Here is a 144,179-nt window from a genome sequence, read left to right as displayed (position 1 = left end):
GCAATATGACCCCATAGACACTGTGTATTCGATAGGCCAAGAGTTGAAAAACTACAAATCTCAGATTTCCCACTTCCTGGTTGGATTTTTCTCAGGTTTTCGCCTACCATATGAGTTCTGTTATACTCACAGACATCATTCATACCATTTTAGAAACTTCAGAGTGTTTTCTATCCAAATCTACTAATTATATGCATATATTAGCAACTGGGACTGAGTAGCAGGCAGTTTACTCTGGGGACGCCTTTCATCCAAACGTGAAAATGCTGCCCCCTATCCCAAACAGGTTAAAACCTCTTATGGATAGGGGAGACGCTAGCGTCTCAACTGGCCAATTGCCAGGGGAAATGTAGAGCGCCAGATTCAAATAAAATACTATAAAATTCAAACTTTCATTAAATCACACATGTAAGATACTCAATTAAAGCTACACTTGTTGTGAATCCAGCCAACATGTCAGATTTTAGAAATGCTTTTCGGCAAAAGCATAAGAAGCTATTATCTGATGGCATGCATCCATCTGCACCAGCAGTAAACAAAGGCGCTAGCGTAGCAGGCGCTACACAAAACGCTGAAATAAAATATACATTACCTTTGACGAGCTTCTTTTGTTTATGTCCCATAAACATCAGAATTTATCCTTTTGCACGATTAATTCCGTCCATATATATCAAAAATGTCCATTTATAAAGCGCGTTTGATCCAGTAAAAAACATCTTAGAAAAACACAACGTCACTAAAAAATATTTCAAAAGTTGCCTATGAACTTTGTCAAAATATTTCAAACTACTTTTGTAATACAACGTTAGGTATTTTTAAACGTTAATAATCGATCAAATTGTAGACGGGGCAATCTGTTTTCAATACATGAACGAAACGAAACAAGCTCTGCTCTTCACGTCTTGCGCAACTCACAAAAGTGTCCCCTGTTCCGAGTTGGCCTACTTCCTCACTCAACCATATTCCAAAGACTGGCGACATTTTGTGGAAGCGGTAGGAACTGAGAATAGGTTCCTATTAAATATCCAATGGCAAAGACAATATAGGGAACAGAGATGGGAAGAAAAAAAATTCTGAACAGTTAGTCCTCGGGGTTTTGACTGCTACATAAGTTCTGTTATACTCACAGACAGTTTTAGAAACTTCAGAGTGTTTTCTATCCAAATCTATGAATAATATGCACATCTTATATTATTGGCATGAGTAGCAGGAAGTTGAAATTGGGCACACTATTTATCATAATTTTAACCAAAATATGCCACAGACCTAGAATTGCCTTATGTGTATCCCACAAAAAAGGTTTACTGTTAAGCTAACTTTTTTTAAATGAATTTAATCAAAATTGCCAAAATTCCAGGGAAAACCCCCATGGAAAATTTCAGGAAAAAATTCCTTTAAATTTACCTTAAAGTTTCCAACCCTACTCATAAGTATATCATAGTAGAAACTAGGTTTTAAAACTAACAAAAGTTTCCTAGCCAACCCCGCATTTTCTCCCACCAACATGCAGTCAAAATGCCTCCCCGGAACTTAACTCATCCACTTCCTTTAGCCACTCAAAAAAGGAAGTGACAATGGGTGTGTCTAGGGAGTGACCAGGGTGAAGCCTACAACCTAAGACATCAAGAAACTATGGAATCTTGTTGGTTACACTCTTGTCCAGATGGGATAGGGCAGCGTTCAGTGTGATGGCGACTGTGTAATCCATGGATCTATTGTGGCGGTATTCAAATTGGAGTGGGTCTAGAGTGTCGGTTAAAGTGGAGGTTAAATTATCTTTAAATAGCCTCTCAAAGCACTTCATGATTACAGAAGTGAGTGCTAAGGGGCAATAGTCATTTAGTTCAGTTATCGTTGCTTTCTTGGGTACAGGAACAATGGAAGACATCTTGAAGCAAGTGGGGACAGTAGACTGGGATAGGGAGAGATTGAATATGTCTGTAAACACTGGACAGAGACTAGGTTTTTACCTTGCCATGGTTAAATGCGGTGGTTCGCACTTTCAGTTTGCGAGAAAGCTGCCATCCATCCACGGTTTCTGGTTTGGGTAGGTTTTAATAGTCAAAGCGGGAACAACATCCCCTAAACTGTACATTTCCTGAAGAACTTAGTCACCGTGTCCGTGTATACAGTGGGGCAAAAAAGTATTTAGTCAGCCACCAATTGTGCAAATTCTCTCACTTAAAAATATGAGAGAGGCCTGTAATTTTCATCATAGGTACACTTCAACTATGACAGACATAATGAAGAAAAAAAATCCAGAAAATCACATTGTAGGATTTTTAATGAATTTATTTGCTAATTATGGTGGAAAATAAGTATTTGGTCAATAACAAAAGTTTATCTCAATACTTTGTTATATACCCTTTGTTGGCAATGACAGAGGTCAAACGTTTTCTGTAAGTCTTAACAAGGTTTTCACACACTGTTGCTGGTATTTTGGCCCATTCCTCCATGCAGATCTCCTCTAGAGCAGTGATGTGTTGGGGCTGTTGCTGGGCAACACGGACTTTCAACTCCCTCCAAAGATTTTCTATGGGGTTGAGATCTGGAGACTGGCTAGGCCACTCCAGGACCTTGAAATGCTTCTTACGAAGCCACTCCTTCGTTGCCTGGGCGGTGTTTGGGATCATTGTCATGCTGAAAGACCCAGCCACGTTTCATCTTCAATGCCCTTGCTGATGGAAGGAGGTTTTCACTCAAAATCTCACGATACATGGCCCCATTCATTCTTTCTTTCGCACGGATCAATCGTCCTGGTCCCTTTGCAGAAAAACAGCCCCAAAGCATGATGTTTCCACCCATATGCTTCACAGTAGGTATGGTGTTCTTTGGATGCAACTCAGCATTCTTTGTCCTACAAACACAACAAGTTGAGTTTTTACCAAAAAGTTATATTTTGTTTTCATCTGACCATATGACATCCTCCCAATCTTCTTCTGGATCATCCAAATGCTCTCTAGCAAACTTCAGACGGGCCTGGACATGTACTGGCTTAAGCAGGGGGACACGTCTGGCACTGCAGGATTTGAGTCCCTGGCGGCGAAGTGTGTTACTGATGGTAGGCTTTGTTACTTTGGTCCCAGCTCTCTGCAGGTCATTCACTAAGTCCCCCCGTGTGGTTATGGGATTTTTGCTCACCGTTCTTGTGATCATTTTGACCCCATGGGGTGAGATCTTGCGTGGAGCCCCAGATCGAGGGAGATTATCAGTGGTCTTGTTGTCACACCCTGACCATAGTTTACTTTGTATATTTCTATGTTTTGGTTGGTCAGGGTGAGAGCTGAGTGGGCATTCTATGTTTCATTGTCTAGTTTGTCTATTTCTATGTCTGGCCTGATATGGTTCTCAATCAGAGGCAGGTGTTAGTCATTGTCTCTGATTGGGAACCATATTTAGGTAGCCTGGGTTTCACTGTGTGTTTGTGGGTGATTGTTCCTGTCTCTTCCGGTTTTCGTTACGTTCTTTGTTTTGTAGTGTTTGTATCGATTCGTGTTTTACGTTTGTTTATTAAACATGGGATCGCAATCTACACGCCGCATTTTGGTCCGACTCTCCTTCACATACAGAAAACCGTGACACTTGTATGTCTTCCATTTCCTAATAATTGCTCCCACAGTTGATTTCTTCAAACCAAGCTGCTTACCTATTGCAGATTCAGTCTTCCCAGCCTGGTGCAGGTCTACAATTTTGTTTCTGGTGTCCTTTGACAGCTCTTTGGTCTTGGCCATAGTGGAGTTTGGAGTGTGACTGTTTGAGGTTGTGGACAGGTTCTTTTATACTGATAACAAGTTCAAACAGGTGCCATTAATACAGGTAACGAGTGGAGGACAGAGGAGCCCCTTAAAGAATAAGTTACAGGTCTGTGAGAGCCAGAAATCTTGCTTGTTTGTAGGTGACCAAATACTTATTTTCCACCATAATTTGGAAATAAATAAATTAAAAATCCTACAATGTGATTTTCTGGATTTTTTGTTCTCATTTTGTCTGTCATAGTTGAAGTGTACCTATGATGAAAATTACAGGCCTCTCTCATCTTTTTAAGTGGGAGGACTTGCACAATTGGTGGCTGACTAAATACTTTTTTGCCCCACTGTAGATGGTGGTCCGATAGTCCAGGATTATGAGGAAAAACATTTAGATCCAGAATATTTATTCTACGGGACAAAATTAGATCCAGGGTATGACTGTTGCGTAGGACATGTTGTACAAAACCCACTGAGGCTCCGAAAGCCTTTTGAAGTGGGTCTAAGGACTTTTCCATGTGAATATTGAAGAAGTCACCAAAAATTTGAACTACAAGGTCTGATAGGAATTCAGGGAACTCAGTGAGGAATGCTATATATGGCCCAGGAGGCCTGTAAACATTAGCTATAAAAAGTGATTGAGTAGGCTGCATAGATTTCATGACTAGAAGTCAAAAGTCAAAAACACAGTCTTTTTTTTGTAGATTGACATTTGCTGTCGGAAATGTTAGCAACACTTCCACCTTTGCAGGATATGGTCACTAGTGTAACCAGGAGGAGAGGCCTAACACAGCAAATGTATCAGGCTTGAGCCATGTTTCAGTCAGGCCAATCGCACCAAGGTTATGATCAGTGATGAGTTAATTGACTATGACTGCCTTTACATTACGTAGCCCCATTTTGAGATGTGAGATATCACAATCTCTTTCAATAATGACAGGAATGGAGGATGTCTTTAACCTGTCTACGATACTGGTTCCCAATTGGGGATCAACCCTCCCACGTTCAGCTGAAACGGTGGCGCATGGAACGCAAAAATATTCTTAAAAATATTTAACCTCCACACATTAACAAGTCCAATAGCTCAAATGAAAGATAAACACCTTGTTCATCTAGCCAGCAAGTCAGATTTCTAAAATGTTTTACGGCGAAAACATAGCACATATATATGTAAAACCACCACCAGACACAGCTCATTTCAATAGCCAAAACATGCAATCAACAAACGCAGGATTAAAAAATAAATCGCTCACTAACCTTTTGAAAATCTTCATCAGATGACAGTAATATGACATATTACACAGTACATATTTTTTTTTTTCAATAATATGCCATTTATATCCATAAATGTCCATTTACAGTGAGTTCACCTTCAGAAATTACTCAAAAATGCCCGCAGGAAATCTATGTAGCGCGGCAAGATAACGTAAATAGACATCATAAACTTTGACTAAATATACATGTTCTACATATAGTTAGAAAGATACACTGCTTCTTTATGCAACCGCTGTGTTAGATTTATTTTTAACGTTACAGAAATCGCACACTATTCCATATGCTGAGACAGCGCTCAGTTCCAAGCTACATTTCCACGTAATGTTGGAGTCAACAGAAACACAGATTTAAGCATAAATATTCCCTTACCTTCGATGGTCTTCGTTCAGAATGTTCTGGAAGGCTTCATACTTACCCAATACATCGTTTAGTTTCAAGTCTTGCGTCTTTGTATTAGCTACTGCTAATAACATCAGCTGAAATGCACCCAAAACGTCCTCTGGTCCGGAAAAGTTGCGCATCAAAATTACACATTATATGTCGACTAAACAGGTCAAACTAAGTGCAGAAGCAAGCTTTATGATGTTTTAGACACGCAAAACAAACTTCAATTCAATCGGCCATCGTCTGCCCTTCTCTTGAGTGCTGGAACAAAGGAATGGCTGGGACCAATTCGCGCCCATACGCACAGCCTATTCTCTCGTGGCACGCACTAATTTCACTCCCATAGGGTCAATTCTCGCGGGATTTGAACGATTCAAAGCTCTAATGAAAGAGGACATCCAGCGGAAGAGATAGAAAGTGTCCCCAGAATCATAGCTGGTTGGGAAGGGTGGGGGCCATGACGTCAAAGTTGCTCCAACTTTCATGGCCACAAAAACTAGTTTGGAAGAATGCCTGCCCTGTGAGTTCTGCTATACTTACAGACATAATTCCAACGGTTTTAGAATCTTTAGAGTGTTTTCTATCCAATAATAATTTTTATTTGCATATATTAGCAATTTTTGACAGATTTTTTTTCCAGTTTACTAGGGGTACCCAATCTCTCCAAAGGGGGCGTATGTCTGCCATATCCTTAGCAGGTTTTAATCCACTGAGAACACTGCCATGTTTAATTCTGCCCAACCTAGATCGAGGCACAGACACAGACTCGATGGGTATAGCTGAGCTTACTACACTGACTGCGCTAGTGCCTGGCTTGGTCCTGCTTGTAGGTGAGTCCCAGAAAGAAGGCCAATTATCTACACATTTTTTTTTGGGGGGGGGGGGGGGGGGGGGCAGAAAACAGTTTTCAACCAGCAATTGACTTGTGAGACTCTGCTGTAGAGCTCATCACTCCTCCTAACTGGGAGGGGTCCAGAGACAATTACTCGATGCCGACATCTTTCTAGCTAATTTATACGCTGAAGCTATGTTGCGCTTGGTGACCTCTGACTGTTTCATCCTAATATCATTGGTGCCGATGTGGATATCAATATCCTTATACTCTCTACACTCGACAGTTTTAGCCTTAGCCAGCACCATCTTCATATTCGCCTTTGGAAGGAGATCCTCGCCCTGAGCTCATCTAATTTATTGTCCAGGGACTCAACATTAGCGAGTAATATACTCCGATGGTGTCTAAAAGTCCACTCCCGAATACCTCTTCTCCGCAGGTGTCGTCTTGGAGCAGCTTCTGGGATAAGTTAAATCGCCTTGGGGGTTACAAACAAAGGATCCAAATCAGGATAGTCGTACTTCTGATCAAAATGCTGGTGAGTTACCCCTGCTCTAATATCCAATAATAATGTGAGATATAACACAAAAAGTATATATGTATGTATACTGCAAAGTTGCCATCTTACACACATCTTGTTATATAATGTCCACCCCCTCATTCGCCTGCAAATGGTAGAAAGCAGTGTGGATGTGGGTGACACCTTTGCCCGTGATGTAAGAGGTGAAGTGGTTGTCCATGATAATGGCCCCAGGCAGGCCCCAGCGAGCGAAGAGCTTTTTCAGAAAGTTGACTATGGCCTCCGCTGTGACTGTGCCCATTGTGTTGACTTCGGGTGATTTAGAGTGAAGGTCATACAGCACAACGAGGACCCTTTGATGGTGTGGTACATTGTGTATCTCTCCACAGACTTTGAGGTCTAGTATCTCCCAAGGTCCAGATGGCCAGTCCAGGGACTGTAGAAGGGGAGGGGCAGGTGGGCCAGTCTTCCCACTGATGAAGCATGATGTTCAGGACCTGATGAGCTGTTCAAGGTCCCGATCTATGCCAGGCCTCCATACTGTGTCACGACACCGCTGTTTCAGTTTGACAATGCTGAGATGACCGTTGTGTGCCATTGCCATCACACCTCCCCTGTGGGCCCTGCAGGCATCACCCCAGCATGACAGTTTGTTTTTCACTCGTGAGAAGGACTCCAGTTCTGGTGGGTCACGGGAAGGCCATCCATTCCTTTATGTACTCAATGAGTGTGCCAAATTATGGTTCTGCCGCCGACGCGTCCTCAAGATCTTGCAGGGACACCATCTCCTGTGAGGAGAGTAAACAATGGATTTTCTTGGAGTGAACTGTACATAGAAATCATACTGTTGTAGGCTAACTGACCACCTATGCAGACGGAGGGGCCTGTGTCCCCTGCCAGTGGTGGACATCAGGGCTGTCAGGACTTGATGGTCTGTTCTGAGGGTGAAGGAGCGACCATAAAGGTAGAGACGCCACCACTCACAAGCCCAGTCGCAAGCAAGAGCCTACTTTTTCTCTGTCGGACAGAGCATGAGAGGCAAAAGCTATGGGCTTTTCCACACCATCATGCAGCTGAGACAGGACTGTCCCCATGGTCATGGGTTGGGCAGTTCAAGTGGAAGTGAGCCAGGGTCGGGGACGTGATGAGGGTGCGTTTCAGATGCTGAGAACTCACACCTGTCAATGTTCAGTGTTAGGTGATGGTGGGGGAGGCTGGTGAACACCAACCGTAGGTGCTCATCGTCAGTGGCAACGTCTGGCCAATGCACCACATTGTCATCCAAGTAGACCACAACACCAGGGCAGCCGGCGAGGAAGGTGGTCAAGATCTTCTGAAAGCAACTTGGTGCTGAGCTCAGGCCAAAAGCCATGTGTGTATAACGATACAGTCCAGTGTGATTGATGAAGGCCGTTAAGTTCCTACTCTCAGGATGAAGAGGAACCGGCATGTAGTCCTGTCGAAGGTCGAGCTTGGAGAAGAGTGTTGGAAGTGTGTCATCAGCTCCTCCGTTGTGGTTTGTGGATATTTGTGAGGCACCACTGATTTGTTGGCTGCTCGCATGTCAACGCAGGTTCTGATGCCCCCTGATTTCTTCTGAAGGATCACCAGGTTTGACACCCAGGGAGAGGCATTGATGGGTTTGATTAGATCCTCAGCCAGGAGTCCTACTTTGCGGAGGGCCAGGGGTATACGACGCAGCGGTGGAATTACCTTGGGTTCCAAAAGCGGTTTGCGTGTGAATGCAGTCAGGCATCCCAATCCACTGAACAGCTCTGGATACTGATGATGACACAGGGAGGACACCTTAAGCATCTTTGCCCCACTGTTATCCTTTAGAGAGATTTCAAGACTGACAAAAAGGTTCAGGCCCATGATGTTTGCGCTCTGGCGTGTGACGTGAAATGGGAAGGAGTCCAAGGCCTTGGAACCATAGATTTTGTCGGCCACCTCCACCTCCCAAAATGTTATCTTGCTCTGACCATAGCTACAGGGCGTGGTGGATGGAGGCCGCAGCAGTAAGTGCTGGAAGTACTGGTTGGAATGTTGTTGAATTTAGCATAGACACCTTGGCACCGGTGTGAAGGAGAATGGGAATGCAGCTCTCTTCCAGGTAGAGATGGAGCATAGTAAAGTTCACTGAAGTGGGGCCCCACTGTATGGGTCACTACCTTGTGGCTGTCGTAGGCACGTGTGTTGAGCTGATGCGTCAGCTGATGTGGAGCGGCACCACTTTGCAAAATGGTTCAACTTTTGACAGCGTCTGCATGTCTGGCCCTTAGCTGGGCAATCTGGAGCCCTTGTAGCGTGATGGTAGATCCACAATTTCCACAATTGCCTACATTGTATTAGATCTTAAAAATATGATATCTGGGTACTCTCTACTCTTGATGCCATGTGGCTGGGCCGTGATATTCAACTAGCTCTACCTAACGCATTCTTAATTATGTGTCAGCCAAGACCTCTTAATTATTATTATACAGAAAAGGGTGCCATCTGGGATGCAACCAGTGTTCCCCCTCCTCCGTCTCCTTTACCTGATCCAGACTGCTTCTGTCCTCTGGGCCTCTCTCAGCTGTTTAATTACTTTGTCCCTAATAAATTATGCATCTCAAATTCTCATCTGAACACTTAATCTCTCCGCCACTCTCTTCTTCCCACTCCCTTCAGTTTTTCTGAGAAGGAACACAGCACCTTGTTAAAAACCTGACACCCATCCTCCTCTTCTCCCCCTCTCCTCCTCTTCCCCTCCTTCTCATCCTCCCCTCATTGTTCTGCTTCTCATACTCCTCCTCTTCCCCTCATCCTCCTTCCCTACCTTCTCCTCCCCTCTCTTTCTATTCCTCGTCCCCCCTCTCCTTCTCCTCCTCCTCTTAAAGGCCCTGTGGCCCTGTGGAGTGTAATAAACACAGCCATGTGAGCTTGCACTTTTAAAAAGCAAAGAAAAACAAGGAGATATTCATTACAGATATGTATCATGTATATTTATGTCACTGTAAACTTCTCTATCCCGCTGAGAAGGCGAAAACAACATGGTCTGTCTGTGAATGCAGCACCCTGTATGCATCCCAAATGGAAGCATATGGCCTCTGAAAACAGTGCACAAGATAAGATAAGATAAGATAAGATAAGTTGCTATTAACTTGTTTGGGATAGGGGCAGCATTTTCACTTATGGATGAATAGAATGCCCAGAGTGAACTGCCTCCTTACTCAGTACCAGATGCTAATATATGCATATTATTATTAGTATTTCATAGAAAAGTTTCTAAAATTGTTTGAATGATGTCTGTGAGTATAACAGAACTCATATGGCAGGCAAAAACCTGAGAAAAAATCCAAACAGGAAGTGGGAAATCTGAGGTTTGTAGTTTTTGAACTCACCCCTATCAAATACACAGTGGGATATGGGTTATTTTTCACTTCCTACGGCTTCCACTAGATGTCAACCGTCTTTAAAATGTGGTTTCAGGCTGATTATGTGAAGGGGGCCGGATAGGAGATGTTTTACTAAGGGGTCTGCCTACAGCCTCGTTCTCAGTCATGCACTTTCACTTGAGAGGTTGCTCTCGTTCCAGTGCAATTCTACAGACAATGGAATTCTCAAATTGGAACATTATTGAACTTTTATGATAAAAAACATCCTAAAGATTGATTCTATACTTTGTTTGACAAGTTTCTTCGACCTGTAATATAACTTTTTTAACGTTTTGTCTGAATGGACCAGATCGCGCTTTTGGATTGTTTACCAAACGCCCTAACAAAAGAAGCTATTGGACATAAATGGACATAAATGATGGACATTATCGAACAAAACAAGCATTTATCATGGAACTGTGATTCCTGGGAGTGCATTCTGATGAAGATCATCCACGGTAAGTTAATATTTATAATGCCTTTTATGAATAATGTTGACTACTCAACTTGGCGGATATTTCTCTGGCTGATTTGGGCTCTGAGCGCCGTTCTCAGATTATGCTTTTTCCGTAAAATTTTTTGGAAATCTGACACAGCGGTTGCATTAAGGAGAAGTGTATCTAAAGTTTTATGTATAATAGCTGTATTTTCATCAATGAGTATTTCTGTGAATTCATGTGGCTCTCTGCAATATCACTGCATGTTTTTGATCTACTGAATCTAACACGCCAATGTAAAATACGATTTTTGGATATAAATACGAACTTTACCGAACAAAATATTGTGTATTGTGTAACATGAAGTCCTATGAGTGCCATCTGATGAAGATCATCAAAGGTTAGTGATTCATTTCTCTATTTGTGCTTTTTGTGACTCCTCTCTTTGGCTGGAAAAATGGCTGGGTTTTTCTGTGAGTTGGTGGTGACCTAACATAATTGTTTGTGGAGCTTTCGCTGTAAAGCATTTTTGAAATCAGACACTGTGGCTGGATTACGATAATTGTATCTTTAAAATGGTGCCTAATACGTGTATGTTTGAGAAATTTGATTTGTGAGATGTCTGTTGATTTGTATTTGGCGCCCTGCAATTTCATTGGCTGTTGGCGAGGGGTTCCGCTAGCGGAAGTTCTAGACAGGTTAAAGACACAGCAAAGAGGTTAAAGACACACATCTTATTGACCAATCCAAGCTTTGCTTGCTTATTTCTGTTATGGTCTAGATTTGGCCTTACCAGTAGCCTACCTAGTAATCAAAGATTAAGCCAAAAACTTGAATCTATTATTAGTATTTACACTGTAATTATATGTGTATCATATAACAGGTGTCATTGCCAATCATAATATTGTATATAATATCTGATTGTTACTGGCAGCTGAATTTAGACAGTCACTACACTTGCTGAAAAATAGGTTAGCCGGGAAAAAACATAACTAGCCATGGTTTTCTGGCATACTCCTGCATGTGACATGTTAGTGATATATCTGACATGAACAGAGGTCAGCTGTCGTGTTATTGTTATTTCATCGCTGAATTGCATCTTTGTAATGGGATACTAAAAGCAAGTTACATATCCTACAGTTTTGAGGAACTCTGACCTCATTGACCTGGGCTCATGACTTATATGGCCACTCTTACCTCTCCGGTGGCCCCATCCCACGATCCACCAGTGCCTGTGCATGAAATAACCAGAGGGTAGAATAACAAGACTCTAGACTCTTCTTCTTCCTCTTCCTTTTGAGAGAGGAAGCTAAGTGGATATCCCCCTCAGTTCCAAGGGTTGAAAGTGATATGCTCCTGGGGAAGCACCTCTACAAACAAACACTTCTTCAAACACGCACGCACGCACACCCCACACAAACACACATTAAAACCCTTTTTGCACATACACACACACTTTGTGGTACATTCACAGATGTACAGTTGAAGTCGGAAGTTTACATACACTTATGTTGGAGTCATTAAAAAATGATGTCATGGCTTTAGAAACTTCTGATAGGCTAATTGACATAATTTGAGTCAATTGGAGGTGTACCTGGGAATGTATTTCAAGGCCTACCTTCAAACTCAGTGCCTCTTTGCTTGACATCATGGGAAAATCAAAACAAATCAGCCAAGACCTCAGAAAAAGAATTGTAGACCTCCACAAGTCTGGTTCATCCTTGGGAGCAATTTCCAAACACCTGAAGGTACAACGTTTATCTGTACAAACAATAGTACTCAAGTATAAACACCATGGGACCACACAGATGCCATACCGCTCCGGAAGGAGACGCGTTATGTCTCCTAGAGATGAACGTACTTTGGTGCGAAAAGTGAAAATCAATCCCAGAACAGCAAAGGACCTTGTGAAGATGCTGGAGGAAAGAGGTACAAAAATATCTATATCCACAGTAAAATGAGTCATATATCGCCATAACCTGAAAGGCTGCTCAGCAAGGAAGAAGCCACTGCTCCAAAACCACCATAAAAAAGCCAGACTACGGTTTGCAACTGCACATGGGGACAAAGATCGTACTTTTTGGAGAAATGTCCTCTGGTCTGATGAAACAAAAATGTTACTGTTTGGCCATAATAACTATCTTTATGTTTGGAGGAAAAAGGGGGAGGCTTGCAAGCCGAAGAACACCATCCCAACCGTGAAGCATGGGGGTGGCAGCATCATGTTGTGGGAGTGCTCCTGCTGCTGGAGAGACTGGTGAATTATGTGGATATATTGAAGCAACATCTCAAGACATCAGTCAGGCAGGAAGTTAAAGCTTGGTCGCATAATGGGTCTTCCAAATGGACAATGACCCCAAGCATACTTCCAAAGTTGTGGCAAAATGACTTGACTTAAGGACAACAAAGTCAAATTATTGGAGTGGCCGTCACAAAGCCCTAAACTCAACCTATAGAAAGTTTGTGGGCAGAACTGGAAAAGTTTGTGCGAGCAAGGAGGTTACACCAGCTCTGTCATCAGGAATGGGCCAAAATTCACCCAACTTATTGTGGGAAGCTTGTGGAAGGCTACCGAAACATTTGACCCAAGCTACACGTTTTAAAGGCAATGCTAGCAAATACTAATTGAGTGTATATAAACTTCTGACCCACTGGGAATGTGATGAAAATAAAATAAAAGCTGAAATAAATCATTCTCTCTAGTATTATTCTGACATTTCACATTCTTAAAATAAAGTGGTGATCCTAACTGACCTAAAACAGGACATTTTTACTAGGATTAAATGAAAGGAATTGTGAAAAACTGAGTTTAAATGTATTTGGTTAAGGTGTATGTAAACTTCCGACTTCAACTGTATGTGTGGTATGCAATATGCACATATTTAACGATTTTTGCCTCATTAGCATACTTTAATAGAATATTTCAACAAAAATTACATTCAACTGGTAAAAGTTTATGATTACGAGAAAAAAAGTAATATCGTGGTTTGGTTTCTGGCCTTAAGTTACAAAGCAATACTGACATTAACCACAAATAATTTTAGGCATTTAGATCCTAAAGTTAACTTACAAGATAAAGCATGAACGAAGAGGTACCTACCAGGCCAAAGACCTAGAATATTTGAATATCATACAACCATTCTCCAAGGGACAGGATAAGATAGAGAACTAGTGGTTAGAGTGTTGGACTAGTAACCAAAGGTTGCAAGTTCAAACCCCCGAGCTGACAAAGTTCAAATCTGTCATTCTGCCCCTGAACAGGCACCCACTGTTCCTAGACCATCATTGAAAATAAGAATTTGTTCTTTAACCTTTCTGATCTCCCCATCCCGGATCCGGGTTCGTGAATACAGACTCAAGCTCATTACCATAACGCAACGTTAACTATTCATGAAAATCGCAAATGAAATGAAATAAATATGCTAGCTCTCAAGCTTAGCCTTTTGTTAACAACACTGTCATCTCAGATTTTCAAAATATGCTTCTCAACCATTGCAAAACAAGCATTTGTGTAACAGTATTGATGGCTAACGTAGCATTTAGCATTAGCATTCAGCTGGCAACATTTACACAAAAAAACAGAAAAGCATTCAAAAAAATAATTTACCTTTGAAGAACTTCAGATGTTTTCAATGAGGAGACTCTCAGATAGCAAATGTTCAGTTTTTCCTGAAAGATTATTTGTTTAGGACAAATCGCTCCGTTTTCTGCGTCACGTTTAGCTATGAAAAAACCCCTGTATCCAGGATTGTGTAAATCTATCAGCAAGCTCATTAGCATAACACAACGTTAACTATTTATGAAAATCGCAAATGAAATGAAATAAATATGCCATCTCTCAAGCTTAGCCTTTTGTAAACAACACTGTCATCTCAGATTTTCAAAATATGCTTCTCAACCATAGGAAAACAATCATTTGTGTAAAAGTAGCTAGCTAGAGTTAGCATTTCGCGTTAGCATTTAGCGTTAGCATTAGCGTTAGCATCCAGCACGCAACATTAACAAAAACATAAAAGCCTTCAAATAAAATCATTTACCTTTGAAGAACTTCTGATGTTTTCAATGAGGATACTCTCAGTTAGATAGCAGATGCTCAGTTTTTCCAAAAAGATTCCTTGTGTATTAGAAATAGCTCCGTTTTATACATCACATTTGGCTACCAAAAAAAATCCATAAATTCAGTCCTCAAAACGCAAACTTTTTTCCAAATTAACTCCATAATATCGACTGAAAACATGGCAAACGTTGTTTAGAATCAATCCTCAAGGTGTTTTTCACATATCTCTTCATTGATACATCGTTCTTGGAAACATGCTTTCTCTCCTGAATCCCAGGAGAAAATGCCTGCACCTGAAGATTACGCACAAATTTAGACAAAGGACACCGGGCGGACCTCTGGAAAATGTAGTCTCTTATGGCCAATCTTCCAATGATATGCCTACAAATACGTCACAATGCTGCTAAGACCTTGGGCGAACGACAGAAAGTGTAGGCTCATTCCTTGCGCAATCACAGCCATATAAGGAGAGAATGGAAAACAGAGCTTCAGAAATTCTGCTAATTCCTGGGTGATGCATCATCTTGGTTTCGCCTGTAGAATGAGTTCTGGGGCACTTACAGACAAAATCTTTGCAGATTCTGAAACTTCAGAGTGTTTTCTTTCCAAAACTGTCAAGAATATGCATAGTCGAGCATCTTTTCGTGACAAAATATCGCGCTTAAAACGGGAACGTTTTTTATCCAAAAATGAAATAGCGCCCCTAGAGCTCTAAGAGGTTATTAACTGACTTGCCTAGTTAAATTAAAATAACGTGAGAACAGATCTTTGTCCCATTTATACCAGATTGGACTTGCTTGTATTCAAAATAAATTGTTGACCAATCCAAATCAAATTTTATTTGTCACATACACATGGTTAGCAGATGTTAATGCGAGTGTAGCGAAATGCTTGTGCTTCTAGTTCCGACAATGCAGTAATAACCAACGAGTAATCTAACTAACAATTCCAAAACTACTACCTTATACACACAAGTGTAAAGGGATAAAGAATATGTACATAAAGATATATGAATGAGTGATGGTACAGAACGGCATAGGCAAGATGCAGTAGATGGTATCGAGTACAGTATATACATATGAGATGAGTATGTAAACAAAGTGGCATAGTTTTAAAGTGGCTAGTGATACATGTATTACATAATGATGCAGTAGATGATATAGAGTACAGTATATACGTAGACATATGAGATGAATAATGTAGGGTATGTAAACATTATATTAAGTAGCATTGTTTAAAGTGGCTAGTGATATATTTTACATCAATTACCATTATTAAAGTGGCTGGAGTTGAGTCAGTGTGTTGGCAGCAGCCACTCAATGTTAGTGGTGGCTGTTTAACAGTCTGATGGCCTTGAGATAGAAGCTGTTTTTCAGTCTCTCGGTCCCAGCTTTGATGCACCTGTACTGACCTCGCCTTCTGGATGATAGCGGGGTGAACAGGCAGTGGCTCGGGTGGTTGTTGTCCTTAATGATCTTTATGGCCTTCCTGTGACATCGGGTGGTGTAGGTGTCCTGGAGGGCAGGCAGTTTGCCCCCGGTGATGCGTTGTGCAGACCTCACTACCCTCTGGAGAGCCTTACGGTTGTGGGCGGAGCAGTTGCTGTACCAGGCGGTGATACAGCCCGACAGGATGCTCTCGATTGTGCATCTGTAGAAGTTTGTGAGTGCTTTTGGTGACAAGCCGAATTTCTTCAGCCTCCTGTCAGCCTCCTGTCATCCACAGACCTCCTTCAGCCTCCTGTCATCCACAGACCAAACCAAAGGTAGTTAAACTAAGATGTCCAATCAGATCAAACCAGCCACCTCTAGGAAAGGGGTCACATCTATGGTAGGACAATTGCATTGTGTCGTCAGAGTTCAGTTCACTCGGAACAACTACAAGTAACCACAGAGATCATACATCCTTACACAGTAGATAACGTCATAGTTCTATTCAGAGGACAAGTTTCAGATAGATTCCAGACATGGCTGCTGTAGGATTATTCTATCACACATTCCAGTAATCCCCCTCAGAGGTTGGGGGGGGGGGTATTGGGCATTGTCTTGAGCCATTTGCCATGTGGCTGATGGTGACAGAGAGCACATACATTTGGGCCGAACCTACAAATCCCCCCTGGACGGAAGCTGTAACTGAACAGCCTGTGTCCAATACAAGAAGAAGTGTCCCTCTCCACAAGAGAGTATATTCTTGAGTCTTCAGTTCAGCTTGTGCAACCTGTCCTTGGGCCTATGGCATATAGCACGATATGCTATATCAAATCCCCCAAAACAGCAGAACCACAGCCAGCAGATTACTACGTGTACAGTAGAAAGAGCCGTTTAAGAGCGCTCAATTGCCCAGTGAAGGTTATTCTACTATACATGACATGACTGACTATATACATACATGACTGACTACTAGGCACATGTACTACAGTGGGAAGAACAAGTATTTGATACACTGCCGATTTTTCAGGTTTTCCTACTTACAAGGCATGTAGAGGTCTGTAATTTTTATCATAGGTACACTTCAACTGTGAGAGACGGAATCAAAAACAAAAATCCATTGTACTATTTTTAAGTAATTCATTTGCCTTTTATTGCATGACATAAGTATTTGATCACCTACCAACCAGAATTCCGGCTCTCACAGACATTTTAGTTTGTCTTTAAGACGCCCTCCTGTTCTCCACTCATTACCTGTATTAACTGCACCTGTATAAAAGACACCTGTCCACACACTCAATCAAACAGACTCCACCCTCTCCACAATGGCCAAGATCAGAGAGCTGTGTAAGGACATCAGGGATAAAATTGTAGACCTGCACAAGGCCGGGATGGGCTACAGGACAATAGGCAAGCAGCTTGGTGAGAAGGCAACAACTGTTGGCGCAATTATTAGAAAATGGAAGAAGTTCAAGATGACGGTCAATCACCCTCAGTCTGGGGCTCCATGCAAGATCTCATCTCGTGGGGCATCAATGATCATGAGGAAGGTGAGGGATCAGCCCAGAACTACACGGCAGGACCTGGTCAATGACCTGAAGAGAGCTGGGACCACAGTCTCAAAGAAAACCATTAGTAACACACTACGCCGTCATTAATTAAAATCCTGCAGCACACGCAAGGTCCCCCTGCTCAAGACAGCGCATGTCCAGTTTGCCAATAACCATCTGGATGATCCAGAGGAGGAATGGGAGAAGGTCATGTGGTCTGATGAGACAAAAATATAGCTTTTTGGTCTAAACTCCACTCGCCGTGTTTGGAGGAAGAAGAAGGGTGAGTACAACCCCAAGAACAGCATCCCAACCGTGAAGCATGGAGGTGGAAACATCATTCTTTGGTGATGCTTTTCTGCAAAGGGGACAGGACGACTGCACCGTATTGAGGGGAGGATGGATGGGGCCATGTATCGCGAGATCTTAGCCAACAACCTCCTTCCCTCAGTAAGAGCATTGAAGATGGGTCGTGGCATGACAACGACCCGAAACACACAGCCAGGGCAACTAAGGAGTGGCTCCGTAAGAAGCATCTCAGGGTCCTGGAGTGGCCTAGCCAGTCTCCAGACCTGAAGCCAATAGAACATCTTTGGAGGGAGCTGAAAGTCCGTATTGCCCAGCGACAGCCCCGAAACCTGAAGGATCTGGAGAAGGTCTGTATGGAGGAGTGGGCCAAAATCCCTGCTGCAGTGTGTGAAAACCTGGTCAAGAACTACAGGAAATGTATGATCTCTGTAATTGCAAACAAACGTTTCTGTACCAAATATTAAGTTCTGCTTTTCTGATGTATCAAATACTTATGTCATGCAATAAAATGCAAATTAATACTTAAAAATCATACAATGTGATTTTCTGGATTTTTGTTTTAGATTCCGTCTCTCACAGTTGAAGTGTACCTATGATAAAAATTACAAACCTCTACATGCTTTGTAATTAGGAAAACCTGCAAAATCGGCAGTGTATCAAATACTTGTTCTCCCCACTGTATGTGTAGCATGAGCTAATGCAGCAGTATTAAAATTTCACATGACGCAAGAGCTGAGCTGTCATCTTGGTACATGGGAAATATGCTACCTATCAAACTAGGCAACCATAAGTATACTGTACAAAATACACTGAACAAAAATATAAATGCAACATGTAAATTGTTGGTCCCATGTTTGATGAGCTGAAATAACAGATCCCAGAAATGTTCCACTCGCACAAAAAAACATATTTCTCTCAAATGTTGTGCACAAATTTGTTTACATCCTTGTTAGTGAGCATTTCTCCTTTGCCAGGATAATCTATCCACTTGACAGGTGTGGCATATCTAGCATAACTAGCATGGTCATTACATCAGTGCACCTTGTGTTGGGGACAATAAAAGGCCAGTCTAAAATGTGCTGTTTTATCACAAAACACAAGTTTTGAGGGAGCGTGCAATTTGCAGGCTGACTGCAACAATTTCCACCACAACTGTTGCCAGAGAATTGAATGTTAATTTCTCTACCATATGCCACATCCAATGTCGTTTGAGCTTTTTAGAGAATTTGGCAGTACGTCCTACCGGCCTCACAACCGCAGACAACGTTTAAAAACGCCAACCCAGGACCTCCACATCTGGGTTTTTCACTTGCGGGATGGTCTGAGACCATCCACCCGGACAGCTGATAAAATTGTGGGTTTGTACAACTGAAGAATTTCTGCACAAACTGTCAGAAACCATCTCAGGGAAACTCATCTGTGTGCTCGTCTTCCTAACCTGACTGCAGTTTGGCGTCGTCACCGACTTCAGTGGGCAAATGCTCACCTTCGATGGCCACTGGCACGCTGGAGAAGTGTGCTCTTCACAGATGAATCCCGGTTTCAACTGTACTAAGCAGATGGCAGACAGCATGAATGGCGTAGTGGGAGAAAGAGGTTTGCTGCTGTCAACGTTGTGAACAGAGTGCCCATGGTGGCAGTGGGGTTATTCTATGGGCAGGCATAAGCTATAGACAATGAACACAATTTTATCAAGGGGCCATATGACTGCACAGCAGTGGAGGCTGCGGAGGGGAGGGCGGATCATAATAATGGCTGAAACGATATATTTGATACCATTCCACTGATTCCGCTCCAGCCATTACCACAAGCCTGTTCTCCCCAATTAAGGTGCCACCAACCTCCTGTGATGCACAGAGATAACGTGATGAGATCCTGAGGCCCGTTGTTGTGCCATTCATCCACCGCCATCACCACATGTTTCAGCATGATAGTGCACGGCCCCATGTAACAAAGATCTGTACACAATTCCTGGAAGCTGAAAATGTCCCAGTTCTTCCATGGCCTGCATACTCACCAGACAGGTCAGTCATTGAGCATGTTTGGAATGCTCTGGATTGACGTGTACGACAGTGCATTCCAGTTCCCTCCAATATCCAGCAACATCAGAGCACGCAACAGAACATTGAACTGTCTACACAGTATTTATATATAAAAAAAATGTTAAATCAATTTTAATCCAAACTAAAGTTTTGTTGCTTAGGATTCCATTACGTGGTTAGCCTTCACGGCTGGGACTGCAAGTTTGTGTTCCTTTTTTTGTGTGGATTCCGCAAGTGCTAGCTGGCTGTACTACAGACACCTGTCGTCATCGTGGGAAAGACTCATTGTTATCTTTTTGTAAAACAACTGGTTGCAGTAAAGAGCCAATCTGGATACGAAGGAGATCCTGAGGGAAATCGACGAGTACCAACAGCTTTACTTTGTGGAGGAACAACATACTCCTTCATGGAAAGATCCGACCACCTCACAAAATAACTTTAACCCGAAAAAAAACAGCTAGTGCTCTGTCTGGAATCCATGCAACACTGGAAAAGTTGTGTGAGGAGGTAGCAGGGCTGAGGGAGAGTGGGACCGCCGAGCACCGCCCGAACAGGCAGGGGAGCCAACTTCAGCGGAATTCGTGACAGTGAAGCCATCTCTAGCGTAATGCAAGGTCTTTTTCATGATCATGTGAAACATCAATTGCTATGGAAATGCTGGGATGTGTTTTTCAATTATGTTAAAGGTAATTATGATGCAACTATGATGGTGATATGAAATGGATTACAATTTTCATCATGAATATTAAGGCTATAGGCACTACATGTTACACACATAGACACTCAACCATGCAAATTGGCAAAGTTATTATTTACTTGGACATCACACATTATAGTCTTACTGTCACGCCCTGGTCAAAGTATTTTGTGTTTATTTTCATTTATTTGGTCAGGCCAGGGTGTGGCATGGGTTTTTGTATGTGGTGTGTTGGGATTGTAGCTTAGGTGGGTGATTGTCCTTAGTGTCCTCTGTGTTAGTTTGCACCAGTTTAGGCTGTTTCGGTTTTCACATTACGTTTATTGTTTTGTATTTTGATTCGTGTTTACTTTGTTTGATTAAACATGGATCGCAATAGCCACGCTGCATTTTGGTCCGACTCTCCTTCACAACAGGAAAACTCTTACAGAATCACCCACCACAACAGGACCAAGCGGCGTGGTAACGGGCAACGGCAAAAGCAGCAGCAGGAGAAGGAACAGAGGCAGCAGCAGCAGGAGCAGCAGCAGCAGTGGGAGAGGCTGCACTACTTGGAGAAATGGACTTGGGAGGACGAATTAGACGGAAGAGGACCCTGGGTTCAGCCAGGAGAATATCGCCGCCCCAAAGAGGAGCTGGAGGCGGCGAAAGCGGAGAGGCGCCGGTATGAGGAGGCAGCACGGTCTCCAGTGCGTCTCCTTGGGCTGGCTTACATGGCACCAGCCTTGCGCTCGGTGTCTCCGGTTCGCCTGCATAGCCCAGTGCGGGCTATTCCACCTCGCCGCACTGGCAGGGCGACCGAGAGCATTCAACCAGGTAAGGTTGGGCAGGCTCGGTGCTCAAGAGCTCCAGTGCGCCTGCACGGTCCGGTCTACCCAGTACCACCTCCATGCATCAGCCCTCCGGTGGCAGCTCCCCGCACCAGGCTTCCTGTGCGTGTTCTCGGCCCAGTACCACCAGTGCCAGCACCACGCATCAGGCCTACCGTGCGCCTCGCCTGTCCAGCGCTGCCAGAGCCTTCCTCCTCTCCAGCGCTGCCGGAGTCTCCCGCCTATCTAGCGCTGCCAGAGCCTTCCTCCTCTTCAGCGCTGCCGTAGTCTCCCGCCTGTTTAGCGCTGTCAGAGCCTTCCGCCTCTACAGCGCTGCCGGAGTCTCCCGCCTGTTCAGAACTGCCAGTCTGCAAGGAGCTGCCAGTCTGCATAGAGCTGCCAGTCTGCATAGAGCTGCCAGTCTGCAGGGAGCTGCCAGTCTGCATAGAGCTGCCAGTCTGCAAGGAGCTGCCAGTCTGCAAGGAGCCGCCAGAGCTGCCAGTCTGCAGGATGCCGCCAAAGCTGCCAGTCTGCAAGGAACCGCCAGAGCTGCCAGTCTGCAAGGAGCCGCCAGAGCCGCCAGTCTGCATGGAGCAGCCAGAGCCACCAGTCAGCATGGAGCAGCCAGAGCAGCCAGTCAGCATGGAGCAGCCAGGGCCGCCAGTCAGCATGGAGCAGTCAGAGTCACCAGTCAGCATGGAGCAGCCAGAGTCGCCAGTCAGCATGGAGCAGCCAGAGCAGCCAGTCAGCATGGAGCAGCCAGAGCTGCCAGTCAGCATGGAGCAGCCAGTCAGCATGGAGAAGCCAGAGCAGCCAGTCAGCATGGAGCAGCCAGAGCAGCCAGTCAGCATGGAGCAGCCAGAGCTGCCAGTCAGCATGGAGCAGCCAGTCAGCATGGAGCAGCCAGAGCAACCAGTCAGCATGGAGCAGCCAGAACTGCCAGTCAGCCAGACTCTTCCAGATCTGCCAGTCAGCCAGACTCTTCCAGATCTGCCAGTCAGCCAGACTCTTCCAGATCTGCCAGTCAACCAGACTCTTCCAGATCTGCCAGTCAACCAGACTCTTCCAGATCCACCAGTCAGCCAGGATCTGCCAGAACCACCAGCCAGCCAGGATCTGCCGGATCCAACTACCTGCCTGAGCTTCCTCTCAGTGCTGAGCTTCCTCTCAGTGCTGAGCTTCTTCTCAGTGCTGAGCTTCTTCTCAGTGCTGAGCTACCCCTCAGTCCCGAGCTACCCCTCAGTCCCGAGCTACCCCTCAGTCCCGAGCTGCCTCAGTCCCGACCTGCCCCTCAGTCCTTTGGGGTTCTGGGTGAGGACTACTAGGCCATGGTCAGCGGCGAGGGTGGACTATCCAGGGACGCGAGGAGGAGGGACTAAGACTTTGATAGAGTGGGGTCCATGTCCCGCGCCGGAGCCGCCACCATGGGCAGACACCCACCCGGACCCTCCCCTATGGTTTTTGGTGTGCGTCCGGGAGTCCGCACCTTGGGGGGGGGGGGGGGGGGGGGGGGGTTCTGTCACGCCCTGGTCAAAGTATTTTGTGTTTATTTTCATTTATTTGGTCAGGCCAGGGTGTGGCATGGGTTTTTGTATGTGGTGTGTTGGGATTGTAGCTTAGGTGGGTGATTGTCCTTAGTGTCCTCTGTGATAGTTTGCACCAGTTTAGGCTGTTTCGGTTTTCACATTACGTTTATTGTTTTGTATTTTGATTCGTGTTTACTTTGTTTGATTAAACATGGATCGCAATAGCCACGCTGCATTTTGGTCCGACTCTCCTTCACAACAGGAAAACCGTTACACTTACTCTTATACAGACATCGTACACACTATTTGCTACACACATAGTACCTTGTCTCAATTTTCTAACATCTGTGGCATTGGCTCACAGGCAAACATGCAAGGGAATAAAACAAATATTGCTAAAACCAATTTCTTGAATTCTAAATATCAGACATTTGAAAGCTCTAGTTTTGACCTCCATAATACCTCTGACGGCATTAACTTTACAAGCACTTAGTATGGTCAATTTAGACTGAGAATAGTATCTAGTTATGGTACGGGGTGAAATAGATATAGCCAGTTATAATTGTAAAGGTTTAGCAGATTATTAAAAAAAGAAGACCAGTCTTTACATTACAAAAGAAAATATAACATATACTGTTTACAGGAAACTCACTCTACATCCTTAGATGAAGTTGCGTGGAAAAAGGAATGGGGTGGACAAAGGAACTCAAAGGGTGTGATGATATTAATGAACAAAAATTTCGATCTGAATGTGCAAATAGTCAGGATTGATTTGCAAGGAAGGTGGATCCTTTTGAATATGAGAGTGGACGAAAAAGAGATTTGGCTCATTAATCTTTATGGTCCAAATCAGGATGATCCACACTTCTTCGAAAACATTTCTACCAATTTATTGAACTTACAGGCAACAAATGATCTAATCATTATGGTAGGAGACTAACACAGTGTTAAGTACCTCAATGGACCGTAAAGGTAATCACTCTACAAACTATCATCACTGTGCCCTTAAGGAAATCACAAATATTATGGACACATTAGAAATAGTGGATATTTGGAGACTAAAAAACCCCGACCTAGTGAGATATAAATGGAGGAGACTTAATCAAGCTAGTCGTCTTGACTACTTTCTTGTCTCCTTTTCTCTTGCATCAATGGTTAAAAAAGTTTTAATAGGAGACAGAATGCGATTGGATCATCATCTAATTTTCATTTACATAACACTTACAGATTTTCCGCGTGGACGGGGATATTGGAAATTTAATCAAAGTTTACTGGAAGACAACTTAATTTTTAACTAAGACAAAATAATTTATAACTGAATTTTTCCAGTATAATATAGGTTCAGCAAATCCCTTCAGGGGTCATTCAATTCAATATTCATCAATAATAAATAAATAAAAATTCTGGCTAAAGAGACTAGTGTCACGCCCTGACCTTAGTTATCTTTGTTTTCTTTATTATTTTGGTTAGGTCAGGGTTTGACGAGGGTGGTATGTGTAGTTTTTGTTTTGTCTAGGGGCTTTTGTGTGTCTAGGGGTTTTGTATATCTAGGTGTTTATATGTCTATGGTTGCCTAGATTAGTTGCCTAGATTGGTTCCCAATCAGAGGTAGCTGTTTATTGTTGTCTCTGATTGGGGACCATATTTAGGTAGCCATATTCCTTGGGTATTTTGTGGGTTATTGTCTATGTGTAGTTGCCCGTCAGCACTCTTGTTATATAGCATCATGGTCGTGTTGTTGTTTTGTATAGTTTTGTTCAGTGTTTGTTCTTTATTAAATAAAGGTGAAATAAAAATAAATAAGCTACAATCAAGAGCCTGAGATGTGTCATGCTGCATGAGGCAAATGGTGGTCACACCAGATACTGACTAGTTTTCTATTCCACGCCCCTAGCTAGGTACATGTGTATCTGTGACCAACAGATGCATATCTGTTTACTCAGTCATGGGAAATCCATAAATTAGGGCCTGATTTATTTATTTCAATTGACTGATTTGATTATATGAACTGTAACTCAGTAAAATCTTCGAAATTGTTGCATGTTGCGTTTTTATTTTTGTTCAGTTTAGTATGAACCCGTTTGCCATAGTGAAACCCTGCCAGATGCTCTCGCTGAGGCAAGATGAGCTGTCATCTTGGATCAGGAGAATATTCTACCTATGAGCCCAACCGATCACCTGCAAAATAGATACAATGCCCGAGTGCCAGCCACCCACCTGAGCTATCAGTGTTATATACTGTATCAGATGTGATGCAGAACAGAAGCAAAATAGTTATGGGACCATAGGGCTGATGCAATCATGATCATTTTAGCAATTATTGCCAGAACTCATGTAGCCCATAATTCTGCTGGTCAAGCCGACGCTGATGAGAAGCAGTGCTGATGCAGGAGTAGGCTGCGCATAGCTCAGTGCTGGCCCACAGCGCTGCTGGAACAACTAGTGCCATGAGGATTTCCAGGATCTTGTCCTTGGTTGCCAGCATCAGTGTTGAACAGGGGTTAGCTAGGTGCCGCCCGTGCTCACCATGCAGGTAGTGTAACTTGAAAGAGAGGACAAGGCAGTGTTAGTTCTTATTATGATGACTGATGTTCTATTGCCAGCTCTTCACCACTGAGTGTTTAAATACTGTTAACATGTAAGTGTCAATAAAACAGTTGAATGCGATACATCATGCAAGATTAAAGGGATGGAACATTTAGTGTATTTCAAACTGAAGAACCCATAAAAGCCATCAAACACTGTGGCTATTTGCTCATAATGTAGGCCTACCATCAAAAACAATGGAGAAAATGCATCCCATAACATTTTAACATGGAGATAGCTGTTCATTCATTCAGCCTACAGCAGCAGTCAATGTGTGGTGTTCAACTACATTCCATGAGACCTTTAAAAAAAATGCAGGGCTTGACATTAACCTGTGAAAATTTGTTGTGTTGTTTGATGCAAGAAACCACTTTACAAAATAACATGCATTGTTATTCCCATACCATTGTTACAGAGAATCAGACAAATTATGATACACTTTGCCTATTATCTAAGCTTATTCAAGCCTGTCTCAAAAAGCTCTTTACCTGACTCTGTCATGCCCTGATCTGTTTCACCTGTCCTTGTGATTGTCTCCACCCCCTCCAGGTGTCACCTATTGTCCCCGGTGTATTTATCCCTGTGTTTCCTTTCTCTCTGTGCCAGTTCGTCTTGCCTTGTCAAGTTAACCAGCGTGTATTTCCCATGTGCCTGCTTTTTCTATTCTCTCTTTCGCTAGTCCTCCCGGTTTTGACCCTTGCCTGCCCTGACTCTGAACCTGCCTGCCTGACCGTACTGCCTGCCCTGACCTCGAGCCTGCCTACCACTCTGTACCTACTGGACTCTGACCTTGCTATGATCTTTTTGCCTGTCCACGACCACTCTTGCCTGCCCCTTGGAAACTAATAAATATCAGAGACTCAAACCATCTGCTTCCTGTGTCTGAATCTGGGTCTCACCCAGTGCCCTTATAGACTCGCTTTTCAAATATGTCTAAACATTTACATTTGAGCTCTTGTAGTTCAAATTATCTATAACTGGGCTAATAACTCACTAACTAGCAAACGATGTGAACATGCTACATGCAGCTCTCGCTTTGATCTCAAAACAAGTGCATCTACTCATGACCGCTCATGCTGTAAACACAGTCCAGTTCAAAGTAAATGGTACAGTTCCATATCAGGCAGTGTTCTATTTGCATATAGGCCTACTGCAGCTCTAATTATGATTATGCCACACCTGTCCTAAGTGTTCTGCCAACAACAAAATCTCTTGCGTAGTTCGTTTTGTTTTGGTATTTTGCATTGAAAGTGGCTAATATTGCATTGATTTGATCACAATTGCCACAGTAAAGGGAAACGTTGATAGTGTTAACAGGGAAAACTCTGGGGCCTCCCGGGTGGCGCAGTGGTTAAGGGCGCTGTAGTGCGAGCTGCAGTGCGAGCTGTGCCACCAGAGACTCTGGGTTCGCGCCTGGGCTCTGTCGTAACCGGCAATGCACAATTGGCCTAGTGTTGTCTGGTTAAGGGAGGGTTTGGCTGGCAGTGAAATCCTTGTCTCACCAGTGACTCCTGTGGTGGGCCGGGTGCAGTGCGCGCTAACCAAGGTTGCCAGGTGCATGGTGTTTCCGGCGGCTGGCTTCTGGGTTGGATGCGCGCTGTGGTAAGAAGCAGTGCGGCTTGGTTGGGTTGTGTATTGGAGGACACATGACTTTCAACCTTCATCTCTCCTGAGCCTGTACGGGAGTTGTAGCGATGAGACAAGATAGTAGCTACTAAACAATTGGATACCACAGAAAAAGGGGTGAAATTCAACAAAAAAAAAGGAAAAACTCTAGAACAGTGGTCACCAACCTTCTGAGTCAAGATCAGAATGCAGGCTGAGATCGCAGATGTTTTTGAACATGACTTAAAAACATTACTGTAGCAATGAGGTTTGTGCAGGTTTTAAACATTTTTAAATCTCACAGTATCAACTTTGCTGTAGTTTTCTTTTATGCCTGCTACGTTACTGTAGACACGGTCATCTGAGTCATCCGATTGGCCAGCTGTAGGCCTATAGTGCACATGATTTGCTCTCTGGGCCCGCCGGGAAGGCAGAGTTTGTCCCTTCAGACACATAAAATGGTCCAAAACAGTTTACCTACCTGGTGTACAGGGCAGCTAAACCGGGTCCACCTACCGACAACAGCCCGAGACAAATAAAACAAAATAGGAACACAAGGCTTTATCATTGGGTTTTTTACAACAACAAAAATTGCCGATCCTCCAGTCGATCGCAATCGACCAGTTGGTGACCACTGCTCTTAGGTAATTGAGTGAAGTTCAATCTCGTGCTTTGTTCTGTGTTAGAGCTGAAACAATTCTCAACCTGCAGATGAGTATGAGGTTTAAGTACAAATCTTACAAGATTGTTTGGCTGGTAGATTATTATGAACCATGATGTGCAGGCATAATGAAAGTGACACTGGACTAGCGCACTTGTCAGATTCTTTAGGGTGTCTTTAACTATGTTTCTATCCAGTTGGCCAAATATTCCATTTCAGAATTTCCATTAAGAACATTTGGAGGGGAAGATGCATAGGCCTATAGGATTAGGTGTCCACTGTATGAGAAATATACAGTTGAAGTCAGAAGTTAACATACACCTTATCCAAATACATTTAAATTCAGTTTCACAATTCCTAGTAAAAATTTAAAAGTAAAAAATAAAAATTCCCTGTCTTAGGTCAGTTAGGATCGTCACTTTATTTTAAGAATGTGAAATGTCAGAATAATAAGAGATAATAATTTATTTCAGCTTTTATTTATTTCATCACATTCCCAGCAGGTCAGAAGTTTACATACACTCAATTAGTATTTGGTAGCATTGCTTTTAAATTGTTTATCTTGGGTCAAACATTTTGGGTAGCCTTCCACAAGCTTCCCATAATAAGTTGAGTTTTGGCCCATTCCTCCTGACAGAGCTGGTGTAACTGAGTCAGGTTTGTACAAACTATTGTTGAACATGGTACCTTAAGGTGTTTGGAAATTGCTTCCGTGGATGAATCAGACTTGCGGAGGTCTACAATTTATTAGCAGTGAAAGTTAACATTAAGTTTCCGAAATGACATCACCAAGAGGTAAACTATATAGTGAAAACAACAGTGGTCCAAATACGGAACCTTGAGGAACACCAAAATTTACAGTTGATTTGTCAGAGGACAAACCATCCAGGGACAAACTGATATCTTTCCGACAGATAAGATCTAAACCAGGCCAGAACTTGTCCGTGAAGACCGATTTGAGTTTCCAATCTCTCCAAAAGAATGTGGTGATCGATGGTATCAAAAGCAACACTAAGGTCTAGGAGCACGGGATGCAGAGCCTCGGTCTGACGCCATTAAAAGGTCATTTACCACCTTCACAAGTGCAGTCTTTGTGCTATGACGTGGATTAAAACCAGACTGAAGTGTTTCATATATGTTGTTTGTCTTCAGGAAGGCAGTGAGTTAATAAGCAATAGCTTTATGGATTTTGTTTTGAGAGGAATGGGAGATTTGATATAGGCCGATAGTTTTTTTATATTTTCTGGGTCAAGGTTAGGCTTTTTCAAGAGAGGCTATATTACTGCCACTTTTAGTGAGTTTGGTACACATCCGGGTGGACAGAGATCAGTTGATTATATTTAACATAGGAGGGCCAAGCACAGGAAGCAGCTCTTTCAGGAGTTTAGTTGGAATAGGTTCCAGTATGCAGCTTGAAGATTTAGAGGCCATGATTATTTTCATCATTGTGTCAAGAGATATAGTACTAAAACACTTCAGTGTCTCCCTTGATCCTAGGTCCTGGCAGAGTTGTGCAGACTCAGGACAACTGAGCTTTGGAGGAATACGCTGACTTAAAGAGGAGTCCGTAACTTGCTTTCTAATGATCATGATCTTTTCCTCAAAGAAGTTCATGAATTTATCACTGCTGAAGTGAAAGCCATCCTCTCTTGAGGAATGCTACTTTTTAGTTAGCTTTGTGACAGTATCAAAAATACATTTTGGATTGTTCTTGTTTTCCTAAATTAAGTTGGAAAAATAGGATGATCGAGCAGCAAGTAAGGGCTCTTCGATGCTGCACGGTATAGTCTTTCCAAGCTAGTCAGAAGACTTCCAGTTTGGTGTGGTGCCATTTCCAGTCCAATTTTCTTGAAGCTTGCTTCAGAGCACAGGTATTTTATGTATACCAGGGAGCTAGTTTCTTATGACAAATGTTTTTGTTTTTAGGGGTGCGACTGCATCTAGGGTATTGCGCAAGGTTAAATTGAGTTCCTCAGTTAGGTGGTTAACTTATTTTTTTACTCTGATATCCTTGGGTAGGTGGAGGGAGTCTGGAAGGGCATCTAGGAATCTTTGGGCTGTCTGAGAATTTATAGCACGACTTTTGATGATCCTTGGTTGGGGTCTGAGCAGATTATTTGTTGCAATTGCAAACGTAATAAAATGGTGGTCTGATAGTCCATGATTATGAGGAAAAACATTAAGATCCACAACATTTATTCCACGGGACAGAACTATGTCCAGAGTATGACTGTGGCAGTGAGTAGGTCCGGAGACATGTTGGACAAAACCCACTGAGTCGATGACGGCTCTGAAAGCCTTTTGGAGTGGGTCTGTGGACTTTTCCATGTGAATATTAAAGTCACCAAAAATGAATATTATCAGCCATGACTACAAGGTCCGATAGGAATTCAGGGTACTCAGTGAGGAACGATGTATATGTCCCAGGAGGCCTGTAAACAGTAGTTATAAAAAGTGATTGAGTAGGCTGCATAGATTTCTTGACTAGAAGCTCAAAAGACGAAAATGTCTGTTTTTTTGTAAATTTTAATTTGCTATCAAATGTTAGCATCCTTTGCGGGATGCGCGGGGGGATATGGTCATTAGTGTAACCAGGAGGTGAGACCTCATTTAACACTGTAAATTCATCATGCTTAAACCATGTGTCAGTCAGGTGGCTGGGTAGCCTAGTGGTTGGAGCGTTGGACTAGTAACCAGAAGGTTGCAAGTTCAAACCCCCAAGCTGACAAGGTACAAATCTGTCATTCTGCCCCTGAACAGGCAGTCATTGAAAATAAGAATTTGTTCTTAACTTACTTGCCTAGTTAAAAAAAAGATAGTGATTAGTTCATTGACTATAACTGCTTTGGAAGTGAGGGATCTAACATTAAGTAGCCCTATTTTGAGATGTGAGGTATCACTATCTCTTTCAATAATGGCAGGAGTGAGATTGCTAAGGCGAACACCGCCATGTTTAGTTTCGCTCAACCTAGGTCGAGGCACAAACATGGTCTCAATGGTGATAGCGGAGCTGACTACACTGACTGTGCTAGTGGCAGACTCCACTAAGATGGCTAACAGCCTGCTGCCTGGCATGCACCCTATCTCATTGTGGAGCTATTGTTGTTCGTAGATAAGATGAGAGCACCCCTCCAGCTAGGATGGAGTCCATCACTCCTCAACAGGCCAGGCTTGGTCTTGTTTGTGGGTGAGTCCTAGAATGAGAGCCAATTATCTACTGCTGTAGAGCTCATCACTCCCCTAACTGGGAGGGGGCCAGAGACAATTACTTGATGCTGACACATCTTTCTAGCTGATTTACACGCTGAAGCTATGTTGCGCTTGGTGACCTCTGACTGTTTCATCCTAACAACGTTGGTGCCGACATGGACAACAATATTCCTATACTCTCTACTCTCGCCAGTTTTAGCTTTATCCAGCACCATCTTCAGATTAGCCTTAACGTCGGTAGCCATGCCCCCTGGTAAACAGTGTATGATCGCTGGATAACTTATTTTAAGTCAAATACCATGGGTGATGGAGTCGCCAATGACTAGGGTTTTCAATTTGTCAGAGCTAATGGTGGGAGGCTTCGGTGTCTCAGACCCAGTAACGGGAGGAGTAGAGACCTGGTATGGCAACTGCACCACCCTCAAACGCAAGGCTCTACAGAGGGTGGTGCGGTCTGCACAACGCATAGCCGGGGAAAAACTACCTGCCCTCCAGGACACATACAGCACCCGATGTCACAGGAAGGCCAAAAAATTAATCAAGGACAACAACCACCCGACCCAGTGCCTGTTCACCCCGTTAACATCCAGAAGGCGAGGTCATTACAGGAGCATCAAAGCTGGGACCGAGAGATTGAAAAACAGCTTCTGTCTCAAGGCCATCAGACTGCTAAGCAGCCATCACTAACACAGAGAGGCTGCTGCCTACATACAGACTCAAATCATTGGCCACTTTAATAAATGGATCACAGGTTAGCTGAGTTAATTTGTACATGTAGGTAGGGGTGAAGTGACAAAAGCCAGTGAGTAGCAGCAGTGTACAAAACAAATGCAGGGGGGTCAATGTAAATGGTCTGGTGGCCATTTGACAAATTGTTCAGCTTATGGCTTGGGGTCAGAAGCTGCTTTAGTACTTCTTGCCCTGTGGTTGCAGAAAAAACAGTCCATGACTTGGGCGACTGGAGTTTGACAATTTTATGGGCTGACACCACCTATGATATAGGTCCTGGGTGGCAGGAAGCTTGGCCCCAGTGATGCACTGGGCCCCCGTGTTGAGGATCAACGTGGCAGACATGTTGTTACCTACCCTTACCACGTGGGGATGGCCCGTCAGGAAGTCCAGGATCCTTAGCTAAGTGATGAACTTTTTCATTTCCTCATCAATTCAAACGTTTTTAGTCAATTTCTTAATGAGTGCATGCTTATTAGCAACTGAAGAAGCAATTTCATAAATGTGTCAATTGCAGTGTCTATTTGCTCCTCATTACACACCACGGACCAACACATATTCTTTACATCAGAACATAGGAATCACTACAAAACTTATTGCATGACCTCTTATACACTATATTAGGCCCAGCCTTTGGAACTTTGGTTTTCCTAGATATTGCTACTATACTACATCAGATGGTTCTGGATACTGCTTACAAGCAAATTTCTGCTGAATTAGTAAAAATGTGATCAATACTGTCAAGCCCTGGCCTTAGTTATCTTTGTTTTCTGTTTCACCACACGGTACTGTTTAGGTTGACGTTAGTGTCCCGGTTTATTGTTTTTGTATCAGTTGTGTTCATGTTGAGTATTTCTTATTAAAAGAACCATGGACACTTACTACGCTGCATATTGGTCCTCCGATCCTTCTCGCCTCTCCTCTTCAGACGAAGAGGAGGAAAACCGTGAGAGAATCAACCAAGGACCGAGCGGCGTGGCAACAGACAGCGGCAGCAGCAGCGGCCAGCATCACGGGACTCCTGGACATGGGAGAGAAGGACCCTGGGCACCGGCTGGGGAATATCGCCACCCCAAAGCAGAGCTGGAGGCAGCAAAAGCTGAGCGGCGGTGATATGAGGCGGCAGCGTGACAGGTACGAGAGGCAGCCCCAAAACATTTTGGGGGGGGCACACGAGAAGTGGTACTAAGCCAAGTAGCAGACCTGAGCTCACTCCTCGTGCTTATTATAAGCAGCTCGTTACTGGTCAGGCACCGTGTTATGCGGTTAAGCGCACGGTGTCGCCAATACGTGCCCATAGCCTGGTGCGCTATAGGGCAGCCCCCCGAGAGTGTCATGCGAGTGTGGGCATCCAGCCAGGGCGTATAGTGCCTGCTCATGCTGTGTCTCCTGGGAGCTGGGAGGGTGCAGTGCGTCCTATGCCTGCGCTCCGCTCGTGCCGGGCAAATGTGGGAGTGGAGCCTAAGGGAGAGGTGCACGTAGTAGGCACTAGATCTCCCATGCTTACCCACAGCCCGGTTCAACCTGTGCCTGCACTCTGGAGGGTTCGGGCTAGAGTAGTCATCCATCCTGGGGGAGTGGTGCCAAGGCTGCGCACCAGAGTTCCAGTGCTCTCCCACAGCCCGGTCCTTCAGGTGCCTCCTAACATCAAGCCTCCTGGAGATCTCCCCAGCCTGGTGGGTCCTGTGGCAGCCCCACACACCAGGCTGTCTCTCTGTCTCCTCCCTACAGGTGCTCCTGTCTGTCCAGAGCTGCTAGAGTCTCCCCTCTGTCCAGAGCTGCTAGAGTCTCCCCTCTGTCCAGAGCTGCTAGAGTCTCCCCTCTGTCCAGAGCTGCTAGAGTCTCCCCTCTGTCCAGAGCTGCTAGAGTCTCCCCTCTGTCCAGAGCTGCTAGAGTCTCCCGTCTGTCTGCAAGGAGCTGCCAGAGGCGCCAGTCTGCAAGGAGCCGCCCCTCAGTCCGGAGCCGCCCCTCAGTCCGGAGCCGCCCCTCAGTCCAGTGGGGCCATTTAGTAGTGTTGCCAATCCTAGGTCGGCGGCGAGGGCCTAGGATGCCACAAAAGCGGACTAAGACTATGGTGGAGTGGGGTCCACGTCCCGCGCCAGAGCCGCCACCGTGGACAGACGCCCCCCAAACGGTCGCTTCTTTAAAGAATCTCAAATATATTTTGATTAGTTTAACACTTTTTTTAGTTAATACATGATTCCATATGTGTTATTTCATAGCTCAAAAATAGTAAAAATAAAGAAGAACCCTTGAATGAATAGGTGTGTCCAAACTTTTGACAGGTACTGTAGTTAGATGTAACACAACTTGCCTGGTTAGAATATCCTGTCTTAGATTCAATATTGGATATTTTATTAGGATCCCCATTAGCTGTTGCAAAAGCAGCAGCTACTCTTCCTTGGGTCCACACAAAACATGAAACATAATACAGATTTACATAATAAAGAACATCAATAGACAAGAACAGCTCAAGGACAGAACTACATGCATTTTCTTTTAAAGGCACACACAGCCTACATATCAATGCATACACACACTATCTAGGTCAAATAGGAGAGAGGCGTGTTGCTTTATCTGTTTTTGAAACCACATTTGCTGTTCATTTGAGAAATATGAGATGGAAGGAAGTTTCATGCAATAAGGGATACTGTACGCATTCTTGAATTTGTTCTGGATTTGGGGACTGTGAAAAGACCCCTGCTGGCATGTCTATTGGGATAAGTGTGTGTGTCAGAGTTGTGTGTAAGTTGACTATGCAAACAATTTGGGATTTTCAACACATTGTTTCTTATAAAAATAAATGATGCAGTCAGTCTCTCCTCAACTCTTAGCCAAGAGAGTCTAGCATGCATAGTATTTATATCAGCCCTCTTACTACAATCAAGAGCAAAACGTGACTGTTCTGGGCCAGCTGCAGCTTAACTAGGTCTTTCCTTGCAGCACTGGACCACACGACTGGACAATAATCAAGATAAGACAAAACTAAAGCCGACAGATCTTGCTTTTTGGAGAGTGGTGTCAAAATCAGAGTATCTTTTTATTATGGCCAGGCCTCTCTTTTGACCATGACAGTTTACAATCTAAGTTAACGCCAAGTAATTTAGTCTCCTCAACTTGTTCAACAGCCTTTTAAATTATAAACTTGGATTAGCTAACACAACGTGCCATTGGAACACAGGAGTGATGGTTGCTGATAATGGGCCTCTGTGTAAAAACCATGTGCAATCAAGTATGTGTTTAGCTGACTAAGAGCAAGGAATGGTCATGAGAAGTGAATATCAAAGGAAATATTATTTAATAACTTTGTAAAATAAATGGATTCATCACATACAATACATAAAGCTTAAGGTACAAGGCAATACAGACATTAACAAAGCGTAATTCTAGGCATTTAGACACCAAAAGTTAACTTCGAAGACAAAGCATGAACAAATAGATGCTTCCTAGGCCTAGAAGCCTAGGAAATGAGAAAATATCATACAACCATTCTCCAAAGTGACAGGATATAGGATGAGAGAGAACAGATCTTCATTCCATTTATACCAGATCTGACTTGTTTGTATTCCAAATCCATTGTTGACCAATACACAGACAAAACCAAAAGGTAGTTAAGCTAGGATATCCGATCAAACCAACAAGCATCATCAAGGAAGGGAGTCCCATCTACGTGTGATGACCTGAGGGGGTGGGCTCGGTAGGACAATTGCATACAGTGAAAGGGGATACCTAGTCAGTTGCACAACTGAATGTATTAAACAGAAATGTGTCTTCCACATTGAACCCAACTCCTCTAAATCAGAGAATTGAGGGGGGGGGGCTGCCTTAATCGACATCATCGGCACCTGGAGAGCAGTTGTTGGGGGTTAACTGCCTTGCTCAAGGGCAGAACAGCAGATGTTTCCACCTTGCCGGCTCAGAGATTCAAACCAGCTACCTTTCATTTACTGGCCCAACTTTTAACTGCTAGGCAACCTACCGCCTGGTCGTCAAAGTTCACTCTGAACAACTACAAGTAACCACAGAGATCATACGTCCATATACAGTAGATAGCTTCAGAGTTCTATTCAGAGGACAAGTTTTTAGATACCAGACTTGGCTGCTGTGGGATTATTCCATCACACATTCCAGTAATCAGTCCTCTGGATACCGTGGAGAGAGAGATATACATTTTGGCCCCTCAGAGGGGGAAGGGCATACTGGCCCTTGGGCATTGTATTGAGCCATTTGCCATGCGGCCGGTGGTGACAGAGAGCACATGAATGAGGGCCGAACCTACAGCTGCGTCTCAAACGGCATCATATTCTTTATTTAGTGTACTACTTTTTTAAAATAAAAGATGAGACACTTGTGATGGAGAACAGGAGGGAATTTTTTTTTGCGCTATTACCAAAATAAGACTGACAAATATGTCGACCAAAGCCAAGGACAACAGCGGTGGGTATCACTTTATCTCCACGTAATAAAGCATTTATAATGACTTCGTAAATAGTTTATTCATCGTTTATTGATCATTACTTCAGTCATAAGCCGTTTAATATAGGTCCTTACAAAGCATTTACTAATCATTAGTTAAAGTCTTTGTGTGGCCTCATTTAAAGTGTGGGCTATTTATACTTTATAAATGTTTTGAAATGTAATTTCACACAAAAAGATGGACATGCCATTGGTAGACATTCCAGAAGACATTCCAGAGCAAATCTGTTCTTGCTTAGTCTTTACATTTATTTAATTCAATATACTTCAGCCATCTCTAAATTGATCTTCAGTGTATTATACCTTTTTTGGATAAGCACCCCAGCTCACATACAGCTGTATCTCCATTTTTAGCTTGGTGCAGGGACTCCTGACCTCAATTGCACTTATGCAGTATTACCAAATTGAACCATGATGAAAGCTTAGCATATGGCTGTGGTTAGCGAGGCCTGGATTGAGGCACATATTGAACTTCTTAAGATTTGTAAGTCAGTCCGAGAAAGCATGTGAGAACTGCAATTGCAAAAAAAGAAGTCCGCAAGTTCTAAATTACATGTAGGTTATAATAACATGAGAAAAATAAACACTAACATTAGCTCAGTGATAAGTTGAAAACACCAGCAAAGTTCAGAGAAGTTCACTTAGTGATACTGTATGTTTAACAATATTTCTGGTTAGATGGGCTAAGTGAGTGAGATAGGCTAACATTAGTGACAAGTCAGAGAGCTCTGAACTGAGAGCTGTATGTACTCTGGCTGTGCATCCCTTGGGGAAGCAGCCTCTAATATAAAGTGACACCACTGTCTACCACATCCGGGAAGAGGGAGCAGGTTAATAACAAAGAATTGTGATGCAGGATGCATTAAAACAGTGACCTCTGCTCATTTGAAGAGAGAAAAGCAAGTTAGAGTGAGAGACATGTTTATAGAGAAAAGTTAATTAGAGTGAGATGCGTTTATGTAGAGGGAGAGGATAGAGTGTGCACTTCATACATGACAACCCAGTTGCCAAGTTCCTTCTATTGGGACATGACCCTGACTCCTTTGGGACTGGTCAAAACTATGCATTTTGGATCACAGTAAAAACCCTTTTAGGTTCCATGTAGAACTCTTTCCATAGAGGGTTCTACATTGAACCCAAAATGGTTGTACCTGGAACTAAAAAGGGTTCTCTTATGGGGACACACACAGAACCCTTTTTTCTAAGAGTGAAGTGTAGGGCTGCCCCCGAAGTGACTCTTATCAACTGTATGTAATAATTCCTTTGTGTTGTCTCAGGATTTCAACATTTTCTGAGTTATTCTCCAACCCACATAATGTTTCACCTCTGAGAAGGTCAGCAACTCAGATTTTGAATCCAAACAAATCATCAGGTGCTTTCTCTCTCTCTGGCTTTGTAACTTAAGCTTTATGCCTTGTATGTGAATACATTCATTGTACAATATTAATGAAATATCTGCCTTTGATATAGACAATTCTCAGACCAATTCTTGCTTGTATAAGTGCACAAGGTGAGACCCAGATGCAGACACAGGAGGCAGATGGTCAGAGTCCAAGATGTTTAGTAACAATCCAAAAGGGGTAGGCAAGAGAATGGTAATGGACAGGCAAAAGGTCAAAACCAGTAAAGAGTTCCAGAGGTACAGAACGGCAGGCAGGCTTGAGGTCAGGCAGAATGGTCAGGCAGGCGGGAATGGAGTCCAGAAAAACAGGTCAAAACCAGGAGGACTAGTAAAAGAGAATAGAAAAGCAGGAGCACGGGACAAATGCACTGGTTGACTTGAACATACAAGACGGAACTGGCACAGTGAGACAGGAAACAGTGATAAATACACCAGGGAAAATAAACGCCATCTCGAGGGGGTGGAGACAATCACAAGGACAGGTGAAACGGATCAGGGCATGATAGCTTGCATATTTGAATTCCCTTTATGGAGTCAGAAACATTTTTAATAGGCTAATTGCATAGTCTTATTATGGGTCGCATGTGAGGTGTATATAATATAGGATAAATATTACCCCACTACACTAACTTTTAAAAATGAAAATAGCTCTAACCCTAGGCCTATTTAACCATAACACTATCTTACTAAAGTGAGTTTTAATGTAACTCAAAAGCAAAAATATTGTTGGGTCCAACCTCATTGCTAGACTAATAAATACATAAATAATAAATACAGTGGCTTGCGAAAGTAATCACCCCCCTTGGCATTTTTCCTATTTTGCTGCCTTGCAACCTGGAACTAAAATTGATTTTTGAGGGGGTTGTTTCATTTGATTTACACAACATGCCTACCACTTTGAAGACACAAAATATTTTTATATTGTGAAACAAACAAGAAAAATGACCAAAGAACTTGAGCGTGCATAACTGTTCACTCCCCCAAAGTCAATACTTTGTAGAGCCACCTTTTTCAGGAATTGCGTCTTCTCTTGGGGTATGTCTCGATAAGCTTGGCACATCTCACATCTAGCCACTGGGATGTTTGCCCATTCAAGGCAAAACTGCTCCAGCTCCTTCAAGTTGGATGGGTTCCACTGGTGTACAGCAATTGGAATTTCCTTAGACATTTAAATGTTTCCCCTTAAACCATTCAAGTGTTTAGGGTCATAATGCTTAGGGTCATTGTCCTGCTGGAAGGTGAACCTCCATCCCAGTCTCAAATCTCTGGAAGACTGAAACACGTTTCCCTCAAGAATTTCCCGTATTTAGCACCATCCATCATTCCTTAAATTCTGACAAGTTTACCAGTCCCTGTCGATGAAAAACATCCCCACAGCATGATGCTGCCACCACGCTTCACTGTTGGAATGGTGTTCTCGGGGTGATGAGAGGTGTTGGGTTTGCACCAAACATAGCTTTTTTTTCCTTGATGGCCAAAAAGCTATATTTTAGTCTCATCTGAAAAGAGTACTTTCTTCCATATGTTTGGGGAGTCTCCCACATGCCTTTTGGATAACATAGCATATTTTTTTTCTTTAAGCAATAGCTTTTCACTCTTCCATAAAGCCCAGCTCTGTGGAGTGTACGGCTTAAAGTGATCCTATGGGCAGATACTCCAATATTCACTGTGGAGCTTTGCAGCTCCTTCAGGGTTATCTTTGGTCTCTTTGTTGCCGCTCGGATTAATGCCCTCCTTGCCTGGCCCGTGAGTTTTGGTGGGTGGCCCTCTCTTGGTAGGTTTGTTGTGGTGCCATATTCTATCCATTTTTAATAACAGATTTAATGGTGCTCCGTGGGATGTTCAAAGTTTCAGATATTTTTTTATAACCCAACCCTGATCTGTACTTCTCCACAACTTTGTCCCTTACCTGTTTGGAGCGCTCCTTGGTCGTCATGGTGCCGATGCTTGGTGGTGCCGCTTGCTTAGTGGTGTTGCAAACTCTGGGGCCTTTCAGAACAGGTGTGAATTCATACACTGAGATCATGTGACAGATCATGTGACACTTAGATTGCACACAGGTTGACTTTATTTAATAACTAACTACAGCGAGGTAAAAAAAAGTATTTGATCCCCTGCTGATTCTGTACGTTTGCCCACTGACAAAGACATGATCAGTCTATAATTTTAATGGTAGGTTTATTTGAATGGTGAGAGACAGAATAACAACAAAAACATCCAGAAAAATGCATGTCAAAAATATTATAAATTGATTTGCATTTTAATGAGGGAAATAAGTAATTGACCCCCTCTCAATCAGAAAAGTTTCTGTCTCCCAGGTGTCTTTTATACAGGTAACAAGCTGAGATTAGGAGCACACTCTTAAAGGGAATCAATCAACCACAGAATCAATCAATCAATCAATCAGATTCCAAACTCTCCACCATGGCCAAGACCAAAGAGCTCTCCAAGGATGTCAGGAACAAGATTGTAGACCTACACAAGGCTGGAATGGGCTACAAGACCATCGCCAAGCAGCACAGTTGGTGCGATTATTCACTAATGGAAGAAACACAAAAGAACTGTCAATCTCCCTCGGTCTGTGGCTCCATGCAAGATCTCACCTCGTGGAGTTGCAATGATCATGAGAACGTTGAGGAATCAGCCCAGAACTACACGGGAGGATCTTGTCAAAGTTATCAAGGCAGCTGGGTCCATAGTCACCAAGAAAACAATTGGTAACACACTATGCCGTGAAGGACTGAAATCCTGCAGCGCCCGCAAGGTCCCCCTGCTCAAGAAAGCACATATACATGCCCTTCTGAAGTTTGTCAATGAACATCTGAATGACTCAGAGGACAACTGGGTGAAAGTGTTGTGGTCAGATGAGACCAAAATGGAGATCTTTGGCATCAACTCAACTCGCCATGTTTGGAGGAGGAGGAATGCTGCCTATGACCCCAAGAACACCATCCCCACCGTCAAACATGGAGGTGGAAACATTATGCTTTGGGGGTGTTTTTCTGCTAAGGGGACAGGACAACTTCACCGCATCAAAGGGACGATGGACGGGGCCATGTACCGACAAATCTTGGGTGAGAACCTCCTTCCCTCAGCCAGGGCATTGAAAATGGGTCGTGGATGGGTATTCCAGCATGACAATGATCCAAAACACAGGGCCAAGGCAACAAAGGGGTGACTCAAGAAGAAGCACATTAAGGTCCTGGAGTGGCCTAGCCAGTCTCCAGACCTTAACCTGTTGCGACGAGCAATCCCGTATCCGGGAGCGTAATTATAGCCTCAAGCTCATTACCATAACGCAACGTTAACTATTCATGAAAATCGCAAAAGAAATGAAATAAATATATTGCCTCACAAGCTTAGCCTTTTGTTAACTTCTTATGGGCAGGTGGGACGGTAGTGTCCCACCTGGCCAACATCCGGTAAAATTGCAGAGCGTGAAATTCAAAATACAGAATTATAAATATTTAACTTTTATAAAATCACAAGTGTAATACATCAAAATAAAGCATAACTTCTTGTTAATGTCAGATTGCAAAGAGGCTTTTACGGCGAAAGCACACAATGCCATTATCTGTGGACAGCACCCCGCGTACAAAAGCATGAAAAACATATTCCATCCAGGCAGGTGCTCCACGAAAGTCAGAAATAGCGATATAATAAATGCCTTACTTTTGATGATCTTCTTCTGTTGGCATTCCAAAAGGTCCCAGATACATCACAAATGGTCCTTTTGTTCAATAATGTCCTTCTTTACATCCATAAAAACTCAGTTTAGTTGGCGCGCTTCAGTCAATTATCCACCCAGTTGCCCTCCATCAAAATGCATACAAAATGAATCCCAAACATTACTAATAAACTTTTCCAACTTTTTATAATCAAACCTTACGTACCCTAATACATAAATAAACGATCAAATTTAAGACGGAGAATCGTTATTGTCTTTACTGGAGAAAAATACCAAAGAACGTGCTCTCTTCCACGCGCTTGGAAACACTAAAGCCAGAATGGGAGCCACCTAGAAAAACTACAATTTCTGGCTCATTTTTCCAAAAATCAGCATAAAACTCTTTCTAAAGACTGTTGACATCTAGTGGAAGCCCTAGGAACTTCAATCTGGGAGGATTGCGCCTTATAATAAAAGTGACAGCCATTGAAAACAGTGGTAGGCTGAATTTTTGGGGGGGCGGGGATGGTTTATCCTTGGGGTTTCGCCTGCCATATCGGTTCTGTTATACTCACAGACATAATTTTAACAATTTTAGAAACTTTAGTGTTTTCTTTCTATCTAATTATATGCACATCATAGCTTCTGGGCCTGTGTAACAGGCAGTTTACTTTTGGCACGCTTTTCATCAGGATGTGAAAATACTGCCCCCTACCCAAGAGAGATTTTTCCACCTTGCTGGCTCAGGGATTCGAACCAGCGACCTATCAGCTATTGGCCCAATGTACTTATCCACTAGAGGGAAGATTTTGGAGCCCTATGGGACTCCAAATTACAGCCAATAGTGATACAGCCTGGAATCAAACCAGGGTATGTAGTGATGCCTCTAGCACTGAGATGCAGTGCCTTAGACCTCTGCGACACTTGGAAGCCCACTTGAGAAAGGCACTTTACCCCTAAATGTCCATGAGCTGCTCCCAGATGGTGATGTGTGTGCTGTGTGTCAGGTTGGTCACTGTGACAGAATATCTGTGCAAATTACCAATAAAGCAAGTATGGTAAAAAGAGGCCAGACTATCTATGGTAGCTGTGCATGTAATGTATCTAGTCCCAAAGTGGCTGCAAGGTTTCTAAGAGGCTCTGATGAAGTCTTTCAAGTTTCCATTAAGGCTGTACTATTGGTTATCGATGACAATGTGGAAGAAGTACAGTTGAAGTCAGAAGTTTACATACACCTTAGCCAATTACACTTAAAATCAGTTTTTCACAATTACTGACATTTAATCCTCGTAAAAAATCCCTGTCTTAGGTCAGTTAGGATCACCACTTTATTTTAAGAGTGTGAAATGTCAGAATAAAACTAGAGAGAATGATTTATTTCAGCTTTTCATTTTTTTCATCACATTCCCAGTGGGTCAGAAGTTTACATACACTCAATTAATATTTGGTAGCATTGCCTTTAAAACGTTTAACTTGGGTCAGACATTTTGGGTAGCCTTCCACAAGCTTCACACAATAAGTTGGGTGAATTTTGGCCCATTCCTCCTGACAGGGCTGGTGGAACTGAGTCAGGTTTGTAGGCCTCCTTGCTCGCACACGCTTTTTCAGTTCTGCCCACAGATTTTCTGTAGGATGGAGGTCGGGGTTTTGTGATGGCCACTCCAATACCTTGACTTTGTTGTCTTTTAGCCATTTTGCCACAACTTTGGAAGTATCCTTTGGGGTCATTGTCCATTTGGAATAACCATTTGTGACCAAGATTTAACTTCCTGACTGATGTCTTGAGATGTTGCCTCAATATATCCACATTATTTTCCTGCATCACGACGCCATCTATTTTGAGGAGTGCACCAGTCCCTCCTGCAAAAAAGCACCCCCACAACATGATGCTGCCACCCCCGTGCTTCACAGTTGGGATGCTGTTCTTCAGCTTGCAAGCCTCCACCTTTTTCCTCCAAACATAACGATGGTCATTATGGCTAAACAGTTCTACTTTTGCTTCATCAGACCAGAGGACATTTCTCCAAAAAGTACGATCTTTGTCCCCATGTGCAGTTGTAAACCGTAGTCTGGCTTTTTTATGGCGGTTTTGGAGCAGTGGCTTCTTCCTTGCTGAGCAGCATTTCAGGTTATGTTGATATAGGACTCGTTTTACTGTGGAAATAGATTGTTTTGTACCTGTTTCATCCAGCAACTTCACAAGGTCCTTTGCTGTTGTTCTGGGATTGATTTTCACTTTTCGCACCAAAGTATGTTCATCTCTAGGAGACAGAACGCATCTCCTTCCTGAGCGGTATGACGGCTGTGTGGTCCCATGGTGTTTATACTTGAGTACTATTGTTTGTACAGATGAATGTGGTACCTTCAGGCGTTTGGAAATTGCTGCAAAGGATGAACCAGACTTGGGGAGGTCTAAAATTGTTTTTCTGGGGTCTTGGCTGATTTCTTTTGATTTTCCCATGATGTCAAGCAAAGAGGTATTGTGTTTGACAGTATGCCTTGAAATACATCCATAGGTACACCTTCAATTGACTCAAATGATGTCAATCAGAAGCTTCTAAAGCCATGACATAATTTTCTGGAATTTTTCAAGCTGTTTAAAGGCACAGTCAACTTAATGTATGTAAACCCACTGGAATTGTGATACCATGAATTATAAGTGAAATAATCTGTCTGTAAACAGTTTTTGAAAAAATGACTTGCCAAAACTATATTTTGTTAAAACCTCTCAGACGCTAGCGTCCCACCTCGCTAACAGCCAGTGAAATTGCAGGGAGCCAAATTCAAAACAGATATCTCATAATTAAAATTCCTCAAACATACAAGTATTATGCACCATTTTAAAGATGAACTTCTCGTTAATCCAATCACAGTGTCTATTTTCAAAAAGGCTTTATGGCGAAAGCACACTTTGTGATGTTGTTGATGTTAGGTCAGCGCCTAGTCACAGAAAAACATACAGCCATTTTCCAAAGAAGGAGAGGTGTCACAAAAGACAGAAATAGTGTTAACATTAAGCACTAACCTTTGATGATCTTCACCGGATGGCATTCCCAGGACTCCATGTTAGACAATACATGTCTGTTTTGTTCGATAAAGTTCATCTTTATGTCCAAAAACCTCATTTGAAATTGGTGTTTCATGTTCAGAAATGCATTGTCACATCCGGTGAAAGTGCAGAGAGCCACATCAAATTATAGAAATACTCATCATAAACATTGATAAAAGATACAAGTGTTAAACACACAATTAAAGATAAACTTCTCCCTAATGCAACCGCTGTGTCAGATTTCAAAAAGGCTTTACGGCGAAAGCACACCTTGCGATTATGTTAGGTCAGCGCAAAGCCACAGAAAAACATAGTTATTTTCCAACCGAGGAGAGGTGTCACAAAACTCAGAAATAGCATTATAAATATTCACTTACCTTTGATTATCTTCATCGGAATGCGCTCCCAGGAATCCCAGTTGCACAACAAATGTTTGTTTTGTTCGATAAAGTCCATCATTTATGTCCAAATACCTCCTTTTTGTTCGCGCGTTTAGCCCAGTAATCCAAGAGCACAATGCGCGAGCTATTAGTTCAGACGAAAAGTCCAAAAAGTTATATTACAGTTCGTAGAAACATGTCAAACAATGTACAGAATCAATCTTTAGGATGTTTTTATAATAAATCTTCAATAATGTTTCAACCAGACAATTCCTTTTTCTAGGCTCACTCTCACGGCCACGTGCCTAATTTAGCTAATGGCATTCTGCCAGACCTCTTAGTCAAACAGCTCTTATTTGCTCCCCTTCATAGAAGAAGCCTGAAACAAGGTTCTAAAGACTGTTGACATCTAGTGGAAGCCTTAGGAAGTGCAATATGACCCCATAGACACAGTATATTAGATAGGCACAGACTTGAAAAACTACAAACCTCAGATTTCCCACTTCCTGGTTGGATTTTTCTTAGGTTTTTGCCTGCCATATGAGATCTGTTATACTCACAGACATCATTCAGAGTGTTTTTTTTATCCAAATCTACCAATTATATGCATATTATAGCTTTTGGGCCTGAGTAGCAGGTAGTTTACTCTGGGCACCTTATTCATCCAAGCTACTCAATACTGCCCCCCAGTCCCAAAGTAGTTAACTCAGTGCCCAACGAAGAGCCAGAGGTATACAGAATGGTGACGTCTGCGTAGATGTGGATCAAAGAATCACCAGCAGCGAGAGCGACCTCATTGATGTATACAGAGAAGAGAGTCGGCCCGGGAATTGAACCCTGTGGCACCCCCATAGAGACTGCCAGAGGTCCGGGCAACAGGCCCTCCGATTTGGCATACTGAACTCTATCGGAGAAGTAGTTGGTGAACCAAGCGAGGCATTTCAGAAACCAATGCTGTTGAGTCTGCCAATAAGAATGTTGTGATTGACAGAGCCGAAAGCCTTAGCCAGGTCGATGAATACAGCTGCACAGTAATGTCTCTTATCGATGGTGGTTATGATATCGTTTAGGACCTTGAGCGTGGCTGAGGTGCACCCGTGACCAGCTCTGAAACCAGATTGCATAGCAGAGAAGGTAGGGTGAGAATCGAAATGGTAATCTGTTTGTTAACTTGGCTTTCAAAGACCTTGAAAGTCAGGGTAGAATAGATATGGGTCTGTAGGAGTTTGGGTCTAGAGTGTCTCCCCCTTTGAAGAGGGGGATGACCACGGCAGCTTTCCAATCTATGGGAATCTCAGACGATACGAAAGAGAGGTTGAACAGGCTAGTAATAGGGGTTGCAACAATTTCAGCAGATAATTTTAGAAAAAGAGGGTTCAGATTGTCTAACCCGGCTGATTTGTAGGGGTCCAGATTTTGCAGCTCTTTCAGAACATCAGCTATCTGGATGTGGGAGAAGGAGAAGTGGGAGAGCTTTGGGCGAGTTGCTGTGGGGAGCGCAGGGCTGTTGACCAGGGTAGAGGTAGCCAGGTGGAAAGCATGGCCAGCCGTAGAAAAATGCTTATTGAAATTCTCAATAATTGTGGATTTAGCAGCAGTGACAGTGTTTCCTAGCCTCAGTGCAGTGGGCAGCTGGGAGGAGGTGCTCTTATTCTCCATGGACTTTACAATGTCCCAGAACTGTTTTGAGTTTGTACCACAGGATGCACATTTCTGTTTGAAAAAGCTAGCCTTAGCTTTCCTAACTGCCTGTGTATGTATATTGGTTCCTAACTTCCGTAAAAAGTTGCATATCATGGGGGCTATTCGATGCTAATGCAGAATGCCACAGGATGTTTTTGTGCTGATCAAGGGCAAACAGGTCGGGACTGAACCAAGGGCTATGTATATTCCTGCTTCTAAATTATTTGAATGGAGCATGCTTATTTAAGATGGTGAGGAAGTCACTTTAAAGAAAAGCCAGGCATCCTCTACTGACGGCATGAGGTCAATGTTAATCCAGGATACCCTGGCCAGGTTGATTAGAAAGTCCTGTTCGCTGAAGTGTTTTAGGGAGCATTTGACAGTGATGAGGGTTGGTCAATTGACCACAGACTCATTACAGATGCAGGCAATGAGGCAGTGACCGCTGAGATCTTGGTTGAAAACAGCAGAGGTGTATTTGGAGTGCGAGTTATTTAGGATGATATCTATGAGGTTCCTGTGTTTACGGTTTTAGGGATGTACCTGGTAGGTTCATAGATCTTTTTTTTGAGATTGAGGGCATCAAGCTTAGATTGTAGGATGGCCGGGGTGTTAAGCATGTCCCAGTTTAGGTCACATAGCAGCACGAGCTCAGAAGATAGATGGGGGGCAATCAATTCACATATGGTGTCCAGGGCACAGCTGGGGGCAGTGGGTGGTCTATAGTATGCGGCAACAGTGAGAAACTTGCTTCTGGAAAGGTGAATTCTTAGAAGTAGAAGCTCAAATTTGGTACAGACCTGGATAGTAAAATAGAACTCTATCTCTACAGTAGATTGCAACACGGCCCCTGTTGGTACGTGGTGTGTAATAAGTACTTGCAAAACACCAGTCTCAACTTCAACAGTGAAGAGGTGACTCCCGGATGCTGGCCTTCTAGGCAGAGTTGCAAAGAAAAAGTGCTATCTCAGACTGGCCAATAAAAAGAAAAGATTGAGATGGGCAAAAGAACACAGACACTGGACAGGGGGATTTTAGAGCAAAACTAAGGGTGACTAGGGGATTCCAACATGGAAACATCAGTGGAACAGAAGGTTTGAGTGCTAGAGGGCCTCCTTAATTCAGACCGCCATCTCAATTTCTCACTTTCTATTTTCCACTCATCTTTTTTTCATGGTCCTTATGGAGCTCAGTGCATAATTGACATTGGATCAACTGTAGATGCTACCATGGTGATTTAGAACTGAATCTGGAACTGGTTATCATGCTGATACAGGTTTCAAGGAAAGGGTGATCTGGGTGATCTGTGTGGAGACTGTTACCAAGGTCAAATCAAATCGTATTAGTCACATGCTCCGAATAAAACAGGTGTAGACCTTAGTTAAATGCTTACTTACGAGCCCCTAACCAACAATGTCGTTTTTAAAAATACAGATAAGAATAACAAATAAAAGTAACAAGTAATTAAAGAGCAGCGTGAGACTATATGCAGGGGGGTACCGGTACAGAGTCAATGTACGGGGTCACCGGTTAGTTGAGGTTATATGTACATGAAGGTAGAGTTATTAATGTGACTATGCATAGATGATAACTATAACTGCACAAGGCGAGACCCAAATGCAGAAACAGGAGGCAGATGGTTGGAGTCTTACAATGTTTATTCATCCAAAGGGGTAGGCAAGAGAATGGTTGTGGACAGGCAAAAAGTTCAAACCAGATCAGAGTCCAGGAGGTACAGAGTGACAGACAGGCTCGTGGTCAAGGCAGGCAGAATGGTCAGGAAGGCGGGTACACAGTCCAGAAACAGGCAAGGGTCAAAACCGGGAGGACTAGAAAAAGGAGAATGCAAAAAGCAGGAGAACGGGAAAAACCCTGATTGACTTGGAAACATACAAGACAAACTGACACAAAGAGACAGGAAACACAAGGATAAATACACTGGGGAAAACAAGCGACACCTGGAGGGGGTGGAGAAAATAACGAGGACTGGTAAAACTGATCAGGGTGTGACAGCAACAACAGAGAGTAGCAGCAGTGAAAACGAGAGTGAGAGAGGGGGCGCAATGCAAATATTCTGGGTAGCCATTTGATTAGGTGTTCAGGAGTCTTATGGCTTGGGGGTAGAAGCTGTTTAGAAGCCTCTTGGACCTAGACTTAGTGCTCCGATGCCTCTTGCCGTGTGACAGCAGAGAGAACAATCTATGACTAGGGTGGCTGGAGTCTGTCACAATTTTAGAGCCTCTGACACCGCCTAGTATAGAGGTCCTGGATGGCTGGAAGCTTGGCCACAATAATGTACTGGGCCGTTCACACTACACTCTGTAGTGCCTTGCGGTCAGAGGCCGAGCAGTTGCCATAACAGGCAGTTATGCAACCAGTCAGGATGCTCTTGATTGTGTAGCTGTAGAACCTTTTGAGGATCTGAGGACCCATGCCAAATCTTGTCAGTTTCCTGAGGTGGAATAGTTTTTGTCGTGCCCTCTTTACGACTGCCTTGGTGTGCTTGGACCATGTTTGTTTGTTGGTAATGTGGAACATGAAGCTCTCAACCTGCTCCACTGCAGCCCCGTCAATGAGAATGGGGGCGTGCTCGGTCCTCTTTTTCCTGTAGTCCACAATCATCTCCTTTGTCTTGATCACGTTGAGGGATAGGTTGTTGTCCTGGCACCACACGGCTAGGTCTTTGACCTCCTCCCTATAGGTTGTCTCATCGTTCTCGGTGATCAGACCTACCACTGTTGTGTCATCAGCAAACTTAATGATGGTGTTGGAGTTGTGCCTGGCCATGCAGTGAACAGAGAGTACAGGAGGGGACTGAGCACGCACCCCTGAGGGGCCCCTGTGTTGAGGATCAGCGTGGTGGATGTGTTGTTACCTACCCTTACCACCTGGGGGTGGCCCGCCAGGAAGTCAAGGACCCAGTTGCAGAGGGAAGTGTTTATCCCCAGGGTCCTTAGCTTATTGATGAGCTTTGAGGGCACTATGGTGTTGAATGCTGAGCTGTAGTAAATTAATAGCATTCTCACATAGGTGTTATTTTTGTCCAAGTGGGAAAGGGCAGTGTGGAGTGCAATAGAGATTGCATCATCTGTGGATCTGCTGGGGTGGTATGCAAATTGGAGTGGGTCTAGGGTTTCTGGGATAATGTTGTTGATGTGAGCCATGGCCATCCATTCAAAGCACTTCATGGCTACAGACATGAGTGCTACGGGTCAGTAGTCATTTAGGCGGATAACCTTAATGTTCTTGGGCACAGGCACTATGGTGATCTGCTTAAAACATGTTGATATTACAGACTCGGACAAGGAGACATTGAAAATGTCAATGTAGACACTTGCCAGTTGGTCAGCGCATGCTCGCAGTACACGTCCTGGTAATCCGTCTGGCCCTGTAGTACGATTCGATCTTAGTCCTGTATTGGCGCTTTGCCTGTTTTATTGTTCGTCTGAGGGCATAGCGGGATTTCTTATAAGCTTCCGGGTCAGAGTCCCGCTCCTTGAAAGCGGCAGCTCTAGCCTTTAGCTCAGTGCGGTTGGGGTATGTACGTACGGTCACTGGGGGACAACGTCATCGACACACTTATTGATGAAGCCTATGGCTGATGTGGTGTACTCCTCAATGCCATCAGAGGAATCCCGGAACATATTCCAGTCTGTGCTAGCAAAACAGTCCAGTAGCTTAGCATCTGCTTCATACGACCACGTTTTTATTGATCTATTCACTGGTGCTTCCTGCTTTATTTTTTGCTTGTAAGCATGAATCAGGAGGATAGAATTATGGTCAGATTTGCCAAATGTAGGGCGAGGGAGAGCTTTGTATGTGTCTCTGTTTGTGGATAAAGGTGGTCCAGAGTTTTTTCCCTCTGTTTACACATTTAACATGCTGATATAAATTTGGTCAAACGGATTTGTGGTTACTATGGCACTTTGTTGTGGTTGTAGGTGGGTGGTGTGTTTACCCAGAGGGGAGGGGAGAAGTGGGTGGTGTGGGTTTATTGCTGGGAGTGGTGGTGGGGCGTACAGCTTTTCCTTGCAGACATAAATGTGCTCTCCCCATACTCTTGGCATTCATATCTCACTTGGGTGTGCGTGTGTATTTGTTTGAGTCTCGATTGTTTCTGCATTTTGTTCCGTGGCCACAGAGAGCAAAAAATAACTCCTTAGTAAATGAAATGGCTGGAAGTTGTGGCCATTCGTGAATGAAACTGATCTTGATGTCTATCTCTCTCCCAACAGGTAAATCAGAGGTGATCTGCCATGCAGGGAAAACAAAGACATGGAGCAGAGAGCTACCCTTCAGTGAGTGTTAGAGAGAGACCCTGCCCGCCACTCCTCACAGTCTGAGCTGTCATCACATAGGTCACACACACCCACCGCTACACAGAGCGCTGACACACAGTCTCTATCTCGCCCTCTCCAACACACTCCTCACAACCACTCTGTCTGATGGGCTGGTGCTGAGAGAAGGAGATTAGAACAGCCAAAAGCCATTGTGGATCTGTATAAGAAACAAGCACAAATTCACACACACTCGCGAATATGCACACACATACACACACTCACACACATTTTTGTCAAGCTGATTATTTTAACGATATTTTGAACAGACAGTAGTTTTGCTCTGTCTTGTCTGACACACTCAGTGTCAAGTTGCACTCTCTTTCTTGTCCTGGTCGAGAACATGGCCCTGAGGTAAACGCCTCATGAAAAGCTGAGTTTCTAGGTGAAATCGGATCTGAAATTTGAAGTGCAGGGTTGTGCATGGGAATTTCCCATGCGATATGTGGACTACCGCGCATTCCCAAATACTTTTGTGATATGGAAATTTCTTGTATAGTAAATTCACAACTATACATTAACAAGTTTCTGGAAATCTCCGGACTGCACTTCACATAAACTCTCAACGGCTGCAGTGCCTCTCTACTTCATATGTTGGAAGAGAAGCCTAGTGATCCTAGTGAAGCCTAGTGATCTTTTCAGCCAACTCTACGTGTCTCCTTATTTTTTACTGTTTTCATTTTTGTAAGATTTATAAGCATGGTTTTGTTGTCAAAATCTAGAGAACATGTTTTTCTAAACTGTGATGAGTTTTCTGGACATTTAGATAATAATCATTTTCACATTCACTTGAGTGTAGCCAAACTAAGCGGGCTAACTTTGTATGTGTCACGACTTGCCAGCTGGCCTACTAGCTGCCACTGATTCCTTCCCCTCCTTATGTGTTTATTGAGTACACCTGTTTTGAGTTGGTTATAATTAGTGAGGCTTTATTAGTCAGCCGGCCCGCCTGGTTCTTTGTGCGGGATTGATTGTTGTAACCCTGGTGTTTGCATTAGATGTACATGTTTGTGTATTTAGTGCTAGACTGTTTTAGTTTCCCTGTGTCATTTGGTTTAAGCACCCGTAAGTGGGGTGACCATAGTTCACTGTGTAGTGTGTGCATTAAAAAAAGCACTACGGGGTGCCGGAGGACATCGTTTCTGATCGGGGCCCCCAGTTCACGTCCCGAGTATGGAGGGCGTTCATGGAGCGTCTGGGGGTCTCGGTCAGCCTGACCTCCGGTTATCACCTCGAGAGTAATGGGCAGGTGGAGAGAGTAAACCAGGAGGTGGGTAGGTTACTGCGGTCGTATTGCCAGGACCGGCCAGGGGAGTGGGCGAGATACATCCCCTGGGCCGAAATGGCCCAGAACTCACCACGCCACTCCTCTACTAATGTGTCCCCCTTTCAGTGTGTGTTGGGGTACCAGCCGGTCCTGGCACTGTGGCATCTGAGCCAGACCGAGGCTCCTGCAGTGGAGGAATGGGTGCAGCGCTCCAAAGAGACCTGGAGGGCCGTCCAGGAATCCCTCCAACAAGCCAGTGGACGGCAGGAAAGGAGTGCTGACCGCCACCGCAGTGAGGCCCCCGTGTTTGTACCGGGGGACAGGGTCTGGCTCTCGACCCGAAACCTGCCCCACCGCTTGCCCTGCCGGAAGCTTGGGCCGCAGTGTGTAGGGCCCTTCAAAGTCCTGAGGAGAATAAACGAGGTGTGTCATCGATTACAACTCCCTTCCTATTATCGTATTAGCCCCTCATTTCATGTGTCTCTCCTCAGACCAGTGGTAGCTGGTCCCCTACAGGACAGTGAGGTGCCGGAGGTCCCTCCTCCCCCTCTGGACATCGAGGGGTCCCCGGCGTATACGATACAGGCCATTCTGGACTCGAGACGCCGGGTGAGGGGCCTGCAGTACCTTGTGGACTGGGAGGGGAGAAGTGCTGGGTACCAGTGGGGGACATTTTGGATCCGTCAATGTTGAGGGATTTCCATCGCCTCCATCCAGATCGCCCTGCGCCTCGTCCTCCGGGTCGACCTCGAGGCCGGTGTCAGGGGGGTTTACTGTCACGACTCCGACCGAAGGTGGCTACCCTTCTAGTTCGGGTGGCGCTCGGCGGTCGTCGTCGCCGGCCTACTAGCTGCCACTGATTATTTTCTCCCCCTCCTTATGTGTTTATTGAGTACACCTGTTTTGAGTTGGTTATAATTAGCGAGGCTTTATTAGTCAGCCGGCCCGCCTGGTTCTTTGTGCAGGATTGATTGTTGTAACCCTGGAGTTTGCATTAGATGTACATGTTCGTGTTTTTAGTGCTAGACTGTTTTTGTTTCCCTGTGTCTGGGGCATTTGGTTTAAGCACCCGTAAGTGGAGTGACCATAGTTCACCGTGTGTGCATTAAAAAAAAGCACTTTATTGAACTTTGCTTTCCTGCACCTGATTTCACCCTCACGACACCCAGGACCTTACAGTATGTAACTTCATGGAGATCAAGATGTCATCTTGGTAACATCTTGCTAGCCGATAATATTAGCTAGCTCAGTGCTAGGTGCTAGCTAACCTAACATTTCACCCTAATAGCTCATTACTTTTAGCGTATATTATTGTTAGCTAGCTGTTCATGGGTTTTTGTTACCTTTAATACACAGGCCTCTTCGCTTGGAAAATTAGCACTGTATAAGTAGAGTGAATGAGACGTACTGTTGTTGCCTATACAATGCATTGGTCTCAGTGGAGGCTCCTCAGAGAAGAAAGGAGAGGACCGTCGTCCTCAGTGAACTTCAAAAAAATGTAAATAGTGAAACATTCAAAAAGTTATCCTTTTAGATACAACTATACTAATTATATCCACAAGTCACCAAATATTTGATTAAAACACACTGTTTTGCAATGAAGGTCTACAGTAGCCTTAACAGCACTCTGTAGGGTAGCACCGTGGTGTAGCCGGAGGACAGCTAGTTTACATCGTCCCCCGGCTACATTGACTTCCAACACAAAACCTGGCTCATGGTTCTCACCCGCTTCCATAAACTTAGAGTAATTATGACAACTTCCGGGGGTTGTCCTCCAACCTATCAGAGCTCTTGCAGCATGAACTGACATGTTATCCACCCAATCAAAGGGTCAGAAAATGTACTGAAAGCATAAGCTACAGCTAGTTAGCACTGCGGTGCATACAGTGGTTGCTCCACTAAAAGTTTATGCGATTATGCTGAGAGATTTAGAGGTCATTTGTGGTTTAGTACGGTACCCTGCATCACTACTTCATTGCTCCAGACCAGCGCAAGGGGGAGTTAGAGCACTTATTATGCTTTTGGGCTCCAAGGCTCTCCTGTGTCATGTTACACTTGCCGGCCTCTACTGGGAGATCCATGAGATGACAAAGTTTTTTTTATTTCTTACCCTCTAAAAACAGAAATAAATCATTCTAAATAATAAACTGGCTTTATTTACGAATTTGTAACAATGTCTCACCCCATGTTCAAGAATGGCCTATTTCTCACTCATTTTACTTATTTGAAAATGAAATCTCCAAACTCTTTTAATTTTTTTAAACAAAGTGATTATTACACCTGCATTGCTTGCAGTTTGGGGTTTTAGGCTGGGTTTCTGTACAGCACTTTGAGATATCAGCTGATGTACGAAAGGCTATATAAATACATTTGATTTGATTTTGATTTGATTATTATTATTATTATTAATTTAGAATTACACAAAAGCCCCTTGGATACTCTCACAGATATATTATTAACCCTGTTATTAGCAGGACAATTTATATTGGTCATATTGGTCATGGCTCCCGAATGGCGCACAATGGGATTGCCTTGCAGTTCTCCAGCTGTAGCCACTGAAATAGTGGTGGGTGCGCGAGGTTCAAGGCACGAGGGCAGGGAGCACAGGATGGGCCGCAGAGCTGCGCACAGAATACCCACAAAGCCCCTGGGGAAGGGAGGGGGAGGAAGGGGGGTGGAATCCGAACTGTATTTAACGTAAAATGACATGAAAAGCACACATTTGTAAATCCCAAACTCTAAAAGTAATTGGAAAGGAAGATACAAATTATTTGTGACATTGTGGTTACAATAAAGAATGTAAACAGATCACTGACCATTTTGAATCCCACCGAAACTTCTCCGCTGTGCAATCTGGTTTCCGAGCTGGTCACGGGTGCACCTCAGCCACGCTCAAGGTACAAAACGATATCATAACCACCATCGATAAAAGACAGTACTTTGCAGCCGTCTCTTCATCATCGACCTGGCCAAGGCTTTCGACTCTGTCAATCACTATATTCTTATCAGCAGACTTAACAGACTTGATTTCTCAAATGACTGCCTCGCATGGTTAAGCAACTACTTCTAAGATAGAGTTCGGTGTGTCAAATGGGAGGGCCTGTTGTCCAAACCTCTGGCAGTCTCTATGGGGTACCACAGGGTTCAATTCTCGGGCTGACTCTTTTCTCTGTACATATCAATGATGTCGCTCTTGCTGCGGGCGATTCCTTGATCCACCTCTACGAAGACGACACCATTCTGTATACATCTGGCCCTTCTTTGGACACTGTGTTAACAAACCTCCAAACGAGCTTCTTTGTCATACAACACTCCTTCCGTGGTCTCCAACTGCTCTTAAATGCAAGTAAAACTAAATGCATGCTATTCAACCGATCGCTGCCCGCACCTGCCCGCCTGACTAGCATCACTATGGACGGTTCTGACTTAGAATATGTGGACAACTACACATACCTAGGTGTCTGGCTAGACTGTAAACTCTCCTTCCAGACTTATATTAAGCATCTCCAATCCAAAATTAAATCTAAAATCGGCTTCCTATTTCGCAAACAATGCCTCCTTCACACACGCTGCCAAACATGCACTCGTAAAACTAACTATCCTACCGATCCTTGACTTCGGCGATGTCATTTACAAAATAGCCTCCAACACTCTACTCAGCAAACTGGATGCAGTCTATCACAGTGCCATCCGTTTTGTCAACAAAGCCCCATATACCACCCACCACTGCGACATGAATGCTCTTGTCGGCTGGCCCTCGCTACATATTCGTCGCCAGACCCACTGGCTCCAGGTAATCTAAAAGTATTTTTCTAGGTAATGTTCCACCTCAGCTCACTGGTCACCAAAACAACACCCACCCGTAGCATGCGCTCCAGCAGGTATATCACACTGGTCATCCCCAAAGCCAACATCTCCTTTGGCCGCCTTTCCTTCCAGTTGTCTGCTGCCAATGACTGGAATGAATTGCTAAAATCGCTGAAGTTGGAGACTTATATCTCCCTTACTAACTTTAAGCATCAGCTATCTGAGCAGCTTACCAATCACTGCAGCTGTACACAGCCTATCTGTAAATAGCACATCCAACTACCTCATCCCCATATTGTTTTTATTTACTTTTTTTTGCTCTTTTGCACACCAGTATCTCAACTTGCACATGTGCAGTATATATATATATATATATATATACTGCACATCTACCATTCCAGTGTTTAATTGCTATATTGTAATTACTTCGCCTCCATGGCCTATTTATTGCCTTTACCTCCCTTATCCTATCTCATTTGCACATACTGTATATAGACTTTTCTGGTGTATTATTGATTGCATGTTTGTTTATTCCATGTGTAACTCTGTGTGTTGTATGTGTCGAACTGCTTTGCTTTATCTTGGCCAGATCGCAGTTGCAAATGAGAACTTGTTCTCAACTAGCCTACCTGGTTAAATAAAGGTTCAATTAAAAAAATACATAAAAAAATCTCTAGTCAAGACAGGCCTTGCAAATGTTTTGGCTGGTGCCCGCATTGCCTTCATTGGTGTTTTCCTTCCAAATAATAACTTAGGACATGTGTGTGCTCCTATCAAAGTGGGTGCCTTATTTTCTGTATATAGTGCTGTCACTTCTACTCTAGCATGCTGTATGTATGTTTGTATGTCTGTATGTATGTACAGTGAGGAGAACAAGTATTTGATACACTGCCAATTTTGCAGGTTTTCCTACTTATAAAGCATGTAGAGGTATGTAGAGGTAGGTCATGTAGAAGAAGGTACACTTCAATTGTGAGAGACCGAATCTAAAACAAAAATCCAGAAAATCACATTGTATGATTTTTAAGTAATTAATTAGCATTTTTTTGCATGACATAAGTATTTGATCACCTACCAACCAGTAAGAATTCTGGGTCTCACAGACCTGTTAGTTTTTCTTTAAGAAGCCCTCCTGTTCTCCACTCATTACATGTATTAACTGCACGTGTTTGAACTCGTTACCTGTATAAAAGACACCTGTCCACACACTCAATCAAACAGACTCCAACCTCTCCACAATCATCAAATCAAATCAAATCAAATTTATTTATATAGCCCTTCGTACATCAGCTGATATCTCAAAGTGCTGTACAGAAACCCAGCCTAAAACCCCAAACAGCAAGCAATGCAGGTGTAGAAGCACGGTGGCTAGGAAAAACTCCCTAGAAAGGCCAAAACCTAGGAAGAAACCTAGAGAGGAACCAGGCTATGTGGGGTGGCCAGTCCTCTTCTGGCTGTGCCAGGTGGAGATTATAACAGAACATGGCCAAGATGTTCAAATGTTCATAAATGACCAGCATGGTTGAATAATAATAAGGCAGAACAGTTGAAACTGGAGCAGCAGCACGGTCAGGTGGACTGGGGACAGCAAGGAGTCATCATGTCAGGTATTCCTGGGGCGCCAACCCAGGCAGGATGACCACAATGGCCAAGACCGGAGAGCTGTGTAAGGACATCGGGGATAAAATTGTAGACTTGCACAAGGCTGGGATGGGCTACAGGACAATAGGCAAGCAGCTTGGTGAGAAGGCAACAGCTGTTGGCGCAATTATTAGAAAATAGAAGAAGTTCAAGATGACGGTCAATCACCCTCGGTTTGGGGCTCCATGCAAGATCTCACCTCGTGGGGCATCAATGATCATGAGGAAGGTGAGGGATCAGCCCAGAACTAGACGGCAGGACCTGGTCAATGACCTGAAGAGAGCTGGGACCACAGTCTCAAAGAAAACCATTATTAACACACTACGCCGTCATGGATTAAAATCCTGCAGCGCACGCAAGGTCCCCCTGCTCAAGCCAGCACATTTCCAGGCCTGTCTGAAGTTTGCCAATGACCATCTGGATGATCCAGAGGAGGAATGGAAGAAGGTCATGTGGTCTGATGAGACAAAAATAGAGCTTTTTGGTCTAAACTCCACTCGCCGTGTTTGGAGGAAGAAGAAGGATGAGTACAACCCCAAGAACACCATCCCAACCTTGAAACATGGAGGTGGAAACATCATTCTTTGGTGATGCTTTTCTGCAAAGGGGACAGGACGACTGCATCGTATTGAGGGGAGGATCGATGGGGCCATGTATCGCGAGATCTTGGCCAATAACCTCCTTCCCACAGTAAGAGCATTGAAGATGGGTCGTGGCTGGGTCTTCCAGCATGACAACGACCCGAAACACACTGCCAGGGCACCTAAGGAGTGGCTCGGTAAGAAGCATCTCAAGGTCCTGGAGTGGCCTAGCCAGTCTCCAGACCTGAACCCAATAGAAAATCTTTGGAGGGAACTGAAAGTCCGTATTGCACAGTGACAGCCCCGAAACCTGAAGGATCTGGAGAAGGTTTGTATGGAGGAGTGGGCCAAAATCCCTGCTGCAGTGTGTGCAAACCTGGTCAAGAACTACAGTAAACGTATGATCTCTGTAATTGCAAACAAACGTTTCTGTACCAAATATTAAGTTCTGCTTTTCTGATGTATCAAATACTTACGTCATGCAATAAAATGCAAATGAATTACTTAAAAATCATGGATTTTTGTTTTAGATTCCGTCTCTCACAGTTGAAGTGTACCTATGATAAAAATTACAGACCTCTACATGCTTTGTAAGTAGGAAAACGTGCAAAATCAGCAGTGTATCAAATACTTGTTCTCCCCACTGTAGATTTAATGTATTTTGTATCATATAATATGTATTATATGTATCCTTCTTCAGCATAGCCAGGATTAGAGTGTTTAGGAGAGTGAGGTGAGTTCAGCAGTTCTGCATAAACCAAATCAGCACTGTAGGACCTGCTATTTACAGATAATTTAATAATCATGTTTATAAAAGCACAGGTGTGCACGCTCAAGCACACACCCTAACGGGAGCCTGTGGGGGATTCTCTGTACTTGTACATACTCTGGGTCCTTTTTCAGTGGGTGGACGGCTGAGCGGACACCCCAGGGCCAGCTGGGGTCCTCGACAGTCCTGGGTCCTAGTTAGAGAGATCAGGCACATGCATGGGCTACCATGTCACGAGGAGGCCAGCCCAGCGGAACGTTACGTAACAGGACTTTTTCCTGAGGGAGCAACCCCTGAGGCCCGGTCACAACAAGAGAGAGAGATGGAGACAGATAGAGGGAGAGTTTTTGTTGTTGTTGTGTAGAACGTTTTGTGTTTTATATTTGTCACCTTTCATTATTTTATTTGTTAAGCACCTTGAAATGCATTTGTTGCAAGAAATGTGCTATATAAATAAAGTTTGATTTAATAGGGAGAGGTTCAGAGAGAGAGACAGGCAGTCCTCATAATAAGTGTGGCTGGGCTGACTGAAGTGCTGCTTCAAACACAACCAGGCTGCCGAGGCTTCAAAGCACCTTAGATTCTCTCTGTAGGGGCCCACGGATGAAGAGAGAAATATTGACACTAAATTTGCCATCAGTGAGTGTAAATTGTGTGTGTGGACGTGTTTAACTATACTTGTGACTAGTAACAAGAATAGTAAACAAACAAAAACATGACCAACTGGGGACATTTTGTTAGTCCCCACAAGGAAAAAGGCTATTTTTAGGGGGTTTAGGGTTAATGTTAGAATTAGGGTTAGGATTAGGAATTAAAGGTTTATGGTTAGGGTTAAGGTAAGGTTTTGGGGTTAAGGTTAGGTTAGGTTTGGGACTCGGGTTAGTTTTAGGGTTAGGGAAAATAGGATTTTGAATGGGAATCAATTGCGTGTGTGTGAATGAGTAAATTAGAGAGTTAGTGAGTGGTATGATGCTCTTATGTCACGTGTAAGAGTGAGTTAATGGACATGTACAGTACCAGTCAAAAGTTTGGACACTCCTACTCATTCAAGGGTTTTTCTTTATTTTTACTATTTTCTACATTGTAGAATAATAGTGTAGACATCAAAACTATGAAATAACACATATGGAATCATGTAGTAACCAAAAAAGTGTTATACAAATCAACAACAAACAAAAAAGTATATATTTGAGATTCTTGAAAGTAGCCACCCTTTGCCTTGATGACCGCATTGCACACTCCTGGCATTCTCTCAACCAGCTTCATGAGGAATACTTTTCCAATGGTCTTGAATTAGTTCCCACATATGCTAATTACTTGCTGGCTGCTTTTCCTTCACTCTGCCGTCCAATCAAACTATCTCAATTGGGTTGAGGTCGGGTGATTGTGGAGGCCAGGTCATCTGATGCAGCACCATCACTCTCCTGCTTGGTCAAATAGCCCTTAAACAGCCTGGAGGTGTGTTCTGGGTCATTGTACTGTTGAAAAACAAATGACAGTCCCACTAAGCGCAAATCAGATGGGCTGGTGTATCGCTGCAGAATGTTGTGGTAGCCATGCTGGTTAACTGTGCCTTAAATTCTAAATAAACCACTGACAGTGTCACCAGCAAAGAACCCCCATACCATCACACCTCCTCCTCCATGCTTCACGCTGGGAACCACACATGCGGAGATCATCAGTTCACCTTCTCTGCGTCTCATAAAGACATGGTGGTTGGAACCAAATATCTCAAATTTGGACTCATCAGACCAAAGGACCGGTCTAATGTCCATTGCTCGTGTTTCTTGGCCCAATCAAGTCCCTGCTTCTTGTTGGTGTCCTTTCTTTGCAGCAATTCAACCACAAAGGCCTGATTTACGCAGTCTCCTCTGAACAGTTGATGTTGAGATGTGTCGGTTACTTGAACTCTGTAAAGCATTTATTTGGGATGCAATTTCTGAGACTAGTAATTCTAATGAACTTCTTCTCTGCAGCAGAGGTAACTCTGGCTCTTCTTTTCCTTTAGAGGTCTTCATGAGAGCCAGTTTCATCATAGCGCTTGATTGTTTTTGCACTTGAAAGAACGTTCAAAGTTCTTGAAATGTTCTGCATTGAAAGACCTTCATGTCTTAAAGTAATGATGGACTGTCATTTCTCTTTGCTTATTTGAGCTATATATAGACTTAGTCTTTTACCAAATAGGGCTATCTTCTGTATACTATCCCTACCTTGTCACAACACAACTGGTTGGCTCAAACGCATTAAGAAGGAAATAAATTCCGCAAATTAACAAGGCACACCTGTTAATTGAAATGCATTCCATGTGTCTACCTCATGAAGCTGGTTGAGAGTATGCAAAGCTATCATCAAGGCAAAGGGTGGCTACTTTGAGGAATCTCAAATAAAAAAAATGTTTAAAACTTTTTGGTTAATTCATGATTTCATATGTGTTATTTCATTGTGTCTAATGTCTTCAAAATTATTCTACAATTTAGAAAAGATTAAAAATAAAGAAAAACCCTTTAATGAGTAGGTGTGTCCTAACCTTTGACTGTGTGTGTGTGTGTGTGTGTGTGTGTGTGTGTCTGTGTGTGTGTGGGTGTGTGTGTGTGTGTGTGTGTGTGTGTGTGTGTGTGTGTGTGTGTGTGTGTGTGTGTGTGTGTGTGTGTGTTATCTGACCTCAATGAGACGTCAGCTCTGTAAAGTGGGTTATGGAATGGCAGGGTGGACCGGGGTAGAAAGTGTGCCATCAGGACAAACAGAGCCGAGCCGAGAGCAGGTCTGGTAATGCACACACAGCCTACGTTCCAAATGGTACCGTATTCCCTACATAGTGCAGTACTTATGACCAGAGCCCTATGGGCCCTGGTCAAAAGTAGTGTACTATATCGGGAGATGGGTGCAATTTAGGACAAGACAACACATCCCAGGAAGATATTTAAAGGGCTTCCGTCCTCCCCATTGCACCATGCATGCTAAAATGGGCCAGGCAGGACCAAGCCCAGAAGACAGAGAGAGAGAGTCACACTACCCAACTCTTTTTATCAGGGCTTGCTGTTCCTAATGTATTTAGGACATATTATTTAGTAGAAAAGAATGATAAAAAAGGTACTTTCTGAAACAAATTTCAAGGTATGCTTTGAGAAAGTGGGAAGTGGGTGTTTCAGTAAAGGGAAGCCTTCTTTACATGTTGGTCAGAAATGTTTGGGGAAACAAAGAAACTGTTTATAATTTAAAAGCCTGCTTTTTTTCAATCCATACAACGGAGAACTTTCTCAAGGAATATTGTATTAATCATCAAGAGAAGTTTCATTTCTGCAGACTGTTGACTTCCAAGAATCAAAAAGGACTTCTTATATATTTGGGGGGGGGGGGGGGGGTTCTGTGGACTATTTTCCTTTTGTTTGTTACACAGACTGACAAGTGAACTGGTAGAGATGGAACTTAGGCTTATGAGTGTTTTAACTATGCGTCGTTCCTCCGAAGGCCGCAGATGTATCATGCATTTCCCAAAACACAAAGCATGTGTCGATACTGATTGGATAGAAAAAAGGCAGTGCTCAGATCAGCTTTCTCCATTCAAATCTTACCTTAACATCAGAATTATTTCACAATACTGACAACGGATCAGCTCCTAGAGATATAACCTGTGGCTGCAAATATTGAGGTGGCTTAACCTAGCCTATTCAAATACTTACCCAATATTTCTGCACTAAATAACATATACTGTATGGTACATCATTGCGCTGATGTTACACATTGTGTAATATATTGAGGCAAACATTAGGGTACAATTAGCTAAATATAGCTCAATTGATTGAACATGAAATTAATTTCAACATGATTTAAATATATAGGCCTTATTAGCCTATACTGTAGTCTATTTATATTTTAATGCATTCATCTCAGTTTTTTATTTGAAGCATCCTTTGCTTGTTTGTAACAATTGCAAAAACACTGGCAACTTTGTATTTGTAGTCAACTTCGTTTGGAAATATACACACCCCTTGACTTTTTTGTTGTGTTACAGCCTGAATTTAAAATGGATTAAATTGAGATTTTGTGCCACTGGCCCACACACAATACCCCATAATGTCAAAGTGGAATCATGTATTCATAAATTTTTACAAATGCTGAAATGTCTTGTGAAAATAACTATTTAACCCATTTGTTATTATGGCAAGCCTAAATAAGTTATGGCAAGCCTAATAAGCCTAACAATTTGCTTAACAAGTCACATAAGTTGCAATAATAGTGTTTAACATCATTTTTGAATGACTACCTCATCTCTGGAACCCACGCATACAATTATCTGTAACGTCCCTCAATCGAGCAGGGAATTTCCAACACAGATTCAACTATGAAGACCATGGCGGATTTCCAATGCTTCGCAAAGAAGGGCACCAATTGGTAGATAGGTAAAAAAAAAAGCTGACATTGAATATCCCTTTGAGCATAGTGAAGTTATTAAGGACACTTTGATTAGTGTATCAATACACCCAGTCACTACAAAGATACAGGCGTCCTTCCTAAAGGAGAGGATGGAAACCGCTCAGGGATTTCACCCAGGCCAATGGTGACTTTAAAATGGTTACAGCGTTTAATGAATGTGATAGGAGAAAACAACAACAATACTAACATAAATGAGTGAAAAAGAAGGAAGCATGTACAGAATAAAAACATTTAAAAACATGCATTCTGCTTGCAATAAGGCACTAAAGTAAAACTGCAAAGAAAATAGGCAAAGAAATGTCCTGAATACAAAGCGTGCAAATCCAACACAACACATCACTGTGTGCCACTCTTTATGTTTTCAAGCATGGTGGTGGCTGCATCGTGTTATGGGTATGCTCATGAGTGTTTTCTGAAGGCAGTAAACTTCTTAATTCTATGTTTAGCAAAGACCTTCTGTGTATAAAGTGACGAGGAAGGGCAAAAAAGCATCTCATGACGCACTTAGCCTTTCTGATAAATAACAAGCATTTTCAAGTGCAGTAACAATGGTTTTGGGAAAAAGCTCCGAGATTTAACAATGCTCCTACAAAGGTTCTAACGATGAACTTAGCCTTAAGATGCTTTTGGGAAACCGTGCCCTGTTAAGATCTATCCTTATTTCATTGTCTTGCTGATGGATCATTTGGATTTTTGCATATTATTTTGGATTTCTTGCTTTTGGAACAAAACATGTACTTTAATTGGAGGACAAAGACATTTAGCATGATTTAGCATTTTCATTTGTGATTCAGAGGCTGATCCTATACATTTGAGTTGATTTTGGGGGTATTTTGTTTTGCTTAGAGTCTGTATGTCAGCTGATTCAATTGTGAATACTCATAATTGTTTCCATGATATTCGTGACTTACATTATATTTCTATTCGCTGCATTGGGTTTACAGCTAGTCTACCGTTATAAAACACAATCATAAATACCTGTTACTAAATGGTTCCTAGTGGTGCAAAACACAGCAAATCTAGCATTTGTTAATGAGAGCAGTGCAATGGTTTGGGGTCACTCTGGGTCACTGTAGTGTTTCCGTGCTTCTGCCAAGGTTAAAGGCCAAAGTGGCAATCCCTGTCCCTGCACACACATGCACACACAAGCAGCTCCTCCTCCACTGCGATGGATGATTTTGGGGACAGGTGTTTCTCCCAGGGCCTTAGCGTGTGTGACGTGTAGCGTGTTGCGTGTACTGTGTGGGGTGTGAACCTCCAGATGTATGGAAGACACTGTGTAGGACTTCTACTGTGTATCACAACACAGATGGGGCCATGTATATGCGATTTTCATGGTATAACCTATCAATGTTGTGACAACATCACAGTATGCACCATAACCTTAATGCTTAATATTGCCAGCCCTCCCTATTTTTGACTTTACCTGTGGTCTACCTTGTGTGAGGCAAAATTAGGAATAACTGACTGCTACTGGCACCTGAGAGAGAAGGAGAGAGAAGGACACAAGGATCCACAGCAGTGTAGAGGGACCAAGACAGAGTGGTGACTGAAAAATAATAGAAAAGTGGCTACAGAGAATGAATGGAATAGTGGCAGTAGAGGATGAATGGAAAAGGGAGAGAGCGAGAAAGAGAGTGCGTGTGATGGTACTTCAGGCCCTTGGCTGAATGGTCCCCTATCTGGAACATGGTCACCCATGGCTAACTGTATGTTAGTTGGGCCCATTCCATGGTTAGGCTGCCTCTGGCTAGGGAGCATATGCCCGCACTGGGCTACCAGGTGTCCATTTGGAAACCTTGTTAAGTTATTACTTAACAGCAACTCTTCTGTTTCATCACACGTTAGTTCACCACAGGCCCACATAGCAGTCATTTTACCGTTAAAGCTATTGTGGAGAGTATTGCATTTTTTCTTCATGCCATTATGCCTATTTACTTTTATGTGTCATGACATAGAAAACCTTACCACTATCTTTTAATAGGTCATGTCTGATCTCCCCTAACATTTATTTCATGACCCAACACACACACACACCCTCACACACGGTACACACAAACATCGTACACACACACACTTGTGAGCGTCCGTCCCTCAGCAGCCCATTAGGTGATTAGGTAACATCAAGGCCTCCCAGGCGGATGGCAGTAATGAACCACAAATTTGGATCTAGACGATCCGTACGCGCTGAGAGGCCGTCTCATTGGGTGTCTCACACTTACTCCATGTTCCAAACCCTACACTTCAGGTTCCAAACCCTACAACAGCCCCATTTTACCCCTCTGAATTGGGGCCTTAGAGGGGGGGGGGGGGGGGGGGGGGGGGAGGTGGGAGGGGTATCTAATATCCTTCCACAGATCAACCAACCGGACGTTTGAGTTCTTTCAATTTCCAGCTTCATGCTGTTAGTTAGACCAGACAGGAAGCAGCTCCCAATAGATGTGGGTGTCTAGGCTACAAAAGGTGGTAAAATTAAACATTACAAATGGTCAGAGGACAAAGGTTGTGTTACCGATATGTGAGCTTAACAAGTGATACTGGCAGTGGCAAGTACAGTGTAGGATTTAATTCTCTCTAAAGTTACATTAGAGCAGACTAACAGGAAGGAAAGAGAAGGCTACGCTACCCTTTCTACACACCTGTGCCCATGTTTCAACATCAGTAACTTGATAACTCATGGGAGACCAAGCAGTGTGTACTCTGTACAATATCCTGATAGCTTCGATGAGATGGTAGCTATTTCCTTGACAGCACATGGTATCCATTGTTTAGATATTACTCACACAGAGTTGGCTCTGAGGCCAACAGAGAGAATAAGAATACATCTGACGAGTGGAAGAAATGTGAGATGTGATGAAGCATGTAAGTCCCACACAAGTATGGACTGACTGTTAATGTCTCTGGCAGCACTATCGTTGATAGTGAGGATGATAAGTAGTCTGGCATCCAAACTGATTTAGGGCTAGATTCAATCCGTAAGTTTGTATCGTGATAAACCTTTTAAGGGAATTTCCGATTGAGCCAACCAATGCAGTGTTGACCATGAATGCAGTCTCTGCAAACGCAGGAACGTTGCTTTTAAATTTCAATCCCGCTATAGGGTGGGTCTTCACTGTTTCACTGTTGTTTCACTTACAACAATGACATTAACGAAGTCAGAAGATCAGACAACCAGTGGGAGAATCACGTGAGCACAGGTGCCACAAGATGTTCCTCACTGAGACGTTACTAGCTATCAAATCATTGCCTCCTTTGTCCTTGTTTTCTCAAAGAACTTTAGAGGTGAGGATGCAAGGTCCCTCCCTAAGACCCCTTCTCCTATGAGCTTTGAGAGGAATTGAGGAAACAAGGACAGAGGAACCAAAGGTACCATATTCTTACATAGTGGACTACTGTGGACCAGAGCCTTGACCAGAAACCTATGGCTCTGATGTCAAGAATGGAGCTACAGACGATTGCTGCCGTTTTACAGGCTCCTGACCAATTATGCTATTTTGTGTGTTTTTTTATGCTGGCCTTAACTTTTTTGGTACAAAATGTGTCCGCCATAATTTCCTTTGACCGAAAATGGCTTCTAGACATCAGAGCAGTGATCACTAACCTCGATTTGAATTAAGAGTTCTAATGAGTGGGAAGCTCTAAACATTCGGCTTACTTCAGGGCAGGCCCTAATTCCCGGGACTCGAAAGAGGAAGCGACGGCGAAAAAGAGGCATGTGAGGCGGCCTCCTAATGAGATTACGTTAGCGAACAAATAGACCACCATTGCTCACTGTTCTGTTGGCGAATGTGCAGTCACTGGAGAACAAACTGGATGAACTCTGCTTGAGACAATTCTATCAACTGGACTTGAGTCTTGACTGAACAAGAACAGGGATAATATATACAATATCTTAAGGGATTCTCCATGCATTGTCTAGATCAGACAGCAACCTCAGGTGTGTTTCTTTGTTAACAGCAGCTGGTGCGCAATCTCTAATGTTAAGTAAGTTCCATGTTTTTGCTCGCCTTTTTAAGCTACTGACCAAACTATTTACAAAGATAATTTTCATCTATATTTTTCATAGCTTGTCTATTTACCACCACAAACTGATGCTGGCACTAAGACCAGACTCAATGAGCTGTATAGGACCATAAGCAAACAAAAATGCACATCCAGAGGCGTCGCTGCTTGTGTGCAGGGATTTTTTTTTTAATTAACCTAATTTTAACCAGCAGGTCACCTGTGCAACTAAAAGGCAATAAAACTCTTGATCCCCTTTACTCCACACACAGAAATGCATACAAGGCTCTCCCTCGTCTTCCCTTTGGCAAATCTGACCATAACTATATCCTCCTTTTTCCTGCTTAAAAGCAAAAACTTAAAAAGGAAGTACCAGTGACGCGCTCAATATGGAAATGGTCCGATGAAGTGGATGATACAGGACTCTTTCACTAGCACAGACTAGAATATGTTCCGGGATTCATTCAAAACAATGAGAAGTTCACCACATCAGTCAACGGCTTCATTAATATGCGCATAGATGACGTCATCCCCACAGTGACCGTACATAGCACAACCAGAAACCATGGATTACAGGCAACATCCGCACTGAGCTAAAGGCTAGAGTTGCCGCTTTCAAGGAGCAGGACACTAATCCGGATACTTATAAGAAATCTCGCTACGACCTCCTACGAGCCATCAAACTGGCAAAACATCAATAGAGGACTAAGATTGAGTTCTACTGATGCTCGTTGGATGTGGCAGGGTTTGCAAACTATTAGGGATTACAAAGGGAAACCCAGTTGAGAACTGCCCATTGACGAGAGCCTACCAGACGAGCAAAGTGCCTTAAATACTCACTTCGAGGCATGAGAGCACCAACTCTGTGTGATCTGTGTGAGCTCGCTCTCCGTAGCTGGTGTACACACACACGCTCACACACACATGAATATTGTGGCCACACGCACACTTTTAAACTCTTCACATGCACTGCTGTTACTCTGTTATTATCTATCTTGATTGCCTAGTCACTTTTACCCCTACCTACATGCATGCTGAACACAAATTTAAATGCAACATTTAACAATTTCTAAGATTTTACTGAATTACAGTTTATATAAGGAAATCAGTCAATTTAAATAAATAAATGACGCTCTAATCTATGGATCTCACTTGACTACGAATACAGATATGCATCTGTTGGTCACAGATACAAAAATAAAAGTCTGTGGATCAGAAAACCAGTCAGTATCTGGTGTGACCACCATTTTCCTCATGCAGAGCGACACATCTCCTTCACATAGAGTTGATCAGGTTGTTGATTGTGGCCTGTGGAATGTTGTCCCACTCCTCTTCAATGGCTTTGTGAAGTTGCTGGATATTGGAAGGAACTGGAACAAACTCTCGTACACGTCAATCCAGAGCATCCCAAACATGCTCAATGGGTGACATGTCTGGTAAGTTTGCAGGCCATTGAAGAAGTGGGACATTTTCAACTTGCAGTAATTGTGTACAGATCCTTGCGACATGGGGCCGTGCGTTATCAATGGGCCTCATAATCTCATCATGATATCGCTAGCATCGATAAGATGCAATTGCGTACAACGAAATCTTTTAAAACGACGTTGGAGGCTGCTTATGGTAGAGAAATGTACTAGTTCCCTTTAAATAATTTTACTCCTCATTGTTGGGAAAGGACTTTGTTGGGAAAGCATTTCACGGTAAAGTCTCCACCTGTTGTATTCGGCACGTGACAAATACAATTTGATTTGTATGGCTTCTTTTCAGATAGATTTTTGTACATTTTAATGTTGCAATAATAGGATCTGAGCCAAGTGTTTGAGCGAGCAAGAGAACATAATTTTGATGGCAAACCCTGATACCAATTTCTCTGTCTCGCAGAGAAATAGAACAGCTAATTTTCAGCCACTCGTGAGTCTCATTTGAATTTCCTGGTGCATCAGGAAATTGTGTATTACATATGTGCACTACATATGAAATAGGGTGCCATTTAGGAAGCATCCCATAGGTGTAGGCGTAGGTGTACCCCGTCCTAGCAACAATCTGAGAATGACCTAGGCACCACTGAGTGATAAGGACCATATATTGAGCTCTGAGGACCAGCATGCCTTGCTGAGTGGCATATGCTCTCTTAGTGTAACCACCAAATCACCTTCACTAGTCTAACCCTGCACAGTGAAGGGAGGGGGAGCACAAGTGGGTTTTCTGTGTGTGTGCATGTGTGTTTGTGTATGTGTGTTAATGACTAAGACAAATCTGTTCCCCCACTAAAACCGTATTTCCAATTTCAGAAAACACCTATGTCTTGCCCCCATCAAATCTCAAAACATGCTTGATGGTTTATCATCCATGATGCGCATTTCATAAATGCTCTACATTCGCCAGTGAATTCGTAGCTGGTGTTGTGCTCTCCAGCATTTCAACTCACTCTTATGTAAGGTGGGTTGTGTAACAATTGTGGATACATTTTTATTTGGGATATAGCCTCACCTCCCAAACACTCCCCAATGAGCCAGAAAGGTCAGATCATCCACAGGGATTGCCCGGACAGGGGGTGAAGAGGAAGGCGGTGGGGGCAGACAGAGGACAGGGGGGGGGGGGGGGGGGGGTTGGCACACACCCATGCACACGCACACACTTGCAGACACTCACTCACTCTCATGCAGCACTGAGAATTATGGCAACCCCTCTTGTCTGATTACTGTAAGTATTAAAAGGACAAGACTACACCACCTTAACCCCGAGACAGTTTTCAAGGTGGCGGCGTAACACAAACGCATATACGCACGCACAGGCATGCACACATACGCATGCACACACACTCACACAAACAAACATCTATGTAAGTTTAAACTGGCAACAAGAAATCAACCAACACATTCATGACCACACCAACAGGTAGTGCAGGTAATGGATTGTGTGTGTATGTGTGTATTTTATGTGTGTAAACTTGTGTATGTTTTGGACTCTGCAATATTATAATTAATATGTTTATGTATGGTGTCAAGGTTGTTGAAAATGTGTGTTACTTAATGTGTGTTCAGTTGTTTGTGTGTACACTGAGCATCAGGCTGCATCTCAGTGCCAACGCAGTTCTTCGGGAACGGACAAGCGCATAGTCTAAAAATGCCAACCACAGTGACACAGACGGAAAGAGGGAGGTAAGAGAGAGAGAGAGGGGGCAGTGATCAACAGTGAGTGAGCGAGAGATAGAACTGCAGCAGACCTGGATCAGATAGCAGAGATAGAGAGAAAGAGCGAGAGACAGAGAAAGAAGAGAGGGTGACTGTGGATTGGACAAGGTTGGGGGAAACGTTGATTTAAACAAGTGGACCCCTCCAGAGAGAGAGAGAGAGAGGGAGAGAGAGAGATCCCCAAAGATCATTCAGACCGGAATATCATGCTTCTTTTCCCAGAAAATTGTTACCTAGAAATGTTACATTTGGGGGTTCTGGTCATTTGCGAAGGGCTACTTTCCTTCCCAATTTTCCCATCTATCTATTTCTGAAAACGAGAACACCTATCGAGTGCGTCTTGCTGGAACAGGTGTTGTGTTGTGCAGCGGTACGGTCCCTGTCCTGTCACTGCGTTGTGTTGTGCAGACACTTTTCCTGAACGGAGAAAGAGACTATTGACGACCAGGACCAATCGAGATGAAGAAGCTCAGCGGGTTTTTCCGGTTCTGCCTCACTCGGATGGAGTGGTTCTACCCATAAAGCATCTGAAGAGAATTAGCCAGAACCCAGCAGAGAACATGCTACAGTTTGGCTAAAGAACCTTAGCGAGCAGAAGGGGAACTGGAAAACCTCTGTGGAAATCTCTGTACCTCTGTTCTAGAACAGTTGGAGAAAGGGAACTTTAACTTGAACAAATAGGGATCATCACATCACAAGGTAAGCAGCTGGACTATCAGACTGGCATTGATTGACACCTGTGAAGGAATTAATTTACCACCTCTTTCTTCAACAGCTGTCTAGTGCAGATTCATTACCCTGAAAATCTGACAACTGACATTTTGGATGTAGCCTACATTCTCTGTTAAAATAACAGTTGTTGTACAGAAATACACGTTTATAATCATACATATTGTTTTGAGGGCCGGAAAGGGTCAGAGAGGAGTCTAAGAGAACGGTATGGATATTAATTTCTCTGGTATGGTTCGCCGCTGGCATCCTAGAAACTGTATTGAGCAGCTACGGTGTGAAACACACCAGCTGGCACAGATGACGTTTTCTACCTGCTCCCAACCTGCAGTACATCTGGGACATAACGAATTGAACCTGGGGCAACATGTTAATGCTTAAGCTGTTCTAAAACTGAACCTGCATGGGTCTAATGGGAACACACTGATGAGACCGTTGAGGAGTAGATAGCTTGAATTCAAACTCAAATATAGGTACCGTTATCTAGGCTATTAGTAAAGAGAGTAATTTTCCTCTCACTAAACAGTCCAGACAATTGCACCAGGAATCACTGTTTCAAAGTCAATCATTATCTAGCTAAGTAATGTTTATATTTTACCTTTATTTAACTAGGCAAGTCAGTTAAGAACAAATTCTTATTTTCAATGACGGCCTAGGAACAGTGGGTTAACTGCCTTGTTCAGAGGCAGAACGAGAGATTTTTACCTTGTCAGCTCAGGGATTCGATCTTGCAACCTTTCAGTTACTAGTCCAACACTCTAACAACTAGGCTACCTGCCGTTCGATATATATATCAATTGAACATTATATCAATTGAACATTTTCAAAATAATAATTTCTCCCAGGAACAACATTATTGAATAGTTCTCACGGTTTTGGATCTGTATTTATATATTTCAAAGTTTTTATACATAAATATTTTTAATTTTACCCCCTTTTTCTCCCCAATTTCATGGTATCCAATTGTATCCAATCTTGTCTCATCGCTACAACTCCCGTACGGGCTCGGGAGAGACAAAGGTCGAGAGCTATGCGTCCTCCGAAACACAACCCAACCAAGCCGCACTGCTTCTTAATTAACACAGCGCGCATCCAACCCGGAAGCCAGCCGCACCAATGTGTCGGAGGAAACACCATGCACCTAGCGACCTGGTCAGCGTGCATTGCGCCCGGCCCGCCACAGGAGTCGCTAGTGCACGATGAGACAAGGATATCCCTACATGCCAAACCCTCCCTAACCCGGACGACACTAGGCCAATTGTGCGTCGCCCCATGGACCTCCCGGTCGCTTCTGGCTGCGACAGAGCCTGGGCTCAAACCCAGAGTCTCTGGTGGCACAGCTAGCACTGTAATGCAGTACCTTAGACCACTAAGTCTATATATATACACTAATATATATATATATATATATATATATATATATATATTTTAAACATAGGGGATGGATCAGCTTTAATATTACAGATAGATTGTTGCTTCCATCAATGTAATTGTCTGCATCATTTCCAATCCCTCATATCTTTTTGGGGTACAGTTTTTATATATATATATATATATATATATATATATATATATATATATATATATATATATATATATATATACAGTGCCTTGCGACAGTATTCGGCCCCCTTGAACTTTGCAACCTTTTGCCACAGGCATCAAACATAAAGATATAAAACTGTATTCTTTTGTAAAGAATCAACAACAAGTGGGACACAATCATGAAGTGGAACGACATTTATTGGATATTTCAAACTTTTTTAACAAATCAAAAACTGAAAAATTGTGCGTGCAAAATTATTCAGCCCCTTTACTTTCAGTGCAGCTGTCACACCCTGACCATAGTTTACTTTGTATGTTTCTATGTTTTGGTTGGTCAGGGTGTGATCTGAGTGGGCATTCTATGTTACATGTCTAGTTTGTCCAGTTCTATGTTCGGCCTGATATGGTTCTCAATCAGAGGCAGGTGTTCGTCATTGTCTCTGATTGGGAACCATATTTAGGTAGCCTGGGTTTCACTGTGTGTTTGTGGGTGATTGTTCCTGTCTATGTGTTTTCACAAGATAGGGCTGTTTAGGTTTTCGTTACGTTCATTACGTCCTTTATTTTGTAGTGTTTGTATTGATTCGTGTTTTACGTTTGTTTATTAAAACATGGATCGAAATCTACACGCTGCTTTTTGGTCCGATCCTTGTTCTACCTCTTCATCAGAGGAGGAGATAGAAGAAAGCCGTTACAGAATCACCCACCACCAACGGACCAAGCAGCGTGTCAATAGGCAGCAACAGCAGCGAAAAGAGGAGATACATAGTAAGGATTTCTGGACATGGGAGGAAATCCTCGACGGGAGAGGACCCTGGGCTAAACCAGGGGAGTGTAGCCGCACCAAGGTGCAGCAGGAGAAGGAACAGAGGCAGCAGCAGCAGGAGCAGCTGCAGTGGGAGAGGCTGCACCACCTGGAGAAATGGACATGGGAGGAGGAACTGGACGGTAAAGGACCCTGGGCTCAGCCTGGAGAATATCGCCGCCCCAAGGAAGAACTGGAGGCGGCGAAAGCTGAGAGGCGCAGATATGAGGAGGCAGCACGACGTAGCGGATGGAAGCCTGAGAGGCAGCCCCAAAAATGTATTGGGGGGGGGCTAACAGGGAGTATGGCTACGCCAGGTAGGAGACCTGGGCAGACTCCCTGTGCTTACCGGGGGGCTAGAGAAACCGGACAGGCACCGTGTTATGCAGTGGTGCGGTGCGGTATATTCCAGCTCCGCGTGTCGGCCGGGCTAGATTGAGCGTCGGTCCCCAGTGCGTCTCCTTGGGCCGGCTTACATGGCACCAGCCTTGCTCTCGGTGTCTCCGGTTCGCCTGCATAGCCCAGTGCGGGCTATTCCACCTCGCCGCACTGGCAGGGCGACCGTGAGCATTCAACCAGGTAAGGTTGGGCAGGCTCGGTGCTCAAGAGCTCCAGTGCGCCTGCACGGTCCGGTTTTTCCAGTACCACCTCCACACCCCAGCCCTCCGGTAGCAGCTCCCCGCACCAGGCTTCCTGTGCGTGTCCTCGGCCCAGTACCACCAGTGCCAGCACCACGCATCAGGCCTACAGTGCGCCTCGCCTGTCCAGCGCTGCCAGAGCCTTCCTCCTCTTCAGCGCTGTCGGAGTCTCCCGCCTGTTTAGCGCTGTCAGAGCTTTCCGCCTCTACAGCGCTGCCGTAGTCTCCCGCCTGTTCGGAACTGCCAGTCTGCAAGGAGCTGCCAGTCTGCAAGGAGCTGCCAGTCTGCAAGGAGCTGCCAGTCTGCATTGAGCTGCCAGTCTGCATAGAGCTGCCAGTCTGCATAGAGCTGCCAGTCTGCAAGGAGCTGCCAGTCTGCAAGGAGCTGCCAGTCTGCAAGGAGCCGCCAGAGCTGCCAGTCTGCAGGATGCCGCCAAAGCTGCCAGTTTGCAAGGATCCGCCAGAGCTGCCAGTCTGCAAGGAGCCGCCAGAGCTGCCAGTTAGCATGGAGCAGCCAGAGCCGCCAGTCAGCATGGAGCAGCCAGGGCCGCCAGTCAGCATGGAGCAGCCAGGGCCGCCAGTCAGCATGGAGCTGCCAGAGCAGCCAGTCAGCATGGAGCAGCCAGTCAGCATGGAGCAGCCAGAGCAGCCAGTCAGCATGGAGCAGCCAGAGCTGCCAGTCAGCATGGAGCAGCCAGAGTTGCCAGTCAGCATGGAGCAGCCAGAGCTGTCAGTCAGCATGGAGCAGCCAGTCAGCATGGAGCAGCCAGAGCTGCCAGTCAGCATGGGGCAGCCAGTCAGCATGGAGCAGCCAGATCTGCCAGTCAACCAGACTCTTCCAGATCTGCCAGTCGACCAGACTCTTCCAGATCTGCCAGTCGACCAGACTCTTCCAGATCTGCCAGTCGACCAGACTCTTCCAGATCTGCCAGTCGACCAGACTCTTCCAGATCTGCCAGTCGACCAGACTCTTCCAGATTCTCCAGTCAGCCAGGATCTGCTAGATCCAACTACCTGCCTGGGCTTCCTCTCAGTGCTGAGCTTCCTCTCAGTGCTGAGCTTCCTCTCAGTGCTGAGCTACCCATCAGTCCCGAGCTACCTCTGTCCCGAGCTGCCCCTCTGTCCCGAGCGGTCATTAAGGAGGGTAACCTATCTAGGGATGCTAAGGAGGTGGACTAAAACTATTGTGGAGTGGGGTCCACGTCCAGCGCCAGAGCCGCCACCGCGGACAGATGCCCACCCAGACCCTCCCCTATAGGTTCAGGTTTTGCGGCCGGAGTCCGCACCTTGGGGGGGGGTACTGTCACACCCTGACCATAGTTTACTTTGTATGTTCCTATGTTTTGGTTGGTCAGGGTGTGATCTGAGTGGGCATTCTATGTTACATGTCTAGTTTGTCCAGTTCTATGTTCGGCCTGATATGGTTCTCAATCAGAGGCAGGTGTTCGTCATTGTCTCTGATTGGGAACCATATTTAGGTAGCCTGGGTTTCACTGTGTGTTTGTGGGTGATTGTTCCTGTCTATGTGTTTTCACAAGATAGGGCTGTTTAGGTTTTCGTTACGTTCATTACGTCCTTTATTTTGTAGTGTTTGTATTGATTCGTGTTTTACGTTTGTTTATTAAAACATGGATCGAAATCTACACGCTGCTTTTTGGTCCGATCCTTGTTCTACCTCTTCATCAGAGGAGGAGATAGAAGAAAGCCGTTACAGCAGCAAACGCTCTCCAGAAGTTCAGTGAGGATCTCTGAATGATCCAATGTTGACCTAAATGACTAATGATGATAAATACAATCCACCTGTGTGTAATCAAGTCTCCGTATAAATGCACCTGCACTGTGATAGTCTCAGAGGTCTGTTAAAAGCGCAGAGAGCATCATGAAGAACAAGGAACACACCAGGCAGGTCCGAGATACTGTTGTGAAGAAGTTTAAAGCCGGATTTGGATACAAAAAGATTTCCCAAGCTTTAAACATCCCAAGGAGCACTGTGCAAGCGATAATATTGAAATGGAGGGAGTATCAGACCACTGCAAATCTACCAAGACCTGGCCGTCCCTCTAAACTTTCAGCTCATACAAGGAGAAGACTGATCAGAGATGCAGCCAAGAGGCCCATGATCACTCTGGATGAACTGCAGAGATCTACAGCTGAGGTGGGAGACTCTGTCCATAGGACAACAATCAGTCGTATATTGCACAAATCTGGCCTTTATGGAAGAGTGGCAAGAAGAAAGCCATTTCTTAAAGATATCCATAAAAAGTGTTGTTTAAAGTTTGCCACAAGCCACCTGGGAGACACACCAAACATGTGGAAGAAGGTGCTCTGGTCAGATGAAACCAAAATTGAACTTGTTGGCAACAATGCAAAACGTTATGTTTGGCGTAAAAGCAACACAGCTGAACACACCCTCCCCACTGTCAAACATGGTGGTGGCAGCATCATGGTTTGGGCCTGCTTTTCTTCAGCAGGGACAGGGAAGATGGTTAAAATTGATGGGAAGATGGATGGAGCCAAATACAGGACCATTCTGGAAGAAAACCTGATGGAGTCTGCAAAAGACCTGAGACTGGGACGGAGATTTGTCTTCCAACAAGATTGATCCAAAACATAAAGCAAAATCTACAATGGAATGGTTCAAAAATAAACATATCCAGGAATGGCCAAGTCAAAGTTCAGACCTGAATCCAATCGAGAATCTGTGGAAAGAACTGAAAACTGCTGTTCACAAATGCTCTCCATCCAACCTCACTGAGCTCGAGCTGTTTTGCAAGGAGGAATGGGAAAAAATGTCAGTCTCTCGATGTGCAAAACTGATAGAGACATACCCCAAGCGACTTACAGCTGTAATCGCAGCAAAAGGTGGCGCTACAAAGTATTAACTTAAGGGGGCTGAATAATTTTGCACGCCCAATTTTTCAGTTTTTGATTTGTTAAAAAAGTTTGAAATATCCAATAAATGTCGTTCCACTTCATGATTGTGTCCCACTTGTTGTTGATTCTTCACAAAAATATACAGTTTTATATCTTTATGTTTGAAGCCTGAAATGTGGCAAAAGGTCGCAAAGTTCAAGGGGGCCGAATACTTTTGCAAGGCACTGTATATATATATATATATATATATATATATATATATATATATATACACACATACTGTACATATATACACACATACTGTACATATAGGTGAGATGGAAGGTGTGTATGAATGGACTTTGGAATGCCAACTGCCAGAATAGCTAGTAAAGTTTTTCAATGGGATCTACCCATAGTGGGAGCCTGGGCAACTGAAATGTCTGACCTTTTCAACTGTGAATATCTGTATGAAAACCGGATTAAGGGAGACATAGATGTGATTACAAAACAACTGTTGCTGCAATATGAAATAAAATGGGTGGAGGTGATTAATTATAAACCCAAATTGAGAGCCTTTTGTTTGATTAAGGGTGAATTCGTGTGTGAGAGATATATTATATATAACCTACCTAGCAAGAGATCGCTATGTGCACAGGTAAAATCAGGGATGTTGTCTCTCTGCGTATTAAAACAGGTGAGTTCAGGGATATTGCCTCTGCGTATTGAAACAGGTCAGTATTGTGGTGAAATGAAAGAGGAAAGGACATAACGAATTAATTAAATAGTATGCGCAAAACACTAGTCTCAACGTCAACAGTGAAGCGGCGACTCCGGGGCGCTGGCCTTCTAGGCAAAGTTGCAAAGAAAAAGCCATATGTCAGACTGGCCAATAAGAAGAAAAGATTAAGATGGGCAAAAGAACACAGACACTGGACAGAGGAACTCTGCCTAGAAGAGCTTGTTTATTAATCCCATAGGTATGGGTTGCCAATTGGCGATTTGACACCAAAATAACATTTCATTCATTCATTTGTCATTCTTTCATTCATATATATATATATATATATATATATATATATATATAAACATTCATACATATACACCTATATGTACATACCCACATATATATAGAATATACCTTCCTTTATTATTCCCCACAAACCCTACCACCGCTCCCCCAATTAGGGTAAACTAATAAACAATAACACTTAGGCTTCTGCTTCCAGCTTATACATACTATACACATTTTATAGACACAATTTATTTTACAATAGATATATCTTGTTTGTTTTTAGTCCTGGCCTTCCTCTGTTTCTGATGTTCATCCACTTTGATTTCTATTTTCCATATATTTGTAGCTGTGCTATTTCACAAAAATTCTGAACCTATATACACTTGAGATAGGCTCGGTGATGGTGCAACTGCTGAGCATCTGAGTGTATGGTTGTTTGTGAGGGAAAGGGGTTGAGTGTATATGAGTGTATGAGTGTTTGTGTGGGTGTGTCAGTGTGTATGTTAGATGTTAGAGACAATATAGGATGAATCACAATAATTGTTTTCAAAAATAATAATTGCTTTCTAAATGTAATTTTTGTAATACTGGTAAGAGTTAACAAACCTTTGCATAAACTGCCTAGATTACTACAAATATGAATGGCTAATGGAAATTAAGAGAAACAGGATTTTTTTTTAAATACATTTATTTTTTAATAGCTATATGTAATACAAATCGAGGTGAGGGCAATGGAAATGCTTTTGCCGGTTGATCTGCTTCTGTTCTGTGGGTGGCACTGTGTGGTCTTTCGAAGGATGGTCACGGTCTCTCCAGGGCCATGGGATCCGGGTGGTTGGGGGTGGTCTGTCGGTCATTGGGATGACAACCCAACTTGGGATGAGGAAGCGTTTTAGCGGGTGGAATGGTGGGGACCAATTGGAGTTTATTTAGTAGCAATACAAATATCATGGTACAGCTATATAGACACTCAATCATCATGTTACTTTTTAATGGTACATTTACAAACATGTATTATGATAAATCTAATTGAAACTTGTGTCTCATTATGGTAATTGGTGAAATAAGTATAGCCAGTTATAATTGTAATGGCTTAGCAGATAATAAGAAAAGAAGATCAGTATTTACCTGGATAAAAGAGAAGGAATATATTATCTATTGTTTACAGGAAACTCATTCAACAATTTTAGATTAAGTTTTGTGGAAAAAAGGACTGGTGTAAAGAAATTCAAAAGGAGCCATCACCCCTTCACCCCATCTTAATCAACAGTAATTTTGATCCAAATGTGCAAATTGTCCAAACAGATCCTCAAGGTAGATGGATGATTTTAAATATGTTATTGGACCATGAACAGATATGGCTTATTAACCTATACGGTCTAAATAATGATGATCCATGCTTCTTTGAAAATGTATCAACCCTACAAGCAACATTATTATGGTGGGAGATTAAAATACGGTTTTAAATACCTTTATGGGCCGTAAAGGAAATCACACTACAAACTATCACCCTCAGGCATTTAAGGAAATCATGAATGTCATGGATATATTGGAATTAGTGGATATATGGAGGCTTAAATACCCTGACCTAGTGCGATATACATGGAGGAGGCTTAAACCAGCTAGTCATCTTGATTACTCTCGTATGTCGTTCCTTTCTGGCACCAAAAGTTTAAAAAGTATTGATTGGAGACCATCACATAATTGGCATACATATTACTCTTACAGAATTTCCACGTCGGCAGGGACATTGGAAATTGAATCAAAGCCTACTGGATGATAACTTGTTTTTAACTAGGACAGAGGCTACCATAGAGTCTCAGAGTGAGTAGAAGAAAAACAAAAATAAATGGAGGAACTTATTCAACAAAGATACAGTGTAATATATTATGAAAAATAAAGCGAACTGGATGGAATATGGGGGAAAATGCACCAAATTATTTTTCAATCTTTGACATAGAAATGCCACCAAAATTGTTTTACTGAAACTTCTTCCAAATGATGGAGTCACTCATGATTCACTGAACAATATTTTGAAAGAGAAAGTAAAGTACTTTTCGTTTCAGTCTCCTCCATCTCCACTAACCGAAGCAAATTGTATGGATTTTATTTATATTAATAATGTAAAATTAACATCTGTACAGAAAGACTCATGTGAAGGCCAAATTACAGAGGAGGAACTTCTTGATGCAATTAAAGCCTTTATGTCTGGGAAAACTCCAGGGCTGGATGGCATACCAGTGGAGGTACACCAAACTTTTTTTGATATACTCAGAGGACCATTATTAGCATGTTTTAACCAATCCTATATAAATGGCAGATCCAAATGTTTTGAGTAAATAACAATACATACTTTTTTTTGTTTAGCTCGTTGAAAGATGAATAATCAAAATAAAGTTGATGTATCATGCATTTTTTTCCCACTATTAAAAGCAGAATGATAGCCTACTCACTTGGTATTATGGATATTTTACAATATACAATGTTTCTTTACTCACTCACAACTATTTTGTTTGATCACTGAAATAAGCAAATGGTTGTTAGTTACATCAGAAGTTGAAATAAGTACCTGAAAATGCCATGTACCAGCACTATGTGTCCTGTAATACACACGTGTTCAGGTCCAATCATATTGTGGCTCCCGAGTGGCGCAGAGGACTAAGGCACTGCATCTCACTGCTAGAGGTGTCAGCACAGACTCTGGTTTGAGGCTGTTCCAGGCTGTATCACAACTGACTGTGATTGGGAGTCCTATAGAACGGTGCACAATTGCCCCACTGTTGTCCGGGTAAGGGTTTGGCTGGGGTAGGCCATCCTTGTAAATAAGAATGTATTCTTAACTGACTTAGTTGACCTTGTTAAACTGACCTAGTTAAATAAAGGTTAAATAAAAAAACATATAAACCTTTCTCTATTCCTAGGTGTCAGCTGGTATGAATGGGGATTCAGTTCAAATCAATGGATCAACAGAAACAGCCATGCTTACATTTAGTCATTTATTGTACTTTGTAGTTTTAGTTGATCATCTGGTAAAAAAATGTGTGATTACTGAATCACTGTATAGCTTGAGATCAACAAGGTGGTTTATTTGGAGTCTATCTGATTCAGGGCAAAACTTACCCCATGAGCTGTTCTAATTGTCTTTCATTTACAGTGGCAGTTGCAATATCAACCAATAACAAATGACTGTACATAATGATTTCTAGATCGAATAGACAAGTATTTACTTGACAGATTTTTCAGATACAAATGTAAGTGGAATTCATTTACATACAGCTTCCAAATATTTCTGAGACCTTCACAGAATTTAAAATCATTGTAAAATGTCTGTGTCTGTTTCATACAATTAACATTTAATGAGTGTGCCACTTCATATTTCACTATGTTTAATAGAACATGTACAGTACGTGTACTTTTGGACAGTTGTTTGGACAGTTAAATTAGTGTGTGTTCTGTTGCTGTCTGTCATCACCACCACCATCTGACACCATACCAAGACCAGCTCTGTGCTCTCTTTCCCTCTTAGTTAACAGCAATAGCAGGACACACATGTAAACCCCCTTCCACCCTCCCACCTCTCCCTCCCTCCCGTTTCACAGTTTGTTTCTGCCCCAAACTTGCCAGCTTCCAACACCAGCTGGCTGTATCGGAGTCACAAGCGCCTTCCTAACGAATCAATCAGGTTTCGGTGCACGGCGGTGGGAAACCCAATTATGTAGACGATGATGCTTCCAAGCTATGAACTACGTGTAAAGAGCATCTGGCTAGTGGTGGGGTGTGATGACAAATAGCACCCTATTTCCTAAAGTAGTGCACTAAATAGGGAATAGGGTGCCATTTGTGTTGACAAAGCATAACAAGTGTCTCAATCTTACTTTGGAACAGATAGTACCTTCAGAAAGTATTGACGCCCCTTTACATTTTTTCACATTTTGTTGTGTTACAAAGTGGGATAAAACTGATTAATTAAAACTAATAAAAAGTCATTTTTTGTTAGCGACCTACACAAAATAATGTCCAAGTAGAAGAACAATTTTAACATTTGTAAAACAATGAAGAAAATTAAAACCGTAATATATCTTAATTTGATAAGTATTCAACACCCTGAGTAAATACATGTTTGGCAGCGATTACAGCTGTGAGTCTTTCTGGGTAAGTCTAAGAGTATTGCACACTTGGATTCCATAATATTTGGACCCTATTCGGTCCCGCTTTAAATTATGTTTAGCTTATAAAAGTTATGTAAAATCCAGAAAATTATGTCATGGCTTTAGAAGCTTCTGATTGACTAATTGACTAATTTAAGTCAATTGGAGGTGTCCCTGAATATGTACTTTAAGGCCTACCTTCAAACTCAGTGCCTCGTTGCTAGACATCATGGGAAAATTTTTAAAAATCAGCCAAGACATCAGAAAAAAAATTGTAGACCTCCACAAGTCTGCTTCATCCTTGGGAGCAATTTACAAACGCCTGAAAGAACCACGTTCATCTGTACAAACAATAGTACCCAAGTATAAACACCATGGGGCCACGCAGCCGTCATACCGCTCAGCAAGGAGACACGTTCTGTCTCCAAGAGATGAACATACTTTGGTGCGCAAAGTGCATTTCAATCCCACAACAGCAAAGGACCCTTTGAAGATGTTGGAGGAAACAGGTACAAAAGCATCTATATCCACAGTAAAACAAGTCCTATATCGACATAACCTGAAAGGCTGCTCAGCAAGGAAGAAGCCACTGCTCCAAAACTGCCATAAAAAAGCCAGACTACGGTTTGCAACTGCACATGGGGACAAAGATCGTACTTTTTGGAGAAATGTCCTCTGGTCTGATGAGACAAAAATAGAGCTGTTTGGTCATAATGACCATCGTAATGTTTGGAGGAAAAAGGGGGAGGCTTGCAAACAGAAGAACACCATCGCAACTGTGAAGCACGGGGGTGACAGCATCATGTTGTGGGGGTGCTTTGCTGCAGGAGGAACTGGTGCACTTCACAAAATAGATGGCATCACAAGGAGGAAAATGATGTGGATATATTGAAGCAACATCTCAAGACATCAGTGTACCTATGATGAAAATTACAGGCCTCTCTCATCTTTTTAAGTGGGAGAACTTGCACAATTGGTGGCTGACTAAATACTTTTTTGCCCCACTGTGTATATACAGTATATATATATATATATATATATATATATATATATATATATATATATATATATATATATATATATATATATATATATATATATATATATATATGTCCCCTTGTCCTCAAGTTTTATCATTGGAGTGGGATACAAAAGGATTCACAGGTGTGCTTTAGGACCATGCGGACGCCTCCAAGCGGTCGGGTAGGCTGTTTGGAGTGTTTATCCTACTGGAGAATTAAAACAAAATACAAATATGCTCCCCCACTTCTAAAACCAAAGTTGCTCCCCTACATATTGGCTTAGAGCAGGAACTATTCTGGGTGCAGCAGTATAAGTATGGGAATACTCAGTAGGGTCTGTAGACCGTATACATGGTGTCATTTCATGGGGCTCTGAATAATACAGTGTTGCTGACCTTTTACTCCACCCATTCCACTGGCGGCTGCATCACATCACATGTGCGATTGCTGCACTACAGAAAACCTGCTAGCCAAACAACAGTGCTGGGCATGCTCACTGAATTAAAGGGCAACTACACTCAAAAATCTACATTTCTTTAGACTTCAAAAGTCATCCCCTGATGTGGTTTAAGCATTGTTGTGAACAAATAAATCCAATGTTGTTGTTCTTCTATTAAATGAGTGTGAATAAATGGGGTAAACCAGAAAAAATGGGGGAAATCCGAAGCCTGGAAAAACGAAACCAAGAAAACGGAATTTGAAAAAAAAAGAAGTAGGCAGATTTTAAAAGGCCCTACCAACCATTTATTTTGCTGTGCATGACTGCACTTTAGAGTGTGTGTCATCCTACAGCACAGCATTTTGGGGAAGTTGAGGTCAGGTCCAATATTGTCTATGCACCCAAGAGGGAAAGAGGTTGGGCCATCCTAGGAATATTTTAGTGAAATATAATATATACAGTTTTGCAGACACTTTTATCCAAAGCTACTTACAGTCATGCGTAAATACATTTTAACATATGGGTGGTCCAATGAATCGAACCCAATATCCTGCCATTGCAATGCTCTACCAATATGCATGATAGGGTTGTGAATCCTCAATTTAATATGATTTATTGGCCCTTTATTAAGTGATGCTTTTGCCACCCTTTATAAAGCACAAGTTTATGCCATATTTGTCAGTGGGTTATGTCACATTTGACATTGGTGGTTGTTTCACAGTTATGCAACATTTATAAAATCACGGCATACAGTTATAGATGATTTGTAACACATTTAGGATGTCTTTATGAAGTCTCTATAAGCTGCATGTAATTTTAAGCGGGACCCATTATTCTCTAAAAAATTCTTCATGTTCTGTCAAGTTGGTTGTTGATCATTGTCAGACAGACATTTTCAAGTTTTGCCATAGATTTTCAAGACGATTTAAGTCAAAACTGTAACTAGACCACTTAGGAACATTCATTGTTAAGCAATTCCAGTGCAACTCCAGTGTCTTCAGAAAATATTCATACCTCTTGACTTATTCCACATATTGTATGTAAGCCAATCAGGAACATTCAATGTCGTCTTGGTACAAAACTCCAGTGTATATTTGGCCTTGTGTTTTGGGTTATTGTCCTGCTGAAAGGTGAATTTGCCTCCCAGTGTCTATTAGAAAGCAGACTGAACCAGATTTTCCTTGAGGATTTTGCCTGTGCTTAGCTCAATTCCATTTATTTTTATCCTTAAAAACTCCCTCGACCTTGCTGATGACAAGCCTACCCAGAACATGCAGCCACCACCATGGTTGAAAATATGAAAAGTGGTAGTCAGTGATGTGTTGTGTTGAATTTGCCCCAAACATAATGCCTTGTATTCAGGACTGTAACGGCAGATCTCCTCTTCTGCTGAAGAGGAGTAAGGATCGGAGAGACAACTGCCTCTGATTGAGAACCATACTAGGCCGAAACAGAGACCAAACATAGAAAAACAAACATAGACTGTCCACCCCAAATCACGCCCTGACCATACTAAATAAAGACAAAACAAAGGAAATAATGCCCCCCCGGGCATCTGGCGCGGGACGTGGACCCCACTTCACCACAGTTTTTGTCCGCCTCCTCAACCGCCCCCGTGGCTTCTTATGAGCGGCGACCCTCGCCGCCGACCTCCGACTGGGAACCCTAGCCATGAGTCCCAAATGGACGGGAGATCCCCGCAGCGCCGGACAGACGGGAGACTCCGGCAGCGCCGGACAGGCGGAAGACTCCGGTAGCTCCGGAGTGAAGGGCGATTCTGGCATACAAACTTATACTACTCAACGATGCACCAAAAAAAGAGCCTATTAGTTTCCTCAAAAGCAAACAAAGAAAAGCTCCATAATCATATAAATAAAATACACTACACACATCAAATGTGCGTAAATGTTCTGACGGCTCTGGCAGCTCCTGGCTGACTGATGGTTCTGGCAGCTCCTGGCTGGCTGGCGGCTCCTGGTTAACTGATGGCTCTGGCGGCTCCTGGCTGACTGACGGCTCTGGCAGCTCCTGGCTGACTGACGGCTCTGGCAGCTCCTGGCTGACTGGCGGCTCTGGAGGCTCCTGGCTGGCTGGCGGCTCTGACGGCCCCTGGCTGGCTGGCGACTCTGGTGGCTCCTGGCGGCTCTGGCGGCTCCTGGATGACTGGTGGCTCTGGCGGCTCAGGACAGACTGGCGGCTCTGGCGGCTCAGGATAGACTAGCGGCTCTGACGGCTCAGGACAGACTGGCAGCTCTGGCGATTCAGGACAGATGGGGAGACTGGCGGCTCAGGACAGGAGACTCTGGCGGCTCAGGACAGACGGGAGACTCTGGCAGCGCTAGAGAGGAGGAAGGCTCTAGCAGCGCTGGACAGGCGGGAACACCTGTAGGCAGAAGACGGAGAGACAGCCTGGTGCGGGGGGCTGCCACCGGAGGGCTGGTGCGTGGAGGTGGCACTGTATAGACCGGACCGTGCAGGCACACTGGAGCTCTTGAGCATTCAACCTTACCTGGTTGAATGCTCCTGGTAGCCAGGCCATTGCGGAGAGGTGGAATTGCCCACACTGGGCTGTGCTGGCGAACCGGGGACACCATGCGTAAGGCTGGTGCCATGCACTCCGGCCCGAGGAGACGCACTGGAGACCAGATTCGTAAAGCCGGCTTCATGGCATCTGGCTCGATGCCCACTCTAGCCCGGCCGATACGAGGAGCTGGAATGTACCACACCGGGCTATGCACACGCACTGGGGAGACTGTGCGCTCCACCGCATAACACAGTGCCTGCCCGGTCCCTCTCTCTCTCCGGGAAGCACGGGAAGTTGGCGCAGGTCTCCTACCTGGCTTCGCCACACTCTCCGTGTGCCTCCCCCCCAAGACATTTTTGGGGCTGCCTCTCGTGCTTCCAGCCGCTCTGCCGTGCTAGCTCCTCATAATGCCGCCTCTCTGCTTTCGTTGCTTCCAGCTCTGCTTTGGGGCAGCGATATTCCCCTGGCTGTTCCCAGGGTCCTTTACCGTCCAGAATCTCCTCCCAAGTCCAGTTCTCCAGGTATCGCTGCCTCTCCTGCTGCTACTGCTGCTGCCTGTAACCACGCTGCTTGGTCCTTGGTTGGTGGGTGTTTCTGCAACGGCATTCCTCCTCCTCCTGTGAGGAGGAGAAGTGAGAAGGATCGGAGGACCAATACGCAGCATGGTAAGTGTCCATAATGTTTTTAATAAAGACAAATGAACACAAAAAAACAATAAACGATAACGTGAAATCTACAAAAACCGAAACAGTACCGTGTGGCGACAAACACACACACGGAAACAAACAACCACAAACCAACAGTGAAACCCAGGATACCTAAGTATGATTCTCAATCAGAGACAACTAACGACACCTGCCTCTGATTGAGAACCATACTAGGCCGAAACAGAAACCAAACATAGAGAAACAAACAGACTGCCCACCCCAACTCACACCCTGACCATACTAAATAAAGACAAAACAAAGGAAATAAAGGTCAGAACATGACAAGGACATAAAGTTAATTTATTTGCCACATTTTTCACAGATTTAATTTAGTACCTTATTGCAAACAGGATGCATGTTTTGGAATATTTTTATTCCTTACAGGCTTCCTTCTTTTCACTCTGTCATTTAGGTTAGTATTGTGGAGTAACTACCATGTTGTTGATCCATCCTCAGTTGCCTCCAATCACAGCCATTAAACTCTGAAACTGTTTTAAAGTCACCATTAGCCTCATGGTGATATCCCTGAGAGTTAGGAAGGACACCTGTATTTTTGTAGTGACTGGGAGTATTGTTACACCATCCAAAGTTTAATGAAATAACTTCAACATGCTCAAAGGGATATTCAAAGTCTGCTTCATTTATTTGCTATATCCACCTACCAATCAGTGCCGTTCTTTGCAAGGCATTGGAAAACCTCTCTGGCTTAGCCGCGGGTAGTAGGGGTGCTGAGGGTGCTGCACCACCCCCAGAAAAATCTGAATAAAAAAATATATGCATGAAAAAATTTAATTGTTCAAAAAAGTACTTCACTGTGTCTTTCCCAGTCCTGTATTAGCAGACCGATATAGCCGTCTGTAGCATGGGTAAAAAATAAATAATCTGCGCCTCCGTGGTAAACTCTTAACAGCTAAGACTGCAATTTCTTGTCCCAGAGTCCCACTTAACAGACAGTTTGAAACCTGCTTGACAGCTGTTAACCTGCTTAACCTAAGCTGCTAGCTAAGCTGCTAGCCATTAACTAACGAAGATAGCTGCTTTGATTTTCCCAATTTGGGACTGCCCCTTCTCATGGAGGCCTCCCCATTACCGACCGGATATTTAATGCAAGAACTAAGAAGGACTGTAGGACCGAGCTGTCTACCCTAAGCAAGCAAATCTCAGTGTTGCACAACTTGCAGAGAAAGCCATGGCCTTCTCCTTCTCTACACCTCAGGCTGGATGTCGTTTCGATATGGTGAGAGTATCACCGCCCTTTTACCACTCTTTGACTGACTGGCCAGTCCTTCACAGGGACCTCTCACAGGAGAAGTCTCCCCTGTCTGTGGACAATGGAACAGGACTGACACTTTTAGAGGACCTAGCGGATGCCACAGGCTCCAATCCCATTCTCCAGCAATGGGACGGCAGGTAGCCTAGTGGTTAGAGTGTTGGGCCAGTAACTGAAAAGTTGCTAGATTGAATCCCTGAGCTGACAAGGAAAAATTTGATGTTAACCCACTGTTCCTAGGCTGTCATTGTAAGTAAGAATTTGTTCTTAACTGACTTGCCTAGTTAAGTAAACAAATGGAAACATGTCAGTTGCTGTAAGCCTATGGTGAACAGGGCTTCTTTGGCTTTGCGAAGCCCAATCCAGACATTAAGGATCCCTGTGGCCTTGGAGGTGGGATCCTACCTCGGGTTAAGATCTTCCCAGCTCCCCCCCCCCTTATCAGACTGTGAGGGTGTCTGAACTTCGGCCCCTTTATCAGCCATGATGGACTCTACGACTGGCTACTCGAGGGGCCTCCTAAACCATTCGAGGCGATTAAATGTCTGGAACTCCTCTGCCATTTCACCAGCTGTCATCATTGGCAGCTCTATGGTGAAAAAATATTTTGGTTCCCGGGGCCAAAACCCTGTGCTTTCCTGGAGGATGATTACATTACAAGGCTGCTTCTTACCGTTCTACGACAGCTGCCGGGGGCTGATGCTGTCATAGTTCATGTGGGGTCAAATGACATTAGGAATATTAGATCGGAACTAATGAAACTAGATTTTAGAGAACGTCTAGCTTTGAAAGACTCCAAAAATAGGCCAATTATGTCAGGCCCTGTACCATCTCTGGGCCGCGGCTGAGAAAGATTAAGGAGGCTACTGGCATTACACATCTGGCTAAAAGACTACTGTAGCTCTGTTAACATAACTTTTAAAGAGTCCATTCAAGTCATCTTGGTGCCTGGACCTTGTCCGCGTATTTCAAGGCCGAGTTGAGACAATTATTTATCTGTGACTCAAGCCCTGCTCACTTAATCCCTACCATTGTGTCGCTGGGTTGTCGTAGTATGCTGCAAGTGTACATTGTCCCAGGAGTGTTGTGAAGTCATAATGTAAGTAACCTAATTTATGATCCTCTAACTCCCCAGAATGCCTGTCAATGCAACGGCTATTGTCAGCAGTAATCATGTGCCTATGAACCTGAGTTATACTGTAAGCAATGAGGCGGTTTGCCCTAGTAGGGAGCCCACTGTGTGCAATTCACCCTGCACTATCAGCTCCAACATAAATATTACTGTCATGTCTACCTCTACTAAGCCTCGTAAAGCAATAAATAGTAAAGCAATAAAAACGATTGAGAATCCCAGAAAAGTGCCCACATTAACATACAGTCAGGTCCATAAGTTTTTTCATTTTTATTTATTTTACCAGGCAAGTCAGTTAAGAACAAATTCTTATTTTCAATGACGGCCTGGGAACAGTGGGTTAACTGCCTGTTCAGGGGCAGAACGACAGATTTGTACCTTGTCAGCTCGGGGGTTTGAACTCGCAACCTTCCGGTTACTAGTCCAACGCTCTAACCACTAGGCTACCCTGCCACCCCAAGTATTTGGACAGTGACACAATTTCCATCATTTTGGCTCTGTACGCCACCACAATGTATTTGAAAGGAAACAATCAAGATGTGATTTAAATGTAGACTTTCATCTTTGTCAAAATTATTGTATGAACCGTGTAGGAATTACAACCCTTTTTATACATAGACCCTAAATTTTAGGGGCTCAAAAGTAATTGGACAAACTAACATAATCATAAATGAAATTGTGAGTTTTAATACTTGGTAGGAAATCATTTGCTGTCAATGACTGTCTGAAACCTGGAACCACCAGACATCACCAGATGCTGGGTTTGTTCCCTGGTGGTGTTCTGCCAGGCCTTTACTGCAGCTGTCTTGGAGCATTTTGGCTTCAGTTTTATCTTCAGCAAGTGAAATGCATGCTCAATTGGATTCAGCTCAGGGGAATGACTTGGCCATTGCAGAACCTTCCACTTCTTTGCCTTAAAAAAGTATTGGGTTGCTTTCACAGTATGTGCCGGGTCATTGTCCATCTGCACTGTGAAGTGCCGTCCAACGAGTTTTGAAGCATTTGGCTGAATCTGAGCAGATAATATAGCCCTAAACACTTGATAATTCACCCTGCTGCTTTTGTCAGCAGTCACATCAACAATAAATACAAGGGAACCAGTTCCATTGGCAACCATACATGCCCACGCCATAACACTACCTCCACCATAATTCACAGATGAGGTGGTATGCTTCGGATCATGAGCAGTTCCTTCCCTTCTCCATACTCTTCTCTTCCCATTATTAAGGTGCAAGTTGATCTTTGTCTCATCTGTCCATAGGATGTTGTTCCAAAACTGTACATCCTTTTTTAGATGTTTTTGGGCAAAAACTCTAATCTGGTTGTTTTTGAGGCTTACCAATGGTTTACATATTGTGGTAAACCCTCTGTATTTACTCTAATCTTCTCTTGATTGTTGACTTCGATACAGATACGCCTACCTCCTAGAGGGTGTTCTTGATCTGGCCACCTGTGAAGTGGTTTTTCTTCACCAGGGAAATAATTATTCTGTCATCCACCACCGTTGTTTTCCGTGGTCTTCTGGGCCTTTTGGTGTTCCTGAGCTCACCAGTGTGTTCTTTCTTTTTAAGAATGTACCAAATAGTTGATTTGGCCACACCTAATGTTTTTGCTATCTCGCTGATGGGTTTGCTTAGATTTCCAACCTTGCTTCACTGGCAGTGACAGCTCTTTGGACTTCATATTGAGGGTTAACAGCAGAAGAAGAGAAGAGACACGAATGCCAATGGGGGTGGTGTTGCTGTTTATATTCAGAGTGATATTCCTGTAAAGTGGTCCCGTGTAAGCTCAGTTGGTAGAGCATGGCACTTGCAATGCCAGGGTTGTGGGTTCAATACCCATGGGGGACCAGTATGAAAATGCATGCACTCACTATTGTAAGTCGCTCTGGATAAGAGTGTCTGCTAAAGGATGGAAATGTAAGGCTTAGAGAGGAGGTTCACCTGCCTCACCTAAAGTCTAATCTTGTGGGAAGTTGCTAAGACAAATGAGATCATACAAGTGGTTTTGTAGTGATTCCTGTGTTGAAGCTGTAAAGAATATTTGCTTCACTGTTGTGTGTAATGAGAAGCAACCAGACACTGCACTTGATGTATTTATTAAATTAGTTATTCCAGTTACTAATAAGCATGCACCCATTTAAGAAAATGACTGTAAAAACGGTTAAGTCCCAGTGGATAGATGAGGAATTGAAAAATGGTATGGTTGAGTGGGGTGAGGGAAAAGGAATGGCAAATGAGTCTGGCTGCACAGCTCATCATCAAACATACTGTCAATTGAGAAATCATGTGACTAAACAAAAATAAGAACAAACTGTACTATGAAACAAAGATAAAGAATCATAGTGAAAAGCTTAAATGAAAATGTGGACAAAAACGTGAACTCAGCTCCATCCTTCATTGAATCAAATGGTTTATTCATCACAAAACCACTGATATTTCCAATTACTTTAATGAATGTTTCACTGGCAAGATTAGCAAATTTAGGCATAACATTCCAACAAACTCTGAATCTACATATGCATTCATAACTGACCAAATTATGAAAGACAAACATTGTAATTTTGAATTCTGTAAAGTAAGTGTGAAAAAATTATTGTTGTCTATCAACAATGACAATGACTATATTGCCACTCCTATTTGCCATTTCTTCAATCTAAGCCTACAGGAAAGGGTGTGCTTTCAGGCCTGAAGGGAAGCAAGTCATTCCAGTACCCAAGAATAGCAAAGCACCCTTTCCTGGCTCAAACAGCCGACCAATCATTAATCTCACCTTCGCTGTTTTTATAATGAGAACGTGACCAAAAAACAGGTTCCTTTTTTAACTGAAGGATTTGTATGCAAAGGCAATTGGTCAGTTTACCAACCCTTAGTAAACTTTTGGAAATAACTTTGGCAAGTCAAATTCAAGGACTTTCAGGGACTTTTTTCAAGCACTTAATTGTAATTTTCAAGTTCCTCAAAGTTATACAACTTAATATATCATATGATTGTACATATAGTGCCTAATATAGAACCCCCCTGACTAAATAGATTGTATGATTGTATGCTGTAGCGTTAAGATTTCCCTTCACTGGAACGAAAGGGCCTAGCCCGAACCATGAAAAATAGCCCCAGACCATTATTACTCCTCCACCAAACATTAAAGTTAGCACTATTCATTGGGGCAGGTGGTTGGAAAGATGGCATCCTATGACGGTGCCTTGTTGAAAGTCACTGAGCTCTTCAGTACGGGCTATTCTACTGCCATTGTTTGTCTATGGAGATCACAAGGCAGTGTGCTCAATTTTATACAACTGTCAGCAACGGGTGTAGCTGAAACAGCCAAATTAACTCATTTGAAGGTGTGCCCACATACCTTTGGCCATGTAGTATATGTGGCACACATAATAAAGCCATGAATAGCGGTAGCATTAATCTCACCATCGCTGTTTTTAATGAGAATGTGACCAAAAAACAGGTTCCTTTTTTTAACGGAAGGATTTGTATGCAAAGGCAAATTGAAGCCAACATTAGATGTTGTCCTCCTCATAATAACCGCACGTGGTTTTACCACAACAGAGTAGCGCAAAAACCCTTCAACTGAAGCAGTAGGAAACAAAAGAAAGTGACCACATCTCTCACAAAAACTGAAATCACATATGATTATAAAGGAGCAGGATAATTTATAAATTGGCTACAATAATTACAAGGACATTTCAAGCACTAAATTGACAAAATGTCTGATTTTCAGGGTAGGCCTATTCCAGTATTTGAATTTCGGAGGTCCAAATTCAAGCAAGATGCAAAACAAAATGTATGTGTCATGTTATTTCATTACCAGATCATATTGTGAATAAACCCACTAGTCCATCTAATTTTGTGTCATTATCTACAGAATAAGGAATAGAAATAGTGTTCGGTGTTGCGCAATAGTATATCCTAAACAATTGCGCACAGTAGACTCGGTGTCCAATCCGAGGCACAAAAGCATTACCTTGATACTTTCTCTGTTAAATCTAACGAGACAACGAAATCTAACGAAATCAAGTAGACAACAACCGACGATCAACATCAATTCGCTAGGGATATTTTATATCCAACGTGTATCCAGGAACAGCTGTCTTCACAGGTGTAAGGAATGAGACACCAAAATGTTCCGGACATTCCTCATGAACACCTTTTTTCCAGCACTTAGAATGTTGTTGCATTGCTCTATCACAACAGCTGTTCATCACTTGACTGTCATTCTGAAAATTCCTTCCTGGATCAGATGATGATGTGTGAAAATATCACGGCATAACAAATCAGCTGTACACAAAATGCCACTCCAACAAGTATTATGCATAATTATTGAAGAACCACAGTAATGACGGTATCAATTTAGAATTTAAGTGTCAAGGTAAGGTGACTCTTTTGGTTAGAAGCATTCAATTTTGCAATCACATTTATTATTACAGGGTTCAAGTTCCATGTCTAATTTGACTAATTAATGCTTAATATATGATATGACAACTTACACTTCAATAAATGCAGCGAAAGAAAACTGATATTTTATGTCACACAATTTTGGACAAATCCGTCAAGACACCAACCAAGCCCTCAACTGGCAGCTTCATTAAATATTACACTTAAACCACCAGTATCAATGTCAACAGTGAAGAGACGACTCCGGGATGCTGGCCTTCTAGGCAGAGTTGCAAAGAAAAAGTAAAATCTCTATCCAGCGTCTGTGTTATTTTGCCCATCTTAATCTTTTCTTTTTATTGGCCAGTCTGAGATATGGCTTTATCTTTGCAACTCTGCCTAGAAGGCCAGCATCCAGGAGTCGCCTCTTCACTGTTGATGTTGAGACTGGTGTTTTGTGGGTACTATTTAACGAAGCTGCCAGTTGAGGGCTTGTGAGGCGTCTGTTTCTCAAACTAGATACTTTAATGTACTTGTCCTCTTGCTCAGTTGTGCACCGTTGCCTCCCACTCCTCTTTCTATTCTGGTTAGAGACAGTTTGTGCTGTTCTGTGAAGGGAGTAGTACACAGCATTGTACCGGATCTTCAGTTTCTTGGCAATTTCTCGCATGGAATAGCCTTCCTTTCTCAGAACAAGAATAGACTGACAAGTTTCAGAAGAAATGTCTTTGTTTCTGGCTGTTTTGAGCCTGTAATTGAACCCACAAATGCTGATGCTTCAGATACTCAAAAAGTCTAAAGAAGGTCGGTTTTATTGCTTCTTTAATCAGGACAACAGTTTTCAGCTGTGCTAAAATAATTGCAAAATGATGAAAAATGAATGAATGAATGATCAATTAGCCTTTTAAAATTATAAACTTGGATTAGCTAACACAATGTGCCACTGGAACACAGGAGTAATGGTTGCTGATAATGGGCCTCTGTACGCCTATGTCGATATTCTATAAAAATATCTGCTGTTTCTAGCTACAATAGTCATTTACAACATTAACAATGTCTACACTGTATTTCTGATAAATTTGATGTTATTTTAATGGACAAAAAATGTGCTTTTCTTTCAAAAACAAGGACAGTTATAAGTGACCCCAAACTTTTGAACGGTAGCGTATGTTTTTTCTCATCAATCTACATACAATAACCCATAATGACAAAGAAAAAAAAGTTTTTTTTAGATGTTTTTGCAAATGTATAAAATAAAAAATAAAAAAACTGAAATACCTTATTTACCTAATTGTTCAGACACTTTGCTATTAGACTCGAAATTTAGCTCAGGAGCATCCTGTTTCCATTGATCATCCTTGAGATGCTTCTACAACTTGATTGGAGTCCACCTGTTGTAAATTCAATTGATTGGACATGATTTGGAAGGGCACACACCTGTCTATATAAGGTCCCACATTTGACAGTGCATGTAAGAGCAAAAACCAAGCCATGAGGTCGAAGGAATTGTCCATAGAGCACCGAGACAGGATTGTGTCGAGGCACAGATCTGGGGAAAGGTAACAAAACATTTCTGCAGCATTGAAGGTCCCCAAGAACAAAGTGGCCTCCATCAATCTGAAATGGATGAAGTTTGGAACCACCAAGACTCTTTCTATTTTTAACTAGGCAAGACAGTTGTTTATTTACAATGACAGCCTACCTTGGCCAAACCCGACAAAGCTGGGCTAATTGTGCGCCGCCCTATTGGACCCCCAATCACGGCCGGATGTGATACAGCCTAGAGCTGGCCACCGGGCCAAACTCAGCAATCGGGGGAGAAAGGCTCTGACAAAGCTCCAGAGTTACTCTCTGGAGATGGGAGAACCTTGCAGAAGGACAACCATCTCTGCATCACTCAACCAATCAGGCCTTTATGTTAGAGTGGCCAGGCAAAAGCCACTCCTCAGTGAAAGGCACATGACAGCCCACTTGGAGTTTGCCAAAAGGCACCTAAGGGCACATGACAACCATATCTGCAGCACTCCATCAATCAGGCCTTTATGGGAGAGTAGCCAGACGAAAGCCACTCCTCAGTAATAGGCACATGACAGCCCGCTTGGAGTTTGCCAAAAAGCACCTAAAGGGCTCTCAGACCATGAGAAACAAGATTCTCTGGTCTGATAAAACCAAGACTGAACTCTTTGGCCTGAATGCCAAGCATCACATCAGGAGGAAACCTGGCACCGTATCTACGTTGAAGCATGGTAGTGGCAGCATCATGCTGTGGGGATGTTTTTAAGCGGCAGAGACTGGGAGACTAGTCAGGGTCGAGGGAACGATGAACGGAGCGAAGTACAGAGAGATCCTTGATGAAAACCTGCTCCAGAGCGCTCAGGACCTCACACTGGGGGCGAAGGTTCACCTTCCAACAAGACAATGACCCTAAGCACACAGCCAAGACAATGCAGGAGTGGCTTCGGAACAAGTCTCTGAATGTCCTTGAGTGGCTCAGCCAGAGCCCGGACTTGAACCCAATCTAACATCTCTGGAGAGACCTTGAAAATAGCTGTGCAGCGACTCTCCCCATCCAACCTGACAGAGCTTGAGAGGATCTGCAGAGAATAATGGGAGAAACTCCTCAAATATAGGTGTGCCAAGCAAGGACTAGGGAGTTTTCAAAGATAAAAATAAATGCAATAGAGCTAAGGACAGGCAAAATCCGAGAGGAAAACCTGGCTCAGTCTGCTTTACAACAGACAATGGGAGACAGGGGTGTTAGACTTTGTATACACTCTTAGAAAAATAAGTGCTATCTAGAACCTAAATGGGTTCTTCAGCTGTCTCCATAGGAGAACCCTTTGAACCCTATACAGGGTTCTACATTGAACCCAAAATAGTTCTACCTGGAACCAAAAAGGGTTCTACTATAGGGACAGCTGAATAAATCATTTGAAATCCTTTATTATAAGAGTGTTGGCTCTGTAGATATATAAATCAGAACTCTGTTTGTCAAAGGCTTAGGGTAGGATGGGAGGCAGGGATGCATAGGAGTAATGTTCAGTTAACACTATTTACATGTACTTAAAGGATGGTATTGATAACACCTTTCATTGCACCTGCGAGTGTTGCCACATCTTTGTTGACCACGCATTCATTCAACATCATTGTCATTTCTAACATTACAGCTTGGCAGCATTGGTCAACATAAAAGTGTCTCCGTACTTTTTGGACATGCATTTATTCTATCTTTATTTTACTGCAATGAATGGGGTGCTTTTATTTTCTTCTCTCCAGGCATATTATAATAAATACATTGAAGGAAAGGTGTAATGAAACATTCATGTAAGGCATTATGAGATGTTGAGATGCCACTATCCTACATACCCCCTTCTAGTAAACTGTGGCAGAACATTTCTTCCTCAGTTGTCAGACTCACTGGGACAGAAAGGGCACAAATGGGTCTTGTGTGCCCAGCTACTCCTCTCCCCCCTCTGTTCTCCCTCCCCACTGTCTCCCCTCCCTCTCCTATCTCCTCTTCCTCCCCTTGTATCTCCTCCCTCTGTGTCTACGTCGGTCCCTTCGTCTCCCCTTCCTCCCTTCTGTCTCCCCTCCCCATTTTCTCCCCCATTCTCCCCCATATCCCATCCATTCCCCCATCTCCGCTGTCTCCATCCAGGTGGGACACTTTGACCTTGTTCTGCTGCTGGCTAGACCAATCTCTGAACAGAGCTCAGATAGACTGAGCAATACCAGGCCAGCTCTTCTTAACTCAGCAGATAGTAAAAAGCATATGGTTTAGTGGTAGTTAACAACACACGTGGCTCTTATTAACAGAGACCAGGATTAGATCCCTGTGTCCACTCTTCCTGCTGTGTCTCCTCCTTATTTATCTTCCGCTCTGTTTCCACAATGTCTTATAAAACGTGAAAAAACTCTGCATTATATTAGACCAGATTTCTCTCCAGACCATCTCGCAGAGCAGATAAAAGATCCTAACGTCCTAAATTGGCAGTGTAATATTGTGTATAACATTCTGCCGTTCAGACAAACAGCCAAGCAAACAAGCATCCCTGACTGTTCTCCTGTTGCCGTGGTGATTCTTTGAGAGTGCCGCTGGGTCTCATGGGAGCTGGTTTGGTGATGGGCATGTCGACAGTCTGGTCTGTCAGGGACCTGCCGTCCTTTGCTGTCACGTCTACTCCCGCTCCTCCCCTCCAGCGTTCAACGTCGCCGGTATACTAACCACCGGTCCTGGCATCTATCATTACGCGCACCTGCACTTCATCATGAGGCATACCTGACCTCCATTACCTCACTTATTACCTCCGCTATATCTGGCACTCCCTTAGGTTCTTTCACCAGTCAGTATTGTTTATGTGTTTATGTGAAGACGCCACTGCTATGTTGTCTCGGTCCATGTTTGTTTTATTAAACGTACCACCTGCACCTACTTCAGCATTACATTTGCATATGGATGCCTTCCCCGATCAGCACGTGTCATGATGTCATCCTCCTCCGGCACTGTATGTCGGGAGTTTTACATTCAGGTTGCATCCCAAATGGTACCCTTTTTCCTAAAGTGCATAATGGGCCCTAGTCGAAAGTAATGCACTATATAGGGAATAGGGTTCCATAGGGGATGTAGCTTCAGAATATGAGCACAGTAAGATGACAGCTGTCTCATCTGATTGGGCACAGGTAAACCTGAGATGAAAGGATGCCAAGGGGGACAGAGAGACGTGTAATTATTTATTTATTTGTTTATTATTAAAATTCTGTTATGAGGGAGACCTGGACAGGGACAGATGGAAATTTATACAGAGCTAATGTCCACGTTCAGTCTGTGGTTCTCTGGCTGTAATTTGTATGAGTCTGTCCTTGATCTCATGCCTTTATCTAATCTCTGTCTCATTGGTCTGTGCAGCCTGTCTGTCTCTCCCCTAGGCATATATAAATGTGTCATAAGGTTTTATCTGCCTCGAGTTCACCCACCTTTTTGACGTCTACATCCCTGCTGTTGATGTTATTGTGGACGGAAGAGGAGATCTCGATTGACTAATATAATGGCTGAAACTAGTAGTAGTTAAAGTAGTTAAGAGGAAGGGAAGAGAGGATTTGAGGATAGGACAGAGGAAAGACTGAAATTCAACCTTCGTAGTTTGATTCAGGAAGCGCAGAGGACGCAAAGGACTGAGACAGGAGTGATGTCCTGACCAGCCAGAAACAGCCCCGCAATATGACAATAGCACACTAAAGCTCCTCTAGTCAGATGATTATCTACAGTACATCACTGAAGTCTGGAATAACCTAATCCGGACTCAATCCACCCAGCTCAAACACACACGTACACATGTGCACAAATACACATGCGCACGCACACAGTCTTATATAACTAACCTTGTGGGGACACACAATTCAGTCCCATTCAAAATCCTTTTTTCCCTAACGTCTAATCCTCACCATTACCTTACCCATACCATAACTCTAAACCCAAAATCTAACCTTAACCCTAACCCTATAAACCTAACTATAGCTCCTATTAATTGAACAGACATCCCCATTAAAGTCTAAACGGGTAACAATTTAAAAGTGCTGAGCGATGAGGTCGGTTCAGTTTTGGTGTAACGGTTCTCTTGTTGTGGAGTAGAGGCGGACCAAAACGCAGCGTGGTGGTTGTTCATTGTTTTTTAATGAAGACACTATACATGAACAAACTAACGAAAACAAGAAACGTGAGAACTCAAAACAGCCCGATCTGGTGCAAACACAAAGACAGGAACAATCACCCACAAACACACAGTGAAACCCAGGCTACCTAAGTATGATTCTCAATCAGAGACAACTAATGACACCTGCCTCTGATTGAGAACCATACTAGGCCGAAAACATAGAACTGCCCCAAAACATAGAAAAACAAACATAGACTGCCCACCCAACTCACGCCCTGACCATACTAAATAAATACAAAAACAAAGGAAATAGAGGTCAGAACGTGACATTTGGTTCGAATATTTTTAAAATCATTTGGTTTGGATAATTTTTTTAAACATTAAATGCACCATGTATTATGTGGGTTGAATGCTGTAACAACTCAGAATAAAACAATTAATAAAAGTCCCATAATGGTAGTGACTGCCCATTACTCCTTCACGCTTATTAACCATAATTTATTCACATTACTTTAATGAAATATTTCAGTTATTGTGTATATTACATTTGTTTTATTTGATGACTATTATTTAATTCCAAGTCAACATCTCATCTCTATAGAGGTGCTGCCTAACCAACATTTCTGTTAATCGCTCAGCACTACATTCTAGTAATTATATTTCTATTCCCTCCGTGTTGTCTTTTTCCCTATTGTCAAAACACCTCCACTGCAGCTGGATTCCAGATCCAGAGCATTCTGTGGTGCAGGGAGGAGAGAGGGAAGTGAGGCTTGAAGGCAGAGGTGGATATTTAGGCCATGGGCTGTGTGTGCTGTGAGAAGAAGGGGGAGAGGAGAAAGGGACAAGCAAGGTTCCCTAGGGGTCTCTTACAGAAGTCCCAGGGGACGCCACTTCACAGTCCTTCCTGTATCCAAAAGACGTCACACAACTAAACAGACACGGAATGAGCACATTCTCAACACTTGGGACCAGGTTTATTCGCATTGTCCTGACTGACCCAATGCTTCACTAAGGTATCATTCAACCATGAAAATATTTAAGCCCCAAGTAAACCCACCATGACAATTTGAAACACAGCAATTTCTCACACTCATAGGACACCCAGGAATCAGCTCAAGTTAAATGCTACTAATTATAATTTCAGTATTACTAAGAGGCATAACTTGAATACATATGACTCATGACTCACACACCAAAAGCACAAGGGAGCCCTAATACCCTCATTTACACACAGAGTTATGGAACAGGTTGCCTCTGAAGCATACTGTCTGGACTTACAGTACTGTAGGTGTTTGTCCCCATAGGTGTATGGCACCCTATATAATGTACTACTTTTGACCAGGGCCCAGCGCTGCCAACAAGACCAACCAAGCATTGCAATTTTAAATTCTGTAAAGTGAGTGTGGAAGAGGGGGGAAATGATTGTTGTATGTTGATAATGACAAGCCACCGGGGTTCTGACAACTTGGATGGAAAATTAGTTAAGAAAATAGGGGACGATATTGCCACTCCTTTTGGCCATATCTTAGATCTAAGCCTACTAAAAAGTGTGCCCTCAGCCTGGAGGGAAGCATTTATGTTACCCAAAGTATTTATGTTACCCAAGGATAGTAAAGCCCCTTTACTGCCTTAAATAGCTGACCAATCAGTCTGTTACTGTCAGGTGCGTGAATGAGGACCCAAAAGCGAATTAACAAACAGAGTTTCTTTAATGATGAACACACGTGGGCTCAGATGGACAGGTAGATTCCGACAGGACAGGACAAGGTTGCAGCAAACACGATGATAGTCTGGTTCAGGCATGAGACACACAAACAAGAATCCGACAAAGACAGGAGCAGAAACAGAGAGAGATATAGGGACCTAATCAGAGGGAAAAAGGGAACAGGTGGGAAAAGGGGTGAATGAGGTAGTCAGAGAAGACAAGGAACAGCTGGGGGAAAGAGGGACAGAAACGGTAACCTAGTACGACCAGCAGAGGGAGACAGGGTGAAAGGAAAGGACAGAAAGACATAACATGACAATACATGACAGTACCCCCCCACTCACCGAGCGCCTCCTGGCGCACTCGAGGAGGAAACCTGGCGGCAACGGAGGAAATCCTCGATCAGCGCACGGTCCAGCACGTCCCGAGAGGGAACCCAACTCCTCTCCTCAGGACCGTACCCCTCCCAATCTACGAGGTACTGGTGACCACGGCCCCGAGGACGCATGTCCAAAATCCTACGGACCCTGTAAATGGGTGCGCCCTCGACAAGGATGGGGGGGGGGGGGGAAGACGAGCGGGGGCGCGAAGAACGGGCTTGATACAGGAGACATGGAAGACCGGGTGGACGCGACGAAGGTATCGCGGAAGAAGAAGTCGAACTGCGACAGGATTAATGACCCGAGAAATACGGAACGGACCAATGAACCGCGGGGTCAACTTGCGAGAAGCCGTCTTAAGGGGAAGGTTCTGAGTGGAGAGCCAAACTCTCTGACCGCGACAATATCTAGGACTCTTAGTTCTACGCTTATTAGCAGCCCTCACAGTCTGCGTCCTATAACGGCAAAGTGCAGACCTGACCCTCTTCCAGGTGCGCTCGCAACGTTGGACAAAAGCCTGAGCGGAGGGGACGCTGGACTCGGCGAACTGAGATGAGAACAGCGGAGGCTGGTACCCGAGGCTACTCTGAAAAGGAGATAGCCCGGTCGCAGACGAAGGAAGCGAGTTGTGGGCGTATTCTGCCCAGGGGAGCTGTTCTGACCAAGACGCAGGGTTGCGAAAAGAAAGACTGCGTAAGATGCGACCAATAGTCTGATTGGCCCGTTCTGCTTGACCGTTAGACTGGGGGTGAAAGCCGGAAGAGAGACTGACGGAAGCCCCAATCAAACGGCAAAACTCCCTCCAAAATTGAGACGTGAATTGCGGACCTCTGTCCGAAACGACGTCTGACGGAAGGCCATGAATTCTGAAAACATTCTCGATGATGATTTGTGCCGTCTCTTTAGCAGAAGGAAGCTTAGCAAGGGGAATGAAATGAGCCGCCTTAGAGAACCTATCGACAACCGTAAGAATAACAGTCTTCCCCGCTGACGAAGGCAGTCCGGTGACAAAATCTAAGGCGATGTGAGACCACGGTCGAGAGGGAATGGGAAGCGGCCTGAGACGGCCGGCAGGAGGGGAGTTACCGGACTTAGTCTGCGCGCAGACCGAACAAGCAGCCACGAAACGACGCGTGTCATGCTCCCGGGTGGGCCACCAAAAACGCTGGCGAATGGAAGCAAGCGTACCCCGAACGCCAGGGTGGCCGGCTAACTTGGCAGAGTGAGCCCACTGAAGAACGGCCAGACGAGTAGGAACGGGAACGAAAAGAAGGTTCCTAGGACAAGCGCGCGGCGACGGAGTGTGAGTGAGCGCTTGCTTTACCTGCCTCTCAATTCCCCAGACAGTCAACCCGACAACACGCCCCTCAGGGAGAATCCCATCGGGGTCAGTGGAGGCTACTGAAGAACTGAAGAGACGAGATAAAGCATCAGGCTTGGTGTTCTTAGAGCCCGGACGATAAGAAATCACGAACTCGAAACGAGCGAAAAACAGCGCCCAACGCGCCTGACGCGCATTAAGTCGTTTGGCAGAACGGATGTACTCAAGGTTCCTATGGTCAGTCCAAACGACAAAAGGAACGGTCGCCCCCTCCAACCACTGTCGCCATTTGCCTAGGGCTAACCGGATGGCGAGCAGTTCGCGGTTTCCCACATCATAGTTACGTTCCGACGGCGACAGGCGATGAGAAAAATACGCGCATGGGTGGACCTTGTCGTCAGAGAGGGAGCGCTGAGAAAGAATGGCTCCCACGCCCACCTCTGACGCGTCAACCTCGACAACGAACTGTCTAGAGACGTCAGGTGTAACAAGGATAGGAGCGGATGTAAAACGATTCTTGAGGAGATCAAAAGCTCCCTGGGCGGAAACGGACCACTTAAAGCACGTCTTGACAGAAGTAAGGGCTGTGAGAGGAGCTGCCACCTGACCGAAATTACGGATGAAACGACGATAGAAGTTCGCGAAGCCGAGAAAGCGCTGCAGCTCGACGCGTGACTTAGGGGCGGGCCAATCAATGACAGCTTGGACCTTAGCGGGATCCATCTTAATGCCTTCAGCGGAAATAACAGAACCGAGAAATGTGACGGAGGAGGCATGAAAAGTGCACTTCTCAGCCTTCACAAAAAGACAATTCTCTAAAAGGCGCTGGAGGACACGTCGAACGTGCTGAACATGAATCTGGAGTGACGGTGAAAAAATCAGGATATCGTCAAGGTAAACGAAAACAAAGATGTTCAGCATGTCTCTCAGGACATCATTGACTAATGCCTGAAAGACAGCTGGAGCGTTAGCGAGGCCGAAAGGAAGAACCCGGTATTCAAAGTGCCCTAACGGAGTGTTAAACGCCGTCTTCCACTCGTCCCCCTCCCTGATGCGCACGAGATGGTAAGCGTTACGAAGGTCCAACTTAGTGAAAAACCTGGCTCCCTGCAGGATCTCGAAGGCTGAAGACATAAGAGGAAGCGGATAACGATTCTTCACTGTTATGTCATTCAGCCCTCGATAATCTATGCAGGGGCGCAGAGACCCGTCCTTCTTCTTGACAAAAAAAAACCCCGCTCCGGCGGGAGAGGAGGAGGGGACTATGGTACCGGCGTCAAGAGCTACAGACAAATAATCCTCGAGAGCCTTACGTTCGGGAGCCGACAGAGAGTATAGTCTACCCCGGGGGGGAGTGGTTCCCGGAAGGAGATCAATACTACAATCATACGACCGGTGTGGAGGAAGAGAGGTGGCCCTGGACCGACTGAACACCGTGCGCAGATCGTGATATTCCTCCGGCACCCCTGTCAAATCACCAGGCTCCTCCTGTGAAGAAGAGACAGAGGAAACAGGAGGGATAGCAGACATTAAACATTTCACATGACAAGAGACGTTCCAGGAGAGGATAGAATTACTAGACCAATTAATGGAAGGATTATGACAAACTAGCCAGGGATGGCCCAAAACAACAGGTGTAAAAGGTGAACGAAAAATTAAAAAAGAAATGGTTTCGCTATGATTACCAGAAACAGTGAGGGTTAAAGGTAGCGTCTCACGCTGAATCCTGGGGAGAGGACTACCATCCAGGGCGAACAAGGTCGTGGACTCCCTTAACTGTCTGAGAGGAATGTCATGTTCCCGAGCCCAGGTCTCGTCCATAAAACAGCCCTCCGCCCCAGAGTCTATTAAGGCACTGCAGGAAGCTGACGAACCGGTCCAGCGTAGATGGAACGACAAGGTAGTGCAGGATCTTGAAGGAGAGACAGGAGTAGTAGCGCTCACCAGTAGCCCTCCGCTTACTGATGAGCTCTGGCTTTTACTGGACATGAAGTGACAAAATGACCAGCAGAACCGCAATAGAGACAGAGGCGGTTGGTGATTCTCCGTTCCCTCTCCTTAGTCGAGATGCGGATACCTCCCAGCTGCATAGGCTCAGCTCCCGAGCCGGCAGAGGAAGATGGTAGTGATGCGGAGAGGGGGGCAACGGAGAACGCGAGCTCCTTTCCACGAGCTCGGTGACGAAGATCAACCCGTCGCTCAATGCGAATAGCGAGTTCAATCAAGGAATCCACGCTGGAAGGAACCTCCCGGGAGAGAATCTCATCCTTTACCTCTGCGCGGAGACCCTCCAGAAGACGAGCGAGCAAAGCCGGCTCGTTCCAGCCACTGGAGGCAGCAAGAGTGCGAAACTCAATAGAGTAGTCTGTTATGGATCGATTGCCTTGACATAGGGAAGACAGGGCCCTGGAAGCCTCCTCCCCAAAAACAGATCGATCAAAAACCCGTATCATCTCCTCCTTAAAGTCCTGATACTGGTTAGTACACTCAGCCCTTGCCTCCCAGATTGCCGTGCCCCACTCACGAGCCCGTCCAGTAAGGAGAGATATGACGTAGGCGACACGAGCAGTGCTCCTGGCGTAAGTGTTGGGCTGGAGAGAAAACACAATATCACACTGGGTGAGGAACGAGCGGCATTCAGTGGGCTCCCCAGAGTAACACGGCGGGTTATTGATTCTGGGCTCCGGAGATTCGAAAGCCCTGGAAGTGGCCGGTGGATCGAGGCGGAGATGGTGAACCTGTTCTGTGAGGTTGGAGACTTGGGTGGCCAGGGTCTCAACGGCATGTCGAGCAGCAGACAATTCCTGCTCGTGTCTGCCTAGCATCGCTCCCTGGATCTCGACGGCTGAGTGGAGAGGATCCGAAGTCGCTGGGTCCATTCTTGGTCGGATTCTTCTGTCAGGTGCGTGAATGAGGACCCAAAAGCGAATTAACAAACAGAGTTTCTTTAATGATGAACACACGTGGGCTCAGATGGACAGGTAGATTCCGACAGGACAGGACAAGGTTGCAGCAAACACGATGATAGTCTGGTTCAGGCATGAGACACACAAACAAGAATCCGACAAAGACAGGAGCAGAAACAGAGAGAGATATAGGGACCTAATCAGAGGGAAAAAGGGAACAGGTGGGAAAAGGGGTGAATGAGGTAGTCAGAGAAGACAAGGAACAGCTGGGGGAAAGAGGGACAGAAACGGTAACCTAGTACGACCAGCAGAGGGAGACAGGGTGAAAGGAAAGGACAGAAAGACACAACATGACAATACATGACAGTTACCAACCCAAAGCAAACTTTTGGAAAACATTGTTTGACCAGATACAATCTTATTTTTTTGTAAACAAATTGACAACAGACTTTCAGCACGCTTATAGGGAAGGACATTCAATGGCACTTACACAAATGAATGGCTGAGAGAAATGTATCATCAAAAATTGTGGGAGCTGTTTTGTTAGACTTCAGTGCAGCTTTTGACATTATCGATCATAGTATATTGCTGGAAAAGCTAATGTGTTATGGCTTTACACCCCCTGCTATATTGTGGATAAAGAGTATAACAGAACACAGAGTGCGTTCTTCAATGGAAGCCTCTCCAACATAATCCAGGAATTCCCCAAGGCAGCTGTCTAGGCCCATTACTTTTTTCAATCTTTACTAATGAATTGCCACTGTTTTTGAGTAAAGCCAGTGTGTCTATGTATGTGGATGACTCAACACTATACACGTCAGCTATCACAGCAAATGAAATCACTGCAACACTTAACAAAGAGCTGCAGTTAGTTTCAGAATGGGTGGCAAGTAATAAGTTCAATATTTCAAAAACTAAAAGCATTGTGTTTGGGACAAATCGTTCACTAAACCAGAAACTTAAACTAAATATTGTTATAAATAATGAGGAAATTGAGCAAGTTGAGGTGACTAAACTGTTTGGAGTAACCCTGGATTGTGAACTGTCATGGTCAAAATATGTTGATGCAAGAGTAGCTGAGCTGGGGAGAAATCTGACAATAAAACAGCACTGCTCTGCCTTTTAAACAACACTATCAACAAGGCAGGTCCCACAGGCCCTAGTTTTGTCACACCTATTCAGTGGTGTGGTCAGGTGCAACAAAGAGGGACCTCAGAAAATTATAATTGGCTCAGAACAGGGCAGCACGGCTGGCCCTTAAATGTACAGTTGGGAGAACAAGTATTTGATACACTGCCAATTTTGCAGGTTTTCCTACTTACAAAGCATGTAGAGGTCTGTAATTCTTATCATAGGTACACTTCAACTGTGAGAGACGGAATCTAAAACAAAAATCCAGAAAATCACATTGTATGATTTTTCAGTAATTAATTTGCATTTCATTGCATGACATAAGTATTTGATACATCAGAAAAGCAGAACTTAATATTTGGTACAGAAACCTTTGTTTGCAATTACAGAGATCATACATTTCCTGTAGTTCTTGCACACACTGCAGCAGGGATTTTGGCCCACTCCTCCATACAGACATTCTCCAGATCCTTCAGGTTTCGAGGCTGTCACTGGACAATACGGACTTTCAGCTCCCTCCAAAGATTTTCTATTGGGTTCAGGTCTGGAGACTGGCTAGGCCACTCCAGGACCTTGAGATGCTTCTATTGGAGCCACTCCTTAGTTGCCCTGGCTGTGTGTTTCGGGTCATTGTCATGCTGGAAAACCCAGCCACGACCCATCTTCAATGCTCTTACTGAGGGAAGGAGGTTGTTGGCCAAGATCTCGTGATACATGGCCCCATCCATCCTTCCCTCAATATGGTGCAGTCGTCCTGTCCCCTTTGCAGAAAAGCATCCCCAAAGAATGATGTTTCCACCTCCATGCTTCACGGTTGGGATGGTGTTCTTGGGGTTGTACTCATCCTTCTTCTTCCTCCAAACACGGAGAGTGGAGTTTAGACCAAAAAGCTCTATTTTTGTCTCATCAGATCACATGACCTTCTCCCATTCCTCCTCTGGATCATCCAGATGGTCATTGGCAAACTTCAGACGGGCCTGGACATGCGTTGGCTTGAGCAGGGGGACCTTGCGTGCGCTGCAGGATTTTAATCCATGACCGCGTAGTGTGTTACTAATGGTTTTCTTTGAGACTGTGGTCCCACCTCTCTTCGGGTCATTGACCAGGTCCTGCCGTGTAGTTCTGGGCTGATCCCTCACCTTCCTCATGATCCTTGATGCAGGTTGGTAGGTGATCAAATACTTATGTCACGCAGTACAATGCAAATGAATTACTTAAAAATCATACAATGGGATTTTCTGGATTTTTGTTTTAGATTCTGTCTCCCACAGTTGATGTGTACCTATGACACAAATTACAGACCTCTACATGCTTTGTAAGTAAGAAAACCAGACAAATCTGCAGTGTTTCAAATACTTGTTCTCCCCACTGTACATGGAGAGCTAACATTAATAACATGCATGTAAATCTCTCATGGCTCATAGTAGAGGAGAGATTGACTTCATCACTATTTGTTTTTGTAAGAAGTGTTGACATGTTGAATGCACTGAGGTGTCTGTCTAAACTACTAGCACACAGCTCAGACATGAACCCACAAGACACGCCACCAGAGGTCTCTTCACAATCCCCAAGTCCAGAACAGACTATGGGAGGTGCGCAGTACTTCGTAGACCCATGGCTACATGGAACTCTATTCCACATCAGTTAACTGATGCAAGCAGTAGAATCAGATTAAAACAACTGATAAAAATACACCTTATGGAACCGCGGAGACTGTATAAGGGCACAAGGCGAGACCCAGATGCAGACACGGGAGGCAGATAGTTTGAGTATTTGATATTTATTAGTCCAAAAGGAGTAGGCAAGAAAATGGTCGTGGACAGGCAAAAGTTCAAAACCAGTTCATAGTCCAGGAGGTACAGAGCGGCAGGCAGGCTCAAGGTCAGGGCAGGCAGAATGGACAGAGTCCAGAAAACAGGCAAGGGTCAAAACCGGGAGGACTAGTAAAAGAGAATGTAAAAGGCAGGAGCACGGGAAAAACACGCTGGTTGACTTGGAACGTACAAGACGAATTGGCACAGAGAGACAGTAAACACAGGAATATATACACCAGGGATAACAAGCGACACCTAGAGGGGGTGGAGACAATAACAAGAACAGGTGAAACTGATCAGGGTGTGACATGAAGATATACGCGAGCGCGCGCACACACACACACAGATATGCACACTCACACACTACACATACGTACATTGTAAAATTGTTGTATGGTGGTGTTGTACATTTTATGTTGTGGATATGTAGTGGTGTAATAATGTATGATGTACTGTGTTTATCTTTTGTTTATTGTGTGATATAAGTGCCGATGTGTTTGGACCCATGGAAGAGTAGCTGCTGCCTTGGATCCCTAATTAAAACAATACAATAAATGGCATATACGTGCAATGCCTAGAAAGTCTACACCCCCTTGAACTGTTTTCACATTTGGTTGCATTACAAAGTGGGATTGAAATACTGTAGATTTTATTGTTATTTTTTTGTAATTGATTTACACAAAATTCTCCTTTAATGTCAAAGAGAAAAAAAGTCTACACATTTTTACAAAATAATATAAATTAAATAACTAAAATGTAGTTGTTACATAAGTATTCACCCCCTTTGTTTAGGCAAGCCTAATATAGTTCAGGAGTAAAATGTGCCTTAACAAATCACATAATAAGTTCAACATATGTAAGGTCCATCGGTCAAGTATTGCATTTCAAGCACAGATTCAACTACAAAGACCAGGGAGCTTTTCGAAAGCCTCAGAAAGAAGGGCAGTGATTGGTAGATGGGTAACAATAACAAACCAGACATTTAATATATCTTAAAGGATGGTCAAGTTAATAATTATGCTGTGGATGATGTAGTAAATCACCCAGACACAAAGATGCAGTAGTCCTTCTGAACTAAATACAAATATACAGACTGAAGCCATTTTTTGCATATGTACAGTATGCAACAAGGCACTAAAGTAATACTGCAAGAACACACAGCAAAGGAATACACTTTTTGGCCTAAATGCAAAGTCTTGTGTTTGGGGCAAATCCTATACAACACTGAGTAACTGCCTCCTTATTTTGAAGCATGGTGGTGGCTATATGGGTATGCTTGACATCAGCAAAGACTGGGGAGTTTTTCAGGATGAAAAAATGGGATGGAGCTAAGTACCGGCAACAACCGAGAGGAAAACATGCTTCAGTCTGCTTTATACCAGACACTAGGAGAGGAATTCACCTTTCAGCAGGACAATAACCTACAACACAAAGCCACATCTATAATGGAGTTGCTTATCAAGAAGTCAGTGAATGTTCCTGAGTGGCCACGTTACAGTTTTGACTTAAATCTGCTTGATAAATCTGTCACCTTGACAGAGCTTGAGGGAATTTTTAAAAGAATAATCGGCAAATATTGTACAATACAGGTGTGCCAAGCTCTTATGAGTTTTACCCAGGACTCACAGCTGTAATCGCTGCCAAAGGTGTTTCTAACATGTATTTACTCGGGGGTGAACACTTATCTAATCAAAGTACATTAGTGTTTTATTTTTCATTTTAAAACAAATTCTGATTTTTTTTCCCACTTTGAAATTATTTAATGTAGATTGTTGACAAAAAATGTCAATTAAATTCATTTTGATTCCACTTTGTAACACAATAAAATATGACAAACAAACAAACTAACCAGACGAAACGTGACCGTTATAGAAAATTAGTGCTAACATGCAACATCACATAGACAATAACCCACCAACCACAATACAAAACAGGCTACCTAAATATGGTTCCCAATCAGAGACAACGACAAACACCTGCCACTGATTGAGAACCATATCAGGCCAAAACACATAGAAATAGACAAACTAGACATACAACAAAGAATGCCCACTCATATCACACCCTGACCAAACAAAACATAGAAACAAACAACGCAAATCATGGTCAGAGTGTGACAGTGTGTGTGTGTGTGTGTGTGTGTGTGTTTGTGTGTGTGTGAGAGAGAGAGAGTTTGTGTTTGTTTGTGTACAGTAAATCAACCACTTTTATAACATGGCTTAACAAATACTGTACTCACATCAGTCTATATTCTAGAAATCTTGGTAACACTTTACTTGACACCCAATGTCACAAGACATTATTACACGGTTATAACCATGTCATAATGTCATAACAACTAACGTTATGTTGTTATAATATGCTCATAACACTGCCATATACTTACATCTGTTGTGACATATCTTGCGTTATTTTATTGCTGGTTATGACACCAACACAAGTGTCAAAACCCATATTTATTCAAATTAGTTTTTCCCTGCCAAGAAGTTTCCTTTGATTTGAAAGTTTGTTTCTTATGTATTTTGTTGTTGTTGCAATTAATTATTTAAAGTTGTGTTTTTATCATCATATTTTAAGTAACTTGTAGAAAATACACTTTGTGGCTGTCATGTTATGACCATCATAATCAAATAAGCCAGATAGTCCTATCATGTACATGCCCTTATATCAGACATCAGTCAAAAAGAGGGTGTCTTGACCTGCTCTTGAAATCTGCTCCTCCTACATTCATCCTAGTCATCAGCTACAGAGCATTGGGGTAGGTGCATGTCTGACATCAATGTGTGCCCAATTACAATGACAATTTAACATGGTCAATAAAAAAAGAATTATTTAACATGAACATACCTTTGACAGGTAGACTATGGTGTAATGGAATGGTGTTATGACCCAATGTTTGTTGGTAGGTTTTGACACTCTTATGTAGATGTGATAACCAGCTATAAAATAACGCAATATATGTCACAACAGGTCTAAATATATGTGTCATGACAGTTATAGCAGGTTATGACAAGTTATGTCAGCTGTTATGACATATTTTGACATGGTTATGACGGTGGCATAACGTATTATGATGCTGGGTGTCAAGTAAAGGGTTACTGAAATCTTACAGAACACCCAAATAATTATAATTGTGTCTGGGGAAGACAGAATTCTGATATTTTACAAGTTTCTAAATTGTGTGATAATTCATCTCTAACTGTAAGCAGTTTACTTGGATTGGCTATGAATGTGGTATGAGACAAATATGAGAAAGAGCCACACACAAGGTTCACACAGCCATGTTATTCCATCCTGTAGTCTGTGCATTCTGTTCCATGTCAGATGAGCATTCATACATACTCTACTACGAACATTGTGAAACACTCACACACCTGTGGTGTCCCGTCTGCATGCTGACAGCTCTGGGAGTTTGATTTCAGTATAGATCAAAGCTGGGAATTATGAGGTCCTCTCATTTCAACTCAGTAAAAATAATAGTTCTGTAAATCATGAAATTCACTTGACCCTATTCTTTTGCTGTGAATATTCAGAAAGCAGATGACATAAACCAAACCAACAGGTAGTCAAAATGTCTGTAACTACATGTCAATCAAACCAAACTACAGCAACAAGATCGTCTTGGCATGGACTTCATTCATTGGACTTTAAGACCATCTTGAAATATAATAGTCATAAATACCAAGGAGATAATCATGGAAGGACACTAATTTCTGAGTCTGTCTGTATTTCGGTCTCTCTGTCTGTCTTTGTCTCTGTGTTTGAACGTTTGTGTTGTTTTGAGGGTTCGGACTTCGGAGTGTGTTTGTTAGCCAGTCAGGCAGTGGGTCACATAAGTCGAGGGTGGGGGATCAGCTATAAAGGTCGGATTACAATTGGCTATGTGCTGAATCATCTCACAGTAGATGTCTCTCTCCACAGTGCTCTCTGACTCACTTAGCCTGTGTCCCAAATAGCACTTATTTTGAGCAGGGCCCATAGGGTGCTCTGAAAGATAGTGTGCGTTCCTCTGTTCAGCTCTCATTTATTTTATTCCTCTCCCACTAACTCTGTGATAATTTCATTGCAATTGGAACCAGCAGGCTTTCAATAATGACATGAAATGTAAAGTGTTTAATTAATACATGTTCAGTGTACATTATAGACAATATTCAGCCCCACTTCATCTGAAAACCATTAAAGAGAAAAGTGACATTAAGTACAAGGCCTGATCTAAACTAGTCTAACCAGCCTTGTTTCATTGGCCAGACAGACTAATATATATTCCAATGTCCAGCCATAGACTAATATACAGTATATTCCAATGGCCAGCCATATACTAATATATGTTTTTCCCCCTCTGAAGATGTTCCAACTCCTGTCCTGTCCCCTCTACTGTGTAACATCTAACACCGCCGTGTGTCTATTCGTGGCATTAAAACTTTCATATGATCTGCGAGTCATCTGGCAATAGTGCAGCCTCTGCATGTGTGACTCTGCCATCTCAGACGGCTGATCAGGTTCAGATGGCAATTATCTCATGGTTTCACTGTCGTAGAAGAGGCATATCAACTTTGGGTAACATTAAGTGTTGCACTGGGACAGTGTAATGGACTTAAATTCTCAAGGTAAAAAACAAAATAGCAACAATAAAATAACAATAACAAGACCTATATACCCGGGTACCGGTACCGAGTCAATGTGGGGGGGTACAGGGTAGTCGAGATAATTGAGGTAAAGTGACTGACTATACATTGATAATAGATAATAAACTGAGTTGCAGCAGCGTAAAAAAAAGGGGGGGTCAATACAAAATAGTCCAGGTAGCCATTTCTTTAGCTCTTCAGTAGTCTTATGGCTTGGAGGTAGCAGCTGTTAAGATGCCTTTTGGACCTAGACATGGCGCGCTGGTACCTCTTGACGTGCGGTAGCAGAGAGAACAATCCATGACCAGGGTGGCTGGAGTCTTTGACACCACCTGGTATAGAGGTCCTGGATGGCAGGAAGCTTGGCCACAGTGATGTACTGGGCCGTACGCATTACCCTCTGTAGCGCCATTGCGGTCGAAGACCAAGCAGTTGCCATACCAGGCGGTGATGCAACCAGTCAGTATGCTCTTGATGGTGCAGCTGTATAACTTTTTGAGGATCTGAGGACCCATGACAAATCTTTTCAGTCTTCTGAGGGGGAATAAGCATTGTCGTGCCCTCTTCACGACTGTCTTGGTGTGGTTGGACCATGTTAGTTTGTAGGTGTTGTGGACACCAAGGAACTTTAAGCTCTCAACCTGCTCCACTGCAGCCCCTTCGATGAGAATGGGGCCGTGATCGGCCCTCCTTTTCCTGTAGTCCACGATCATCTCCTTTGTCTTGATCATGTTGAGGGAGCAATTGTTGTCCTGGCACCACACTTCCAGGTCTCTGACCTCCATATAGGCTGTCTCATCATTGTCGATGACCAGGCCTATTACTGTTGTGTCGTCGGCAAACTTAATGATGGTGTTGGAGTCGTGCTTGGCCACTTGGTCATGGGTGAACAGGGAGTACAGGAGGGGACTAAGCACACACCACTCTGAGGGGCCTCTGTGTTAAGGATCAGCGTGGCAGATGTGTTGTTGCCTATCCAGGATCCAATTGCGGAGGTAGGTGTTTAGTCCCCCAGGGTCCTTAGCTTAGTGATGAGCTTTGAGGGTACTATGGTGTTGAATGCTGAGCTGTAGTCAATGAACAGCATTCTCACGTAGGTGTTCATTTTGTCCAGGTGGGAAGGTCAGTGTTGAGTGCAATAGAGATTGTGTCATCTGTGGATCTGTTAGATCGATATGCAAATTGGAGTGGGTTTAGGGTTTCTGGGATGATGGTGTTGATGTGAACCATGACCAGCCTTTCAAAGCAGTTCATGGCTACAGAAAAGAGTGCTACGGGTCGGTAGTCATTTAGGTAGGTTACCTTGGTGGTCTTGGGCACAGGGACTATGGTGGTCTGCTTGAAACATGTAGGTATTACAGACTCGGCCAGGGACAGGTTGAAAATGTCATTGATGACACTTGTCAGTTGGTCAGCGCATGCTCGCAGTACACGTCCTGGCAATTGGTCTGGCCCTGCGGCCTTGTGAATGTTCACCTGTTTAAAGGTCTTGCTCACATCGACTACGTGATTACACAGTCGTCCGGAACAGCTGGTGCTCTCATGCATGCTTCAGTGTTGCTTGCCTCGAAGCGCGTATAGAAGTAATTTAGCTTCTCTGGTAGCCTTGTGCCACTGGCCAGCTCACGGCTGGGCTTCCCTTTGTCATCTGTAATAGTTTCAAAGCCCTGCCACATCCGATGAGCGTTGGAGACGGTTTAGTAGATTCCATTTTAGTCCTGTATTTACGTTTTGCCTGTGGGCATAGTGGGATTTCTTATAAGCGTCCGGGTTAGAGTCCCGCTCCTTGAAATCGGCAGCTCTACCCATTAGCTCAGTGCGGATGTTGCCTGTAATCCATGGCTTCTGGTTGGGGTATGTGCGTACGGTCACTGTGGGGACAACGTCATTGATGCACTTATGATGAGGCCGGTGACTGATGTGGAATACTCCTCAATGCCATCGGATTAGTCCCGGAACATATCCCAGTCTGTGCTAGCAAAATAGTCCTGTTTTCACGCCCTGACCTTAGAGATCCTGTTTATGTCTCTATTTTGGTTTGGTCAGGATGTGAGTTGGGGTGGGTATTCTATATTCTATTATTTGTATTTCTATGTTTTGGCCGGGTAGGGTTCTCAATCAGGGACAGCTGTCAATCGTTGTCTCTGATTGAGAACCATACTTATGTAGCCCTTTTTTCCACCTGTCTTTGTGGGAAGTTGACTTTTGTTTATATAGCTTCACGGTTTTTGTAGTGTTTATTGTTTTGTTCGGCGTCATTTTCCAAATAAAAAGAACCACGCTGCACCTTGGTCCACTTCCTTCAACAGCCGTGACACCTGTAGCTTAGTATCTGAGTCATCTAACCACTTCCGTATTAAGCGAGTCACTGGTACTTCCTGTTTTAGTTTTTGCATGTAAGCAAGAATCAGGAGGATAGAATTATGGTCAGATTTGCCAAATGGAGGGCGAGGGAGAGATTTGTATAAATCTGGTCTAGAGTTTTTTTCCTCCCTCGTTGCACATTTGGTAAAATGGTTTTAAGTTTCCTTGCATTAAAGTCCCCGGCCAATAGGAGTGCCGCCTCTAGATGGGCATTTTCTTGTTTGCTTATGGCTTTATACAGCTCGTTGAGTGCGGTCTTAGTGACAGCATCGGTTTGTGGTGGTAAATAGACAGCTATGAAAAATATAGTTGAAAAGTCTTGGTAAATAGTGTGGTCTACAGCTTATCATGAGATGAGGTGAGTAAAACCTAGAGTTCCTTATTGAATTCCTCAATAATTGATTTCGAGCACCAGCTGTTATTGACAAATAGACACAAACCACCACCCCTTGTATTACCGGAGGCAGCTGTTCTATCTTGCACGTAAAAACCAGCCAACGTTATATTATCCATGTTGTCGTTCAGCCATGACTCGGTGAAACATAAGATATTACAGTTTTTAAAAGTCCAGTTGGTAGGATAGTCTTCACCGGAGCTCTTCCAGTTTATTCTCCAATGATTGTGGCAGAAACATTACGGCAGAAACATTACGCACAAAATAAGTTGCAAACAACGCGAAAAAAACCTGACAAATTAGCATAATTGTTTAGGAGCCCGTAAAACGGCAGCCTCGTCTGGCACCATTCTATTCATGCATACTGGCATCATAATGCATTGTACCTGTTGGCTGTAGCCCTTTCCTGTAGTAAAATGACTTAGTGGCCCCATGGGTCAAATTTTATTAATATATTTCAGAATTTCAGAATTAATTTTGTAACAACATTGCGGGTGTCGGAAAATCCTGTGTTTCTATGTTAAACAATTTTGTTATATTTCAATCTTCTGTGATGCATATAAAGTGTAATATTAGGATGCAAACTCAAAATTGAATACATTTCAACTCTATATCTGACATGCCCATAACCATGTGTGTGAGGTGTACACTTTTGTTGAAAAGTAGATTTGTTTAAGACTACCAAGAAACACTATGTGACCCTGATTTCGCCAACTGCAGTAAAATGAAGTAAAATTATAATGAAATGTCTATCAGCAGGTAGGTACAAAACAAGATGAGAGCAGTAACCACAGTGACAGCATCAGTGTTTTTCTTTGGTTATCGGAGAGATAGCGGAGTCATTTCTTGGCAGACATTTGACGAAACAGACAGACAAGCTATATTTAGACCAGTATCCATTTCTCCCTCCCTTCTACAATCTTAAGGGTCCCCCCTGTTTTCTGCCTCCTTCTCTACCCTTTCGTCTTCCTTGTGTCCTTCCACAGTGCCTCCCCTGTCTTCCCTGACCTCTATCCTTTTTTAATCCTTTCTTCTCACCTTTTCACTCTCTCTGGTTTCTCTGTATTCCATTACAGTACTTCCCTCTCACCATCACTAGCCCTCTCCATCTAATCTTTCTCAATCTGTCTCTCTGTTGGCTGGTTTCTATGTACATGGGCTGAGTTCCAAATGGCATTCTGACTGTTTTGCCACCTGGAGGGAACCAGAAATACTTAAGTTTGGGTGGCAAGACACCAAGACGGGCCAGGCCAGTTATTCCTGTGAAAAAAAGGAAGATTTACAGCCATATTCTGGGAGAGGAGGAGATAGTGAAGAGGGCAGGAAGGAAAGACTGCCCCCGGATGATTTTAAGTTACCTGTGTACTGAGACAACAACAATCCACCAACATTAGGAAATTACAAACCACCTCACACCTGCGCTCAAATCAGCCTCCAAAGTTTACACATCTTACTGTAGGTATTGCTACAGTATGCTGCACACCCAATCTCAGTAGACCTCAGTCTCAGCGTGGTGACTTGTTTCCATGGTGATGGCTTTTACCACTCTCTTACATTGAGCCGTCCCACAATACCTCAGCAAATCAGGTTCCCTTTCGGCAACTCCTGTTTACTGGTTGGTCGCTACACTGGCGAGAGAGAGAGAGACTATGAGAGAGGTGCCTGTTAGTTAGGTCAATCAACAACGATGTGGTCCATATGCCATAACCTACTTTTTGTGTCGCTAAACATTTCACTGCAATATGGTATCAGTTCTGTCTTCATCTTCAGCACCTGAGGAACACCTAAGAGTCAAAACTTTGTTTCATTGGAATTAGCTTCTTAGTTGCGTTGACATGAACTGTGCTGGAGATGCATTGAAATAAAATGGTCTGTACAGTACTTGTGTTGAAAAGAAACGCACTCAGAACACAGTGCGCTCTCAGAGCCTGAGCTGTGGAAAAGGGGACTCAACATGACTGGCAGCTATTATTAGAGAGACAAATCACACTGCTCAGCCACTAGACTACAGTACAGCCAGAGCCAGACCAGGGGGTGCTGATGACAGGTGGTGGTGGGAGGTTACTCCTAAATCTGGTCCATTAATGGTATTAGATACCAATAGATTCTTAAAGAATGTCACTTATAAATAAATGCCTTATTAGCTTACTACAGTTGCAGTACAAAGGGTCTTACTTTATCTATAATTACCCCAAATCTAAGGTTGTATTGTTCAATTCAGAAGATGAGTTCCAATTCAATTTTAGGGCTATAAAAACATACATAGTGAAAATTGTTGCCAGTTCCCAATTGAATGAAAACATAGGTGATGAATTGATTGAGTTCAAATGGAATTGAACCCCCAACCCTGAATCTGTTGTTTAGATCTAGGATGCTTCCCAAATGGCACCCTATTCCTTATATAGTGCACTACCTTTGACTACAGCCCTATGGGGCCTGGTCAAAAGTAGTACACTATAAAAGGGAATAGGGTGTCATTTGGGACACAAACCTAGTCTACTGAGGAGTTTAAAAACTACTATTATAAGCCTCAAGACCAGGATCCCAGCTGAATGGCTGCTTACAATTTTCACAAGAAAGAGTGTGAACTTGGTTTAATTAGCAACATCTGCTGCTGCTAAGGCGCATCGAGCCCAAAGTGACAGAGTACTACACACTACACCTTTGTAGTGATAAAACACTGCTTGAAATAAAGTTAAAAAGCCACTGAGTAGATGAGTCTTTGAGGCAGAATGGGAGGGATGTTGTTTAACATGGCCTGCGTGTAACAGCTTAGTTTTTATTCAAGTGTTGCACATATAATACACATCAGTGTTTTAGATATTTAATTTATGAATTGTTTTATTATACAAACAGTAAGAAAATATCAGGATTTTGTGTGTAGTAGACTAACCTCTGGCTTCTCTTCTCTCCTCAGGTCAGGAAGGGTGTGTCTAGGACCCATTTGGCCACTTGGACAGAGATCTGTTTTGGCATCAGGGGGGAACCGCCTGTGCCCATTTCCTGTAATCCCCAGTGCTGTTTCCTGTGTCTTGCCTACCACTCTGACTGTTGAGTTGGAGCAGCGACTCTCTGGTGCCCCACTGGCTGAGCCTGGCTCGGTCATGAGTGTGGTCGGGGCGCACCGCTACAGCATTGTGTCCTCGGAGGAAGAAGGCCTGCGTCTCGGTGCCATGCCTTCCGTCACAATGGGCAACGGCTTCGGTAACGGCAAGATCCACACGACACGCCGCAAGTGCCGCAGCCGCTTCGTGAACAAGAACGGCCAGTGCAATGTGCACTTCTCGCACATGGACGAGAAGTCGCAGCGCTACATGTCGGACATCTTCACCACGTGCGTGGACATCCGCTGGCGCTGGATGTTCCTGATGTTCACACTGGTGTTCGTGGTGTCCTGGCTGGCATTCGGCCTGGCCTTCTGGGTCATCGCTTTGCTTCATGGAGATATGGACAACCCGGGTGGTGGAGACGATAACTTCACCCCCTGCGTCCTGCAGGTCAACAGCTTCGTGGCCGCCTTCCTGTTCTCCGTGGAGACACAGACCACCATTGGTTATGGCTTCCGCTGCGTGACGGAGGAGTGCCCCTCAGCCGTCTTCATGGTGGTCTTCCAGTCCATTTTCGGCTGCATCATCGACTCCTTCATGATCGGTGCCATCTTAGCCAAGATGGCGAGGCCTAAGAAGCGTGCAGAGACGCTGCTGTTCAGCAACAATGCAGTGATCGCCATGCGGGATGGGAAGCTGAGCCTTATGTGGAGGGTGGGCAACCTGAGGAAGAGCCACATGGTGGAGGCTCATGTCCGGGCCCAGCTCATCAAGCCCCGCATCACAGAGGAGGGTGAGTACATCCCCCTGGACCAGATCGACATCAACGTAGGGTATGACACGGGCATCGACCGCATCTTCCTGGTCTCCCCGCTCACCATTGTGCACGAGATCGATGAGGAGAGCCCCCTGTTCGGCATCAGCAAGCTGGACCTGGAGTTGTCCGACTTTGAGATAGTGGTGATACTTGAAGGGATGGTGGAAGCCACAGCCATGACAGCGCAAGCTCGCAGCTCCTACCTGTCCTCAGAGATTCTGTGGGGTCACCGCTTCGAGCCTGTCGTCTTCGAGGAGAAGAGCCAGTACAAAGTGGATTACGCTCACTTCCACAAAACCTTTGAGGTGCCGTCCACCCCCCAGTGCAGTGCCAAGGACATAGCGGAGATGGAGGACGAGGACAAGGATCCTACGCCCACAGCCAACTCTTTCTGCTATGAGAATGAGCTGGCTTTCATCAGCCAGGACGAGGAAGAGGATGAGGAGGGGCAGGAGGATGGGGACAGGGTGCCAGAGCTGGAGAGACTGCAGGCCACCGTCAGCCTAGACCAGAGGTCATATCGTAGAGAATCAGAGATATGACCTTTGACATTTGACCTTTCATAATAGTTTTATTGTAACTCAGTTCTAGCGGGTTGTTTTCCATGTGAATACATGCAGAGCAATGCAAATGCCATATGAAACCCATGACTTATCGCATCACGCTACAGCCATGAGGAAGGAGGAAATCACTCTAGAAACAGCCATGAGTGGAGACAGCAGTGCTGCTTGCTCATAGCATGGAATAACAGGAACGGTCGTCAAAAGACCCCTCTCTCTTTAAGAAAACTTTAAATATTTTGGTCATGAGATGGTTTGAGGTAGGAGCTTTATATAATGCAATATTCATTGTCTATTAGAAATAATATCTTAGCTATAAAAATATATATATTGATTTCTTAGTTGAGTGTGTGAAGTATTTTCAACAGATCAAGAGGGTATTTTGAGGGATTCTTATAACTGCCCTATATTGTAGTTTACAGAGTCAAAGACACAGAGTGTGCTGGAAATAGAAACACTGGATACCTACTGCTGTTTAGTTAAACATTTTCTATATGCACACCTGTAGTTTTAAAGGTGCTTTCCATAAATATTGCCTGCTGCTAATTAGCTATTTGAAATAAATATGAAATATAAACTTCAAATTGGAAGAATACAGTGATAAAATGCATAAATGCATACATTTGTGTTGTGTATTTTGCATTTCTATACAATTTGAATCCCTTAGAAAGTGAACAATTGATAGCATGAAATTAGATTTTGTTATATTACTGGGAACCTGTATAGAAAACAATTAGTGGGCACAATTCACTATCAAGTGAACAAAACACTATGTTTTGCTGTCTAAATCACTCTCTAGCAATTGCACCCCACCACTTTATTTGTTTTGAACAGGGAATCTGATTGATTTAGACAGCTCCATTTATTGCACACAGCTGAACGACAGACCAGGCAGCAACATTGATAAAGCACAGTTACAGGTTGGCTCGTACCGAAATCTAGCACAAATAGAACAAAGCACTGCATTAAGGGGCTACACTTGGATACACTTGAAAATCAAAAAAAATTAACCCATTAGCCACCGCACAGAAGCAAAAGATTGGCTAACAAAAGAGCAGTAGCCTTAGCTGTATATTAGGCTACATTTCAGCTGATAATACTAAAATGGGAGTTGGCTGGGTGACTGAAGTTAAAGACCAGATAATATAGAACTGTAGAATTGACCTACTGACAGTCTTACCAAAAACCTTAAAACAGAGGAAATAAGTGACAAGTGGGAATAAAAGAGGAACAAAGAAAGAAGAGGAGAGATTAAAGTTGGTAGGTAAAGTCAATCAATCATCACGTAGGTAAAGTCTGGTACGGTACTAAAAATGGGTATATAATTTGCACTGTTACATCTCCTTCCAGTCATCACATTGGCTGAGGAGACATCAATCAAGACATGGGTCATGTTCATTAGGTACCAAAAGGGAATAAAAACATATGCAATAGTAAACAAAAAAATGTGTTTACTATTGCATATGTTTTTAAACGTTGTGTGCCCTAATGAACACGGCCATGAGGTTGCTTAAAGAGGAGATACCATTGGACACCCCTAAACAGACCCAAAGGAGGAAATAGTGAGAAATAGAATAATGGAGAGAGACAAAAGAGGATTACATTAGCGACCTGTTCTCCCACAAGGGCTCTTTGCAGACAGGCAGCACTTGGAGAAATGAACATGTCTAATTACAGTACGGGGGAATATGTAACATAATTTAAATAAATTAAATGTGTTGTAGAAATAGATTACTGCCTGCAAAACTTGTCACCACGAATTAGAAAAACTGGGTTGGAAATAGTGCCAAATGGTACCTATTCCCTATATAGTGCACTACTTTTGACCAGGACCCATAGTACTCATTCCCTACATAGTGCACTACTTTTGACCAGAGCCCTATAAGTGTGTAGGGAATAGGATGCCATTTGTGACGCAGCCCTAGTTCTTTCTACTTTTCATATCTGAACTATGCACCTTAGATACAGTTTTGAGAAAAGAAGAGTGAAAACTAATAACAACACGAAAACAATACTATAGAGTAAAGACACAGGTCATTAATTTAGGTTCAACACAACAGTAAGTGTACACCTGACAGATTTGGACATATGTCAGTAATATGGTAGTAGACCAGACCCTCTCTTAGGTTAGGTTACTACTGTTTTACTTACACCAATTTATGCTACTCCAGTTTTGAATGGGAATCAAGAAGTGTACGGTGGTAGGGACTAGTACTACAGTGGTTTATGTTACTTTAAAACTGGGTTGTACAGTCCTGCTATCCAGAATATGCCTTGTCTATCAAGGTCCATTCAGATAAGCATTATTCTCAAGGTGAAGCTTGCTGTTGGCTTTTGTGGGCGTGTATCAGAACCTCTCATGCTGTATCCAATCCAGTCAACTGACTCTTATTACTCAAACCCTTGGCGATAGACAGAAGACAGGCCCAGAATAGACCTCCTGATGCTTCTTTTCTTTCAACACTTTCAAGCAACACAAAACTTTGGCTTCAAGCCCTAACTACCCGTCGGGACTCTTCTTCCCAAATGAAACCTAAACCAAAGTTGTGTACTGGACTGTGTAGTCAGAGCCAGATAAAGCTGGTTTTAGTGCATGAGCTTGAGCAACACTCGTCCATGTACTGTATGTGTCAGGTTGCGATATCCAAAATGGCACTCTATTCCTTATATAGTGTACTATAGTGCTCTTGCTCTGGTAGAGCAAAGTAAAATAGAGTACTACAGTACATAGGGAATAAGGCACCATTAAGGGTGCACCCTCAGTCCTCCCTACAAACCCAACAGAGCCCCAGGACACTGTATGGAGGATCCACAGACCGGTCAAACAGATGACTGTTTTCTAGTATATTTTTGTAGAGTACCAGAATTCCTTGTCACTCCTACTGTACACTCACTATATAGCCCTATATGACCTATAATAGTTTTTGTGGCAATCTTTCATAGACTAGACATTAGGGACATAGAAATGTATTGTATAGAATGGCAATCCCTTTTTGAAAAGCAATGTTGGATGGATGCCAGTCAGATGGCTAATGAACTTGGAGGAGTAGTGGTTTAACAAAATATTCAAGTAATTGTTGATTTTTTTGTTTTGTTTCAGAACTTTGTGTAATTCACACACTATCTGATCTGTTAAATTGTGCGGCTATATCGTTTTGTTCATAATAATTAATGTGGAATGGAGAGAACATTATCAATACTTTGTCATTCTAAACTAGCTCCCACAGTCTCACGTCAGAATTAGACCATTCATCCATGTCTCTCAAACGTCCAATTTCTAAGTTCTTCCATACGTCAAATTGTGTACTTAGACATTTTGCGGAGTTAAAGTCTCAAAAACAACTTTCTTTCACTGAATTTGAACATGCAACCTTTGACAGCAGAGACAGATGCCTATGCCTACCCACCATCCATGTCTAAGCAAAACAAAAAAACCTACTTGAAGGTAACAGCGCTCCCTGTTGCACCTAGTGGCCACTTTTCACGTCATATCAGATATTGATATATGTCGACTACTGACTGGTGTCACGGGTGAACTGGCTGGTAATTCTACAGCATCACATTATTTTGCTTTCTGGGAAGGTTAATGAAACACATGGCAAGGAAGATTGGTTGCGTGCAAATGGCACGATATTTCTTTAATAAAGCACAACTTTGGGCCCTGGTCAAAAGTAGTGTACTTTGAAAGGAAACGTGCTGCTACTACTGTACAAGGTGTCGTCTCTGTAATAATGATGGCAATGGGCGATCATAGAGATGCAAAACCATTATCAACATCTGCTTTATCCACAGTACCATAGGGTAGTGGATGACCATTGATGTTTAATGTAACAAACTAACACTTTTGACACCAAATTCCCTATATAGTGCACTACCTATGCCCTGGTCAAAAGTATTTCACTATGTAAGGAATAGGGTGCCATTTGGGACTTAGACTTAGTTGTCCATGACTCTTAATAATACTCCCATATGGGTCCGTAGATAGGACAGTCTGTCTATGTGCAGTGGAAACTTACTTGCTCACTGTTTTCATAAATCAACACTATTCTATTTTTATATCAATCTTGATGAGCTGTTTTTTTTTCTTAATATCTCTGAATATGCTTGGAGGACGAGGAAAGGGGTTGAGTTAGCTTGATACTTGAGCACAAACTGAAACTGAAAACTTTGGGATGAGGAGGGGGAATTGGGGGGAAGATACAAACTGAAACTGCATTCAAACTGAGCTTTTAGCACGTCATAACTACTGATCTATAATCTTAAATCTAGAATTAACATACCAATAACATAAGCCATCAGATGATACCAACCAGAGAGTTGTGGAGATATAAGAGATGTCCGAGCTGCTCACTAAGTCTCTGATTAAAACTAATTGCTATTTATCTTCAGAAAGGAGAAGGGATTCTGTAACTGACTCGACTGGATGGACTGGTTGAACTTTGACCTCTATCGGACGTCTTCCACTGTCTGAACGAGCCCGAGATGCTGATTTACACTGACTGGATTGTTGTTGATATATTTTTCTCCTACCTTTTGGTTTATTTCAATGAACAATGAATGACTGAAAACGTTAATAAATCATAAAAAAATATATATAATTACAAAATGTAACTGCGTTTTAACGGTGTCTCTTTTCTCATTGACATAATGATTTGTGATGTGACTGAAGAGGAAGAAGTGTGGGAGTTAAGCGGAGAGAAGAGAGGGAAGAGAAGAGGAGTGAGAGAGAGAGAAGGATGGAGAGAGAAGAGAAAAGGGAGAGGGACAGAGAAAAGAGAGAGACAGGTGTGATTTATGATTGGCAATTTGGGGTACAGTGTCAGAGACTCCTACACACACACACACACACACACACACACACACACACACACACACACACACACACACACACACACACACACACACACACACACACACACACACACACACACACACACACACACACACACACACACACACACACACACACACACACACACACACACACTTTCAAGTGGAGAGGATCCACAGTTACAGCATAGATTGATGTGTAAGTCCTTATAAGGTCCCTGATCCTACAGGACTAATCAACTTTGATTAATAAATGGAAAGTGTAATCTGCTATTGGATAAATAGTGTGTGTGCGTGCGTGCGTGTGTGTAACATGTTATGTTGTGTGTGTATATCCAACAAATGAAACATTTCATGTATCTATGTAACAGGGTTATGTATAGACGCCTGAAAATATGGGGTAAAAAAAATGCCACAGCTGGGCCGACAACAAAATAACACAGCGGTCACATCCCAAATGGAACCCTACTCCCTACATACATTTGAACAGACCCTTATTGGCATTGGGCACAGACCTCAATTCAACATCTATTCCACATTGATTCAACCAGTGTATGTCCAGTGGGCAGTTACCAGCTGCCAGTATAACCACCTCTCCATTAAGCACTGTGGCTTGACCCTTGACTGTGTGTGTGCGTGCGTGCGTATACAGAGACACAGCAATTGAAATACAGTACCAGTCAAAGGTTTTTGAAATGTTCCGGATTGACTGTCTTAAAGTAATGATGGACTGTTGTTTCTCTTTGCTTATTTGAGCTGGTCTTTTACCAGGGCTATCTTCTGTATACCACCCCTACCTTGTCACAACACAACTGATTGGCTCAAACGCATTAAGAAGGAAATCAATTCCACAAATGAACTTTTAACAAGGTATACCTGTATTCCACTACTACCTCCAAAATGTATTCCAGGTGACTACCTCATGAAGCTGGTTGAGAGAATGCGAAGAGTGTGCAAAGCTGTCATCAAGGCAAAGGATGGCTACTCAAATATAAAATATATTTTGATTTGTTGAACACTTTTTTGGTTACCACATGATTCCATATGAGATATTTCATAGTTTTGATGTCTTCACTATTATTCTACAATGTAGAAAATCATTAAAAAAAATAAAGACAAACCCTTGAATAAGTAGGTGTGTCCAAACTTTTGACTGGTACTCTATGTGGTCCATTTGTGTGTGTGTGGCCAGGATTCAATCCGATCTCGGTTATAGGAATTGTGATCTCCGCAAAAGCGGAAACACTGCCTTTAAAAGCTGAAATTCCTATAATCTGCGATGGGATTGAATCCTGGCCTGTGTCTATGTGTGAGTGTGTGCGTGTATGTAAACATGTTACATGTGTGTGTTAAATCCAAGCATGTACAGAAGGATCAATGGTAATATTCTTCTCTCAAAAAAAAACATCTTCAGACCAATCAGATTAGATTAGTGATGATGATGTAATGTCACCTCCATAGTTCCCATAACAGCCAGAGTGCGGCAGTGTCATGAGTCAGCGTGAAGCCTAATCTGGTGCCTAAACCTGCTGGTGCATCCTGCCTATTAATCCCTGACAAGATCACAGGTCAAAGGGTCGTACGCCATTGCTTCCCAAATGGCACCCTGTTCCCTTTATAGTGACTACTTTTGAACAGAGTAGAGCTTAGGCACTAATTAGGACATAGGGTGAAATTTGGGAGTCAACCCAGGCCTCCTACCTGGGCCTTCTACATAAGAGTTAATTTGTCAGTCGCACACCAGGCAGCACTGTGTAATCCGGGTAAAGGACGGACACCATGGCTGTGTCCCAAATTCACTTTATAGTGCACTACTTTTGATCAAGGCAAAAGTAGTGCCATTATACAGGGCCTTCATAAACTATTCCTACCCTTCGACTTATTCAACAATTTGATGTGTTACAGCCTGAATTCAAAATGGATTTAAAAAAAACATTTTTTACCCATTTACACAATTTCTAAAAACGTGTTTTCACTTTTTGTCATTATTGGGCAGAAATGTTTGCAAATTTATTGAAAATGTAATACAGAAATATTTCATTTACATAAGTATTCACACCCGAGTCAATATTTGTAGAAACAGGTCATCTTGGGTATGTCTGCATCAGCTTTGCGCATCTGGATTTGAGGATTCTCTCCCATTCTTCCTCGCAGATTTTCTCAAGCTCTGTTAAATTAGATGGGATGCGGCGGTGAACAGTAATCTTCAAGTCTTTCCACATATTTCCAATGGGATTCAAGTTTGGGCTTTGGCTGGGCCACTCAGGGACTTTCACATTCTTGTTCTGAAGCCATTCCAGCATTGCTTTGGCTGTATGCTTGGGGTCAATGTCCTGTTGGAACGTAAATCTTTACCCCAGTCGAAGGTCATTTGCACACATCAAGGATTCATTTTTTTCTTTGTACTTTTTTCTCCCTAATTTTGTGATATCCAAATGGTATTTACAGTCTTGTTCCATCGCTGCAACTCCCGTACGGACTCGGGAGAGACAAAGGTCGAGAGCCATGCATCCTTCGAAACACGACCCTGCCAAGCCGCACTGCTTCTTGACACACTGCTCGCTTAATCCAGAAGCCAGCCACACCAACCTGTCCGAGGAAACACCACCCAACTGGCGACCATGTGGCGTCAATGTTCCCGGCCCGCCACAGGAGTCACTAGACCGCGATGGGACAACGATATCCCGGCCGGCCAAACCCTCCCCTAACCCGGAGGATGCTGGGCCAATTGCATGCCACCTCATGGGTCTCCCGGTCGTGGCCGGCTGTGACAAAATCCAGGATTGGTCGTGGCCGGCTGTGACAAAATCCAGAACCCGTACCTGTATTGACGCCTCTAGCACTGTGATGCAGTGCCTTAGACAGCTAGGGAGGCCCTTTTACTCATCAAGGATTTGCCTTTATTTTGCTCCATTTTATTGTTCCCTCCATCCCTACCAGTCTCCCAGTCCCGGCTGCTAAAAAGCATCCCCATAACATGATGCTGTCACTGCAGTGCTTCATGGTAGGGATGATGTTTAGACAGGTGATGAGCTGGGCCTAGTTTTCTCCAGACATAGCACGCCAAAGCATTCCATTTGTGTCTCATCAGACCACACAATCTTTTGTCTTATGATCTCAGAGTCTTTCATATGCCTTTTGGCAAACTCCTTAGCGTGCTATCTCAAGAGTGGCTTCTGTCTGGCCACTCTCGCATAAAGCCCAGATTGGTAAAGTGCTGTTGAGACTTTTGTTCTTCTGGTAGGTTTTCCCATTTCAGCCAAGGAACTCAGTAGTTCCGTCAGAGTGGTCATTGGGTTCTTGGTCACCTCCCTGATCAAGGTCCTTCTTGACCGGTTGCTCAGTTTGGTCGAACGGCCAGCTCTAGGCAGAGTCTTGGTAGTTCCATATTTTTTCTATTTCCAAATGAGACCACTGTGCTCTTGGAAATTTTCAACACTCTAGAAATTGTTTTATACCCTTCCCCAGAAACAGTATATGCCTAATCACATTTCCATCTACTGTAGGAGATCTACAGACAGTTCCTTGGACTTCATGGTATAGTTTCTGCTCTGACATGCACTGTCAACTGTGGGACCTTAAATAGACAGACAGGTGTGTTTCTTTCTAATCATGTCCAAACAATTGAATTGGTCACAGGTGGACTCCAATCAAGTTGTAGCGATGATCAAAGGAAATTGAATGCACCTGAGCTCAATTTGGAGAAAAGGAGTATGAATACTTATGTAAATGAGATATTTCTGTATTTCATTTTCAATAAACTTGCTAACATTTTGAAAAACACGTTTTCACTTTGCCATTATGGGTTATTGTGTGTAGATAGGTGAGGGAAAGAAATCTATTGAATCAATTTTGAATTCAGGCTGTTACACAAGAAAATGTGGAATAAGTCATTAGGCACAAATTTATGGATTTCACATGACTGGGAATACAGATATGCATCTGTTGGTCACAGATACCTTAAAGAAAAGGTGGGGGCATGGATCAGAAAACCAGTTAGTGTCTGGTGTGACCACCACTTGCCTCATGCAGCGCGACACATCTCCTTCGCATAGAATTTATCAGGCTATTGATTGTGACCTGTGGAATGTTGTCCCATTCCTCTTCGATGACTGTGTGAAGTTGCTTTATATTGGCGGAAACTGGAACACGCAGTCGTACATGTTGATCCAGAGCATCCGAAAAATGCTCAATTAGGTGACATGTCTGGTGAGTGTGCAGGCCATGGAAGAACTGGGACATTTTCAGTTTCCAGGAATTGTGTACAGATCCTTGTGACATGGGGCCGTTCATTATCATGCTGAAACATGAGGTAATGGCGGTGGATGAATGGAACGACAATGGGCCTCAAAATCCCATCATGGTATCTCTGTCATTCATATTGCCAATATGCAAATTGCCATCGATAAATAAATGATGTTGGAGGCGGCTTATGGTAGAGAAATTAACATTCAGTTGTCTGGCAACAGCTCTGGTGGACATTCCTGCAGTCAGCATGCCAATTGCATGCTCCCTCAAAACTTGAGACATCTGTGGCATTGTGTTGTGTAACAAAACTGCACATTTTAGAGTGGCCTTTTATTGTCCCCAGCACAAGGTGCACCTGTGTAATGATCATGCTTTTTAATCAGCTTCTTGATAGGTGGATGGATTATCTTGACAAATGAGAAATGCTCACTAACAGGGATGTAACACAGATTTGTGCATAACATTTGAGAGAAATAAGCTTTTTGTGCATATGAAACATTTCTAGGATCTTTTATTTCAGCTCATGAAACATGGGACCAACATCTTTACATGGTGCATTTATATTTTTGTTCAGTGTACATACTGAGGCATAGATGCAGACATACGTACATGCACACACAAGCATGCACGCACACACATACACTTTGAAGAGGTTCAGTGACGGTGCCTGGTATCCCACTTTGGGAGAGCCTTTTCATCTCTCATCCAGATCTGACAAGGTCACCTTCCCCTCAATCACATGCACAGACTAAAAACCACTCCACACACACACACACACACACACACACACACACACACACACACACACACACACACACACACACACACACACACACACACACACACACACACACACACACACACACACACACACACACACACACAAAACAGCTCTCTACACAAGTGGTTTGCTCTGCATTTACTGCCAGGGGAAATCAGCTCTCAGACTCACTAAGAGGCTTTCACTCTCTTAGTTTGTACAAGATCAAAAAGCCGAAACTGAATAATTACATTGCATTGTGTGAATGTGTGCAGAGGTGTGTTTTCAACCAAGTGTTTGTGTTCCAGTGTTTACATACCCTTACGAAGTGACAACATCCAGTGTATATGTGTGTGTGCCTGTGTCTATGAGTGAGTGTCTGTTTTTGTCTGTTTGACCTGTTTCTATGCGTGTGTTTCTATGTGCCTCTGTCTATAAGTGTGTGCCTAAGTGTGTGTGGGCCTGTGTCTGCCTGTGTGAGTGTGTGTGTATAGCTGTGGGTTTACCTGTGTTGCAGAGCAGGCTGTCTGAATTGGAAGGTCACATCACTGCTATTGGTGGGTGAATAAGAGTTCATTAACACCACATCAGACCTGAGGCTATCCACTTGGTCATCCAATCACTACTGCAATAAAACGTGTCTGTTAGACAGGGCTTGACACACACACACACACACACACACACACACACACAAATGGATGCAAGCACGCGCACACACACAAATACAAACACACACACACGCGCAGACAGACAGACACACTGACTCAGGGCCAGATTCAATCCGGACCGTGGAAGATCTGCATTATAACATGATAAAAATGTTACACTTCCAATTGAGCCGAAATATACAGTGTTTACCATTAATCTTTCGTGGTCCGGATTGAATCTAGGCCTCAGACACACACACACAGAGAGACAAACATACACTCTCTTATCAATTGTGAGCAGTAATTTTTTATCGTTTGAAAAAAGAAAAAAGACATAGAGGGTGAGAGTAAAGGCAGTTGGATATTTTCAGCTCTCAGACGCCTACCTCCCCTGGGGTCAGAGATCAAAGGACCAGAGGAGGTCAACGTTGCCTGCTGCAGAGAAAATGTACGTCCCAAATGGCACACTATTCCCTATTTAGTGCACTACTTTTTGCTAGGGCCCATAGGGTTCTAGTCTAAAGTAGTGCACTACGTAGGGAATAATGTGCCATTTGGGACACAGACAGAGAGTGGGTCGGTTGTTTGTTAGAACACTCCGTCTTTAATTGCTGTACTTCTGTTCTGTACCGGTTCTCCTTGCCTGCGGCTCAGTATGGGAGGAGAGAAGAACGAGGCGAGGGAGGGATGGAGGGGCATGTCGCCACGCTAAAAGCCTTCCCTTTCCTCTCTCATTCCCTTTGGAGAAGTGACCTCTCTTTGGTGTGGAGGAGAGTCACCTTTTCTTCTTCTCCTTCTTTCTCTCACTCCCTCTCTCTCTCTGTCCCCCCTCTTCTGACCACACTGTAAGGGCTGTGATTACTGAACCACTCAATTGGGTTCCTAAAAGTAGACATGCTAACCTCCAAAAACATTTCTGTGAGGTTGCATGAAGGTAACAGTAGCTTAGCTGTGGGTGAATGTATGCATCTGCAGGAATGAGATGATAGACGGTTGGCTTACTGTATGGTTTTAATATCATCACGTGCTTTCTCTCTCTCTGTTGCTCTCTCTCTCTTTCCTCTCTCTCTCTCTTTCTTATACACACACACAAACACAGAGGATTTTCATATGCCCATCAGCTAAACTACACTGGTAATTGCTTGAGTCCATCTTGCTACTGAAGAAAATTCACTATAGTGAATGCAATCTCTCCCACACACACAAACACACCATCCCCCACACACACTTGCTCGCACACACACACACGCCATAATGAAAACCCAGATACCATACACACTCCTACAGGGTAGTGGGAGGAGAACGAGAGATTCAGATAGACTCCACTCGGTGCTGGGTTCCCATGGCGACAGGTGACATAACGCCTAATGGAAAACAACCAAACCTGATGACAAACAGTGAAAGATAACCACTTGAACACTGTGTGCATCTCAAACATCACCCTCTCCCCAATTTAGTGCATTACTTTTGACCAGGACTCATAGGGCTCTGGTCAAAAGTAATGCACTATATTGGGTTTGTGTGTGTGTGTGTGTGTGTGTGTGTGTGTGTGTGTGTGTGTGTGACTATTACAGTGCATTGCAAAAGTATTCATCCCCCTTGGCATTTTTTCTATTTTGTTGCATTGCAACCTGTCATTTAAATGTGTTTTAATTTGGATTTCATGTAATGGACATATACAAGATAGTCCAAATTGGTGAAGTGAATTGTAAAAAATGACCTGTTTCAAAAAATTAAATAAAATGAAAAGTGGTGCATGCATATATATTCACCCCCTTTGCTATGAAGCCCCTAAATAATATCTGATGCAAACAATTACCTTCTTAAGTCACATAATTAGTTCAATAAAGTCCACCTGTGCTCAATCTAAGTGTCACATGATCTCAGTATATATACACCTGTTCTCAAAGGCCCCAGAGTCTGCAACACCACTAAGCAAGGGGCACCACCAAGCAAGCGGCCCCATGAAGACCAAGAAGCTCTCAAATCAGGTCAGGGACAAAGTTGTGGAGAAGTACAGATCAGGGTTGGGTTATAAAAAATATCTGAAACTTTGAACATCCCACAGAGCACCATTAAATCCATTATAAAAAAAATTGAAAGAACATGGCACCCACAACAAACCTGCCAAGAGAGAGCCTCCCACCAAAACTCACGGACCAAGCAAGGAGGGACATTACACAGAGAGGCAACAAAGAGACCAAAGATAACCATGAAGGAGCTGCAAAGCTCCACTGCGGAGATTGGCGTATCTGTCCACAGGACCACTTTAAGCCGTACACTACACAGAGCTGGGCTTTACGGAAGAGTGGCCAGAAAAAAGCCATTACTTGAAGACAAAAATAAGCAAACACGTTTGGTGTTCGCCAAAAGACATGTGGGAGACTCCCTAAACATATGGATGAAGGTACTCTGGTCAGATGAGACTAAAATGGAACTTTTTGTCCATCATGGAAAACGCTATGTCTGGCGCAAACCCAACACCTCTCATCACCCCAAGAATACCATCCTATGTTTTTCATCAGCAGGGACTGTGAAACTGGTCAGAATTAAAGGAATGATGGATGGCGCTAAATACAGGGAAATTCTTGAAGGAAACCTGTTTCAGTCTTCCAGAGATTTGAGACTGGGATGGAGGTTCTGTAGGGGTCCTGTGTGTAGAGAGTCAGGCGCAGGACAGCAAATATGAGTAATCAACGTACTTTTACTCAAAATGACAAATGTACAAAGTAACATCACGAGCACACAATGCCGGACCGAAAATACAATAAACAATCACTCACAAATACAACATGGGAACAGAGGGTTAAATAATAAACAAGTAATTGCTTGAGTGAAGCCAGGCGTAATAACACAAAGACAGAACAAATGGAAAATGAAAAGTGGATTGGCGGTGGCTAGAAAGCCGGTGACGTCAACCGCCGAACGCCACCCGAACAAGGATAGGGACCGACTTCGGGCAGAAATCGTGACAGTACCCCCCCCCCCCTTGATGCGTGGCTCCAGCAGTGCGCCGACACCGACCTCAGGGACGACCCGGAGCACGAGGCGCAGGGCTATCTGAATGGAGACGGTGGAAATCCTGCAGCAACGAAGGACGTCCTCCACCGGCACCCAGCATCTCTCCAAGGGACAGTACTCCTCCCACTCCACAAGATACTGAAGGCCCCTTGTCCAACGCCTCGAATCCAGGATGGCTCGAACAGCAAACGCCGGGGCCCCCTCGATGTCCAGAGGGGGCGGAGGAACCTCCCGCACCTCAGCTTCCTGGAGTGGACCAAACACCACCGGCCTGAGGAGAAACACATGGAACGAGGGATTAATGCAATAATCTGGGGGAAGCTGAAACCTCGTTCAGTCTCCTCAGGAATTTAAATGGCCCACAAACTGCGGACCCAGCTGCTGGCAGGGCAGGCGGAGTGGCAGGTTTCAGATCGAGAGACTGACCCGGTCACCTGGTGCAAACACCAGGACCTCGCTGCGGTGGTGGTCGGCTATATGACCGCAGAAACCTACCCACATCCTGATTTACTCTCTCCAACTGCCCATTAATCTCGGGGTGAAAGCCTGAGGTAAGGCTGACCGAGACCCCCAGACGTTCCATGAACGCGCTCCAGACCCTGGACGTGAACTGGGGACCCCGATCAGAGACTCTGTTCTCAGGTACCTCGCAGAGCCGGAAGACGTGAGTGAACAGGGCCTCTGCAGTCTGTAGGGCCGTAGGGAGACCGGGCAAAGGGAGGAGACGGCAGGACTTAGAAAAACGATCCACAACGACCAGGATCGTGGTGTTGCCCTGTGAGGGAGGAAGATCCATCAGGAAGTCTACTGAAAGGTGCGACCACTGCCATTGTGGAACGGGTAAGGGTTGTAATTTCCCTCTGGGCAGGTGCCTGGGAGCCTTGCACTGGGCGCACACTGAGCAGGAGGAAACATAAACCTTCACGTCATTGGCCAAGGTGGGCCACCAGTATTTCCCACTAAGGCAACGCACCGTCCGACCGATGCCAGGATGACCAGAGGAGGGTGACGTATGGGCCCAATAGATCAAACGGTTGCGGACAGCAGACTGAACGTACAGGCGCCCAGCTGGACACTGGGGGGGAGTGGGCTCTGTGCGTAACGCCCGCTCGATGTCCGCATCCAACTCCCACACCACCGGTGCCACCAGGCAAGAGGCTCGAAGTATGGGAGTGTGATCCATGGACCACTCCTCTGTGTCATACATCCGGGACAATGCATCTGCCTTAGCGTTCTGGGAACCTGGTCTGCCCACCTTGCCTGGCGAGGGTTCAGTCTCCTCACCGCCCAGATGTACTCCAGATTGCGATGGTCAGTCCAGATGAGAAAAGGGTGTTTAGCCCCCTCAAGCCAATGTCTCCACGCCTTCAGAGCCTTGACAACAGCCAACAGCTCCCGGTCCCCCACATCATAGTTTCGCTCCGCCGGGCTGAGCTTCTTCGAAAAGAAAGCACAGGGGCGGAGCTTTGGTGGCGTGCTTCGAGCGCTGAGAGAACACGGCTCCTATCCCACCCTCGGACACGTCCACCTCCACGATGAACGCCAAAGAGGGATCCAGATGAGCTACAGTGCCTTGCGAAAGTATTCGGCCCCCTTGAACTTTGCAACCTTTTGCCACATTTCAGGCTTCAAACATAAAGATATAAAACTGTATTTTTTTGTGAAGAATCAACAACAAGTGGGACACAATCATGAAGTGGAATGACATTTATTGGATATTTCAAACTTTTTTAACAAATCAAAAACTGAAAAATTGGGCGTGCAAAATTATTCAGCCCCTTTACTTTCAGTGCAGCAAACTCTCTCCAGAAGTTCAGTGAGGATCTCTGAATGATCCAATGTTGACCTAAATGACTAATGATGATAAATACAATCCACCTGTGTGTAATCAAGTCTCCGTATAAATGCACCTGCACTGTGATAGTCTCAGAGGTCCGTTAAAAGCGCAGAGAGCATCATGGAGAACAAGGAACACATCAGGCAGGTCCGAGATACTGTTGTGAAGAAGTTTAAAGCCGGATTTGGATACAAAAAGATTTCCCAAGCTTTAAACATCCCAAGGAGCACTGTGCAAGCGGTAATATTGAAATGGAAGGAGTATCAGACCACTGCAAATCTACCAAGACCTGGCCGTCCCTCTAAACTTTCAGCTCATACAAGGAGAAGACTGATCAGAGATGCAGCCAAGAGGCCCATGATCACTCTGGATGAACTGCAGAGATCTACAGCTGAGGTGGGAGACTCTGTCCATAGGACAACAATCAGTCGTATATTGCACAAATCTGGCCTTTATGGAAGAGTGGCAAGAAGAAAGCCATTTCTTAAAGATATCCATAAAAAGTGTTGTTTAAAGTTTGCCACAAGCCACCTGGGAGACACACCAAACATGTGGAAGAAGGTGCTCTGGTCAGATGAAACCAAAATTGAACTTTTTGGCAACAATGCAAAACTTTATGTTTGGCGTAAAAGCAACACAGCTCATCACCCTGAACACACCATCCCCACTGTCAAACATGGTGGTGGCAGCATCATGGTTTGGGCCTGCTTTTCTTCAGCAGGGACAGGGAAGATGGTTAAAATTGATGGGAAGATGGATGGAGCCAAATACAGGACCAATCTGGAAGAAAACCTGATGGAGTCTGCAAAAGACCTGAGACTGGGACGGAGATTTGTCTTCCATCAAGACAATGATCCAAAACATAAAGCAAAATCTACAATGGAATGCTTCAAAAATAAACATATCCAGGTGTTAGAATGGCCAAGTCAAAGTTCAGACCTGAATCCAATCGAGAATCTGTGGAAAGAACTGAAAACTGCTGGTCACAAATGCTCTCCATCCAACCTCACTGAGCTTGAGCTGTTTTGCAAGGAGGAATGGGAAAAAATGTCAGTCTCTCGATGTGCAAAACTGATAGAGACATACCCCAAGCGACTTACAGCTGTAATCGCAGCAAACGGTGGCGCTACAAAGTATTAACTTAAGGGGGCTGAATAATTTTGCACGCCCAATTTTTCAGTTTTTGATTTGTTAAAAAAGTTTGAAATATTCAATAAATGTCGTTCCACTTCATGATTGTGTCCCACTTGTTGTTGATTCTTCACAAAAAAATACAGTTTTATATCTTTATGTTTGAAGCCTGAAATGTGGCGAAAGGTCGCAAAGTTCAAGGGGGCCGAATACTTTCGCAAGGCACTGTACATGGGAGTCAAGGTAAAGAGAGCCTTCAGGTGACCAAAAGCCCTGTCCACCTCAGCCGACCACTGCAGCGTCATCGGTCCTCCCTTCAGCAGTGAGGTAATGGGAGCTGCTACCTGACCAAAACCCCGGATAAACCTCCGGTAGTAGTTGGCAAACCCCAGAAACCGCTGCACTTCCTTTACCGTGGTGGGAGTCGGCCAATTATGCACGGCTGAAATGCTGTCACTCTCCATCTCCATCCCTGACGTGGAAAAGCGGTACCCTAAGATGGAGATGGACTGTTGGAAGAACAGACATTTCTCAGCCTTGACGTACAGGTCATGCTCCAACAGTCGACCAAGCACCTTGCGCTCCAGGGACACATGCTCGGCGCGTGTAGTGGAGTATATCAGAATGTCGTCGATATACACCACTACACCCTGCACACTACACTCCCGGAAAATCTCGTCAACAAGGGCCTGGAAGACTTTCATCAACCCGTACGGCATGTTGAGGTACTCATAGTGCCCTGAGGTGGTTCTAAATGCTGTCTTCCACTCGTCCCCCTCCCGGATACGCACCAGGTTGTAAGCGCTCCTGAGATTTTGTGAAGAAGCGCACCCTGTGCATTGACTCGATCACACTGGCGATGAGCGGCAGCGGGTAGCTGTACCTCACAGTAATCTGATTGATCCCTCGATAGTCAATACACTGGCGCAGACCCCCATCCTTCTTCACAAAAAAATTAACTTGAGGGGGCAGGTGAAGAATCCCTTGCCCCAGGGATTCGGAGACATATGTTTCCATAGCCACCGTCTATGAGAGGATACACGTGACTCCTAGGAAGTGCTGCGTCTACCAGGACATTTATCGCACAACCCCCCCCCGTCGATGAGGTGGTAATTTTAGTCGCCCTCTTCTTAGAGAAGGTGAGAGCCAAATCGGCATATTCTGAGGGGATGCGCACGGTGGAGACCTGGTCTGGACTTTCCACCATAGTCGCGCCAATGGAAACCCCCACACATCTCCCTGAGCACTCTCGTGACCACCCCTTGAGAGCCCTCTGTTGCCACAAAATAGTGGGGTCATGACAGGCGAACCAGGGTAAGCCCAGCACCACGGGAAACGCAGGAGAATCAATAAGGAAGAGACTAATTCTCTCCTTATGACCCTCCTGCATAACCATGTCAAGTGGAGCGGTGGCCTCCCTAATCAATTCAGACCCTAATGGTTGACTATCTAGGGCGTGCACAGGGAAGGGCATATCCACAGGAACAAGGGGAATCCCTAAACTATGAGCAAATGAACGGTCAATAAAATTCCCAGCTGCGCCTGAATCTACTAGCGCCTTATGCTGGGAATGCGGGTAAAACCCAGGAAATGAAATTAACACATATATGTGAGCAACAGGGGGCTCTGGTTGAGCCTGGTGCCGACTCACCTGGGGTGACACAATGCCCTGCCTGCTGCATCGACTCCCTGAGTAACCCCCCCAGCACCGACCAGCAGTGTGCCCTCTGCGGCCACAGATGGTGCAGGGAATGGCCCCTCCTCCGGTCACCCTAAGTGGGGGATGAAACTGACAGGTCCCGATCCGGACGTCCGCGGGCAGTCAGCAGGTTGTCCAGCCGGATGGACATGTCCACCAGCTGGTCCAATGTGAGAGTGGTGTCTCGGCAGGCCAACTCCTGACGGACGTCCTCACGCAGACTGCACCTGTAGTGATCGATCAGGGCCCAAGTTGTTCCATCCAGCGCTGGCGGCCAGAGTCCGGAAGTCCAAGGCGAAATCCTGCACGATCCTCGTCCCTTGCCTCAGGTGGAACAGACGTTCACCCGCCGCTCGACCCTCAGGCGGGTGGTCGAACACTGCCCAAAAGAGGCGGGTGAACTCTGCGTAATGGTCCAACGCTGCGTCTCCCTCACTCCATATGGCTTTGGCCCACTCCAGGGCTTTGCCTGAGAGGCAGGAGACGAGGGCGGACACACTCTCACGCCCCGAAGGAGCCGGGTGGACGGTCGCCATGTAGAGCTCCAGCTGTAGTAGAAACCCCTGGCATCCGGCAGCCGTCTCATCATACTCCCTTGGGAGCGTGAGTCGAATCCTGCTGGGACCAGGTGGAAGAGGGGTGGACAGTTGGGACCTGTTGTAGTGGGGCTGGTGGAGGCGCTGGAAAACCTCCTCCCCTCTCCCAACGATCCATTGTCTGCAGCACGCGATCCATGGCTGTACCCAGACGTTGCAACATGGTCCAGTGGTTTAAGGGGAAACATGTAAATGTCTTGGAATGGCCTAGTCAAAGCTCAGACCTCAATCCAATTGAGAATCTGTGGTATGACTTAAAGATTGATGTGTACTAGCGGAGCCCATCCAACTTGAAGGAGCTGGAGCAGTTTTGCCTGAAGAATGGGCAAAAATCCCAGTGGCTAGATGTGCCAAGCTTATAGAGACATACCCCAAGAGACTTGCAGCTGTAAATGCTGCAAAAGGTGGCTCTACAAAGTATTGACCTTGGGGGGATGAATAGTTATGCACGCTCAAGTTTTCTTATTTGTTTCACAGGAAAAAATATTTAGCATCTTCAAAGTGGTAGCATGTTGTGTAAATCAAATGATATCAACCCCAAAAAATGGGATTTTAATTCCAGGTTTTAAGGCAACAAAATAGGAAAAATGCCAAGAGGGTGAATACTTTCACAAGCCACTGTACCACAAGCGACTAGCACACAGCCAAGGCAATGAAGGATTGGCTTCGGAACAAGTCTCTGAATGCCTTGAGTAGGCCAGCCAGAGCCCGGACTTGAATACAATCGAACATCTCTGGAGAGACCTGAAAATAGCTGTGCAGCGAAGCACACCATCCAACCTGGGGGAACTTGAGAGAATCTGCAGATAAGAATGGAAGAAACTCCCCAAATACGGGTGTGCTAAGCTTGCAGCATCATACCCAAGGAGACTTGAGGCTGTAATCGCTGCCAAAGGTGCTACAAAAAAGTACTGAGTAAAAGGTCTGAGTACTTATGTAAATGTGATATTTCCATATTTATTTCCGTTTTTATTTGTAATCAATTGGCACAAAAAATAAACACCTGTTTTTGCTTTGTCATTATGCGGTATTGTGTGTAGATTGATGAGGGGAAAAAACATTTAAGGCTGTAACGTAACAAAATGTGGAAAAAGTCAAGGGGTCTGAATACTTTCCGAATGCACTTTATCTGCAGGTAGGTGAGTGACCGAGACTGTTGAGGGAGGCTGACCCTGTCTTGTCCTTGTCTGTATCATCCATTAATCTATATTAATGTATTCCTTTGGGCTGATTTGCTTATGGAGCCCAAAGTAGAGCGCATCACTCATACAGTAATGAAAGCCTCCTCTGCCTCCAGCCTGGCAGAAATATTCAATTACACCAACAGGCCAATTCAATTACCAGACGTGCTGACGGGGGCCTGCGGGCCACACACACAAGCACACACATACACACCTTCACACAAGCCTTTACACACACACATCTTTTCACATCGAACACATACCAGACAGACAAGCACACACCTGAGAAATGAGGCACACACACACACATACACAGACACACAGGTGAGCTCCCTCATACTAGTCTCGGATATCTCTGCTTCTCTCTGACATTTCGAAAGGGGAAGAAAACAATTATTCCACCAATAACATCAGGCTTCTCCAGACAACATCTCCTGAACAATCTCGGTCACCATCTGAATAGCTGTCCTCATTCTAATATGACCAGCTAGTCTAGACAGAGACATCTCACTGCCCCACATGGAGAAGGCTATGTCTGTATCTCAAATGGAATCCTATCCCTTTCATAATCATTTATAGTCGTTTTTATTAGTTGAAGGCCAAGTAGTAGTTTTTATACTACTACTTTATTTTTATTATTAGACAGTAGAGCAGTAATGTCAGTTCAGCTAAACCTAGGGTATGGCAAAGTGGGTTGTGCGGGGGTGGTTCCAAGGAATCTTTTGGAAGTTGAAGCTCATTTACTGCATTTTTACAGAATTTAAAAACTCAAATGCTATTTGGAGAAAAGCAAAAACAAACAAAAATGACCCCATAATACCACAATATTGGTTTTAAAGGGTCTGTCGAACGACATATACAACGTCAACCACTACTCAACCTCAACATAAGTTGACTAATTTACTCATGGAATGACGCATACTTAAGTGATAATGGCCTCGAAGCCGGTGTTTGGAGGATATACTGGCACGATGAAGTCGAGGGCCGGAAAACCATGCCAATATATCATCCAAACACCGGCTTCGAGGGCATTACGACTTTTATACAACGGATTACCAACAAATTCAAATAATGACTGACATATTTTCATTAAAAACGTTATTTGGATTAATTTATTCATACTATTTCATCCTTCCACCAGATATAGTCCTGACACAAATCTAGAGTTGCTAGAGATGCGACCCAGTCATTCAATCTTGTTCTGTATCTATAGATGCAACCCAGTCATTCAGTCTTTTTGTTCTGTATCTATGCACGCGACCCAGTTGTTTGTTCAAAATGTTCCATTGCCATACTTGCTTGCAACGTTCTTATCCCTTGCTATTGCTATTGTTATTTATTTTTGCTCTTTGCACCCCAGTATCTCTACTTGCACATCGTCATCTGCACATCTATCACTTCAGTGTTAATGCTAAATTGTAATTATTTCGCCACTATGGTCTTTTTATTGCCTTACCTCCCTAATCTTACTACATTTGCACACACTGTATATAGATTTTTTCTATTGTGTTATTGACTGTACATTTGTTTATCCTATGTGTTGTTATTTTTGTCACACTGCTTTGCTTTATCTTGGCCAGGTCGCAGTTGTAAATGAGAACTTGTTCTCAACTGGCCTACCTGGTTAAATAAAGGTGAAATAAAAAAATGTAAAGTAATGATTCACAGTTGCGTGTAATGAGTGCCAGGTGTGCGTGATAATGAATCCCAGGACAGGTGGTTAATACTATGGCATTGTTGTACGCCGGAGGGACGAGCTGATGTGACAGTACCCCCCCCCCCCCGACATGCTGTCCCAGCCGCAGGACGATGTCAACCAGGGGACGACCCCGAGGAGCGGGTCGGTCCGGCGGTGAAGGTGGAAATCACGGATGATGTTGGGGTCCAGAATGTCCACCACCTGAACCCAACACGGCTCCTCTGGGCCATACCCCTCCCAGTCCACCAGATACTGGAGCCGACCCCACGACATCGGGATCTGACAGCGTACGCCGGGGGAACAGCATCAGCTAGGGGACCAGATGTCGTAGATTTCCACATCTACGTCCCAAACCACTGGACCCACGACTCGGGAGAATGGGATTTTGGGTGCCCTTTGAACAGAAGCCTCTCCCGAATCGTAGATACGGGACAGGGCATTGGCATTGATGTTCTTGGAACCTGGGCGATAAGTCAGCGTGAAGTCAAACCTGGTGAAGAGGGCCGACCTGGCTTGGTGCGGATTCAGTCTCCTCGCTGTCCGTATGTACTCAAGGTTCCGATGGTCGGTGAGGATGATGAATGGTTCCTTAGCACCCTCCAGCCGGTGTCTCCACTCCTCTAATGCTAACTTCACCGCCAAGAGCTCCCGATCGCCAACGTCATAATTCCTCTCTGCGGGGGATAGTTTCTTGGAGGAGAAAGCACAATGATATAATTTTAGGGGGCCACCTCCTTCTATCTCAACCACAAAAGGTAGTGTGGGAGTGTGGGACATTGTAACCCCTTGATGGTAGTTGGAACTGGCCATGACCTTACCGCATCTACCTTCTTGTCTTCCATCCTCACTCCCTATGGGCTGATTTGGTAGCCCAAGAAGGAGACAACCCTCTGGTGGAATTGGCACTTCTTCGCCTTGACGACCAGGTGGTTAGCCAAGAAGCGTTCCAGGACTGCTCGAACATGAGTGATGTGATCTTCCAGGTTGATCGAGAAGATCAGGATGTCATCGATGTACACAATCACCTGACGTCCGAGCATGTGCCTGAACACCTTGTTGACGAATGCCTGGAACACTGATGGAGCACTGGCTAAGCCAAAGGGCATAACCAAGTAATCGTAGTGACCAGACATCGTGATGAACATCGTCTTCTACTCATCCCCGCTCCCGGATGCGAATGAGATTGTAGGCACCCTGCAGGTCCAGTTTGGTGAAGAACCGGGCCCCGCAGAACTGCTCGATGGCTGACGGCACCAGCAGGAGAGGGTTCCGATACTTCGTGGTGATGACATCGAGTCCACGGTAATCGATACAAGGTCGTAATCCTCCCTCCTTCTTGGCCACAAAGAAGAAACCAGTCAATGCAGGGGACATGGACCTGTGGATGAAACCCTGTTGAAGAGCCTCTTGAATGTAGTCCTCCATGGCCTGGGTCTCAGACGCCAACAGTCTGCGCGGAGGTGTAGCACTGGAAAACAGGTCAATGGCACAGTCCCAGGGGAGATGAGGAGGGAAACAGATAGTGCGGGTCTTGGAGAATACCTCCCTTAGATCCTGATATTATTCTGAGATGTTGGGCTGGAGTGCAACCACAGGACTCTCAACTGACATGGAACCACAAGGGACAGGAAAGCAGGTCTTCCGGCATTCAGGTGACCAGTCGGGGATTCTCATCCTCAACCATGAGATGGTAGGGTTATGGCGCTGAAGCCAAAGTAGGCAGAGGATGATCTTGTGAACTGGTGCACTGGCAATGAGGAAGGGGATGTTTCCCTGGTGATTGGGCTCCACTGTGAGGGTGAGTGGTTGGTTGATGTGTGTGATGGTTCCGGATCCTAGAGGCTGACAGTCGAGACCTTAAACCGGAAAAGGATAGGAGAGCGGGTAGGTAGTAATATTGAGAGAGAAGGCAAGGGTCTGGTCCATAAAGTTCCCTGCGGCGTCAGAATCCACCAAAGATGTAGACACAGGGCATGAGGGACAGTCAGCCAGAGTGATGGGCACTAAAAAGAGTCTAACAGGAAGAGCAGTAGATGGAATACTCACTCCTGGTCCAGGGGATGTAACATCACGTAGCCATCCCTCCGCTCTAGGGGA

The 144,179-nt window shown here is 43.9% G+C and overlaps 1 protein-coding gene across 1 annotated transcript; it reads left to right on the top strand.

Moving 5' to 3' along the window:
* The first annotated feature begins 70,355 nt into the window (after positions 1-70,355).
* Positions 70,356-125,044, top strand: LOC110537899 (ATP-sensitive inward rectifier potassium channel 12). Its single transcript, XM_021624360.3, has 2 exons — positions 70,356-71,206; positions 118,927-125,044. The coding sequence occupies exon 2, from the start codon at positions 119,114-119,116 to the stop codon at positions 120,413-120,415; it is 1,302 nt and encodes a 433-aa protein (XP_021480035.2). The 5' UTR covers positions 70,356-71,206; positions 118,927-119,113; the 3' UTR covers positions 120,416-125,044.
* Positions 125,045-144,179: the final 19,135 nt, after the last annotated feature.

Source organism: Oncorhynchus mykiss, chromosome 12 (genome assembly GCF_057628025.1).
Source record: "Oncorhynchus mykiss isolate SJ-2025 chromosome 12, ASM5762802v1, whole genome shotgun sequence".
Lineage (NCBI taxonomy): Eukaryota > Metazoa > Chordata > Actinopteri > Salmoniformes > Salmonidae > Oncorhynchus > Oncorhynchus mykiss.
The sequence above is the reverse complement of the archived record's forward strand: the minus strand, read 5'-3'. Positions and strand labels throughout refer to the sequence as shown.

What these genes read in the sequence shown, in the direction of transcription:
- LOC110537899 (XM_021624360.3), top strand. Translation starts at nt 119,114, where the DNA reads ATGAGTGTGGTCGGGGCGCACCGCTACAGCATTGTGTCCTCGGAGGAA.